The sequence below is a fragment of the Emydura macquarii genome, unplaced genomic scaffold, assembly GCF_026122565.2.
Source record: "Emydura macquarii macquarii isolate MOO-44397 ecotype Brisbane River unplaced genomic scaffold, CSIRO-AGI_Emac_v2 contig_1070, whole genome shotgun sequence".
Taxonomy (NCBI): domain Eukaryota; kingdom Metazoa; phylum Chordata; order Testudines; family Chelidae; genus Emydura; species Emydura macquarii.
In genome coordinates, this window is record NW_027131207.1 from 1167597 (window position 1) to 1308875 (window position 141279).

Sequence of the window (141279 nt, forward strand, 5' to 3'; positions counted from 1 at the left end):
CATGCCTGCTCTGTAGCTGGCCAAATGGGACCTTGCCTACACTACAAAGATAAGTCGACCTATGTTAGGTCAATTTACAGCCACCGCATTAATTACTGCAGTGGCTGATGTCCACACTACCCTTTTTGGGTCAGTGGTGTGCATTCTCAGCAGAAGTGATTCCACCGACTAAGAGGGGAAGTGTGGGAAGCTGAGTACCTGGTTTCTCATCTCCTCTGGCAGCTCCCTGCTGGGAGCACAGCTGCCCCACTGGCTCCTGGGCTCCCAGCAAACTACCACCCCCCACTCCCCATTCCTCACCAGGAGTTGAGGGAAGCTGCCCAGGCTTCTCCTCTCCCTGTTCCCCGCTGGGAGCCGGGGAAGCTGCCTTGGCTTCTTGCTCCAGCTCTGCAGGAAAGCAAGGGACAGATGGGCTCTAGCTGCCTGGCTTTCTTGTCAATTTTATGGCTCTGGCAGAGCTGTGAAATTGACAAGACTGACAGCCAACAGCTGATGTAAGTTATGCAGCGTCTACACTGACATTGCCTCGCTCTAACTACTCTGACATAAGCCCTACACCTCTTGTTGAGGTGGTTTTATTATGTCAGCATAGCAGGGGAGTTACATAGGTGGGAGGAGCATTTCAGTGTGTACACCTCCACTATTTTGTCGACAAAAGATGACTTTTGTTAACAAAACTCTGTTGTGTAGACCAGCCCAAGTCTCTGCCACAGCCTGCCTCAGTTTTCCCTTTAATGAGGTAACAATGAGGTAACTTTAACAGCCCCATAAAGGAGAAGCCAAACTCTCTAATTAATGTCACTGTATCTCCATTTAGTAAAGCATTTTGAAAGGAAACACTTGAAATGAGTTAAAGGCTTTAATCTCTGGTCCCAGACAAAACTTAAGACAACCCAACACAAAAGTCTCTGGGTTCCAGCAACAAATTCTTCTGCTGCAAGGCCTCAGGCTTCTTCCCTGCTTGGAGAACCCTGCACTCATTCTCCTGCTTGCTCAGGCCCCTCTCTGCCCAGAGAGATTTGGGTAACCCTTCTGCCAGGCAGAGCCAGCAGCAACAAAGGGCTGGGTTCTATATCTAGGGATTCCTGTCAATGATATAACACCAAACCAGCTCAAGCTCCCACCCAGTCACCTGGGAAATCACACACTATCCCCTGGGCATCCCAAAAGGCAATACTTCCCCTCTTGCAAGCACAGAGTCTGAGTGTAGAAAGTAATCCTTTTAATAAAAAAGGAAGGAAGTAACAGAGCACTGGTTTGGGAAAACAGTACAATAAGAATTCATGAACACAGCAAACCCATCCCAGAGTACATGGGGCGTGTCCTTCGCCTCTCCCTTCTTGCTTTCCCCTGCTTTACTGACCATCATAGTTGCACAGTCCACCTCTTGGTTGTGGGGCTCCTGACACCAGCCAGACATGGGCTTAACTGGTCCCCTTTACTGCACCTGCCACCATCCATCCGCTGTGGGCTCCTGCCACCTGCAGGATCCTGCTGCCTCTGGGCCTCGCCGAGTCCCCGCCGCTGGTGGTCAGTCTCTGGCAATTTCCCAATTCCTTTAGTTATTGCAGCTCTTAGTGAGTTTCGGCTGTCAGCCATGGGAAAACCTTCTACTAACACAGGAGCAATGTCCCTGCTTTTTTTTTTTTTTTTTTAACAAAAGATTCCAAAAGATATAATTAATTTTACCTTTTAACAGTGGAAAAAGACAGTCAAGCCATGCCTGAGAATAACCCTTTGCCACAACTAGTACAACCTCAGCATAGTGGTGATTTCTTTCTCCCTGCTTGATTTTACAGTCTCTGGCATCCGAACGCCTCCTTTGCTGAGTTCTGTTCAAATGAGAGGGAATGTTTTATCAAAACAGACTAAGCACAGTTCTGCTGCCATTTGTTCATATAATAGGGAGACAACATTTCATTACCTCTGCAGTTAACACTCCAGTGATTTGTAACCCAACACCAGGCAAAACTGACCATTTCCCATCATGCTGCTCAGCACCTAGGTGTGCTTATGCAGATACAGAGTCCAAGCAAATAGAGTGCCCCCCCCTTTCAGCTGTCTGAGCAAGGGAAAGGCCACTCAGACCTTGCTTACATCCTCCCCCCAGCCGAGAATTTGTCGTGCCAGAAAATCATGCTCCAGATTATATAATTTGCATAAGTTCTTCCTGAAGGGTCTAAGGAAACCTACTGTGGATGCCACAAGTCTGTGAGCTAAGTGTATTACTTCCTCACTATTCACCCCAGGTGCATCATAAGTTAACCTGTTAACTAACCTTATAACTCTGTTGCGCCTATTGAGTGTGGGTTTGTCAGGGGCAGTGGGAACTTCTTTTTGGGCTAGGGAAGATGAGGTTTCCTTGGAAGGTCCCTCACAGGCCTGCATCTCTTGTTCCAGTCCTGGCAGATCCAGGGCATCAGAGATACCTCCCCCCTGTACATCCCCATTGTCCAACAGTCTAGTCGTGTCATCATCAGTCTGTTGTTCTTCCCCAAGGTCTGAGAAGGTTAGGGAGACAAGCTCATTGTCCCAGCCTGGTCCTGCTGTCAATGTGGGTTCATCACCAATAGGCCTAAATGCTTTTGCCATGGGTTATCAGTTTTTGCCATGGTTTTTGCCATGGGGTTTAGAGCTGATGAATTGGAGTTCTCGTTGGGTTCCTCTGATTGAGGCCAGGATCTAGTCTCTATCCTGGGGTACACTACTGGAATATCCTCTTCTTCAGACTCACTCTCAGATGCACTTAGTATACTCAGTTAACCCCTGAGGACCCACTGCATGTGTTGGGTGATGGATTCGGTCCAGTGACTCGGTTTCGCCCTAGTCCCGTGTCATGGTCCATTCCATGAGGGGCACCTACTAATTCTCCCACAGGTAGTAAGAGATTCCTAGGTACCAATCTTCATTTGTCCTGGCCCTGCCTCAGGCCTAATCTTCTAAACTGGCAGATCGCCCAGCTTTTCCACCACCAGGTAAGTTGTTGCCTTCCATCGGTCAGACATTTTATGTTTGCCAGCAACACCCAGGTTTCGCAGTAGGACTCTGTCTCCTGGCTGGAGATCCTGCAACAGCACCCTAGCAACATAACAGTGCTTGTTTCTATCTGAGTTCTTGCAGGCACCAGCTGTAGTTAAGCAATATGCATCCTCAGCTTTTCTTTTAGTTATGAAACATATTGCTGATGTGTCTCATAGCTATCTCCATCCTCAGATATGCCAAAACACAAGTCTATGGGTAATTGTAGGCATGCACCAAACATGCTACATTTGAAATCACCTTTTTCTGTTTGTTCAGAGTGCTATGAAAATAAAACCAAAACACGATCTCCTGATTTGACCTTGAACTCTAATCCCAAATCCCAGTTTAATTTACACCCAAACACCACCTCTTGTTATTTCCCCTGTAACTTTGATTTAAACCCTCTATAATAGTGTTGTGTTTAAGATTAGTAGTAGTAAAAGACAAGCTGCAAGCTGTCTCCAGTGTCTGTTCTTGCGACTCAAATACACATTTCCGGAATCTCATAATGTCACTAGGAGAACCTTTTTGACATCTGTTAATTGCTGGGCTCAGATTGGTTTTTGGCTCAGACCTGTTTAGATTCAGCTAGAGTATCTCCACATTATCATCTAGCACAGAAAAGATAACCACTCACCCAGCAGAGAGAATTATCATCCCCCAGGTTTCATATGTAATACATGCAGTCCATTTTCCAGATGCTGAAGAATCTTGAGCTTGATAAATTTATGGAGGGGATGGTATGATGGGACAGCCAAGTTTGGCAATTGACTGATCTTTGACTACTGGTGGTAGATATGCCAATGGCCTGTGATGGGACGTTTGATGGGGTGGGTTCTGAGTTAATACAGAGAATTCTTTCTTGGGTGTCTGGCTGGTGAATCTTGCCCACATGCTCAGGGTTTAACTGATCACCATATTTGGGATCAGGAAGGAATTTTCCCCCAAGGCAAATTGGTAAAGGTTCTAGGTGTTTTTTGCCTTTCTCTGTAGCATGTGACCTGGGTCACTTGCTGGTGGATTTTATGTACCTTAAAGTCTTTAAACCGTGATTTGAGGACTTCAATAACTCAGTCATAGGTTAGAGGTTTATTACAGGAGTGGGTGGGTGAAGTTCTATGGCCTGCATTGTGCAGGAGGTCAGACTAGATGATCATATTGGTACCTTCCGACCTTAGAGTCTATGAGTCTGTGAGTCTTCATTACTTAATCTCCTTGTGTTGGTTCTTTTCCTGAGGGACCAACATGATCTCAGAGGGCACCTTCATTCCACTTATGTAGAAACCTAGTTCTGTTGAGTAAAATCATATAACACACAAATGTAATCACTCAATGGTGTTGCGAACAAGATCAGATTCTGAATTCTGTTGCATTTGTGTAACCCATGTGCCATGTATAGAGCTGGGATAAATTACTAGATTACTGGAGGAAAGTGGGAAACAGGGATTATATTGTTAGTCTCTTAATCCACTCCTTGCCCCAGTCCACCTACTCTGTGAATCCCAATATGATCTGTGGTCTGCTCCTGGGACAATGTAACTATGCAACCCGGGCTTGTGGCACAGTCACACTCTAGTGCCAAGATAATAAATATTATCTTACTTCAGGGGTTAGGTTCATTTGTGCATAAGACGGATTGCCTTTGGGCATGTCTCTTTAGGTGTCTTGACACTAATAGTTAATTTACTGTGTTCCACTTCCATCTCTATACAAAAACATTATTTCATAGACAGGATCTGCCAAGTACCCTTTATTCCATATACCAATCTCCCTCTTCTGTTAGCACCATCAATGTTCACTGTCATTTGTTGTCACCAGTAGGTCAGTAGATGCATGTATTTCCTTGGACCTACCTCTCACAGGAGTGCTCAAATCTCCGATAACCAGTGTGTCTGGAATTTGGGGAACTAGGTCAGTCTCCTCCTGTGTTAATGATAGTCAGCATTAGTAACTGCTTTTCTGATAGTCCATTCACATAATGACTAAACAAGACTGCAGAAGTAAAAAGAGGCTCTATGCCTTCTGAAAAAACCTCATACTGATGCTAGCGGAGACACTTAACATAGACGGCTTGGTCCTTACAGTTTGGCAAGCCACAGCAAACTGCTGCACAGATATCAGTTCAATTTGCCCAGTTTTATTGAGAAAGCAATAAGGCAATGCCCTATTAGCAAAGAAAATGTGGCAAACGATTTTGGACAATCACAGGGAAAGGAAGGAGAGACAGATATTATATCTTGAGGCGTTCTGGCTGAGTTTTTCGTCTTCTAAAAGATGCTCCACCATCTCTAAAGAATCCCAAATGAAACACTCCACTCCACCCACTGCTTCCTCTGGGAAGAGGATGAGAAAACAAACACGTGACAGATGTTAGTCATCTTTCTCAATGCACTACTGGAAGGTGCTCGGATACAACAGTGTTGAGTGCGGTATAAGAACCTAGCTGGAATGGAATAGAGTAGGAGAATGAGGATCCTGTGGAGTTGCCTATGGCAGGTGGTATTAGTGGACAGGGAGGAAGAGATCCTCATTAACATCTTTGAACAGTGTCTCAAAAGGAGAATGGTGGGGACACACATACTCCCATACACCACACACACCAGGCCACCCAGCCAGGAGGGGGGCATGATTGCTCCTGAGGCACAATCACCCTCTGAGCTCCTCTGGAGCACTGGGGTTCTGATCTGGCACCAATACAAAAGACTGCCCCAAATTTTTACCTCACACAAACGTTCACAGACAGTGAATCAAAGGTGTGGAAAATTCCATCCCAGCAGCTCCATGGGCTAGAGACAGAAGAATACTCAGGAATATTTCTTTGCTATTATTTGTCCAGCTGACTAAATTTCTTCAGCCATACCATACGGATCCTGTACGTATGACGTACATATCACTGTACTGAAGGAAAAGATCAACATGCACTGTACCTGGCATTGAGCAGCAGCATCAGAAGCTAACCAGGTTATGATTTTGTCTGATGGATGTGGGATGGTTATAACTATGGTATCAATCCATTTATACCTACAAGAGAGAGAGTGATAAAAACACAGGGTTGTTATTGCTGTTAAATGTCTGCAAGAGCAGATTGTTTATGCCTTGTTTGTGAGCATGTGTAGAAGACAGAACATATGTTAAGTAAACCAGCAGTATACATAGAGAGAGGAGGCATCAGTCTAGAGGCAGCAAGGTTTATTGGCCTGAGTATAGGACAAGGTGTCAGGAATGTATGAGTTCTAATCCTGGCTCTGTCCCTGCACTTGCTGCCCGGTCTTGAGAAAGTCACTGGAGGCTCAATCCTACCAGCTGTTCAGTGCTTACTGAAAGATGCTGAATGTCCAATAAGGGTATAGAGGGTCCCAGAAAATGTCACCTTCTTTTAGCAGTGATCAAGTGACTATTTACAAACATAAAACAACATTGTCCCAAAAGCTTGTCTACCTTCTTCTCTCTACTTCCCTATAGAACTTTTACTTAGCACTTTCCCAAGTTCCCCTCTGGCCAGGCTTTCTGCTACAGCTTTTAAGGAACAGGAGACACATGCTCACAGTATCCCCAGTGAAGTCACTTGGTGTTATGGGCGCTCAGCCTTCATCAGATCAGGTTTCAGATTTACAGCCTCCTTAATTAACAATGACCTGATTATTCTAAGTATAATGAACCTCCCTATGAAATGGAAGATCTGTTTTTGATTGCACATTGAGATACATCAAATTCTTGTTTATCCTCAGAAAATTCTTGTTTATCCTCCTCTCTCCCTCCCACTCCACCCCCCAAAACACGTATATTACCTTCTGCACAGAAATATCAGCAATCCTCCAATGGATAGAAACAAAATTAGTGTGAGCAGCTGCCAGATATCCATTTTATTATCTTTATGTTCTTATAAAGAAGAAGGAAAGTTAGTTTTAGTAAAGTGAAGAGAATATAGTATCCTCAAAAGGCATAATCATAAATGGCTGCATTATATATTCTAAGGAATCTTTTCTATGAATTATTGAACCAAATGATATTATGCTTCTTTCTGCATTGCTACAAACCCAAAGATAACATTTCTTTGAGATTTTGAGAGGTAGTGGATAGAGAAATGGAGTGGAATGAGGGGAATCTTTGGTCTGTTTCTAGTTCTGCCACTAACTGGCTGGGTGACCTTGGCTTCAATGTCATTCATTCACTTCATTGCATTGTGCCTCAATTTCTCCATCTGTAAAACGGAGCTAATGATACTGAACTCTTTTGTAAAGCACTTTGAGATCTACTGATGAAAAGCACTATATAACAGGTAGGTATTATTATTATTATCATTATTTGAGCTTCCGGAAGTATTATTGTTATGCTGCTAGTCTATGCACAATGAATTATGATACAGACATCTGCTTTTGATGTAAATATTCTATAGCTTCAGGTTTTATAGCACAATACTTGTTCAAAACATTATGTAGTTTATGCAGTGTAGTTTATACTGGGTACATTTTACCCTTGTCACTAAAGTTGTTTCAATTCTTTGCACTCAAAGCTGAAATCACGCAAAACGTACCTGAATCAAGGTTCCTTTTGCATTCTAAACTGAGTCCTAGACGCAGCAAAAAGTTTCATTAAATTTCTGATTAAATTGTAAAAATCTTTAGGGCAGGAATTGTCTTCATGTGCGTTCATACAACACCTAGCGCAATAGGTCTCTGATCTTAGCTGGTGTTTTAAGGCACTAACAAATCAAATAATAATAACCATCTTTGAGTGAAGCTTAGCTGATTTCATGGTTTCAGATCAACCTGGATGTGGGCTCAGGAGACCATATTTGAATCTGGATTAGTTTTAAACTAGGGTTGGGATTCAAAACTAAATCAAATCATATTCCTTTGAACAAAACACCTTACAGAACGTAACTCAAAACAACAGAGATCAAGAAATGTTAGCACTCAAGTTTTTCATCATTTTGTGCTACATTTAGGCTAGATGTGTAACTGGTTTCAGATCCAATCCAGAGCAACTTCAGAGTGTGAATGGCTTGAATATGAGCTTCCAGTTTAAGCCTATCTACATATATTTCACATGGTTTTATTGTGAAATCAGGAGAAACTTAGTGATTTACAAACTGATAGGCAGAGTTGTATGTAAGAATGGCCTTTAGTGGAGCCTTTGTAGTATGAAACAAATCTTCATATATACCTTAGGATGAACTAGGTGTTCTTTTCCCAAGTTATCTTTCTGATATGTGTGTTCTGGAAATAAATTCAGAGCAGAGTCTGCTGCTTTCCATTTCAATATCAGGAAGGGAAAAAGAGGGCCAGGAGTACTTGTAGGGTGGAATGCAGGAAGGAAAGACCTGGCAAACTGCCTTTTTTGCGGGGAGTAAGCAGTGGAGCATATTACTCAAATATACAAGGATACAATTACTGAATATGGTTAATTCTCAGATCCTGTGCTCATCCCAGGTGTGTAGCATGAGTTGATAGTAAGCCATGTCTGTTTTTAACATAATCAGCTTTGCAATTTCTTTTAGATTTGCTCATATCTGAAGAGCAAGAACCCACCTGCTCATATTACCAAAAGGCTCTTTGGAAACTCTGCTCTTCGTTTTTTACTTCTTTTTTCTTAACGGCTATGGGAGCACGTTGAAGAAACTCATTTTCTGTTCTCAAAGGATCAAAACTTCTTTACATATTTTACATCCCTGATCCATCCATGACTCATGTCATGATCTTCCTCGTCACACTGCAAAAGATTGACCAGGATTCCTACTGATTCTCATCAGTGATATTCTTAATGGGAACTTCTTCACTCAATTAGAATGAAGCAAGATTCTTCTTTGCTTATGTGACAGTGACAGAGCAGCCAACTTATCTATGACTCATAGCAACTTAACAGGAGCTGTTACAATTGTAATCCAGACAGTTTAATTGTGTGTGGATATCAAGGAAATGTTAATCGGACTAGCAATCTCCAACCTATTACTTTGTATTGTTAAGAATCAAAGAATAGCTGCTAAGTGTATTTGTCTTTGTTTATGTATATCTTGTTAGAAGTTTATCAATGTGATCTATTAAGCTTGTGGATGCTAAAATCCTATTCCCATTTTATAATGTTTCGTTATTGTATTTTATTGACTCAAAGATCAAAGATGTAAGATATCATCATATTATTATTTCATATTCATATTCATAAATCATATTATTTACATTGACTTGTACTTGTGTTTGTGGATGAAACTGGCCAGACATAAGGTGGGTAGATGGAGAAGAAAAGGAGACGAAGGAAAGAGCTTTGTGGAAACCCCACAGAAAGCTGGAGGGCAGATGAGGAGGATCCCTAAAGGACACACTGAAGGAATTATTAGAGATCTGTAGGATTTTGTGCACAGGCACACACGAATGCATGTACACTTTAAATATATATTTCCACATATTGACATATACGGCTAAGTGCTCTGTGGCCTCTTTACACAAGTCAGACACTATCAAGGTGCCAGAAAGGCAGCAGATTTTCTCATCAGGAATACTCCAGCATAGGGGTTTCCCTGGGTAGCACAGTGGTGGTGTAACCCCGGCATAGGGGGTGTAGTCAAGTGTCAGCATTCTCCAGTTCTGCTTGGCTGTTGCTAGGTCTCCTTGGGGCCATGGGCAGAGAAGTATAAATTGGACAGATTGTGGAGAGATGAAAAAGTGGTGTAAATCTAACTTGCTACTCCCTCCAATTCCCACCTCTGCCAGAATGAAAAATTGTCCCCCTAGTAACAGGGCTGAATATATTAGGCCAAATCCTTTGAACGCAGCGTAGCTGCTTTGCATTGGTGCTGCTGATGGCTTTTGTCCCCAGGGCAGCGTTTCTGTTCCCAGAAGGATCACTCCAGTTCAGGGGGAGTTCTCCAGTAGTGCAGAGCTCGCGAAGAGGCTACTAAGCTCTCTCCATGCTGTTGGATAAAGGATGATGCTGGAGGAGAGGAGTCATGCCTGGCATGGCCTATACAGTGCTATCCCTCAATCAAAGTCTTCCCTCTTGGAACAATCAGCAGCCAGCTCTAAACTCCATTCCAGGGAAGATTACTGCAGAGAGCAGAATGTGATCTTGTGGGGCAAGGACTGTCTTTCTGTCCTTGGTCTGTACAGCACCTAGCACAAAGGGCTCCTGGTCCGTGGCTAGTGCCCCTAGGCATTTCACTCCATCTTTGCACCCCTTCTCCCAAGCTGCACTGTGTGTAGGTTAGCCGGCACCCAAGACATGGCCCTCTATTCCTATTTATTGTGGCATTGCCTATTTGCAGCTAAAGTTCTTCTCTTTCTATATTACGAATCATAGATGTATGATAACTTACCAGCATTAATAAAAACTGGTTCACTCCATTCACTCCAAATCTTGTTACTTAGACATGTTCTTTTCTTTGCTCTGACTTGAACAACACATCGTTTTGCTGGATCATGAACTGGATGCACATATTCCTCTTCAGAAACATCTATGGGCTAGCAAAGTTTTTGTTTTAGTGATTTAGCAATACAATCAGAAACATATAGTAATAGAGACTTCAGGTATCATTGTCTCTGTTTCAAACCTCATATAAATATATCGTTCGTTATAGTGTTTATAGTAAATCACAATCTGATTGCTAGCTGGGGTATATGAAAAGTCAGATTCCAAAACAAAAGCATGAAGTCTCAGAGCTAATAAAATGAGAAGTTACTGAATATGAGAATTTTGATAGACAAGGGAAGTGACCGCTTTAATTTTCTATTAGAGTGAGCTTGAAAAATATATTAAGCCCAAGCTCTTTGGTTTTGTTAGTGTTTCTTTTTTATTTTGTTTGTTTGGGATTCTGTTTGTTTTGGCTTGGTTTTGTCATAGGATTGTATTTGTTTCCCTAATGAAATAGCCTACGTTTTCAAAATGACTAGCAATTCTGGGTGACACAGCTCTAGGGTAACTAACCCTGAGAAACCTAAAAAGGGACCTCCGAGTGGGTGTTCAGCATTTATGAAAGTCAGGGCCCATTAAGGTCTCCCAAGGTGGACGCTGAAAAATCGAGGCACCTCAAATAATTAGTCATTTATGAAAATTCAGGCCAACCTATCTAGATTGACTAGTTAGCAAGAGTGAAAAATCGGTACAGGGGGTGGGGTAATAGGTGCCTATATAAGACAAAGCCCCAAATATCAGGACTGTCCCTATAAAAGTGGAACATCTGGTCACTCTACAACCATCATACATGCACAATAATAAATGCTTTACAAGAGGCAGAATAAAAAGCAAGGGAAGGGACTGTTACCGATAAGGACAAGCAACAGTGGAAGAAAGATATAAAGGGATAAACTAAGAGTCAGAAAGCTGTGCAGGGAGGTTGTGATAACCTGAGCAATGAGGTCATTATAACTTTGCAAGGCAGAACGACTCCAGTGGTGAAGTGCTGGCTATACTACACCTGTAAAAAGATTGAGTGTTTTGTCTTCGCAGCATGGGCTGGTACACAGCATAAGTGTGACCCCGTGTACCATGTGACTTTACTTTCCTCCGTCAAATCCTTCCTGAGCTCCATCTCAGCCTTCAGTCCAGGAACTGCCACAAATGTTAATATGCTACTTTTTATAAAAGCAACCAAAATATTTCCCAGGTTGGGGGATGCTATTCAAAAGCACAAGAGACAGTTGGATGACCAGCTCCATCTGACTTCAAATGGAAGTTGGGCACCTAAATGCCCTTTGTGCTTTGACAAATCTCCCTCTAAAATACCAAAACTTAGCCTGTGTAACAATCTTTCACTGACATGACCTTCATCCTCTTCTGCCCCCACCTCCAAACTATTTGCTGTTGTCCTTCACTGTATTATTATACTTAGATCCTGCCAATGTGCTTCATGTGAGTCCTCCTTATGCACAGAGCTAGTCACATGTTGACTGCAGCAAAGACTGCAGGGGCTCAGCACCTCACATAATCAGGCTATTCGCATTTACGTGTTTAGATACGGACTTGACTAAAGCCTAACTTTATTCATCACATTTGAAAACACTGAGCAATCCGTGTGTCTATTTTGCAGAGGGAAAATAGGATTTTAATAGCAGTGCATGTTTGTTACAAAGGCAACAATATTCAGCTGTGTGCCTACACACACGTCTGCTTTATATTGTGATTTACAAAGAATGGGCTTATCTCAGTTTAGCTGATATATATGAATTTAAAACCAGATCAAGAACTACAAAGAGCACATTTATCAGACATTCTTAGGGGAAGCTATGCGTAAGGGCTAGAACTTAGGAAATGTACTCTTTCACAGTTTCAACTAAATACTGTAATTAAGACAACACTTGTATACATTTAACACTCCACATACACTCAAGCACTCAAAATGCCTATGCAGATGGTATGGAGATCACTTACTTCTATCCCCCAGTTTCAGAGAAACTGAAACTGTAGATGAAATTTAGGAAAGGAGTATAGTAAAACAGCAAATCTTGAATTTGACCAGGACACTCCCATCCTCTTGCAAAACATGTCACAAGCTCCTTAATGACAAGTAAGCCTTCATTTTAATGCCTCATCTCAAAGACCGCCTCTCTAACACCGCAATAACTGCTAAGCAAGTTTTGTTCAGCAGTGACTCAGAAGTAGAACTACTCAAAACTTTTCAACCAAAAAGATTCAGACTCAAACTGGTCTTTTAATCCACATTTCTCATGGAAATATGTTAGCGTTTTTTGTTTTTATTATTTCTTTCATTTTTCACAAAATAATGAGTGTCTATTTTTTAATTGAAAGTGTTTAAGGTAGTTATCAACATTTTTCTTTGACCCCAAAAAATCTGCTTTTTAGGAAATGAAAAATGTCAGTAATCATTTCATAGTGTTTTCAGTAAAAATAAAAAAGAGGAAATGAAAAACTGGTTCATTTCAAAATGAAAACAACTTTCTACATCTTTGTGAAAACAGGTTTTCGTTTTTGACCAGCTCTACTGAGAAGAAGAATGGCAAATGCTAGGTCATCTGCTGCAGCACTTGGGTTTTCTCAGAAATTCAACCAAGACTTGATTCCGTTTAACTTGAGGGGAGAATTAGTTGGTACAGAGCTACGGTTATACTGATTAAGAAGTGCATTAGCATATATTACCTCGAGATCTGTAATTTTCACTTGGTATGCAAAGCAAATTTTGAAGGCTGAACCAATGGTAGGTGGTGGTTTCCAGTTAATTTTAATGCTTCTATTTTCAAGTGCTATAGACACATTGATTGGAGGGTTCAGTTTCTCTGACAATAAGCACAAACAGATTATTTCACGTTCTGTCAGCAAGCAGGCATGTGAATGGAATACAGTACACAGGCAGACTGCAGCTTCTGTTTGGCAGTTTCAGGCAAAGTAAAGTGTGCTGTTCACATTCTGGTTAGATCATCACAATAGTTTAGTGTGGTTTAAAACTAAACCAAAATGTATTGCTGTACAAGTTTTCCTATCGTCTGAACAAAGAATTCACATCAGAAATAAATTCAAAAGGTCACATAATGATCTCAGTGGCACTGTAAATCTGAGGTGATGCCAGTAAATCCCACGGATGCAAATCAGTATAAATGAAATCAGAGTCTGGCTTGGAGTGTAGATGAGAGGAAAAAAGGTGGGCCATCTTCTGAAATAAGTTGCTGTGGTGTAAATCTGAAGTGTTTGTGACAATATTTCTATTGCTCTGATAACTATGGAGTTCATATTTTCAGGCTTTAAGGTCAGAGGGACCATCAGATCATCTAGAGTTATTCCAGATTTATGCCAGTGCAACTTAGTTTTGAACACAACCCCTTATGTTCATAATGTAAAAGGTAGCTACATATATATTGTAATTGATATGTGAACTAGAACCAACCAGGAAACTACCAATACATTTCATGGGAAGCTTTCCACCTCCGAGTTTAATCCTTAGACATAAATGAGTCAGAAACTTATTGGATCAGCCATAATTATTAACAGAGTTACAAATAGAAGCTTTTCATCACTGAAGCTTTTCATCAAAAAATTGCTTTTTAAAAAATGATTATCAATGAGTGTAGTTTACAAGATTTTAATTAAACCCCAACATGAACATTTTATGGATTTGTTTTTCAGTTTGTTTTTATTTCCCCTCCTGCCCTTTTGTGGTGGCAAAAAGAGGGAGGAAGAAATAAAGGGGATTCAAATGGGAGAATGTTGTGATGGGGGAAGAAAATAGGAGAAATGAAAGCTGCAGAAACAAAAGTATTCTACAAAAATATTCATGTTTTTTTTTTAAATCAATTAAAAATCATTCCTTCTCAAATTATACAGGACATAAATGATTTTGAAATGTTAGAATTTTTTTCACAAAGCAATCATACCATATTTTGAACAGCTCTAAATACAAATAGTGATTTATATTAGAGAGAAAAAACCTTCTTTGGGGCATATTTGATTGTTTATCTTTATGTCAAATGCCTACAAATGTCAATGCATAATAAACACAGAATACATTCCTTAGACTGTATTGAGTCATGCTCCACCAATGAAATCACAAGCAGCTGAACGTTTCATACTAGGCAATAACAAAAACACTTACCTAGTCTTTGAGGTTTAAACTTTTTGTAATAGGAATGTTTTTCTGAATTGTTGCTTAGTTCCTTTACTGTTATATTAAATCTGATTTGTTCTGAAGGATTAAAATATAGTTCTTTCATGTGGCATCCAATGTTTTTGTTCTTTGCATTTGTTAAATATAGTTGGCATTCAAACTCTTTTCTACTCTGCCTGTGGAAAGCAAATAGGAGTAATGTAGAACTCAGATGATTTTTAATATGATTTTGTGCTTATTTTGACAGGATCCTTACCTGTAGAAAAGAAAATACTGAGCATCCACAGGAGCTTCTGTTTTAATGTCCCAGGTACAATTTAAATTGGAAATGTTATATATGATGCATGAGAGATTTTGAATATATACTGCAACCAAAAAAGAAAGAAAGGAAGAGAAGAGAAGGATGTTAAGATGTTGCTTGTTTTACATTGATTCTTTAAGTGATTGGTGCCAGTACATATTCAAGGGAGAGACAGAGAGGAAGAGATGGATCCCAATTTCTAGAAGAGACTTAAAGGATGTGCCTGCTTTTGCCTTATGGGACACTGGGAACATTTCCATTCCTATTGCCAGAGGCCACTTTTGAGCCATTTGCAGAAACACTCAATAATTCCTATTGCAGAAGCTAAGGTGTCCTCCTGGGATTCCCCAGGACCATGTGGAATGGAAGTTCCATAATCCATGTAGTTGCTAGAGAAGTCCAAGAGGATCGTGGGGTGTTTCTGTGTCTGTCACTACAGTAGAAAAGATAATTTTGTAACTGTAGCATGCTTCCACCCATCTCTCCCATTATGCCTAGAGCATGGGGTTATGTCCCTGACCGTCTTAGCTAATACCATTGATGGACCTATCCTCTATGAACTTACTTTTTTTTTTTTTTAAAACCCAGTTATACCTTTGGTCTTCACAGCATCCCCTGACAACAAGCTCCACTGGTTGACTGTGAGTTGTGTGAAGAAGTGCCTCCTTTTATTTGTTTTAAATCTATTAATTTCTATTAATAGTTTTAAACCTATTAATTTCATGGGGTGACTCTGGTTCTTGTGTTATGTGAAGGGGTGAATAAGACTTCCGTAATTATTTTCTCCACACCACTCATGATTTTTATATCTCTCTCTCATATCCCCCCTTATTATTTTAAAGAAATACATACCAAAAAATAACCAACACAAGGAAGAGCTATTAGCCAGAACTTCAGAACTGGTGCATCTCTAATTTTTTCATCACACATTTTTAATATCTTGACACTATGCAGAAAACCAGCTGACCTGGAGGAGCCTTGTAAGTAAATTCAGTCCAATTACTCTCCTCTATAATATCTTCTGTTTCTTTTGAAAGAAGCTGTGTTTTAACTTTAGCATGAAGCCCAGAGTGTAACCCAAGTCTTATCATCTTTTTCTTTTCTGGAAGTCTTTTCTGAAAGAAGAAAATATGGAACTGCATTAGGATGAAGAGTGCTATGTAGTAGCCGATAGGATAACGCATATTATTATTAATATATTGCAAATTACAGACATTAAACAAAGCATTATTTAATTTTACCAAACTATGTGTAAAGTGTGTTAACTTACTGTCATTTCCTTAGTTGGATCGAACAACTTATAGTTCAAAACGTACTTCACATAATGTGTCTCTATTTCTTCTGTCAGATTACAGTTCCAGGAGAGAATAACTCCAGAGTCATGTTTAACAATGTGCAGATCACTGGGTGCCATAAGAGAAGCTGTAAATGCAAAGATGGATGATAATTAATATTATAATATAGGTGGGATTGGTAGTAGAGACCATTCTTAAAGATGTCCAACACTTCCCACTATAAGACCCTGTTTTCAGTTGTTTCTAACGTTGCCAAACTTTAAAGGTTTCGGTTGAAATTTTACATGTCTAGGGTTTCCCTAAGGCTGAATATTTCTGAAAAGTTTCATCCAAAAATGTTCTGCCATTTCTGAAAACAAGGCTAGCAAAAAATTCATTGTTTGACCCATTAAAATTTTTTGAGATCTTATATTTGAAATCCAGTTTGAAATTTGGAGCAGGGACTTGACATTTGGCAGGGGAGAGTGGGGTGGCCTTTATGTCAGAGATTTGCCTTTTACTGTCCTTATGAAAATCCACCCAAATTTGCCCCACCGGCTGGGCCCAAGCAGCCTGGAGGAGGAACCTTCCTGATTCAAATGTAGAGGGGATAGGAAGCAAATCTGTGTGTGGGAGGGAGCGGGACAGAAAAATTCATCTTTCATAGCTAAGATGAAACTACCCACAATTATCACATCCCCACCAACAGTCATAAGAAAAATTAATCGTCTGACTGAACAACCCACAGTGGATGAAACCACGTTCTTGGTTATTACACTGATTGTTTCAGGAAAAAATTTAACTATAGAATAGTTTAGGATCATGACATTCACCACCATATATCCACCATGAAGAGGACAGGTACCCAGTCCCTGAAATCCTAGCAACAGATAGTGATCAAACCAGCAGACAAAGGGAACCATCATAGTTCTCAACCATGAGGACTATGATGAGTTCAGCTGACAACTCTCCAACATCACCTACTGTAAACAACTCAAAAAAGACCCCACACCACAATTCACTCAGGAATAGAAGGATAATAGCAAATCCTTCCCTAGACAATTCCAAGAGAACTTCAACAACCTCATCCCCCATGAACTCAGCCCAGGGACCTTTCACATGCTTCCCAAGATACGCAAACAAGGGAACCCAGGCAGACTCATCATATCCAGCCATGGCATTCTTGTTGAAGGAATATCGAAACACACAGAAACCTTCCTCAAATCAATCACCACTCCAATGGTCACTTTCCTCCAGGATACAACTGATTTCCACAAAAAACTCTGCAACGTTAATAACGTCCCAGAGAACACCATCCCTGCCACCATGGATGCCATATCCATCAATATTCCTCACAATGACGGAATCACTGCCTGCCTCAAATATCTACAAGACAATGTGTGACAATCAGATATCCATCCCAAACAAATCACCCAACTCATCCATTTCATCCTTACCCATGACAATTTTACATTCAATAACAAGTACTTTGTCCTAACCATGAGAAGAGCCGTGGGTATTTGGATCGCTCCCAAATATGCCAACCTCTTCATGGGCCACCTCAAACAAGTATTTCTGGATTAATGCAATATGAAACCAGTGATATACCTGAGATACATTTTAGGGTATTTTCATCCTCTCAACAGACAACATAAACTCCCTCATGGATTTCCACTACAATTTCAATAACCACCTCCCATCCATCAAATTCTCTCTAGGCCACTGCCATCCCAGCATCAACTGTCTGGCTACCACAATCAGCTTCAGCAAAGGAACCATACGGACCACTATATATAAGAAACCCATGGATCATCACATTTACCTTGGGGTGTATTGGGTGATTACTGGATCTGTGAAGGTATCTTATCTACAGCCAGCTGCTCAGATACCACAGAATATGCTCCCAGAAGAAAATCTGGGATACACCCTTTAACACACTTAAATCCTCCCTTGCTAAACAAGGACACTGCACCAGATAAATACATTGTCTCATGGAAGGGGGATCCACATACCCTGAGAGACCTGCTTCAATGCAGGAAAAAATAAAATCCTGACTTCACACCCTTAATTATGCCCTGGCACTCCAAACTGGAACACATAGAGGGTGTTATTAAACAATTACATCCCATACTCTATGGAGACAACATCCTGAAAGATATATTTCCCAAACCTCCTCTTCTGGCCATCAGAAAATCCCCCAACCTCGCCAACAACTACATTTAGAAGCTTCTCACAGATCAGGACACATCAACTCAAAATATCAGATCCTGATACAACAGATACAAAACCTGCAGACGTATCTCCATTGCCATAAAGATCAATACACCCACAACACACCTTTCAAGATCCATGGGTTCCACGCATGCCCATCACAACATCCTCATCCAGTGCACTAAATACCCCAATAACTACATGGGTAAAACCGCAAAATCACTACTCTCTCAAATGAATTCACACAGAAAAATGATAAAAGACAAAAACACCCTATTGCCCGTGGGGAAACACTTTTCAGAAAATGTTCACTCTTTTTTTAACCTCATTCCTTATCCTCAAATGAAACCTCCACAGCACCTTGAAAAGATGAGCTTGGGAGCTTAAATTCATAAGTCTGCTAAACACTAGAAATCATGGATGCATTAATAACACTGGATTTATAGATCATTACAACAGTCTGTAACCCACTACTCCTCCTTTGTCCTACTACTCCTACTTTGTAGAGGGGCTAACTGCCCACTTCACCTTGTGTGATCTCTTGCAACATGTGTTAACTGCTCATCTCTTTCACCTTGTGTTTATCTGTGGCACTCTGAAGACCTGTCCCAGACCTGAAGAAGAGCTCTATGTAAGATCAAAAGCTTGTCTCTTTCACAAGCAGAAGTTGATCTAATAATAGATATTAGCTCACCCACCTTCTCTCTAATATCCTGGGACCAACATGGCTACAATAACATTGTAAGCAACAATGGGAGATAATTTCCTCATGGGCTTTTCTATGGCACTCATCGTGATAGGATCAGAGTATGTCACAAGCATTAATACATTTATCTTCAAAAAATCCCTGTAAGGTAAGAGGGTATTATCCCCATTTTACAGATGGGAAACTGAGAGACAGAGATTAAGATCAAAAGTGCCAACTAAATTTTGGGCACCCAGTTTGAGACACATAGCACCTGATTTTTCAGAGTATTTAGCATTAGGTAGCACTTTATATGTTCAAAACCCAGTTCCAATTGACGGAAGTTGAAGCGGAGGATGCTCAGCTCTTCTGGAAATCAGATCTCATGGTAACAGAAATCAGGCATCCAAAAAATGAAGAACATATGAAACCTCTGAAAAGTTTGGTTTAAGTGACTTGCCCAGCACTATCTTGGAACACTGTGGCAGAGGCAGGGATAGAATCCAGTTTTCTAACGCAATATTCAACTGCCTTAACTATAAGACCATCCCTTCTTTTCCTGCAAGTCCCTGCCTCATTCACTACACACTCTCCAACTTCTGCAACTACTAATGTAGGGGACGTATAGACAACAGCCTCCTTCATTACACAACCCTCATTCATCCTCAGATCAGATTGATCCTGTATACTGAATGAGGCAAGAGTCCTGTGTAAAAATAGCATATGATCATGTAATTGTTCATTCGGCAATCCCTTGATTCAAGGATGAGCTCTACCACAGGATTTACATCTGAGTCCTGAGATGACTTAAGTGCCTTAACAAAAGTTCTTTCTCCATACAAATTAAAATGTTTCTTCACAGAAAGTTTCAGGCTAATTCCCTAGATCCACTTATCTGGGCCACATGCTCTATAAAAATCCCAGAGTATGGATTCTGCATTGCAATTTCCCAAAGTTGTCCCATAGCACCCAATTGCAAATGTCACAACACTAATCCATGCTCCAAGTGCACTGTCTGCTTTCCCCTCAGTGCATGTGTAACTCACACTGGACATTTAATATGCTATGTGGGTGAATGGACAGGTCAGGAAGTTTTCCTTGCACGCTACAGTTCTACAGATGGAATCTGGATTTCAGCATTGAGCTGCATGCTCAACACATCAGGCTGCCAATGGCACTCCTTCTACTTTGAAGGAAAACTAGGAATTTAAAAAGAAGGAAACTCTGAACTAGATTAAATGTGGGGAATCCAAGAGATATTGTAATATACTGTAGACCTGATTCTCCATGTAAAACAGGAATAACCCCACTAAGGTCAATGGAGTCATACCAGTGTCAGTGAGATCAAACCAGGCCCTGTCCATTTGGACCATAGTTACTGAGAAAGTTTGGGCTAAGCGGTTTCCTCTTTGGCTCCCAGGAGTTTGAGAGGGTTGTCACATTCCATTTTTTCAAAGCTCCTTCTTGTTGAGCAATGTTGTTAATGTAGCTGGAAACAGTCACCTGGGTTTGATGAATTAAGCAACAAGAGGAGCAAAGGAAGTGTGACACTATGCAGCTAGGTAGGTCAGCAACAGCAGGGCCTGAAGGGCACTTGTGGGTCTAAAACATGAGCCTCCACTACCTGAGCTAAAAGATTCCCTTCTGTTAATGCAATGGCTTTACAGGCTCATAAGCCTTTATGTGATCCAACCATTAGAGAAGGACAGGGATGTATACTGCATCAGTGTAGGGTACCTAAATATTGGACCAGAGTCTCAAAAGTGCTCACACATTCAGCTGCTTCAGTCGGAAGCATTGTTCTCAGTGGGATTTGCTGGGTAATGACCCTTTATGTATTATTTTATATTTCACCAAACTTACCCATTATTGCTGGTTCTCCATTTGCCATGCTAAGAGGAATCATTATCTCATACCAGGGAAGGCAAAGCAGAAGCGTGATCAAAGGAGTGATTGTAGCCTGTGCCATTACAAATGCTTTGAACTTCAGCTCAATTTGAAACAAAAATACTTCAGGTCTGTTTGAGGCTGAAAGGACATTTAGGACATGACCGTTATTTTACAGCAGTGAAAACAACTTTCAACATTTTAAGTGATTTCCTAAAAAGACATAAACCATGAATACAAAATGTGATTTCCTAAAAAATATAAATCATGAATACAAAATGTTATTCTGGAATGTGTTGTAAAAGAAATAATGGTCCCGATTCTCAGGCCTGATTGAGCTACAGTTAGGGGAGAGAACGAGGAGCAAGTCATTGTATGCCACCTTTATGTCCCTCTAATTTCCACGCCTGCCAATCCCCAAGGCTTCCAAAGGCTGAACCAGTCCCCGATACTGGTTAAAGCAGCTCTGAGGTTTTCAAGGTTCGTGCACAGTACATCTGGTGAATCAGGGAAGCAGATAATCTATGCTGGAATATGAAAGTAGCAGATCTGAGCAATTTTGACAGCTAGTCTTTGCATGCTTTAGAGCAGTTATTCTGACGAAGGGTCTTTTAATTTAAAAAGTTCTAGAGCCCTACATATGAGATATTCTCTTAAACTGTGTGTGTGAGGGGAGAGAGAGAGTTTTCTGTGTGTGGAAACTCTGATTATTTAGCTAGAGGACATGCAGAAATTAGGAGCAGAGGATAACATTTTAAAAAAGCAACATTTTAAAATGTTTTCTCTGAAAAAGTTAGTGAGTATTTCACTGAAAAATAACCTAGATATTTCAAGTGCCAAATCTGGAAACTATATTCAATAAAAAGATGAAAGAGATTTTATTACTGCTTTAAATGTAAATTTCAAAGCAATCTATATTGTGGAGTCACTACAACATCTGCATAATTATGACATGACTAGTACTTATGCTATATTTAAGGTTGAGGACAAATGTTTTTCTAAAACTACTTGCAGTGGTATTACATAATGCAATGTAATATTATGAAATGTTTAGGAACAAATTAATAACCAATATAGATAAACTTACATTTTTAAGATGTGGGCTCATGTAATTTAAAATATCATCTCTTATTGACACGTATTTTCAAAGTTATACTTGACTTTGTTGCAGTACATTTTCCAGCCTGGAAGCCTGCTTTTTTGTTGTAATTTGGCCCAAGCACCTCCATAAGCTATCCAGATCCTAGACAGGTCAGATTCTGAAGCTGTGTTGGGTTCCAAGGACTTCCTGAGGAATTAATGTAAGAGAATCCCCTCTTCTCAAGAAGAAACTGCAGACATCAGTGATTGCCGTCTCAAACTACATACACAGGCTCAAATTCTTCAAAATCCCTAAATATTTGGGAGTGTGGATACATATCAGAACTTTATCCTAACTCTCCAGACTGCTTTGAGTTTCATTTTCTCTGAGACCCCAACAGTAACAGCAGTTAACCTCTCTTTCACCGATTTCATGAGAAGAGAAAGATTTCAAACTACTCAGGACCTTGCCATCAGCTCTTGTCTTTAAAGAAATCCTCAGGCTTTAAATGAGATTCAATCAATCAATCAATACCACCTGTAGTTTCAAAAATAAAACCCCTCCTTCTAGGAAAGAGTGTACAGGACTTACCACAGCCTCCATTGCTGTTGGTAGGCATGCATTTATCTTGCTGTATGCAACAAATAAAAAAGGAAACAGATCAGGAACAGAACCACAGCTCTGAGGGGTGGGGAAAAATGACTAGCCTCATCTTGAGCAAAAGGAACTTGATTTTGACATTACTCTCAATTTCACTTTTCATCTCAAATCTACCTACGTTAGTTCCCAGAATTTTTCAGCTTTCATGTTGTTTATCCAGTGAATTATATTTTTTAAATATTTTTCATACAGTAATACAATTGTGTCAGAATACTGACCTTTGACAAGCAATTGTTCAGGATTTCCTGTCAAGAGTCTGATTATAGAAATTTTAATAGTTTAATCAGACATTTTCCATCCTGAGTGTCTGGCTCAGGATGAATTTCTTTTGCGGAAAGTTCAGCTAAAATGGTTCAGATATGTCCAAATAACAGATTAGGGGGAACATGTTTTTGCCCATGTTAAAAAAATTCTTACATCTATGAGAATCATTTATACCTCCATGTTTCAGAGAAAGAATTTGAAATTTGATTGGGGGTGTGGGTTGACGGCCTGATGTCGAGGACGTATCTTTTCCCACGCCTGTGAAAGAAGTCCCAAATTTGGGAAGTTATAGGCCCCTGCAGAATATTCATTACCCTTCCTGAAGGAAACTACCTCTTTTAGCAGCATCCTCCAAAAATTCAGGCCTAGCCCAGAGATGGATCAGGCCCTCGCAGATGTCCGTACTATTTCAGACTTAAAGAACAAATTGGCTCAGTACCTGATCATGTATAATCCTTGTAGCCCAACTAAAAAGGATGCATTTATACCTACAAGAGAGGGAGTGATAAAAACACAGTGTTGTTATGTTGTTAAACGACTGCAAGAGCAGATTGTTTATGCCAGAGTATTTTTTCCTTGTTGGTGAGCAAATGTAGAAGACAGAACACAACATGTGAAGTAAAGCAGCAGTATACATAGAGAGTAAGCAGTGGAGCATATTACTCAAATATACAAGGATACAGTTACTGAATATGGTTAATTCTCAGATCCTGTGCTCATCCCAGGTGTGTAGCATGAGTTGATAGTAAGCCATGTCTGTTTTTAACATAGTCAGCTTTGCAATTTCTTTTAGATTTGCTCATATCTGAAGAGTAAGAACCCACCTGCTCATATTACCAAAAGGCTCTTTGGAAACTCTGCTCTTCATTTTTTGCTTCTTTTTTTCTCAATGGCTATGGGAGGATGGTGAAGAAACTCATTTTCTGTTCTCAAAGGATCAAATCTTCTTTACATATTTTACATCCCTGACCCATCCCTGACTCATGTCATGATCTTCCTCGTCACACTGCAAAAGACTGACCAGGATTCCTACTGATTCTCATCAGTGATATTCTTAATGGGAACTTCTTCACTCAATTAGAATGAAACAAGATTCTTCTTTGCTTATGTGACAGTGACAGAGCAGCCAACTTATCTATGACCCATAGCAACTTAACAGGAGCTGTTACAATTGTAATCCAGACAGTTTAATTGTGCGTGGATATCAAGGAAATGTTAATCGGACTAGCAATCTCCAACCTATTACTTTGTATTGTTAAGAATCAAAGAATAGCTGCTAAGTGTATTTGACTGTGTTTACCTATATCTTGTTAGAAGTTTATCAGTGTGATCTAATAAGCTTGTAGGTGCTAAAATCCTATTCCCACTTTATAATGCTTTGTTATTGTATTTTATTGACTCAAAGATCAAAGATGTAAGATACTATAGGAACTAATCATACATTTGCATTGGCTTCAGCTTAATTATCTATGCTGTAATGAAATTCCTTGATAGTATGAATGGCTAATTGTCTTATGTGAATGAATGCAGTTAGTGACCTGTGTATGTACAGGAAACAGAAGATTAGCTTCAAAGCAACAATATACATGGCCTAATCTTCATCCAAGGAAAGGCCTGCTGTGGCAGTTGCTGCTCTCTTAGAGCTGCTTAAACTTTTACAGGGAACGTCTAAGCTGTAATAATGAGGCCTCCTGATTTACTCTGAATTTACACTGGAATTCTCATGGAAGAATTTGAACAAATGTTACATAAGGACTGTCTATTGGTCTGTAACCTTTTATACTGATTCAAGAAAGAATTTTACAAATCCTCACCATCTCTGCTATGAAACTGATGTAAAGATTTTACACCCATTTGTATGTCTATTGATGTCTTAACCATATATAACTTTTTCTTTTTATTAATAAATCTTAGATTTAGTTAATAAGGATTGGCTGTAAGCATATATGTGGGTAAGATCTGAATTATGCAGACCTGGTAATAATGTGTCCAGTCCTTTGGGATTGATAGAATTTTAACTATAGTGAATAAGGTTTTCAATAATCCTTCCCTATATTAGACTTGGCTGTCTAGATGGGAGCAAAAGAATGGATTACCTAAATGGGACTGTGTTTGACTCCTGGTTCACCAGTGCGGTATTACAGAACTTGTTTTATTATTGGCTAGTTATAGAATAGACCACCAGTTTGGGGCTTTGTCAGCCCTATTTCTTGCAGTGTGCCCTGAATTGCCATTCTCATCATGGCCAGTCATAGGCACCACAGTCACAGATTGAGAGGGCTAAGGGTGACGGTTTGAAACATGAATGCCTAAAGTTAGCCATATATATAAAGTGTTTAGGAACTGAAGTAAGTCGTTTGATTTTCAAAGATGTAAAGCAATTTTGAACTTCCATAGACTTCAAGTCACCATCTCTGAAAGACAGTCATCATCTCTGAAAATTACACCAGTTATTTAAAGTTATATATGTTTAAGATTATCCATGGTCAATATATACATACAGACACATGCATGTGCGTGTGCACACACAAATACACACATGATTAAACCTATTCACATTTTTTTCTTTTTTTGTGTGTGTGTGTAGAAAGCTTTGCTTCTAAAAAATAGTTTGGTCAAAACCAAAGATTTCCATGAGCTTGTTTCAATTTAAATGATACATTTCAGTTTCTCACAGAAAATTTCTGAACAAACCTTTTACATTTCAATTTCAAAGCAAACCATTTTGTTTCATTTTCACTTACTTCATTTTATTTTCATTTTTCAGTTTCAAAAATTAAACATCAATTTAGTTTGAGTTATCAGTTAGAAATAAAACATTTAACTTCAAATAGGCTCAAAACTTCCCATGGGAAAGCTGAAAGTGTTCAATTTGAAAATTTTTAAATGAAGACTTGGTTTGAAATTTCTCACAGGAAAATGTTTGGATTTCCCACTTGCTCAATATAGGAAAGTAGGTGCCTACCTTTGAATAGTTTTTAAAGCATGATACCTGTACTAAAAGCATTTTTAAAAGATGGGTAGCACATAAATGCACTTGATGATGTTCAATCATCATATTTGGTCCTACTTAGAAGCAGATTCAAAATCAGGTTAAAAGTGAAAGTCCAAGTAACATGGACAGCAACCTTACTATAGGCATCAAGAGGGGGATGTTTTAAAGAGGTTTGCATGAATTAGTACCTGGCCTGTGAATTTAACGTACTCTATAGATTCACACTGCAAAAACTGCCACCACTATACTGGCCTTCTCTGAAGTCAGGAAAGAGCAAGAAGGGAAAGTGTGTGTATTATATAAACCTGTATATATAATATATTTATATTGGGCCAGATCCTCAGCTAGTGTAAGTCAGCATAACTCCAGAGAACACATGTAGCTATGCCGATTTATGCCAGCTGAGGTTCTGGCATATTATATATCAGCTTTTCTGAAGCAAAGGAAACATGCTGCTGGATTTAAAATCACAGTAACAGCTTTAGAGGAAGTTGGGGAAGCAGCACCAGCAGCACTGAAGCAGTTACAGGCCAATAGCAGGGTTTGTTGGACTGGGGTCTGATGTGCTGAATGATCTTATATAATTCTTCTAATACGGGGCTAGCAGGCGTTAATATGTGTATGAATAAATCTCCTCCAGGCATTCCACTTCACTCACTCTACAAAGCACTTGAAAGTCTGACTGTTTTCCCATTTATAGTCTCTACCTTGTTTGCATTGCCTTTGGTATCTTCTACACAGAGCATACACATACACACACACTGATACATACACACACACAAAACAAAAACAACAGTACTTGACCCTATACTTCTATCTTCAGCTGAAAGGATGAAATCTCTGGTTGTTTGTTACAGTTGTGAATTCAATGGAGTTGTATTATCTGTTCTTGTGTATTATGTTTATTATTATTTTCTTTATGATTCAAATTACCATAGCACATAGGAGTCCTAATCATAGACCAGTACCACATTGTGCTAGGTGCTGTAAAAACAGAGATAAAAGACAGTTCCTGCCTCAAAAAGCTTACAATCTAAGTATAAGATAAAAGACATGGATACAGACAGGATACAGACAGACTGATGAGGGAGTACAAAGAAACAATGAGACAATATTGGTCAGCACAATAGACAGTTGTCTCAGCACACCAGCAGCCTAACCATAGTCAAGATTTTAATCAGACTTTAAATATATATTTCCACATATAGACATATAGGTTGTGATAACCTGAGCAATGAGGTCATTATAACTTAGCAATGCAGAACGACTCCAGTGGTGAAGTGCCGGCTCTACTACACCTGTAAACAGATTGAGTGTTTTGTCTTCGCAGCATGGGCTGGTACACAGCATAAGTGTGACCCCATGTACCATGTGACTTTACTTTCCTCCGTCAAATCCTTCCTGAGCTCCATCTCAGCCTTCAGTCCAGGAACTGCCACAAATGTTAATATGTTACTTTTTATAAAATATCTCCCAGGTTGGGGGATGCTATTCAAAAGCACAAGAGGCAGTTAGATGACCAGCTCCATCTGACTTCGAATGGAAGTTGGGCACCTAAATGCCCTTTGTGCTTTGACAAATCTCCCTCTAAAATACCAAAACTTAGCCTGTGTAACAATCTTTCACTGACATGACCTTCATCCTCTTCTGCCCCCATCTCCAGACTACTTGCTGTTGTCCTTCGCTGTATTGTTATATTTAGATCCTGGCAATGTGCTTCATGTGAGTCCTCCTTATGCACAGAGCTAGTCACATGTTGACTGCAGCAAAGGCTGCAGGGGCTCAGCACCTCACATAATCAGGCTATTCGCATTTATGTGTTTAGATACGGACTTGACTAAAGCCTAACTTTATTCATCACATTTGAAAACACTGAGCAATCCGTGTGTCTATTTTGCAGAGGGAAAATAGGATTTTAATAGCAGTGCATGTTTGTAACAAAGGCAACAATATGCAACTATGTGCCTACACACACGTCTGCTTTATATTGTGATTTACAAAGAATGGGCTTATCTCAGTTTAGCTGATATATATGAATTTAAAACGAGATCAAGAACTACAAAAAACACATTTGTCAGACATTCTTAGGGGAAGCTATGCATAAGGGCTAGAGCTTAGGAAATGTACTCTTTCACAGTTTCAACTAAATACTGTAATTAAGACAACACTTGCATACATTTAACACTCCGCATACACTCAAGCACTCAAAATGCCTATGCAGATGGTATGGAGATCACTTACTTCTATCCCCCAGTTTCAGAGAAACTGAAACTGTAGATGAAATTTAGGAAAGGAGTATAGTAAAACAGCAAATCTTCAATTTGACCAGGACACTCCCATCCTCTTGCAAAACATGTCACAAGCTCCTTAATGACAAGTAAGCCTTCATTTTAATGCCTCATCTCAAAGACCGCCTCTCTAACACCACAATAACTGCTAAGCAAGTTTTGTTCAGCAGTGACTCAGAAGTAGAACTACTAAAATTTTTCAACCAAAAAGATTCAGACTCAAACTGGTCTTTTCAATCCAAATTTCTCATGGAAATATGTTAGCGTTTTTTGTTTTTTTTTTAACTTTTTTCATTTTTCACAAAATAATGAGTATTTTTTAATTAAAAGTGTTTAAGGTAGTTATCAACGTTTTTCTTTGACCCCCAAAAATCTGCTTTTTAGGAAATGAAAAATGTCAGTAATCATTTCATAGTGTTTTCAGTAAAAATAAAAAAGAGGAAATGAAAAACTGGTTCATTTCAAAATGAAAACAACTTTCTACATCTTCGTGAAAACAGGTTTTCGTGTTTGACCAGCTCTACTGAGAAGAAGAATAGCAAATGCTAGGTCATCTGCTGCAGCACTTGGGTTTTCTCAGAAATTCAACCAAGACTTGATTCCGTTTAACTTGAGGGGAGAATTAGTTGGTACAGAGCTACGGTTATACTGATTAAGAAGTGCATTAGCATATATTACCTCGAGATCTGTAATTTTCACTTGGTATGCAAAGCAAATTTTGAAGGCTGAACCAATGGTAGGTGGTGGTTTCCAGTTAATTTTAATGCTTCTATTTTCAAGTGCTATAGACACATTGATTGGAGGGTTCAGTTTCTCTGACAATAAGCACAAACAGATTATTTCACGTTCTGTCAGCAAGCAGGCATGTGAATGGAATACAGTACACAGGCAGACTGCAGCTTCTGTTTGGCAGTTTCAGGCAAAGTAAAGTGTGCTGTTCACATTCTGGTTAGATCATCACAATAGTTTAGTGTGGTTTAAAACTAAACCAAAATGTATTGCTGTACAAGTTTTCCTATCGTCTGAACAAAGAATTCACATCAGAAATAAATTCAAAAGGTCACATAATGATCTCAGTGGCACTGTAAATCTGAGGTGATGCCAGTAAATCCCACGGATGCAAATCAGTATAAATGAAATCAAAGTCTGGCTTGGAGTGTAGATGAGAGGAAAAAAGGTGGGCCATCTTCTGAAATAAGTTGCTGTGGTGTAAATCTGAAGTGTTTGTGACAATATTTCTATTGCTCTGATATCGATGGAGTTCATACATTCAGGCTTTAAGGTCAGAGGGACCATCAGATTATCTAGAGTTATTCCAGATTTATGCCAGTGCAACTTAGGTTTGAACACAACACCTTATGTTCATAATGTAAAAGGTAGCTACATATATATTGTAATTGATATGTGAACTAGAACCAAACAGGAAACTACCAATACCTTTCATGGGAAGCTTTTCACCTCCGAGCTTAATCCTTAGACGTAAATGAATAAGAAACTTATTGGATCAGCCATAATTATCAACAGAGTTACAAATAGAAGTTTTCATCACTGAAGCTTTTCATCTAAAACATTTTTCATCAAGAAATTGCTTTGTAACAAATAAATATTGCCAATAAGTGTAGTTTACAAGATTTTAATTAAACCCCAACATGAACATTTTATGGATTTGTTTTTCAGTTTGTTTTTATTTCCCCTCCTGCCCTTTTGTGGTGGCAAAAAGAGGGAGGAAGAAATAAAGGGGATTCAAATGGGAGAATGTTGTGATGGGGGAAGAAAATAGGAGAAATGAAAGCTTCAGAAACAAAAATATTCTATAAAAATATTCATGTTTTTTTTTAAATCAATTAAAAATCATTCCTTCTCGAATTATACAGGACATAAATGATTTTGAAATGTTAGAATTTTTTTCACAAAGCAATCATTACCATTTTTTGAACAGCTCTAAATACAAATAGTGATTTATATTAGAGAGAAAAAACCTTCTTTGGGGCATATTTGATTGTTTATCTTTATGTCAAATTCCTACAAATGTCAATGCATAATAAACACAGAATATATTCCTTAGACTGTATTGAGTTGTGCTTTCCACTCCCCTCCCGCAATGAAATCACAAGCAGTTGAACATTTCATATTAGGCAATAACAAAAACACTTACCTAGTCTTTGAGGTTTAAACTTTTTGTAGTAGGAATGTTTTTCTGAATTGTTGCTTAGTTCCTTTACTGTTATATTAAATCTGATTTGTTTTGAAGGATTAAAATATACTTCTTTCATGTGGCATCCAATGTTTTGGTTCTTTGCATTTGTTAAATATAGTTGGCATTCAAACTCTTTTCTACTCTGCCTGTGGAAAGCAAATAGGAGTAATGTAGAACTCAGATGATTTTTAATATGATTTTGTGCTTATTTTGACAGGATCCTTACCTGTAGGAAAGAAAATACTGAGCATCCGCAGGAGCTTCTGTTTTAATGTCCCAGGTACAATTTAAATTGGAAATGTTATATATGATGCATGAGAGATTTTGAATATATACCGCAACCAAAAAAGAAAGAAAGGAAGAGAAGAGAAGGATGTTAAGATGTTGCTTGCTTTACATTGATTCTTTAAGTGATTGGTGTCAGTACATATTCAAGGGAGAGACAGAGAGGAAGAGATGGATCCCAATTTCTAGAAGAGACTTAAAGGATGTGCCTGCTTTTGCCTTATGGGACACTGGGAACATTTCCATTCCTATTGCCAGAGGCCACTTTTGAGCCATTTGCAGAAACACTCAATAATTCCTATTGCAGAAGCTAAGGTGTCCTCCTGGGATTCCCCAGGACCATGTGGAATGGAAGTTCCATAATCCATGTAGTTGCTAGAGAAGTCCAAGAGGATCGTGGGGTGTTTCTGTGTCTGTCACTACAGTAGAAAGGGTAATTTTGTAACTGTAGCATGCTTCCACCCATCTCTCCCATTATGCCTAAAGCATGGGGTTGTGTCCCTGACCATCTTAGTTAATACCATTGATGGACCTATCTTCTCTGAACTTACCTTTTTTTTTTTTAAAACCCAGTTATACCTTTGGCCTTCACAGCATCCCCTGACAACAAGCTCCACTGGTTGACTGTGAGTTGTGTGAAGAAGTGCCTCCTTTTATTTGTTTTAAATCTGCTGCCTATTAATTTCATGGGGTGACTCTGGTTCTTGTGTTATGTGAAGAGGTGAATAAGACTTCCCTATTTATTTTCTCCATAACACACATGATTTTTATATCTCTCTCTCATATCCCCCCTTATTATTTTAAAGAAATGCATACCAAAAAATAACCAACACAAGGAAGAGCTATTAGCCAGAACTTCAGAACTGGTGCATCTCTAATTTTTTCATCACACATTTTTAATATCTTGACACTATGCAGAAAACCAGCTGACATGGAGGAGCCTTGTAAGTAAATTCAGTCCAATTACTCTCCTCTATAATATCTTCTGTTTCTTTTGAAAGAAGTTGTGTTTTAACTTTAGCATGAAGGCCAGAGTGTAACCCAAGTCTTATCATCTTTTCCTTTTTTGGAAGTCTTTCCTGAAAGAAGAAAATATGGAACTGCATTAGGATGAAGAGTGCTATGTAGTAGCCGATAGGATAACGCATATTATTATTAATATATTGCAAATTACAGACATTAAAGAAAGCATTATTTAATTTTACCAAAACTATGTGTAAAGTGTGTTAACTTACTGTCATTTCCTTAGTTGGATCGAACAACTTATAGTTCAAAACGTACTTCACAAAACGTGTGTCCATTTCTTTTGTCAGATTACTGTTCCAGGAGAGAATAAATCCAGAGTCTTGTTTAACAATGTGCAGATCACTGGGTGCCATAAGAGAAGCTGTAAATGCAAAGATGAATGATAATTAATATTATATTATAGGTGGGATTGGTGGTAGAGCTCATTCTTAAAGATGTCCAACACTTCCCACTATAAGACCCTGTTTTCAGTTGCTTCTAACGTTGCCAAACTTTAAAGGTTTCAGTTGAAATTTAACATGTCTAGGGTTTGCCTAAGGCTGAATATTTCTGAAAAGTTTCATCCAAAAATGTTCTGCCATTTCTGAGAACAAGGCTAGCAAAAAATTCATTGTTTGACCCATTAACATTTTTTGAGATCTTATATTTGAAATCCAGTTTGAAATTTGGAGTAGGGACTTGACATTTGGCAGGGGATAGTGGAGTGGCCTTTGTGTCAGAGATTTGCCTTTTACTGTCCTTATGAAAATCCACCCAAATTTGCCCCACCTGCTGGGCCCAAGCAGCCTGGAGGAGGAACCTTCCTGATTCAAATACAGAGGGGATGGGAGGCAAATCTGTGGGTGGGAGTGGGCAGGACAGAATAATTAATCTTTCATAGCTAAGATGAAACTACCCACAATTATCACATCCCCACCAACAGTCATAAGAAAAATTAATCATCTGACTGAACAACCCACAGTGGATGAAACCACATTCTTGGTCATTACAGTGATTCTTTCAGGAAAAAATTAACCGTAGAATCCTTTAAGATCATGACATTAACCACAATATATCCACCATGAAGAGGACAGGTATCCAGTCCCTGAAATCCTAGCAACAGATAGTGATCAAGCCAGCAGACAAAGGGAACCATCATAGTTCTCAACCATGAGGACTATGATGAGTTCAAGCTGAAAACTCTCCAATATCACCTACTGTAAGAAACTCAAAAAGGACCCCACACCACAATACACTCAGGAATAGTAGGATATCAGCAAATCCTTCCCTAGACAATTCCAAGAGAAATTCAACAACCTCATCCCCCATGAACTCAGCCCAGGGACCTTTTACAGGCTTCCCAAGATACACAAACAAGGGAACCCAGGCAGACTCATCATATCCAGCCACGGCATTCTTGTTGAAGGAATATCGGAACTCACAGAAACGTTCCTCAAATCAGTCACCACTCCAATGGTTACTTTTCTTCAGGATACAACTGACTTCCACAAAAAACTCTGCAACGATAACATCCCAGAGAACACCATCCTTGCCACAATGGATGTCATCTCCATTCCTCACAATGATGGAATCACTGCCTGCCTCGTATATCTACAAGACAATGGACAACAATCAGATATCTACCCCAAACAAATCATCAAACTCATCCATTTTATCCTCATCCATGACAAATGTACATTCAACAACAAACACTTTGTCCAAACCATGGGAAGAGCCTTGGGTATTAGGATCGCTCGCCAATATGCCAACCTCTTCATGGGCCACCTCAAGGAAGTATTTCTGTCTCTTTCACAAGCAGAAGTTGATCCAATAATAGATATTAGCTCACCCACCTTTTCTCTAATATCCTGGGACCAACATGGCTACAATAACGTTGTAAACAACAATGGGAGATAATTTCCTCATGGGCTTTTCTATGGCACTCATCGTGATAGGATCACAGTGTATTCAGGTCTGTTTGAGGCTGAAAAAACATTTAGGACATGACAGTTATTTTACAGCAATGAAAGCAACTTTCAACATTTTAAGTGATTTCCTAAAAAGACATAAAAAATGAATACAAAATGTTATTCTGGAATGTGTTGTAAAAGAAATAATGGTCCCGATTCTCAGGCCTGATTGAGCTACAGTTAGGGGAGAGAACGAGGAGCAAGTTGTTGTATGCCACCTTTATGTCCCTCTAATTTCCACACCTGCCAATCCCCAATGCTTCCAAAGGCTGAACCAGTCCCCAACACTGGTTAAAGCAGCTCTGAGGTTTTCAAGGTTCGTGCACAGTACATCTGGTGAATCAGGGAAGCAGATAATCTATGCTGGAATATGAAAGTAGCAGATCTGAGCAGTTTTGACAGCTAGTCTTTGCATGCTTTAGAGCAGTTATTCTGACGAAGGGTCTTTTAATTTAAAAAGTTCTAGAGACCTACATATAAGACATTCTCTTAAACTGTGTGTGTGTGAGAGAGAAAAGGAGAGAGAGATTTCTGTGTGTGGGAATGCTGATTATTTAGCTAAAAGACAATCAGAAATTAGGAGCAGAAGATAATATTTTAAAAAGCAGCATTTTGAAATATTTTCTCTGAAAAAGTTAGTGAGTATTTCACTGAAAAATAACCTGGACATTTCAAGTGCCAAATCTGGAAACTAAATTCAATAAAAAGATGAAAGAGATTTTATTACTGCTTTAAATGTAAATTTCAAAGCAATCTAAATTATGGAGTTTCTACAACATCTGCATAATTAGGACATGACTAGCACTTATGCTATATTTAAGGTAGAGGACAAACACTACTTGCAGTGGTATTATATAATGCAATGTAATATTATGAAATGTTTAGGAACAAATTAATAACCAATATAGATAAACTTATATTTTTAAGATGTGGGCTCATGTAATTTAAAATAGCAACTCTTATTCACATGTATTTTCAAAGTTATACGTGACTTTATTGCAGTACATTTTCCAGCCTGTAAGCCTGCTTTTTTGTTGTAATTTGGCCCAAGCACCTCCAGAAGCTATCCAGATCCTAAAGAGGTCAGATTCTGAAGCTGTGTTGGGTTCCAAGGACTTCCTGAGGAATTAATGTAAGAGAATCCCCTCTTCTCAAGAAGAAAATGCAGACTTCAGTGATTGCAGCCTCACACTATGTACACAGGCTCAAATTTCAAACTAATCCCAAAATACTTGGGAGTGTGGATACATACTGTCAGGTGGGCTGGCTTGAGGGGGGAAGGGGAGGTATTTACTGTATTGTGTAACATTAATATGTCAAAATCATAACGGTTCATGTAAGATATGCCATGTCAGGTACTGTTAGAAAGGATGTAATGCACTGAGAAACATGGCAATTCTTATTTTCATGTGTTATATCTGTAATGGAAGTTATGGACATATTTGATGTACCTGTGTTTCAAACTATGCTGTATAAGACACACCCCAGACAGAGAGGCAGCAGGACAATAGCCCGCTTAATGGCCCATCAAAACCTTTACAGAAGGAAAGGGCCCAGGAAGAAATGAAAGGCATACCTGAAGAGTTACCAGGATTGGCCCATGTGACTCTGGACTCCATTTTAGCTCCTGTAAGTTTCCACAGGCCGCATGGCCAGGGACAGAGTGTATATAAGATCAAACCACCATAGCTATCCTGAGCTTCAGCTACCTACCTACCTCTGGATCAAGTCATCTGCAACTGAAGCTGTGTAACAAAGAACTGAGACCCATCCAGGTACTGGATGTATACCAGAGGAGACTATACAAGCCTGCAAACTCCACATTCCTTCTAGAAACCTGATGTATATGGACTTTCAATCATTTGTATGTATCTGATTGCTTTAACCCTTTAACATTTCTCTCATGGTTTATTTCTTTCTGTTTACAATAAACCTTTAGTTTTAGTTACTAAAGGGTTGGCTGGCAGCGTGATATTTTGGGTAAGATACAAACTCATATTGATCTGGTACTGTGGCTGACCCTTTGGGGTCAGAGGGAACCTTTTTAGTAAAGAGTACAGAGTTTAAAGAACTGATCTCTTTACTGGGCCTAGTGGCTGATTTGGGAGCCAGGAGCTGGAATGCAGTAACGGGGGCTGTGTGCATTTGTGGACTAGCTTCTTGATAACCAGTGTGGAGAATCAGAAGCAGTTCATGGCTGGTTGGGAGCCTGACTTCAGTGTCACCCACCAGCACTGGGAGAATCTGCTCTCCTTTTGCAGCCTGCCCTGATCTTGGCATTCTCAGGTGGCTACCCTGGGCACAGACAGGTCACACATACCAGAACTTTAACCAAACTCTCCAGACCGCTTTGAGTTTCATTTTCTTTGAGACCCTGTACTATTCATGGTCTGGGGAGTAGGTGGGAGCGAGCCCTCCCACTGCTAACAGCCCTTCCCCTTAAGGGGAGGAGTCACTGGACCCGGGACACATCTAAGTTCGTGGGACAACTAATGAAAAAAGGAGCAGGCATGGGGGTCATAGGTTGAAACAAAGGGAACCAGAATGGGACACCGAGCAGAGAAGGTGTCAAGGGAACCAGCGGATGCTACCCAGAGGAACTCTGCCTGGATGTGTGAATGGATGGAGGAATGGAAGTAGGCCCCACAGTCGCAGAGCGCCCCCGAGCCAACCTCATTTTGAGACCCTGTAATGAGACACTGTGGCCTTCCTCGGAGCCTGGGCCCGAGGAAGGGTCGTGACATCCCCGCTGGACAGAACCAGGCCCTGCAGGCCAACCCCCCCAGAAGCAGAGAGGCAGAGCCAGGGCCAGGGGGGGGAGTATAAAAATCAGGCCCAGCAGCTCAGTCAGGGGGAAGTTGCCACTGAAGGCAGACATGTCTTCTCAGAGGCTGTGATCTAGGCCTGACCCAGGCCCTGCGGCTGTTTGGCGCAACCCCGCTGCCAACCAGAGCCTCCAAAGCCTGCCCAAATTGTCAGGCCCGAGTGACTGGAGAGTGCCACCGGACCCTGGTGACTGGGTAGGGCCGCCGGGCCCTGAGAGCTGGGAGCAGCTACCCAAGCCCGCTGGGTGGGAGAAACCCCCTGAGGCCGGCCCTGATCTGGAGGACCAAACCTCGTGGACCAGAGGAACCGGTGGGGCCCTGTGACCTGGAGGAGCTACCCTCCACGGACAACCCTGAGGAGTTTCCAGATCTTCCACTGGTTGACGGTGAGGGACTCGCAGGACGCCCGTCGCCACCTCCCCCAGCAACCCGGAGGGAGCTACGTGGATGTAGGAACCCGGGGATTGGGTGGGAGGAAGTAGCCCAGGGACATCCGACTAGAAAGTGGCTGAGTGTGACCGAGTCAGTCAGTGCGTTGTGGCTGGAACCCCGCTGGGTAGGGCCCTCGGCTGGGACGCAGTGGAGTCAGGTGGGCCTGTGTCCCCTTCCCTAACCACCCCCGGAGTGCTTGGCGTCCTCTGCACTGCTGGCCAGAGGACCCCAAGCTTTGCCAGCCCTGCCTGACTGTAAGGCCGGGGGCTATAGACCACTGTACCTGCCCCGCCCGCTTGAGAGCTGGGGGCTATTGACTACTGCTCCAGCCCTGCCTGGTTTGAGGGCCAGGGGCTATAGATTGTACCTGCCTTGACTACTTGAGGGCCGGGGTCAACAGACTACTTGTCAGCCCCACCCGGCTTCGGGGCCAGGGTCTGTAAACTGTGGATCTTTGTCTGCCCTGCCCCGCCTGAGGGCCGGGGGCACCAGACTGCTTACCAGCCCCACCCTGTTTGAGGGCTGGGGGCTATAGATTGCTTGGACTTCCCAGCCTTGCTTGCGAGCCAGGGGCTACAGACTCCTTTGCATGCCCCGCCCTGCCTGAGAGTCGGGGGCAATAGACTGCTTGCCCACCCCGCCTGTTGGAAGGCGGGGGGTCGTGGACACCCTACCAGCCCTGCCCTACTTGAGGGCCAGATGGCTACAGAAATACTGGGAAGCCCACCCCACCTGGGGTCCGGGGCTACAGACTCATAAGCAGGGAGCTTATTCCCCTAGAGAAAGGTGCTGTGGCCTTCCTTGGAGCCTGGGCCCGAGGAAGGGTTGTGACGCTTCCGGCTGGACCATGCCACCAGCCTACAGACCCCAACAATCAAAGTGGTTACCCTCTCTTTCATCGATTTCATGAGAAGAGAAAGATTTCAAACTACTCAGGACCTTGCCATCAGCTCTTGTCTTTAAAGAAACCCTCAGGCTTTAAATGAAATTCAATCAATCAATACCAACTGTAGTTTCAAAAATAAAACCCCTCCTTCTGAGAAAGATTGTGCAGGACTTAGCACAGCCTCCATTGCTGTTGGTAGGCATGCACGTATCTTGCTGTATGCAACAAATAAAAAAGGAAACAGATCAGCAAAAGAGCCACAGCACTAACGGGTGGGGAAAATATTACTAGCCTCATCTTGTACAAAAGAAACTTGACTTTGCTATTACTCTCAATTTCACTTTTCATATCAAATCTACCTAATTTAGTTCCCAGAATTGTCCAGCATTCAGTTTGTTTATCCTGTGAATTATATTTTAAAAATATTTTTCATATAGTAATAAAATTACTGTAAGAATACTGACCTTTAATGTGCAATTGTTCAGGATTTCCTCCCAAGAGTCCTGATTATAGGCAGTGCAGGTAGTTGTTTATAACTTTGTCAAACTTTAACTGTTCAAGCTGATATTTTCCATCCTGAGTGTCTGGCTCAGGCTGAATTTTTTGCGGAAAGGTTCAGCTAAAATAGCAGCAGGACTACATTCACAATAACAACCTTCTTTTGCTACTAGTTATTCCATTGGCTGAAGTGGTAGAGGACCGTGCTATGGAGCTAAAGATCTGAAATTCTGCTCATGAACCATGTCCAGGATCTATATGGTTCCACAAGATGATTTTTTTTTTTATTTTTCACTTTTTAGGAAATTGTATTAAAAAACTACATTAAAGAATGATAAGGGTGCAAAGTCAAATACTGAAAAATTAGGAAATGCTAGAATTAAGGTTGCCTGTGCATTCTTGATTCACCCCCTTTGTGTGTATACGTTATAATCCAGTCTTTAATTACATAATCACATTGTATTTTTCCACGGGACCCCTGCCCTCATTCAGTAAACATGCTGGACCTCCTCTGAGGATGAATCTGGATTGTGCAATGAAAGAGGCTGTTGTCTGCAGTATCTCTGCTTCATTTGTGGAAGAAGTTGGAAGATGCGCTGTGAATGAGGCAGGGGACTGAAGGAAGAGAAAGGATGGTCTCATGGTTAAGGCAGTTGACTGGTTCTCTGGAAAACTGGATTATATCCCTGCCTCTGCTACAGAATCTCTGTGTGATGCTGAGCAAGTCACTTAAACTAACTTTTCATAAGTGGAGACTAATTAAGTCTTCTTCACTTTAATAATGTGGGGGTCTTATTTGCAGAAGTGCTGAGCACTCACTGCTGTAATGAAGTCAAAGGGAGCATACTTGAATATATGAAGTGCTATATATTGCAAAGTACTCTGAAAAATCAGGTACTCTATATCTCAGATTGGGCACCTGAAATGAGTGTATACTTTTTATTTTAATATCTCTGTTCCTCAATTCTCCATCCAAAAAATGGGGATAATACTTCCTATCCTCCCAGGAGTGTTGTGAAGATAAATGCATTAATGTATGTAAAAAAATAAGTTAAAACAATAAGACCACCATGGAAAATTTCATGAGGAATTTCGTAATTTTGTATTCAGTGCAGGGTTTGGATGGTGTGCAATAAATACTATATGAGGCATATTGAAAGATGAGGATCCTACCTATTCAATGAACACAGTCCATCTTGTGCATTAAAGAAGCAGGGGGTCTCTTGAAAACACATTATGTGATCACTTAATTAAAAACTGTGTCATAACACATATGCACAAAGTGTCAGAATTAAGGTTTCACAGGCAACCTTAATTCTGCATTTCTTACCTTTTGAGTGCTCGACTTTGCAACTTTAACAAGAATGTAGGATCAGAAGCAATTTTGCTCCATGCATCTACTGCTTCGTCTGTATTTCAGATTTACTTTAAAAAGAACAATACTGTATTTAGTTTTTATGCTGATTGGTGCTACAATGCCTGATTAATACCCACCATTGAAATGTATATGATTCAGTACTTTACCAGAGTCTCAAATTGGGAAAAAATGTGCACTGAGCTAAATGTATTATTGGTCACACCTGCAGGATACTATTAAATGTATGGTGTTGAGGTTGACATTGTGGTCTTTGTCTCATGTCACTGTGATTCTAATTGCTTCACTAAAGAGCTCTTTTTCAGTGTAGGCCATGAATTTAGGGTGGATTCATTTATTTATTAAATTCATTTATTTCAAGTATGCATCTTTTAACAATTATATTCAGTGGAACAGACTCATAAAGGCAAATTCTATTATACCCATGCAGCGCCATTTAGCTCAAAGGAGCTGCATGAATTTAACTGAAAATATAGGCCATAATCATAAATCAAGGAATAATAATAAAAGTTTAAACATAAGTTCAGTACTTTATTTATTATGCACATGGCAAAGTTTTCCTATAAGTCTCTTTCTTTTATTAGTAAATGAAACGTTTTGTAGGAGTTAAATATGTTATGTTCACAGCATACAAATAGAAAAGATTGATAAAAACATCAAATATTTTTGCTGGAAGGTTGCAGCTTAACACTACTTTATTTCTTAGAATGATAACATACAAGAATTCAAAAACAGAGAGAGACAAAGCAGGCTGCTCATTGAAACGGCAAGGCACAACTCCCCTTACTCGAGGTTGTCTGTCTGGGTCCAGATCACACACATTCCCACAGACCACCTACCCTGCAAGCTGGACCAGGAAAAACCCCTGACATTTAAAATGGCATCCTATGATTGTTATATATTTTTCAATACACGACAAAATATTAATTGTACATTGAATGTTTGTGTTTCTTTTCTTTATGTCTTCTGCTCTGCTACCGCTCAGTGTTATCATTACTGATCACCCAGACAGCCGTTTCAAACTATTTTTCTCTCAGAGAGTTTCTTTTCCTTTCAAAATATTTTTAAATAAGGGAAAAAGGAAATGAAACTTATGCTTACCATAGATGGTAGGTTTATTTAACAGGAAGTTCACAAACTGACAACGTTTCCAGCAACACAAGAGCCATAGTTATTCAGCATTGTACAATCTGTTTTCCCTGCTTAGTATACCGTCATTTTGAACAGAAATATGTATCTAATTCATCAAGGTATTTCAGTGGAACTACTTGTGGGCTTCAAGTTGACATATAGGTACCTTGCTAATTCAGTACATATATAATTAATTATACCCACTGAGCTAATGAGGCAATTATAGGTGCTGTGCAGTTCATATGCTGTAATTCAATGAACAACAGTAAGTAAGCAGAGTAAGATGGGAATATCACATCCTTAACATTTTACTGGAGTGCAAGTGAAATTCCAAAGGTCCAAACTGTTGTAAATGAAATGTTTCACTGCTGTGGAACAGCTAGTCTGGTTCTAAAGACAGCAGTGTGGGAAAAGTAGGAGAGGAAGAGGGTACTGGTTACTCACTGTACTGCTGTAGTAGAGTCTAAATTACTCTACACTACATCCCAGATTTGAAGTGTTTACAGAAACTGACACAGCATCTGCTTTTCGGAGAAAATGATATCTGTGTCTATCTCAACAGTATGTTGAATTTGGATCCTCAACTTAGTTTTCAAAACGTTTTTGGGGAATATTAATTCTGACTTTTTTAAAGATAAACACATTTAATACTAAGCTACAATGACTAGATTGACAAATTTCCATAGAAAGGGAGCTCCTGGTAGACATTAGATTGATGGCATTTAGTGTGAATTCAACTAGGTGGCTATCATACAAGCGCTTCTAGGTTGGACTGCTGAAACATGGCCAGTTTGGGGCTACCCTTAAAGACAACTCAGAAGCTGCTGCTAGTGAGGAATGCAGGAATTCTTCCTAATGAATTAGGTAAGTGAATGCATGTTACAATGTACCCTGGTGGATAGGGCCCTGAGCATGACTCAGAAGAACTGGGATCTAGTTCTACCTCTGCTGCCAACGTGCTGCGTGACCTTGGGCAAATCGTTTTATCACTCTGGGTGTCAGTTTCCCCATCTGTAAAAAGGAAATAATGATTCTGATCTCTTCTGTAAAGTGCTTTAAGATCTATGGGTGAAAAATTACAAGCTAGGTATTATTATTCACTGGTGCTCTGCACACTTCATGGCTTCTCCATTCCCAGTAACTATTAAGTTGGACTTGATCTACATTGTTTCAGACCTGACTACCTAAGGGTGGGGGCTATATGGCAATCACAGCTGCATGACTGCAGCTCATGTAGACATAACTAGCTTGAGTACTGAAACAATGAAGCCATGGTAGTATGTGTTACCGGGGATTCTTTCAACTCCAAAGCTCTTGTTAACCTTACTCTGTGCAAAGTGGTGTCAGGAAATAAATCAATGGAGACGCGGCCATCCGGTCAATAAATGGGCTGACCTAAACAGTATAACACAAGAGTGCTCTCTTAAAAGCTATACTTTACTTAGGCTACGGCTACACTGATGGCAGCAAAGTCACCGCCATCAGATCGATTGCTCTGTATCAACTGAGCGGTCAGTGAAGACCCGCTCAGTCGATCCAGAAATCAACCTACTAAGACCACCTTCGTAAGTGGCATAGCGCTGCATCGACGGGAACATGGTTCCCGTCGGCACAGTGCAGTGAAGACGGCGCACAGAAGAGGAGCACAGAAGTCGCTGGGAGTTATGCAAATTTTTTGTGTAGCTTGCGTAACTCCCGTCGACTGCCACCGAATCCCGGAGGTAAGTGTAGACAGGGTCTCAGTCTCAAGCACTCACACCAACCTGCAATATGTCAGTAAAACTCCCCCAGACCTCAATAATTACCAAAGTTTGGTGTGGCTCTTGAAAGGTAAAGTGGCAGCCTTCCGATGAGCCCCTCTTTCAGCTGCCATTGGGGAACCCCCAACTGTGTTAGCAGGCAAGGACACTTCAGTGAAAAAAAAAAAAAAAAAAGCTTGTTGGGCAAGCAATTTCAAAAGCTAATCAAGAGGTTTCCTCAGATCACTATTTAACCCAGTGCATTAGTGCTGAATCTGCACGCCTGGAGGCCCTCACAAACACATCCCAGAGGGTAGATATAGATAAGCTTTTTGTTTTTCTCTGAAACACAGACCCAGCATGTTCAACAGAGATTTTATCTGGGGTGGGTGGGAGTGCAGAGTCAGATAAAGGTTACGCAAGAGGCCCCCCCCCCCCCCATGCTAATGCTGCACAGGCCTTCCAAAAGGCCTATTGATTTTAGCTGCTGTCAGCAACAAGTATGATAGTCAATATCATACCGTTGGTAGTGATCCCTGGCCCTTTTACTGGTCCCTCAAATCTCCCATACCCATGCAGTTCAGTGCAGGCTATCCACTCTAATTATTACCCAGTAATTGTAAGGCCCCTGCTGAAGCATTTGCTGCTGCAGCTTCACTGGTTCAGTACCAAAACGAGCGAGATTAAACCATTTTGGGGGTGTCTGCATGAATTGCAATCACACTCCATGGCAGCACTATAGACATATCCTGAGAAACAGTTTTTTTCCTTCATGCATCATTGCGATGGCTGAGGTCAACTGAGGCACCCTATTACTCCTAGACTTTAACTCTTGGAGACTGAGGGAAGAATATTTTTTGATGGAGGGTCCATGACTGGGAAATTAGCTTCGTCAGGTGGCTTCAAAGGTTGGGAGGGCCAGGCCAACCTTTTTGGCCAATTGCTTGACTATGGATCATCACTGGGGATGTTTTTCTCCTGATTGGGGCAGTTCAAGGAACGGGTCTATTTCTGATGTCTTCTGTGCAATGGGTAATTTACTACATACAATGCAATCGGATGCTATGATAATAGGAGTCAACTCAGATAGAGCTGAGAAAGAAACAGAGGGAGCTGACATTTCTGCATTCCACTCACTGGCACTTTAGGGACCATGTGCATATTTCCCAAGTTACATACTGGGAGGACAGCAGGCTGTGGAGCTCCCTTGTCTCCAATTCTGGATCTCTAGAAAGAATCCAGGCTGGTCTCAAAACATATTTGTTTACCCTTTCTGTGGTTTTTCATTACACTCTTCAGGAAGCAGGTCATGTGCTAGAGCAGTGCAAGATCCTATACAAAGCTATTTCTTGGAAAATATGAGCCTGCTTACTTCCCCAAATTTTAGCCATAGTAACTAGCCTTTTACCCCAGGCAAGTCAGCTATGCTAGTACAACATGTCACTGATTCCTTTAACATGCTTCTCTGTTTTTCTGCCTCATCTTCAGTCCAAGGGATGTTTGCTGCTCACACGCTACAAACCTTTGTCACACGCTATCCCATTTGAAGCTCAGTCCCATCTCTCATCCATTTAATACATTCTGCAATTTATGAAATTCAGAGGAAGTAGAGCGAGGCATTCAATTAGCCATTTGTATCATAAGCAAAAGGCTAGCAAAAGGGAGCTGTGACTGTTTTGGGATTGCTAACGTCAATTAAAAACAAAAACATTGTCGGCCCCCCTCTTGGGCACATTTACAGCTCACTGATGGGACAGCCATGTCCTTAAGATGAAACTCTTAAAGGAGTCCCTGGGCTACTCTATTAAAAAACAAATCTTTAACTGCAACCTGACTTGACTCTGATGAGAGACAGCTGGCCACAGTTGCACTCATCTTTAGAGTGGGTTGTGCAGGCATGTGTAACATCTTTCTTAGGCTAATAAGGGACACCTCTAGGGCCAGCACTACCCTGTTCCAGTCATTTCTGGACCAGACACACCTGTAGAGTAGAACACAATTACTGAGAGAGAAGATGACATCTTGGAGTGGCAGTATGTCATTTTGGAGAGAAACCCAACTCTATTTTGGTCCTAAGTCTAGAATTCCCAGAGTAAAGAGGGTTGCCAGTCAGTGATGAGAGTTGCTAGGAAATATAGTTTCCTAGCATCCCGTTGGAGTCCTGGGTTGAGGTAAGATGTGTGTGGAGAAGGGGCTATATAAACTTTGCCTTCTTCCACCAGAAAGAGAGGCTTGGAGAAACATCAGCCTGGTCTACATTGCTGCTGGTGGTCAACGGAAGAAACATCAGCTACAATTACATTGCCGTACCACGGCATCTTCACTGCACTGCATCAATGGGACATGCCCTCTGGTTGATGCAGCTTTACTCTTTTTGGGGTGATGGATTAATTGCATCGACTGGAGAGCACTTCTGGGATCAATTGAGTGGGTCTCCACAGCCCGCTCAATCGATCCCACTGCATCGATCCCCACAGAGCTGGCAGTGTAGACATACCCCTAGATAGGCTGAAAAGTTTCTTCTAAAAGCAGGGGCAAGTTTCCCATTGCTTGTTTGATTTGTTTGTTTTCATGCCCTGGGTTTTTCCATTTGAAAAACAACTTTGAAGTAAAAACCTTCTGGGAGGGAGCTATGCTAGCTTGGACTTGGAAAGGAAAGCCCCAGGTAGGGGAAGTTTGGGTATGATTTGTTTTGTATAAAGGAACTGCATGCATGTGGCTGTTTGATTTGTTCTGCTGCAGCATGTTATTGCTCCATGGAGGGAAGCCAGACTTCCTTATTCATTGCACTAATAATAGAATCAGAAATATAGAGCTGGAAGGGACTTCAAGAGATCATCTAGTTCATCCCCCTGTGGGACCAAGCATACCTAGTCCATCTCTGGTGTTTGTCTAAACTGTTAAAAACCTCCAAGGATGGGGATTCCACATCCTCCCTATATAACTGTTCTAGTGCTTACCTATTCTAAGGCCAGGTCTACACTACAAACTTACATTGGTATAACTACCTCACTCAAGGGTGAAAAATCCACACCCCTGAATGATATAGTTATACAGACCTAACCCCTAGAGCAGACAGCACTATGTCGACAGGAGAGCTTTTCCCATCGACACAGCTACCACCTCTTGCAGAGGAACATTAACTATGTTGACAGGAAGGGAGAAACTCTCCCATCATCTTAGTAGCATCTTCACCAAAGTGCTACAACAGCGCACTTGCTCTTTTGCTGCAAACTAAGCCAGTTAATTCTTCTCCTACCCTTAGTGAATGTGGAGAACAATTGGTCACCATCATTTTTATAACAACCTTTTACTGATTTGAAGAATGTTATCATGTCTTTCCCCTTCCCTCCCACCCCCACCTTCTCTTTCCTAGATTAAACTTGTACAACTCTTTCAACTTTTCCTCATAGCTCATGTTTTCTAAACCTCTTATATTTTTGTTCACTCTCTTTTGGCCTTTCTCCAGTTTGTTCACATCTTTCTTAAAGTGTGGTGCCCAAAACTGGACACAGTACTCCAGCTGAGGCCTCACCAGTGCTGACTGGTGGAACAATTACCTCCCATGTCTGTAATCTTGTAATTTTAGATTAGTTGAGAATGTCTATAGGCTTTTTGAGCGCCAGAAGTAAATTCTGCCACTACTTCTTTGACCAAGAAGGCTCAACTGCCCCAGGTGGGAGAGTGAAGACAGAATTCCGGGGGTGCACAGACTCTGCAGGGCTGGATGGGAATGAGGCTGGAGGCAGAGGATGCATCACTACATATATCTGCCTGAGCTCCTCTCCAGATTGTGTGATAATCAGATGGTATCAATGAAGGCTGGCAAGCAATGCCAGCTCAATATTATAGCTATTATTATTTATATTGTAAATGCACCAGCAGGTCCCAGCTAAAATTGGAGCTCTAATAGCCTAGGCACTGCATAATTGCATAGTAAAAGGCATTCCTTGTCCTAAACAGTTTGTAATTTATCTGGACAAGAAAGAAAAAAAGTGGGAGAAATAGCACGCTATTATACCCATTTTACAGATGAGAAACTGAAGCAAAGAGATTAAGTGAATTGCCCAAGGTCACGCAGGTGTGGTTATAGCACGGGTAGACATACCCATGATAGCTTTATTCAAATGGATGCAGCTAAAAATGGCAGGGAGGAAGCAGCAACATGGGCTTCAGTACAAGCTGTATATATTCATATTCCTGGGTCATATTCGTGTTCCTAGGCTCACTGCAGTCCATGCCGCTGCCTCTTCACTGCTAGTTTTAGTCATGCTAACTAGAATACCGCTAGCATGGGAATGCCTACCCAAGCTTCACTCACACCTCTGATTGCAGTGGAAACAGAATCAGAGAGAGTCTATGGAATAGTCAGAAATTAAACCCAGATCTCTTAAGCCACTGTCCTCACCACAGGACTCTCCTTCCTCTCTTAAGAGTGACAAGTAGCTGATAGTTAGACATTTCTTCTACCTCTGTACCACCTCATCTGTTTAGAATAAATACGTACAAGGAATGAATGAATATGACTGTGCAATATAGCAAGACAAGGAACACTTTTATGATAAGACTCAGTTTTTATTCTATATTATCCTATGGGTCCCATTCCTGAAGTCCTAACTCAGTCAAAACTCCTAGTTGCTTTGCCAGAGTAAGCTATTTAGGAACAGGCCCACTGTAAACAATTGGCTCCTGAAGAAAAATAATTTAATCATTTCGCAAATCTATTCCTTTGTCAGGACACCATTCTCTTTTACTTTACACTTCGTTCCTGCTATTCCTTCAATGGGAATTCTTTCCAAATGGCTTCATTATATTTTAGCCTCCATTTGGTATACAGCAATGTATCCTTTTAACTGGCTCATAAATCCTTTCACCTTATAAAAATCATTAAAACCTCAGGCCTTAATTCTCACAGTGGTTCTATAAAACCTCAGGCCAGGCTCTGTTAATGCTGCTATTGATTCACAGGCAGTTCATTTTAAAAGGTTGTTTCCTACTCTTGGTTCCTGGGATTTATTTACAGTGCTACCTTTCTGGATCCCCAAGCTAAATTGTTCATCTCATAAATCACGTAAGGGCCTTGAGAGGAAGTGTGCAATAAAGACAGTGCTATACTATGTTCCAAAGGCACTCGCACTGGTCTTTGGCTAATCTGATATCCCTTACACTGTCATCTCAGCAAAACCTGGAAAAAAATTCCACCCACCTGACAAATCCTTCTCTTTTGATGGCAATTTCCCAGCCCTCTGACATCCACCCGCACCCTCGTTGCCCAGGATAATCAAAACCAACCCTCCATGCCCAATCAAAAAAGAAATATTGCAGATGCTGGGCCTTTTTCCATCCATTGTCACTGCAGGATCAGGAAAAAGACAAGGTGTGTCTCAAACATTTTTTCTATATCCTCTGTATGGAAAATGAAGTCCAAAGATTCGTAGAGAAAGGGTATGTCTACACTGCGACTGGAGAAAGCCTCCCGACCCAGACACACAGACCTGTGTTAGTGGCACTCACACTAACGTGTTAGATCTAGCTGTGTGGACATTGCAGCTCTCCGGGGGGGTAGGATGGGTCTGAGCTTGGATGAATAGCCTGAACCTCTACTGGTGCCGCAATGTCCACACGGCTATTTTTAGTGGGCTAGTGCAAGCCTCGTTAACACAAGTCTGTCCACCCGAGTTGGGGGCCTCGCTCCCAGCTGCAGTGTAGACATTCCATCTGGAAGTGGCTTGTGCTAATCCAACCCCCCAAACATCCCAGATTCTTTCAGAGTGAGAAATGAGACAAATAGGTTAGCACAGACCATTTCCTCCATGAGTCTTTAGAATTCCTACTAGACTGGGCTTATTTTCCTTCCATGGTTTTCTTTTCCTGAACTCTGCTGAAGTTATTTGGCAGCTTCTCCTCCACAACTGTTTTAATTTTGCCTGGTGCTGTTTCTGTTCCCACTGAGTTTCAAGGACTGATGTCAATTGAAAGTTTGCATGCTCGATGCCTTTGAAAATCAGACCCTAGGTGGCTAAAGTTGGGCACCCAAAAATGGAAGTGTCCAAAAATAGAAGCCACTTTTCAAAATTTGGATGGGCCTAAATGACTTGCCAAAGGTCATACTGTAGCAGAGTGGAGAGCAGGATCTAGGTCCCCTGATTCTCCGTCCATTCCTTTTACTACTAGACCCTGTTGCTTGTCTCAAATAACTCTTAGAGTGGTTGATCCAAGCAAACCTATTAAAGTGTTCCAGAAGGGTCAGAGCACAAGTCACATCTTACTCTGTCCATCTCATACTGCACTAAAATAGAGTTGCATTTAATTACTATCATTCTTCTGACCTCTTTGGCTGGGGAAAGGGATGGTTCTAAAAATCTTATCAAGTTACACAATGAAATAGATTAACAAGCAGAATCAGGTTTCCTAGACCCCCAGGTACAGGGGAAGTAAGTATCTTTATATGGCTCATAAGCAATTGTCTCTGTTTGACTCAGCACCATGGTAAATATCCTTCACAGGGAAATATGACTGGCTCTCCTTAACTTGGAGGATGAGAACAAAAAAGATTCCCCACCACCACCACCCACACGGAGCCAAACAAAAAAGAATGAATAGGTGCAAATTCATTTAATAAAGATATAATAATGTGACTTCACTCTCCACATGAGTACAATATCTAGAAATTCCCTGGTCCCCTGGCTTTTCTGAGGTATACATGAAACTAACAATTCTGAAGAAACAAATTCCCATCTCCTCCAAGTGATATGTGCATACTTTTGATTAACAGCTAAAATCCTCCTTTCTATTGCAGTGCAGATATGATCATAATGAAAGCAGTCTGAATATTCTAAAAATGCCAAACTATCATAAGAAGAAAATTTATCACAGCAATGGGACACCACAGCCCAGGGAGAAAGCCACATTTAAATGCCTTCAAGAGCAAAAATAAACAAATAAAAAGAGGACATTGAAATATATTCCCAGAGTATTAAAAACACTGATTAGACTTAAATCTACCATACTAAAGGACAGAGATAAAACTGTTTTCTTTTTCGAAGAAGTGTGTCATTCAATCTGAAAGATGTGCCACTCAAAATATGCATTTATAAAGCACCCTTTCTGTGAGCTCCCTGTCACTCTACCAAGACAGCGGTGGTTTGCTTCTTTAAATCCATGAATGTGCTTAGAAAGCAGACAAGTGAGTGATAAATAGCACTGGCAAGATCCAGGCATAGTGAAAGTAAGCAACTGGCAAGCTCACCATCCACCCCTGCTGCCACTGCATCTCTGTCCTGACCTGAAAATCCCCTGATTTTTCTAGTCTTTGGTTCCCCCCACACAGACTGCCATAGCCAGTCATGAAGAATTGGGTGGTGTTTTGTGCTGTTTACAAATGTTAAATTGAGAACTAAGCCAAGTGTAAGCAAGGTCTTGGAAAGTACTAGTCAAGCATATGAACTCCCTAGTATGAACAAATATTCTAGATATTTCCTAGATTTGTTCTACATGTTCTTAAAATATATAACTCACCATAGACCTGATCGAAAGCCCAGTGAGTGACTTTCCATTTACTTCAATGGGTCCCATGTCCTTGGTTAGTAGCTTTTATCTGTTCAGCAGGTATGGAAAGTATATGATGTGCCACATTCTTTAGCACATCACATGCCCTCTTTATGGAATTCAACTCTCTTTTGTGCTGGCGTTTCTGAATTTCAGTGCCATCCCAGAAAAACACATGCTTAATTGTTTGATGTAGCACCTAAATATTATGTGTCTATATATTAATATATCATATATGATATTAGTGATTCTGCAAGTGGTAATCAAGAGCAACCCCACTGCTTTTCTAAATGCAAAAATAGTATTATTGTAATTATTAGTACTGGTAAGTTATGAGAGGATTACACACACCTGATAAGAAGCCTAGCTTCTGAATTCTCTGCCAATTATAATGCTGAGCAGGTAGAATATCGTTCACTGTTACAACAGGGCAGTGGAGCTCTTCATTATATTCAAATATATGCACAAAATACCTCAAGGTGGTATTATTTGCTTCAATTTTCACTCCTCCTCTCCCTCCATAAGATTTTCCCAGCATTAAACTGTCCCTGCTGTTCCCATATCACCCCCTCCAATAAAGTTCATATTGCTTGCTTACCCTACCTTATGGCTCCTGCTGGCTCGCTTCCCATAAAAACCATACTTTATGGCTGTTGCTTCTAGTCTCAGTGCGTTAGCCACCAATACTTACTACTGCCTGCCTGCTTAAAATTGTGCAGACCCTGGTCTGAGCAGCTCCTGGCTCGTTGCTGTGTCAGGGACGCAAGAGACTACCAGCTGCAGACACATGGGCCAGATGTTCCTAGAACCAGATTTGCTTGGGAGACTGGGCAAAGTATGTCTGTTAGGCTTGGTTTAGGTCAACAGAAGGCAGCTCACATCGACCTAATTATGTCAGTGTACACACTCCAGCCTGGCTCCCGCCAATGTGAGCGCCCTACTCAACCGACATCATAATTCCACCTCCACAAGAGTGGCAGGACTTATGTTGCTGTAGTTAGGGTCACGCAGTGTCCGTGTGGGCACTGTGGGTTACTTATATCCCCTGTTGGCTGTCGTTCTTGACAATTTCATGGCTCTATGCTAAAGCCATGAAACTGACAAGAAAGCCGGGTGTGGGAGGGGCTCCAGCTAGAGCCTGGCTGCTCCAAGGGTCCCCGCTCCCCGCCGGCTGTCTGTTGCTCAGGCTTCCTGCTCCCAACTGGGCTGTTGCCTGGGCACCCTGAGGGGAGCCCGGCTGCCCCGCCCCAGATTCTCAGCTCCCCATCCTGCCGCAGGGAGCACGGCCTCAGTGTCATTATGAGTTGCTTTGAGTCCATCTAATTGTGCAAGTGTCTACGTTCAAATTTGTCTCCCACTAGTCTAAGTGTCCTGTTATAGCAACACAGTAACACCACTTCCCTGAACGGCATTGAGCCAGAGTCAGCCTACTGAGGTTGAGGCACTGGAAGTGTGAATTCTGTTGACCGTAACTGTCCTCCAGCAGCGGTCCCACAATGCCTGACACTGACTGCTCTGGTCAGAATTGTGAACTTCACTGCCTGTGACACGCTGTACCCCATGCACACCCTTATAGTGGGATTTGTGTATCATTCATGCTCACCTTTGTAGTATAACTGTGTATTGTCTCATGCAAAGTATGCCTTGTAAGGTGGTTTTGGAATGCTTATGACATACTGAATATTATTGTTATGGTAGCATGTTTCCGGCAATGTCATACATGTGTGCAGATATGAAACTCTGCTGTGTCATATCCCCACATGTGTGCCTCCCATAGCTTGAATAGATGCAGACAAGCACAAAGCTGTGGTTCCACACCCAGCAGAGGCATGCATACAGGAACAATGGCGTGGCCTAAGCACCTGTGAGCACTTTGGCTCAAGTGGAAGAAATCATCCCCATCGCCAGACGTGGGCGATCATCTGACCCCACGGGGTCGAGGAAACTTCTTAAAAGAAAGAGGCATCTTACTCTCAAGGCTCTCCTCTGGAATCCATCTTCTAAGCAACATCAGGGACTGATGACAGCCCGCAAGGGAGGAGCCTGGCTGCAAAAGACATCGCAGCCAGCTGTGGGTAAGATAACATCACAGACTGAAAAGCTACTAAAATATTAAGCTTAGTTCAGGATGTGAGTTACCTTTCTACTTAATTGTGACCAACTCCTTGGTTTATATTAATCTCTCGATTTATATTAATCTGATTTATAATCACTTAAAATCTTGCTGTAGTCAATAAACTTATTTGTTTGTTTTATCTAAAACAGTGCATGTGGAGTGAGTGTGTACAGAGACTTCACATAGAGTGGCAGAGCTGATGCATATCAAATTCTTTGATAAATTGATGGACAAATGTAAATGAGCTAGCAGGGTGCAGTGTACCGCACTGAACCCTGCAAGACGGCAGTTGCCGGGGTTGCATCTGGGACTGGGGGTGTTTGCCGGGGGTCTATGCCAGAAGTGGCTGGCCAGAAGCACTCCTTCACTAGGTCAGGGATCAATTACTCGCAGGAAGCTGGGTGTGGGCTGACCCAGGAATGGGTGGTTCACACAGCAAAGCAGAGTAATTCGGGGCCCAGGAATGAGGAATTGGCGTGACAGCTACACACCCATCCAGATTGCAGGGGGAACTTCACACTGCCTAAAGATCATGAAGACTGGATGCCGCCCTCCACCCCTTTTAAAAACCCTGTGTACTTTTGAAATATCTTTTCCTGATTGCCCGGTTTGATGAGCACATCAGGCAGCTCTCCACTGTTGTGTGCAACTGCCCAATCGTGTCAGCGACATGCTCCAGATACGCTTCTGCCTGGAGCAAATAAGAGGTATGGGATCTCCTGGGCCTGTGGGGAGAAGAGGGTGCGCAGACACAGCTATGGGGCCGTCATAGCAACATAGACATCTATGAGCAGATTGCATGGGGAATGCAGGCGAAGGAATATGACAGGGACCAGCAGCAGTGCCACGTGAAAGTGAAAGAACTGTAGCAGGCATACCAGAATGCCAGGGAGACCAACAGTCAATCTCATGCCAAGCCACAGACCTGACCTTTTTACAAAGAGCTGCATGCCATACTTAATGGAGACTCCGCCAGCATCCACAGAGTGTCATGGATACCTCGAAGGACCCCGAGACAAAGACCCTTATCATGAATAGTGAGGAGGAGGAAGGGGGACATCCAAAGAGGGGTCACATTATTCCATGAGCCAGGATCTGTTAAAGACTCCGCTGCAGTCTAGCCAGTTCAGACAGCCGAGCATGGATGAGCCCGATGCAGGGGTGGGTGGGAACCTTGGGTAAGTGTGTGAATGCATTTCCCATTACAGTGTTTAAATATATAGATGATGACTGACCCCAACTTAGCAAGACACAGGTATTGACTTGTCATTAGTTTACTGCTTTTCATTCCCCTATAAGGATAGGTGGGGGGGGGGAGGGAGGGTTGCAGAGCAGTTTTATATACACAGAGATGGCCCGTGAATCCTCCTGAGAGATCTTGATGAAATTTTCATGGAGGTACTCTGCAATCCTCTCCAGAAGGTTTCAAGGGATGGCTGCCTTATTACTTCCTCCACAGTAGGGTTCTTCCTCATGCCAGTCCATGTTGACTTTGGCAGGAACCATTGACATAAATGGGCTAGTAGCATGCAGGCCTGAGCAGCTTCAGGAGGCTATCAGCAACTGTGCTATCTGTGCCCCTGTTACCCTCAGGAGGGAGATATCAGCTAAAATCATCATTGCCTGTGGAAAATAGTGCCAGTATTCAGTGCCATTGCCCTGAACTCATACCCATAGAAACAGGGGCTGAAATTTCATTATTTCATGCATCTGAACAATTCCCTTCTCATATCCCACCCTCCTGCCCCCTGACTCCTCACCATGGCTGGGGGTGGAGAGCAGTGCTGTGCGGAGGTGCTCCAAAGCAGAAGCGTCAATAAGCACGTCTACTTAAAGCTTTTATGGGAAAAAGGGAAGGGAGCTCTGAAACATAACTTTTGCTTTCCACTGTGACTATACATGCAATGATACCTCTCTGGGCTTTATCTCTAGTGGCTGCTATTGCAGCCCTGAGAGCCCCCTGACCCTGATAAGGAGGAGAAAGAAGAGGACAAAGGAGGATATGTTTAGCGAGATCCTACAAGCCAGTAATGCTTTCAACTGAGAGCAGAAGTCCCGAAGGATGAATATGGCAGACGTGTAGAAGGAAACACCAGACAGGAGAAAAGGAGTCCCAGCAGGGAAAGGAGAGGTTGATGCACCAGGATGTAATGCGGCTTCTTTGGCAGCAAACACAGCAAACAACAAGCCTGGGCTCGCCTCCCTTTGCAGTCAATGGAGAACTCTATTTTAGCACCGCCCTACACCCCTCAGCGTTCCACCTAGCACCTCATCCCTACCACGCCACGCTGGGTGACAGTAAAGCCAGCCACAGCGCCACCTACACTGCCCTGTGAGCGTGAAGGAGGGTTTGGCATACCCACTGACTTTAACCAGGCCTGTGACTGTCTTTTGATTACCTGACCTCACCTTTCAGCATAACAATACAATTTGGGTCATTCTCTAGCTTTACTGAGTACTGAATTGATACAGGTTGGCAGGGAGGTAAAGATGACTGTAAACCATCTGCCTACTGGCAAGCTGTCCTGCAGTGGCTCAAGAGTGCTTGAGTATCATCCGCAAGGCAGACTGTTAAGAAGCAGGCCACAAACCTCGAATTGGCTGTGAGTGCTAGACTTAGATTTTGCCGACCAATAGCCACGTGTAAACTCTTCAGGCACTATAACAGCCTTAACATGGAGTCACAGACAGTCCCATTAGGTACTCCAATCTATCTGGCCTCTCAGGTAAGCTTGCCTTTGTGATAGATAGATAGTCCCTTACACCATAAATCACAGCAATCTTCCAGTTACTCCCAGTCCTAAAGGACCAGTCACTTACCCCAGGTTAATTGCACCTTAGATTGCATCCCAAAGACAATGCTTGTAGCCAGTGCTATAATAAAGAATATACAGACGTATTAATAGGAAAAGAAAAGAAGAGAGTTATTTACAAGGTTAAAGCAGGTAAAACATATGTACTCACAAGTGAGCTACAATCTTAAGTTTCAAAAAGTAATAGAAGCTTCTATAATAAGCAAGCTCTACATATCCTTTAGGGCTAACCCAGGCTAGGCACAAGATTTCTGGATCGACTGAGTGGGTCTTCCCTGACCGATCAGTCGATCCAGAGAAGTTGAACTGATGGCGGTGACTTTGCCGCCATCAGTGTAGCCATAGCCTCAGATAACGTTTCTCTGTATGTAGTATATAAGAAGATATGGGAATGTAAGGACGACTTTCAGCAGTAGAATGTACATTGAAATACAATACCAGTGCCCTTAGCCATGACTAACTAGTTCCTACCATCCTAAAAATTGACAGTGGGAGGCAGTGCGGCCTAGTGGAAAAAGTACTGGAAAAAGTACTGGACCAGGACTCAGGAGACCCCCCCAGAATCCAAGCAGCATAAAGATACAGCATAAAGATAAATCCTTGTTTGGGATTTTTATTTCCTTCCCCTCTTATACTTTGAGCTGCAAATTCAGCTGATGGGAGGAATTCACTTGCATGCAGGGGGAAGGGAGAGTAAACAACAAAGTTTTTTTTCCTCTTTAATATTTCACTCTAATCCATCTGGTGGCTATAGGCCTTTCTTGTCATGCAGGTTGTGATTCTATTGTTTATTTGTATGTGTCATATTTGTATTGGAAGTAATGGATATGTTTGATGTATCTGTATTTCAACTTGTGCTGTATTTCTGGGCGACACCCAAGACAAGATGGCAGCAACAATAAACTGCTTAATGGCCCATTAAGAGAACTCAAAGGTACATTAAGCCCAGGGAAAGAACCCAGGGGCTACACCTTCTGAGACATCAAGACTTGCCCGAGTGACCCTGGTCTCCATCATGTTTCTGTACATTTTCACAAGCAGCATAGCAAAGGGACATAAGGAAGCTGCACCACATCCATATTGTCTTCAGTCTTCATTTTCTTCCTATTTCTGTATCAACTCATCTGCAACTGAAGCTGTGAAACATAGGATTGAGACCGATCCAAGTACTGGATGTTCACGAGAGGGACTATAGAAGCCTGCAAACTCCAAAATTCTATTGAAAGCCTGATATATATGGACTTTCAAAGCATTTATGTGTATCTGATTGTTTTAATCATATAACACCTCTCACCTTGTTTGTTTCTTTCCTTTTATAATAAATCTTTAGTTTTAGTTACTAAAAGATTGACTGGCAGCGTGGTATTTTGGGTAAGAGCCAGACTTATATTGATCTGGTGATGTGGCTGACCCCTTTGGGGTCAGGATAACTTTTTGGTAAAGAGCATTGAGTTTTAATAACTTATCTCTTTACTGGACCTAGTGGTTGATTGGAAGCCAGAGACTGAAATGCAGTAAAGGGGGCTATTTATTTTTTGTTTTAGGTTCTCGATCACCAGCGTGGGCAATCAGAAGCATTGTTTGTGGCTCGTTGGGAAGGCTAACTTCAGTGTTACCCGCCAGTGCTGGGAGAATCCGCTCTCCTTTTGTAGCCTGCCCTGACCTTGGCACTTTCAAGTGGCTACTCTGGGCACAGACAGGTCACACAGGTCATAATACATTCTTTTGCAGATTTCACACCAGTTAATGTCTCTTTCCTTTCTGGGGATTTACACAGTTACAGAGGCTTACAATGTAAACACTCAAGTATTACCTTATAATATGGGATACAGATATTATAAGTGAAATAAATGCATGCAGCAATTTACAAGCATTCCATAAAATCAAAACACTAAACGCATACTTATCATTCTAATTCGTATTTTAACAATACTAACAAACAGGTGAGCCAGACTGATTCCATCTATGTATTTATTGGAATTCAGTTGAGGCCTGGGGGTCTTGCCATGAGCTGGCACGTGGTCTGGCAGTGTAACACCCGCCTCTCCCAATTCTGGGACTGAACTGCTCCCCAGGGCTGCTCTAAGTGGCATTGGCTGGAACTATCAGCCTAGTGGCCATGCTGCCTGCCCAGGATATAGCATGTTCTAGCTCTGACCCCTCCCACACTGGTATGCCCTGTCCCTTGGCCCGCAACATCGAGGCCGATAGAGAAAAAGTAGTAAAGCCAGCATAGTGGGATCAGGGACAACACCTGAGAATTCAACAAATAAAATAAGAGTTATTGGGTGGCTGACTAGTTCATCTCTCCTTTTCCCTTCCATATGTAAATTGTATCATTCTCTTGTTGTAATAACAACAACAACAAATTAACACCTCACTCTCATATAACATTTTTCATCAGTACTTCTGAAAGGAGATAGTTTAATTCCCCCATTTTACAGGTAGGGAAAACTGAGGTACAGAGAAATGAACTGACTTGCCAAGTTAACCCACCAGTCCAGTGGCAGAGCTAGGCAGACAACCCAGGTCTCCTGAGTCCTGGTCCAGTACTTTTTCCACTAGGCCGCACTGCCTCCCACTGTCAATTTTTAGGATGGTAGGAACTAGTTAGTCATGGTTAAGGGCACTGGTATTGTATTTCAATGTACATTCTACTGCTGAAAGTCATCCTTACATTCCCATATCTTCTTATATACTACATACAGAGAAACGTTATCTGAGGCTATGGCTACACTGATGGCAGCAAAGTCACCGCCATCAGTTCAACTTCTCTGGATCGACTGATCGGTCAGGGAAGACCCACTCAGTCGATCCAGAAATCAACGTACTAAGACCACCTTCTCAAGTGGCGCAGTGCAGTGAAGACAGCATGCAGAACAGAAGCAGAGAAATCGACGGGAGTTACGCAAGTTTTTTGCGTAGCTTGCGTAACTAACTCCAGTCGACTACCACCGAATCTCGGAGGTAAGTGTAGACAAGCCCTGAGGCAGATCCTTAATTGGTATGAATTGGATTAGCTCCATTAAATCAATTGAGCTATGCTGGCCTGATATCTTTGAGCTATGCTGGCCTGATATCTTTCATCTATGACTTATTTAGACTTTTCTTCTTTTGTGACTGCCCACTTAAGATGTTCTTACGTCATGGATGCTTTTCTAAAAGATATGCTCTGCAAAATCTTTTGGGGAAGTTCTATGGCCGGGCTTTTACAGGTTAGACTAGATGATTGCAATAGTCCCCTCCGGCCTTGGACTCTATTAATCTGTGATAAAATTTGCCAGGTCTGCCACAACTGTCTCTCGTTAACCTTTTCAACTTCAGCTGCACTTTTTCTGCACTCTAACTATAAAGCATTTGGGGCTGGAAGCTTAGGCCATTTGTTTCTGTCCTACTAGAAAACTCGGCATGGACCTATGAAAGGAGAATACAGAAGAGTGGCAAGGAATTAGACTTACCTGTGAAGCTTATGATTCAGGAAAAGTAATGTGCCAAAGAAGAAAAAAAAATCTGTATTTCCCCATTACATTATATTGTGTGTATTATGTGGTCATGGTTTTCTCAGTTGCAAGGGAAAGTCCTCCCCCTGGTGGGAAGCCTTGCTCACAGCAATAGCTTGTTTTCAATGCACATTCACTCACATCTGTCTAAAAGCACTATAAGAGCTCCAAAGAACTAGGTATTATTCTTATTACTGTTGTTGTTTGTTTATTATGGAACTATAAAGTGAGACAGAAACTGGGCTTTTCTTGCATTTATAGTTAAGTTTCATTTTTTTTCTCTGTTAACAAAAAACAGACAATATTTTTTCACTATATGGCAATAAGTTCTCTTTTCTTTTGCAGTTGTTTCCCTTCTTCTGTAGAGGTATCTAAACCAATTGGGAGATATTACATTTTATATTTGTTGAATTAAGCATAATGGCTTTATTTAAAGTAAATGTTGCTGGTTGTTTGTTGCTTTTAAGGGCTAGGAGTGCACTGTCACCCCCTCTTGAAAATGACACTGAGAAGCTTTCTTTGAAATGTCCACTAAAAATCCTCAAAGTACTGAATTCTTTTTTTGTTTGTTTGTTTGTTTTCAAATGTCTGTCCTTAGGAACACTACTCACCTAACGTGCTCCCGTAGGATCCCTCTCTGACATCTCTGGTGTTTTATAAAAGCAGGTAGCAATGTAATCTGGATAAGTCCCCTGAACAATTTTCTCTAGGTTGTGGATAGATGTCTCACCTCTCTGGCCAGACAGAGCTAAGACTCCTGAGGCCCATCTCATTGTCAGTCATCCTACTTAACGGTAAGAGAAGTTGCAGGCACTGGTTGGTTCCTTTCCCTCAGAGTGAGCAGTCTTCTATGGTCTTCTATACCATTCACAGTAGATTGTGCAGACCTTCTAAACTGATAATCCCTTTCTTGCTGCGTACTTTGATTAGCTGTGAAGTAGTTAACATTTCCACTTAAAATCAACATCATTGGGCTTTAGAGTTTGGCTCCTTTGAAACAAATAAAAGTAGCTCACCAGATCGGTTGCTTCAGGCTGCCCACAGACTTAGAAAGACATTGCCTCATCTGTTTCTGGTTCACATTTTGAAGGTTCCCTTCATAAATATAAGGGCTAAAGACTTTGTTTAAATGAACATATCGGGTGAGATTCTGTGCTGTGCAACTAAGAATACAGCTACACAGCAGCTGGAGGTGTAAGTCCCGGCTCTGGTGGATGTACATGCATTAGCTGTTCTCAAAAGAGAGCCTAAAAATAACAACGTGACCATGGCAGCACAGGCTACCTGCCCAATATATATCCGGGGAGTCAGCGGGCTTGTTCTTGGGTGGCTATCCCATTGCAGCCATGGCTACGCTGCTAATTTTAGCATGCAAGTTTGAGCAGAGTTACCACATGTGCATCTGCCCAAACTGGGTGTTGGGAACCAGGGCATAGGCAGTCCGGCCAGCCTACTGGTCAGAGCAGGAGTCAAGTCCAGTAGGCAGAGCTGGAGTCCAGGTCAGAGAACAGAAGCGGGGATCAGAGCCAGGGGGTAGAGGCACAGTCAGGACCAGGAATCTAAGCTGAGGATTGGAGACAGGATCAAATACCAAATGCCTGAGCCCAGGGTTGAACCAGGGCTGGGACTGGTAGTCAATGGTCAGGAGCGAGGTGGAAGGACAGGTGCTGGAGAGAGACCAGGATGAGGCACAGAGCAGGAGCAAGGAGCAGAAATCAGGAATAGAGTGTCATACAGACTGCAGGAGGCAGGCAAGAATAGAGTCCAGTGTAGCATCAGCAAGAAGTCTGTACAGTTGCTTAAACAGCCACTCACCTCACTTCCTGGCTTAAGTAGCAGGTGTGAACCTATCAGGTGGCCACAGGCCTTGAGTTTGCCAATAGGACTGCCTGTGGGGCCACATTTAGAGAGCTAGCACTCTGCCCATGTCCTTGAATGGCAATGTAGCAGTGTCAGCGGTCCAGGCTCCTTCACAGTCCTAAATTCTAGACCTGTACTCTCAGATCCTTAAGTGCCGGAATTATACCTCCCAGTAGGTGTCCCCCCCTGAGGCCCAGCCTAGAACTCACACTCCAACAGGCAACTTTAAACCATCTTTGCAATATTGCAATCCTGGGCTGTTCTGAGACCCCAGACATTAGTTCTGAAAGAATGTGTGTGTTACAGCAGCCTCCCTCACCTGGATCTCTACAGTACTGCATGTTGCAGCCCCACCCTGGTCACCCGCTGCTCATGAAACCAGAAAGTAGGACTTTCAGAAGAGAACCCTTATAGCTGTCATCTGTCGTGCCTGTCCCAAGAGTGTCTTCCCACAGTCAGAACTGTGGCATTTATGGTACTTTTACAGCTCACTAGTCCTTTTACCCACTGTAAAGGGGTGGCTCTCATCCATAGTTTCTGGGTGGAGCAGAAAATACAGCCAACAGAGCACAGTAGTGACATGGAAGAAGGCAGGAAGATGTTTGTCAGAGATGGAGAGGAAAAAGGGTATTGAAAATGGTGTCTTAGAATTTGGCAGAGTGGACAGGGCAGAGGGGAACATGAAAGAAAACCAGGTCAGAGATGATAATGATAATAGGGTTGCCCCTTGGCCCAAGCAGTTAGCCTATATGTGGAGCCTTGCTAGATTGTGTCTGTTAGGAATTGAAATCAGATATATTACTTAGGTATTTCTTTGGTGCAATCCTGTTTATTTACAAAGAATGTACACAAAGTCCTGTTTCCCTGAACACAGTAGGAACAAACAACAGGAGGCAGTTTCCTTATTCAGAGAGCCAAGCCTGCTTGCCAGCCAGTCCTATGCCCAAAAGAATCTGTCTCTTTTTACTTTCTCTCAGGGCCACCCTCACAGTCACCAATGCTTCTCTGATGCAATGTTTACTTTCTAGTTCCTTTCATGCACAGACAGATAGCTGCAACCAAATCAATACCCCTGCATTTGCAATCAGTCTCCAGGGAAACCCATAGGGCCACATGGTGGAGCTTCTGTTCAGGCCTTGTGTAGCAGATTCACACAGGCCCTGGCTGTGGTGCCAAGTCAGCCCATTATAAGCTGATCTGGCCTCTTTGCAACCCAGGCACTTGTTGTGAGCTGAGCGGCATGGATTGCTTTTTGGGGGCCTGTTCCCAGCAGGATTTCTGCGACTTCATGTCCGGGTTGTTTCACCGAGTTTTGGGCCCGGTCACTTCTGGAATTTCGGCTTCCAGAGCCACATGACTGGAACCGGAAATGCATAATCCACCATTTTTTGCAGGGGTACTGGAACCAGACATGCAAAATCCACCATCTTTGTTGTGGTAAAAAAGTTGACGGAGTTGGTCGCGTTTTCGCCGGACATGCTTCGCTTTCTCTTAGGGCGGGGAATGGCAACTGTGCGGCCCCTGCTGGTCAGGTCCCCTGCACCCACACACCACGCACATTCCTAAGCTTCGTGCTCCCACCAGATCTCTTTATTTACAGGCTTCCCCACCCCCAACTATATACAGCAACAGTCCCAGGCTAGGGCCACGCAGCCTCAGCTGCTTAATCAGGGCAGCTTGCCTCCAACAGCAGCTTTGCCCTTGCAGGCTGAGCACTCGCCCCTTCCCTTGCTGCTCCTCCCCTGCCGCCACACTCCCCTGAGCCTTAAGAGCTAGGCTGAGGGAGCCTACCAGCTGCTCCTCGCTAACCCTGACTCTGCAGGCTCTCCCAGCTGGCTCTGGTGGCGGTGGGCTGGCTTAACCTCCAGGGCTCAGCCAGCACCCTGTCACACCTTGCCTTGCTGCTCCATGTTGAGAGAGGGAGCTTCTATTGTTTCAGTTCTTTTACTCCATAGAGGCACTTAATTGCTCCTTCCATTTATCCTGAATGAAAGGTGGATAGCATACTCTCAGCTTCAGTGAGGTCTGTAATTGTCCATGGATCAAAGACACCCTGGCAGACCGGGAAAATAACAGTTAGCTTTCAGACAGCCCTTTCATCCATAATCTGAGAGTTATACAAAGGAAAGCATATGTCATCCTCATTTTACAGGAAAAACTGAGATGAAGAGAGAGAGTAGGCGGGGACTGAGCTATACAGGACCTTAAAAGGAAAAAATGTTTGGACTTTGATGCACAGCATAATGAGGAACAGTAAAGTAACTCCAAGAGATGTGACATGGTCACAGCAACAACAAAGAAAAATGATTTTCTCCCACCCACATAGCTACCGCCTCTCATGGACGTGGAGTAATTAAATCAGCCGGAGAGCTCATTCCCATCGGCTTTGAGTGTCTTCTCCAGACGCGCTACAGAGGTGCAGCTGCATCAATGCAGCTGCATCACAGTAGCACTTCTAGTGTAGACTAGCCCTTAGAAATTCATGAACCAAGAGATGATGTAAATCTGTAAGATTAGCTCTGGAAACAAGCTATCAAATCATAATGGCAGCATTTTACACCCACTCTGCTTCCACTTTGCATAGGTGTAAATGATTACACCATGCTCAAGGCTCCAGAGAATGAAGCTTATTGTCACTTCTTTCTAGGAAAGTCCATTTTTGTGTGTTACAGTGTTAGAGACACAACCCTAAGTTTTGCAACTAGGGAGAGTTGAACTCTTTTGTTTTAGCAGTAATTTTAGGGTGGTGCAATATATTTTTTTTTAATAAGGAAGCAAGACATAAAAAACAGGAAGTTAAATTGTAAAATCTCAAAAATTGTGGTTTCATGGTGCACTATGAATTTTTGGAAATGGCTCAGTTGTGTGAAAAATTATCTGAAATGTGACTGCACTGGCTTGAGAAAGGGTTGAGTGTTCAGCCTGGCTGTTTGGAACTGCCTGACTTTAGAAAGCTTGATTTCTCAACTCTGACTCTGACTACTGAATTAATGCTAAGGTATTTTTGCATGAGATATACTGTAATTAGAACAAACTAAAGGCACAGCTTTGATCTTTGGTTCTGAAATGCCCTCCCAAACCTCAGGCTTAGAGAAGTTTCAGAATCTGAATCGAATGGCCAGCTCCCATCTCTATAATGGACCAAACCAAACCAAACCAAAATTTTGCCTGTGAATATCCCCTGAATTGTGCGGTGGGGCTGTTAAAAATTTGGATCTAAATTTTACAGCCATGGCCCATTTCTATTTATGTATAGCCAACAAGAGGATTTTCATCCAAGAAGTGGCATTAGTAGAGCAGCTAGATCTGTACAAAGCATAGAGCTTTTGGGTTTGTGACTGTTTTAATTTTACTTTCATATGACCATTTTAGCTGTTTAATTTGGGACAATTTTATATTCCTAAAATGTCAGTTTTTCACAACATGTTGTGAAATTCTCAGCAAATTCAGGGAATCTATTCTTCCTTCCTTTTTTTAAAATAAAGCCCAGATAACTTGATTCATTTCATAATATTTTAGCCATATTTGTACATATATTTCTCAGTCAGGTATTATGATTCCTGCTCTTGTGTAAGGTGATGATCATCAGGCCCAGATCCTCAAAGGTATTTAGGCCACTAACTCCTAGAATCATAGAATCATAGAATATTAGAGTTGGAAGGGACCTCAGGAGGTCATCTAGTCCAACCCCCTGCTCAAAGCAGGACTAACCTCTGCTATATCATCCCAACCAGGGCTTTGTCAAGCTGCAGCTTAAAAACCTCTAAGGATGGAGATTCCACCACCTCCCTAGGTAACCCATTCCAGTGCTTCACCACCCTCCTAGTAAAAAACTTTTTCCTAATGTCCAACCTAGACCTCCCTCCCTGCAACTTGAGACCGTTGCTCCTTGTTCTGTCATCTGCCACCACCGAGAACAGCCTAGCCCCATCCTCCCTAGAACCCCCTTTCAGGTAGTTAAAGGCCGCTATCAAATCCCCCTCACTCTTCTCTTTTGCAGACTAAACAAGCCCAGTTCCCTCAGCCTCTCCTCATAAGTCCTGTGCTCCAGCCCCGTAATCATTTTGGTTGCCCTCCGCTGGACTCTCTCCAACTTGTCCACATCCTTTTTGTATTGGGGGGCCCAAAACTGGACACAATATTCTAAATGCGGCCTCACCAATGCCGAATAGAGGGGAATAATCACTTCCCGTGACCTGCTAGCAATGCCCCTCCTAATGCAGCCCAATATGCCATTGGCCTTCTTGCCAACCAGGGCACACTGCTGACTCATATCCAGCTTTTTATGCACCGTTACCCCCAGGTCCTTTTCTGCAGAGCTGCTGCCCAGCTCGTCGGTCCCCAGTCTATAGCTGTACATGGGATTCTTTCTTCCTAAGTGGAGGACTCTGCACTTTTCTTTGTTGAACCTCATTAGATTTCTTTTGGCCCAATCCTCCAGTTTGTTTAGGTCACTCTGTATCCTATCCCTACCTTGCAGGGTATCTACCACTCCCCCCAGCTTAGTGTCGTCCGCAAACTTGCTGAGGGTGCAATCTACCCCATCCTCCAGATCATTAATAAAGATGTTGAACAAAACCGGCCCCAGGACCGACCCCTGGGGAACTCCGCTTGTGACCGGTTGCCAGCTAGACATGGAGCCATTGATCACTACTCGTTGAGCCCTATGCTCTAGCCAGTTCACTATCCATTTTATAGTCCTTTCATCCAACCCATACTTCTTTAACTTGCTGATAAGAATACTGTGAGAAACCGTATCAAAAGCTTTGCTAAAGTCAAGGTATATCACATCCACCGCCTTCCCTACATCCACAGAGCCAGTCACCTCATCATAGAAAGCAATCAGGTTGGTCAGGCATGACTTTCCCTTGGTGAATCCGTGTTGACTGTTCCTGATCACCTTCCTCTCTTCCAAGTGCCTTAAAATGGATTCCTTAAGGACCTGCTCCATGATCTTTCCAGGGATTGAGGTGAGGCTGACCGGTCTGTAGTTCCCCGGATCCTCTTTCCTCCCTTTTTTGAAGATGGGCACTATATTTGCTTTTTTCCAGTCCTCAGGGACCTCCCCCTGTTGCCATGAGCTTTCAAAGATAATAGCCAATGGCTCTGAAATCACCTCAGCCAACTCCCTCAGCACCCTCGGGTGCATTGCATCCGGCCCCATGGACTTGTGAATGTCCAATCCTTCTAAATAGTCTTGAACCCGTTCCTTCAGCACTGCGGGATGTTCGCCTCCTTCCCATTCTGTGCCACCCAGTACAGCAGTCTGGGAGCTGATCTTGTCTGTGAAGACAGAGGCAAAAAAGGCATTGAGTACCTCAGCTTTCTCCACATCCTCCGTCACTAGGTCGCCTCCCTCTTTCTTTAAGGGGCCTACACTTTCCCGAATCTTCCTCTTGTTGGCAACATGCCTGTAGAAACCCTTTTTGTTCCCCTTCACGTCCCTTGCTAGCTGCAACTCCAATTGTGCTTTGGCCTTCCTCATTTCATTCCTGCACGTTCGAGCAGTGTTTATATAATCCTCCCTAGTCATCTGACCAAGCTTCCACTTCTTGTAAGCTTCTTTTTGCGTTTAAGTTCGCCAAAGACTTCTTTGTTAAGCCAAGCTGGACGCCTACCATATTTGCTATTCTTTCTGCACATCGGGATGGTTTGCTCTTGTGCCCTCAATAAGGTCTCCTTAAAATACAGCCAGCTCTCTTGGGTTCCTTTCCCCCTCATATTAGCCTCCCAGGGAATCCTGCCCATCAGTTCCCTGAGGGAATCAAAGTCCGCTTTTCTGAAGTCCATGGTCCGTATCCTGCTGTTCCCCTTTCTTCCTTTCATCAGGATCCTGAACTCGACCATCTCATGGTCACTGCTGCCTAGGTTGCCACCCACTTCTACTTCCCCTACCAAATCTTCCCTGTTTGTGAGCAGCAGGTCAAGAGAAGCACGGCCCCTAGTTGGTTGCTCCAGCACTTGCACCAGGAAATTGTCAGCGACACTCTCCAAAAACTTCCTGGATTGTTTGTGCTCTGCTGTATTGCTCTTCCAGCAGATATCAGGGTGATTGAAGTCTCCCATGAGAATCAGGCCCTGTGAACTGGAAACTTTCCCCAGTTGAGTAAAGAAAGCCTCATCTACCTCATCCTCCTGGTCTGGTGGTCTGTAACAGACACCCACCACGACATCACGCTTATTGTTCTTGCTTCTAAGCTTAACCCAGAGACACTCAACTGACTTATCTCCAGTTTCATACTGGAGCTCAGAGCAGTCATAGTGCTCTCTTACATACAGTGCAACTCCTCCCCCTTTCGCCCCTGCCTGTCCTTCCTGAACAGTTTATACCCATCCATGACAGCGCTCCAATCGTGAGAGTTATTCCACCAAGTCTCAGTTATTCCAATCATGTCGTAGTTTCTTGACTGTGCCAGGACTTCCAGTTCCTCTTGCTTGTTTCCCAGGCTTCTTGCATTTGTGTACAGGCACTTGAGATAAGTAGCCGACTGGCCTACTTTCACAGTATGAATCGGGAGGCCTCCCCTGCTGCCCCCTCCTCCTTCTGCTTCCTTGCGGTGTCCCTCTTCCCCACTAACCTTCGGGCTTAGGTCCCCGTCCCCCGTCGAAACTAGTTTAAAGCCCTCCTCACTAAGTTAGCCAGCCTGTCTGCGAAGATACTCTTCCCTGTCTTCGTTAGATGAATCCCGTCTCTTCCTAGTAGTCCTTCTTCCTGAAACAACATCCCATGATCGAAGAATCCAAAGCCCTCTCTTCGACACCACCTGCGTAACCACGCATTTACTTCCACAATGCGACGGTCCCTACCTGGGCCTTTTCCCTGAACAGGGAGGATGGATGAGAACACCACTTGCGCTTCAAACTCCTTTATCTCTTTTCCCAGAGCCACATAGTCTGCAGTGATCCGCTCAAGATCATTCTTGGCAGTGTCATTGGTGCCCACGTGGAGAAGCAGGAAGGGGTAGCGGTCTGAGGACTTGATAAGTTTTGGCAGTCTCTCCGTCACATCCCGAATCCTAGCTCCAGGCAAGCAGCACACTTCTAGTTTCCCGGTCCGGACGGCAGATGGATGACTCCGTCCCCCTTAGGAGGGAGTCCCCGACCACCATCACCCTTCTCTTCCTCTTGGGAATGGTGGTCGTGGAACCCCCATCCCTAGGAGAAATCATCCCTTGCCTTCTGATCAAATGGGTCTCCTTCTGATCCATTCCGTCTGAAGGGTCCTCCAAATCATTCTCCGCCATAGTACTTGTGCAGAGAGGATGAAAACGATTCCTTACTTCTATCTGCATGGTGGGCACATGGGTTCTCTTTCTTCGGGAGGTCACATGCTGCCAATTTCCTTCCCCGTTCTTCATTTTCGCCTGCCCGGCCTTCTCTAAATCTTGCTTACACTCTGCCTGTGCCTGATGGAGAAAGACATTGTTTTCTGTAATGCACCGCAGGGTTGGCATTTGGGCCTCTAGTCCTTTAACCTTCTCTTCCAATAAGGAAACCAGCCTGCACTTGGTACAGATGAAGTCATCTCTATCCTGGGGGAGGAAGACAAACATAGCACACCCAGTGCAGGTGACAACAACAGATCGCTCCATCTCCATATCTCTGCTCTGAGAGCCTCCTCAGCAATGCCTGAAAGGCAAACACCTGCAGTGGGCTCTCTCCGCAGGCGAACAACTCCCAGGCAAACTCCCTCCTTCTCCTTCTGTTAGCCGCCCCTCTGTTCGCTGCTCAGCTGCTTCGCAGCTGGCTGCCTTTTATAAGGCTGGGGCAGTTGCCCCCCCCCTGCTCTTACCCCTCAAAGCCCCGCCCCCGCAATTAGCCCCACCTGGATCCAATCAATCACTCAAACAGACAAACCCCCAACTGCCAAAATGGTGCCTGTAACTGCACCAGTCACAAGCACCCACCCACAGTCAGCTGTACTTGCACCAGTCACACACTGGTCTCCCAGGTACTCCCCACACAGCTGCACTCACTTAGCACTCACCTGAGACAGCTCCCAGGCAAACTCCCTCCTTCTCCTTCTGTTAGCCGCCCCGCTGCCTGATTACTGATTACTCCTGGCCACTACAAAACTACACATACAGCCACCGCAGTTATTAAATCACTTGTGTGTGTGAGTACACTTGGCTCCTTGTGTCAGAGGTGTGCATCCTTACCAGGAATGCTTGTATTGAATGTAGTGTCAGTATGGAGCATTGTGGAATGGCTCCTGAAAGCCAGTAGTCAACATAAGCAACACAGTGTCTACACTGACACTGCATCAACCTGATTACATTGATCGTAACTCCACGCTGCTCGGGGAGGTGGCATTACTAAGTCGCCATAGAGGTAGTTACGTTGGCAGGAGCCAAATTTAAGTGAAGACACTTCCACAGTTAGGTCAGTGCAAGGCAGCTTACGTTGACCTAACCATGTAGGGTAGACCAGGCCTAATTTTTTCACCCTTTTTCATAAAGCAGCTTACGCCCTCATTTGCACACAATCAGTTTCTCTGTCTGGCATGTTGTGAGGGTGGATCCAGAGTTTCCTTTTTCTTTTAATAAGATATTTTTTTCTGAGTTTAAATGAGTCAGACTACCTTTTAGCCACTTCCTATTTTGTTTTACATGAAAAGTATGGCGAAACAGATATGTGGTTTCCAAAGAAGAAAAGATACTGATTGTTCCTCAATTAATATACATTTTTACTTCTGAAGAACAGTATACATGTTCTAGTATATACCTTTCCGCAAAGGCAGATGTACTAGGCACTGTGCCATAGTTCCTGCCCTAAAGAGCTGACAATTCCATGTCAACAGACACCTACAAAATGATACTCTTGCTAGCAATTATAGTAATTTGCCTAATCACAAAGAGGTTCTCCAAATGTCAAGTGAATATATAGTAAAACGTTGTTGGTAACTGTCAGAACTTCAGACTTACCAGTATGAACTAAAATAACTTAATTTGTGGGAGAAAAGAAGCCATCAAGCCACAGTTTTTTATGGCGTTATGCCAGCATCCATTTTTATCCATGTCACTAACTTGACAATGATGATTAAGCAATAATTTTCTATTCTATATAAATTTTTATACTGCACTCATCACCATAGTATCTGAGTATCTTCCAGTAATGCATTCACCAGCGTCTCTAACATCTGTCACACATTGTTTGCTTTCTCATCCTCTCCCCAAGGGGAAAAAAGCATGTACAGTGAAGTGTCATGCTTTGGTAGGATTTAGGTTTGTTTGGGGGGTTTTTGTTTTAAATCTACATGTTGCAATTTATTTATGTTAGAGAAGGCAATGTCAAAGAAATGGACCTTCCACTTGGGATGGAAGATGATGAGGTTGGTGATGATCCCTTTATCTTAGAGGAGTTCATTCCACAGTCTTGGAGCGGTCACCAAAAATGTCTGTGTCATGGGGTACCTGAAAGATAAGGCTCAAGACCTTCAACTTGATTCAAAATTCTATGGGAAGCCAGTGTAGAGACTGGAAGACAGGTTTGATGAGATTGTGGTACTCTGTGCTGCTGAGAAGATGCATTGTAGCAGTCTAGATGAAGTTTCCTTTATGCTCAGGTATATTGCATTGCTTTTAGTCCAGATGAGAGGTGAGAAAGGTATGACTAACTGATGCCAGGTCATCATCCACCAGGAGTTTCCTAGCACATTGGAGATGGTAGAAAGCATTTCTTCCAGATGCTGCTTAGTGTCAGCAAGGAATCCAAGAGTGCTGCTAGACTACAGACTGAATTGCCCAATTGTGGGTATATACCTTCAACCAAAGAGATTGTACCATAGTTTCAGATTAGTCAAAATTATTTTCTATGCCCACCAACATCACCTCTGTCTTGCTCAGGCTCAGTTTTAGCCAACTGTTCTTCACCCATGAGCTGATCTTGTCCAAGCACTGAACCATTATGGGTGATAGTGGTATGGTCATATATAGTAAGGGATGGGTAGAGTTGTGTGTCCTTTGCATATTGCTTGGACTTGAGTGCATATTATCTGATCAACTCAACTAGTGGCTGCATATACATGTTGAAAAGGACCAGGGGGAGAACTGAACCTTGTGGAATTCTGCAAGTCAGAGGGTCTGTTGATGTTGTGCAGTTTCCCATCACTACTCATTGGCTGCATCCCCCCAGGAAGGACTCAGATTGTTTTAGTGCATTACCCTGGGACCTTGCCGTTTCTTTCGGGCTGGTCAGCAGTATCTCACAGTCAGCAATGTTGAATGCTGCAAAGAGCTTCAGGACAATGACAGTGGATGTCTGCCCTCTATCGATTGACAGCAGGAGATCATGCATCAATGCTACTAAAGTGATTTCAGTTCCATATTCTGCCCTGAATCCAGATTGTGCCTAAAATGTTAGCTTCAATGAGATGAGTTTTCAGTTGGCCTTTGGCTAGCTTCTCCATGAGCTTCTCAGGAACAGGAGGTTTGATACTGGGCAGGATAGGTTTTTTCAGTGTTGGTTGGACTATTGCAGGTTTGAAAGAGAAAAGGAAGATTCCTTCTCTGAATGATGCATTGGCTAGTTCCATCAGGAGTGGCACCAGTTGTTATGACTCTCTTGGCCTGTAATACAGCCTTAGCATAGGCTTTGAGGAATTCTTTGTGTTTCATCCTGTTTGATTCGGCCTCTGTTTTCTGCCATCAGCACTCTAGTTTACATCTCTCTCTTCATCCAGTGCAAGGTGTCAGAAAGCAGGGAACTCTGTGTGGGCAATGAAGAAGAAGGGACCCTTTGGGGGCCAGTATATCAGAGGCTGAGGTCCATGAAGAATGGTAATGAGTCACCAGATTTTTGACTCCTTGTCCTGGGGGTGGAGTGCTGCTGTCTTTTAGCAGGTTTCGGAATTTGTCAGAGTCCACGAGCCTTTGCAGTTGAATCAGGATCATTTGTCTTTCTTGTTCCCTGGGAGCTGAATGGTCTCTGATCACTGCCTTAGTGAGATGATTGTCTATTAAAGACAGTGGCTGGATTGTGATGTCCATGATCTTGACATTAAGGATGAAGATCAGGTCCAAAATATGACTGGCTATGTAAATTGGACCAGGGGTGACCTGTGAAAGTCCTAGGGAAGCAAGTGACCAGATGAATTTTGGGGGCTTTTGCATCCATGGCCTTGTTGCTATGCATGTTGAAATATCCCAGGATAACAAGACAGGGTATTTTACCACCAACGCCAACAAGGTATCAGTGAGCTCCTTTATTAATTGTTTAGTCTGTCATGGTATGTAAATGAATATAAAATCAATTTGCTTTGGCTCTGGCTTCTACTATCAGATGAATGAATTCAAATGAAGTTGTCTTACCTGAATTACTTTTCTTACATTTAATGTGTGCAGAGAGGATGAATGTAGTGCTATCTGCCTTCTTGTCCTCTCTGGCTCTGTGATGTACCGAGTATCCTGGAGGCTGGCACAGGGCTTGCGGTGTCATCCAGCCGGGTCTTGGTGATGCAGATATATTGGGTGCTTAATTGCTGATGAAGTCATGTATCATTTATTATTAGCAACAGACCTTGCATTGCTCAGCATCAGCGTTAGTCTGTGTTGCTTTGTACTATCTGCTTCTGAACTGGGCCTAGATAGTGCAGTGCATAGGTGTAGGATGTATGGAATCTGGTTTCTGACATCTGCTTTTCTATTTCTTTGGACAGTTCCTCCGAGTATGAATTGTTACAAGTGACGAAGTGCATGGTGCCATGGAACGGTCTGAGTGGAGGAATGCTTTGTCTGGTTCGCCAGATGCCATGGAAAAGGCAGGTCTGTTGGATCGCTGTTTGGAGCTATGACCTGGTGAGTCCTGGAAACAGGCAAAGTTGAAGCAGTGTGCTCCCAGAGTAGTATTGTTGTGATGGAAATAGTAATAATAGTGACTGTTGGTAAATTTCCTCTACATCTCAAATCTGAAATATTGGAAGGTAGTTTTATTACTATGTATTTGAATCCAAGGTCTTTTTTGGCTTTCTGTTGCAGCTGCATGTGAGGGCTGGTCTACACACAAACACACACTGAAATAACTGTCAGTTTTAATTCATACCATTTCGTATTTCAACAGTGTAAGTCAGAATAAAAGTGCTCTAGACTGACAAGCAAAATCAAAACAGGACACTTTTATTCCAAAATTTCACACAGACTTGCACCAAAATAATAAAAGGTATGAACTAAACCTGATTTAGTTATTATGGCGCAGACTTTTGTCTGTGCGTAACCCCCAGGGATATCCTTGTAACTGCTGGATTTTTAGCACATTGGGGACCAAAAGCCAGATTCTAGGCTCTAGGGATTCAATGCATCTTGACAGGTACAGAATATAGCATTCTGAGAGATGCTTTTTAACAAAGGGGCTGTTCACACTGTTGAGAGGAATAATGACTCAGATGCAGGTAAATCTCAGTCCACTACCACCTAGATTTGTGGTCATACTTGCAGTTTTCTATCAAGTCAATCACAATAATAGAAATGTATAAAACTTCGCACTTTTATTATGCTTTCCATATGGTAAGTGCAGTACAAACATTAATTACTTTATCCTAATAACATCCCCATGAGTTTGCTCAGTGGAGTTATCCGCTTGAGGAAGCTGCTCTACTGGAGGTGCTGTCTTTAAGAAGAGATGCAAAACCAATGACAAACCAAGTGTAAAACTACTTATGGCAATTAATGCTGCAAGGTTTGGCTTTTCTTGCAAAAGTAAGGGGATTTAACTCTGGTGTCCTGGCCACAGGGCCACTTTAACTTTAGGCAAATTAAACAGCTGCTAGGGCAGCAGATTTGGCCCGGCCAATCTTCCATCATGACAAAGGGGCATCTGAGGCAAATCTGCCACTGTAGGCTTATGTGGAGGGGCAATGACACACTGAAGTTTTGCCAAGGGCCACAGATTGTCTGGAGCAGCCTTTGCCTGGCCAAATGCCAAATGACATTTAGTTGTTAAAGTTCCTCCTGTGGCAGTTTCACTTTTTCACTTCCTCACTAGAAACTGTTGCTGATGAAGTGGCTACATTCCAGTGGTACAAGAGAGATCACTATATAGGAGCAGCTGGTATCATCCCCTATATTTCAGTTGCCTAACACTTTCTATTCTATTCTTTCAACCTTTTCTTTGAGGAACTCTCACAACGCACCTGTTTGATGTACATTTGGGATGGGGAATGCCCTCAGGTTCGAGAAGTGCTCTTTCTTTGTCCCATGAATTTCCATATGGCTGTGGTTGAGATATAAACTGTTGAAAATCACCATTTCTCAGCTCTCATCTTTGTTCCGCAGGAATATTTTGACAGGTTGCCATGTTAATAACTGAACATGAACTTTCTTAGGCTGGGCCACTGCCAAAGTTGCAGCAGCAACATCCACTGTGCTGGAAATGCCATGGAACTGCCAGAGCAATTGTACTGGAGATGAGGTGGGGAGAACAGAGAGCCAAGCTGTGTACTTTCTACTCCCCACCCAGAAGGTGGCTGCAGAGGCCCATTCCCACCCTGGACGCAGAGATCCCCCAATTTCTGAGGGGTGATGAAAAGAAGCAGACTCAATTTGGCCACCCAACTGGACACCTTCTAGACTCAGCACCTGATAGCCCATTCCCATTCTAGGATAACAGCCTTCTCCTGCTACTAGCTCCTGTAGTTAGGCTGTAGCTCAAATGGTAAGCTGTAGCTTGTACTACAGTACTGAAAAATTAGGCTTCAGGCCTGACGATGATTTAGGAGGTGGTGGTTGGTACAGAATATGATTTGATTTTCTTTTGTTTCCTGTTAAAACAAAAAAGCCTAGGAAATCACATTAAAATACTTTAAAAATGTTACTTAGGTTGCAAAGCCAAATACCTGAAAGTTAGGAAACGCAAAACTTATGGCTGCCTGTGCAATCCTACTTCTCTTCCCTTGTGTGTATGCATTATAATACAGTCTTTAATTACATGATCATGTGCTATTTTTCCACAGAACCCCTCCTCATTCAGGGCATGGAACTGACACATGGGGGGGGGGGGAGGGGGACAGCATGTGTTTGATGTTGCAACCAAAATAATCTTATTTTAAGGTGTGTGTGTGGGGGGGGGCGAGGATTTTATGTATATATAGGATTAGATTCTGATTTCAATTACACCGGTGCAAATCCAGAATAAATCCATTGTGGAGTTACTCCAGATTTACTCCAATATAAATGAGATCAGAATCTGGTTCATATAGTCTAAATGACTCATGATGACAGTGTAAAGCATGAAGGATTCTTTCTCCAAGAATCAGGCAGCATAGAAAATACTGAGGAGGTTTATTCACGATACCGGGAAGTCTGATAAATCAGCTTCAACTTCATGATGTTACAGTGGTCAATTATATACCCTTTCTTATTGATTACATAGTACGTTTTAATTTCTTTATCTGTTCACTTACAAATACAGACATTGTCCCATCCAGAGATAGCAACAGCGATAATGGTCGTTACATACATGCAGAGACACTTTTAATCACTTCACTTACATCAAAGATCCTAGGGTTACACTCGGTGGGGGGTAGGGTGGAGGAAGAAGGGGGGGGAGGATCCATACAGATAGGTGGCAGGCAGGAATTTCTAAAAGCAAATGTGCTGTTCTCATTGGAATTAGAATCATTAAGAGGACATCTGGCTACCTGAGTCAGCGGATGTTTGCACTAGCCATTTACATGAGTTTTAATGACCAACTTGTTGGCTGAAAACAGTCTCAAGCCTTACAACAGAATGTGAAAAGCAGAAGGAAAGACGGTGAGAAAGAATCTTATTTCTGCAGCTACCATGATAAAGGTTTCTCGATGAATAATATCTAGCAGGCCCCTTGCTACTGTTGCTGTGGCTAAATGTGAGGAATTGAGACCCTGAAGAAGAGGAAACATCTGCTTGAATTTGTATAAAGGAAAAAGTTGCTGTTGAGAATCCAGCTGCAGGAGATCCAAGCAGTCAGAAGCACTTCAGTGTCCGAGAAGATTGATCTGTTTGTATTTCTGCCTCCCATTAGATATAATATACAACGTATATACATGAGTTACGTGTAAATATATGATTTGTTTGTATTGCCGACATAGCCCCCATGAAATTAGAGACTAAAAACCTTGTACAACCAAAATCAAGGTTGAGGATTCTTAAAAGTGCCAAATGCAGAGATATGGCATAGATTGTAAACTCTTTGGGGCAGGGATGGTACTAGTGTTATTATATGTATGTACAGTTCCTAGCATAATAGGGCCTTGACTCCAGATTGGGACATATATGCCCTATAATAAAATAATAATAAATAGGCTGTCCTTGACTTATTAATTTTGCCTGTAGTAGGATTTGTAGGACACAAGTATGAAATATTATGTACTGGTCTAAAGCCCTAGGAATAAGTGGGCACTGAATGGAGAATAAAGATGTTATTTATGATCATATTTATGGTAGTATGTTTCAGATTCAAAATTCTCTTGTTGAACTGAGTTTTTATGATCATGAACAGAAACATCATACATCCCCAGTTGTGACACATAACTCCTAATAAATCAATGTTCATTTTTACTTCTAGCTACATGTGCAAGTTAGTATTTCAAGCTATTGGGCCTGGTCCTCCTCACGTATACACAGAGGAGTAATTCTATTCAGGGGTGACTTGTGTAATTCAGGAGTGACTCGACTGAAGCTAATGCAATTTCACGTCTGAATTCAGTGTGAGAGGGGAAGCAAGTCCAGATGTTGCATATTTAAAGCTCAGCAGGCTACACTATTGTTTACTTGTTATACAAGAAGTATTTTTAATTTGATATGGTAATAATAATGAATACTAATGTTTGTTTCACAATTCAGTGTAGAGAAGGATGCTTGTTAAACAGATGCACGGTGGTGCTTTGATCCCATTACACACAATTATACTGGTGTGTTTGAACTGGTGCTGTCTAATAAGATACTTATTGGAACAGAAAGCTCTCTTAGTGAGAAGAACTTACAGGCAAAGTATTATTTGGGGAAGTGGACTTATTGTAGGAGATACATTTTCTGTATGTATATTTACATCCAATGATAGACCCAAAGGCACAAATAAACCTGATTAAATGTGAAGAGTGAGTATTATTAGTTACCTTGCTTCATTTTTGTGTGAAATTATTTATATTCTGCAAACAAGGAAATTAAAGAAGTTCCTGAAACTTTGAAGGAAATGACCCAAAGAACTGGCTCAATAGCAGACTTGCAACACTTCCCATGAATCAGATACTATGAAATGACAAAGGAGAAACCCAGCTTGTCACGGCAGTACTACAACTGCAGACTCAAGCATTTCAATCATCTCTGAGCCTCAGGAACAGGACTCTAAGTTAAATGGGATAAAGGCCTTTTGAAAGGAGGAGGTAAATTAGTTTTTGTCTTTGTTATTTGTTTATTTGTTGTTTTGATTGTTATTTTTACTTCTCAGAATTCTATGACATGACATAGACAGTTGCAATGCAAAAAAAGCTATATTAGATTGAATTCATTTACTTCCAAGTGAGGATGCTCTTAGCCAAAACTTTAATGACACATTATTATTTATTATTTATGCTCTGAAGTTAAGTATATATATCTAAAATGTGAGTAAATGGAGTAATCAGATTTCCAACACTGTTTGCCAAATCCAGGAAAAACATTAGCAATATTTTCCCTCATCTGTTGTGTTGCTTTATTTTGTCTGACATCTATTTTGTGTATCCAGGAGAAATGTTGCTATCTCTTTCTTTTTTAAAAAATAATCTAACCGAAAATGTTTGTATATTGTCTCTTGTACATGAGTTTCTGTCTGGTCAGTCACATATCACTCCATAGAATGACTCAGTTCTAGGAATATTGTATTGAAGCATGAATTTAATGTATATTTTAATGATTGATATGTATCCTGGCTTTTAATTTTATTTCAATACTTTAATAGTAAATAGTCACATATATGGTGCTCTTAAGACCTCAAAGTAATTTATATGCATCCATTTATCCTCACAACACTTCTGTAAGGTGAGTATTATTATCCTATTTTATAAATGGTATTTCCATTAGAGATAGAGAAGTGTGAACGCATTGTGCAAGGCACTGCTAAGACCTCATTTGGAATACTGTGTACAGTTCTGGTTATCCACATTCAAGAAAGATGAATTCAAATAGAACAGTTGCAGATCATGGGAATAGAGGGCCTACCTTAAGAGAAGGGAATACGGTTGGCTTGTTTAGCCTATCAAAGCAAAGTCTGAGAGGAGATATGATTGCTTTCTGTAAATACTGGCCAGGAGTAAATTCAGGCTGAAAATTAGAAGAAGGAGTCTAACCAGCAGAAGAGAGAGGCTCTGGAACAGCCTCCCAATAGGAGTAGTGGGGGCAAGAAACTGCTATGGTTTAAAAATGGAGTTTATTATTTTATTAATGGGATTATAGGCCAGGGTTGCCTGTGTTAGCAACAGACTGGATTTGATGATGCAGGGGTCCCTTCCAGTTCTATGTTTTTACATTCTTTTAGCTGGGTAAAACAGGCATGAGTGATTTGCCCAAGGCTACAGAGTTAGTGAGTGGCAGAGCTAGGAAACAGAACCTAGAAAGTATGAGCTTCCATCCCTTCCTGTCACCACAGACAGTACTCTCTCACTAAAAACCTAATAAAAATTAAAAATAAAATTGTCTCAGTTTGCTCCCATATGAAAGCCAAGCTAATCCTACTTACCCAGTTATAGAGGCTATAGTAATGACAGTCCTCATTACTAGAAAGTAGCATACAGGGCTATTGGAACCAGAGTTAATCACTATTGTATAATCTCACATAAGGAGAACTGGAATCAGTCTGGGGAAAATGGACACATCCAATCCAGCAGGAGGTCATCTAGTAAGAACTAACATTTCCAAGATCCTATCCCACTTTAGCCTGGGTCTTGTGGGGAAACTGAGATAGATTTGGATTGTTATTTCCACATCACTGCATCCCTTTCATGCAACCAGTAATACTAATCTTGATACCTTGTTTGTCCACTTTTCCCACAAGCAGCTCCACATTTTCCTCTATGCCTTTCCCTATGCATGGAACTCCTTTTCTTAACTGCACTTTTTCAAACTTAAATCCCTCTCAAAGACTCACTTCGATTGTAGTGCCGACAAGAAACTAACCAGCTGATAGTGGCAAAGCCAGGAGTTACATGAGAAAAGTCTATATATTTTATACCAGTTAAAAAAAAACCAAAACCCAAGCCTTGTTTTAATGAGTGCCCACTCAGAACATGGCCATTTACCACCTCATCACACTGCTTGTGTGGCATAAATCCTTGCCCTACCTTCCATCTTGCTGTTTAGCCTTCTTTGTTTTGTCTTCTTAAGAGTATAAGTTCTCCTTTTGCTTAGCACATTATTGGTGCTACGGAAGACATAAATAATAATAATTATAGGACTTGTCTACACTTAAAATGCTGTAGCAGAGCAGCTGCATCACTGCAGCACTTCAGTGAAGACTCTACCTACAGCAAGTGGAAGAGTTTTCCCACTGGCATAGGTAATCCACCTCCCTGAGAGGCAGTAGCTAGGTAGATAGGAGAATTCTCCCATTGACCTAGTGCTGTCTACACCGAGGGTTAGATCGATTTCACTGCATTGCTCGGGGGTGTGGATTTTTTTATACTGACCTAATTTCCCAGTGTATAGACCAAGCCATAGCTAATAATAGAAGGTAACATATAAATGCCTGGTTTCAAAGAGGGCAGTATGCACTTTAGGAATGCAATGCACATCTATGGCTCTTCCATTAATTTGTGCATTTTATTTATTTTGATTTAATTTTTTCAAAAGCCTATCCCTAGCTCTAGGTGACCTGGAGGTCATTTAAAACAACAATCCATCCAAAGAATAATCACACTGCAGCAACTCAAAGTCCACACACCACAAAATGAAATTATATACAAAAGAATCTATCACCCCAACTCCCATCCCATTTAAACCTTATACCCTCCCGGAAAGCCTTACTAGACAGATGGTCTTTGCAACATATCCTAAAGGTCAACACTCAGGGCTACAGCTGGGTGAAATTTTTCAGTCAAAGCTTTTATTTGATGAAAAATGCAGATTTGGTCGAAATGAAATGGGTCAAGTGAAATATTTCATTTCACCTGCAATTATCGACTTTTTAATTCAACAAAAAATTTCAAAAATATCATTGTTAGCATGACCCGAAATGATTTTTTTATTTTATTTTTTGAAGTTGCTAGTGAACTGAAAAAGCCATTCTTTCTTTAGTGCTACTCAGCCTATCAGCAGAACAAGGGAAGCAAATTCCAGAGCCAAGGGGCTCTCGCAGAAAATGCCTCCAACAACTCACTCTAGTTTATCCTGTGGGTGTTCCTGCTTGTCAGACCTTCGCTGACAGTATGGCAGGATTACAAGGGAAGGGCAGCAGTTCTTTCAGGCAGACTCTAGGAATGCCATGTGCTACACCAGTAATGGTCATAGGGTTAGCTATAAAGGAGCCCTATTTACATGAGTACCAGTAGCTAACTCAAAGTGATGCAAGGCCTTACTCCTCATGTTGAGCTGACTGTAAAAGGGCTCATGATACTTGTAAGGTTGCTAAGGAGAAACAGCCCTGATTTCATCCCATAATGCATTATTTTTTAAAAAGAGTGAACTTTTGAATTCACAGTGAATTTCCCAACATGTCCTGATCCTGAGAGTAGAGCCTAAAGCGCTGTTGCTTGTTCAATGGTGGGGCAATTCAGCAGGGATGCCTGTGAATATTTCCAACAGCTGCATCACAAAAACATGCTCCGCGCTTGCAACATCATGGCAAGCATCACGGTGGATTAGCTAAGGAGGGAAAGAGGGATTTTGAAAGTATGAGAGGAATGACAAGGGGGAACAAAGGCGAAAGAAAACAGAGTAAAGAGGAATAAGAAATTAGGCAAGGGAAAGATGGATCATGTGGGAGACAGAAAAGCAAGAGAGGGAAGGTTAGGAAGAGCTGAGAAGGGGAACCAACAGCATCTAAAATTCCTGTGTACATCACTGGAAAAAGTCCTGGTAGAGGAGGTTGGAAAATAGAAAACATCTTTTGTGACAAATGTTCCCAACTTTCTGTTCAGTTCTAGTGCTATGTGTGATTTGTGCTGAAGCTTCTGCAAACCTCATCCCAGCAACTGTGCCCATATTGTTGCCATATAAATGATGACAAGAGAATGATTCTGCAGTATTTAAAAATAGGTCTAGGCAATGGTGGCACGATGGTGCACTGCAATATCAGTATGTCTTGGCTCTCTCAACCTGGTTTTAACATGGCTTTGAAGAACAGTGGGTACGAAACCACTTTCCCTGAAATGTGGGTGCCTACAGGACATGATTAAGGTTCTAGCATAGCTTGAGGATGTGGCTATGGTTCTCTCTGCACTACAAAATTGAATCAGCTTGTAAACTGTTGTCATGGATCTACAGGGTGTGTGCTATGTCCTGGATGTGAAGTAGTCTCCTGGTAGTACCTCTTTAGTGCAACAGACCCTCAAGGGGTCCCACTTTTCCTACAGGATAGAGCATGTAGCCTCAACACCTCTGAGACTGGGCCTTCAGGCTCCAGTTCTCCTGTTAGAATCATAGAATCATAGAGTTGGAAGGGACCTCAGGAGGCCATCTAGTCCAACCCCCTGCTCAGAGCAGGACTAACCTCAGCTAAATAATCCCAGCGAGGGTTTTGTCAAGCCGCAGCTTAAAAACCTCTAAAGATGGAGATTCCACCACCTTCCTAGGTAACCCATTCCAGTGCTTCACCACCCTCCTAGTGAAAAACTTTTTCCTAATGTCCAACCTAAACCTCCCCCCCTGCAACTTGAAACCATTGCTCCTTGTTCTGTCATCTGCCACCACTGAGAACAGCCTAGCTCCATCCTCCCTGGAACCCTCTTTCAGGTAGTTAAAGGCTGCTATCAAATCCCCCCTCATTCTTCTCTTCTGCAGACTGAACAAGCCTAGTTCCTTCAGCCTCTCCTCATAAGTCTTGTGCTCCAGCCCCGTAATCATTTTTGTTGCCCTCCGCTGGACTCTCTCCAAATTCTCCACATCCTTTTTGTAGTGGGGGGCCCAAAACTGGACACAATACTCCAAATGCGGCCTCACCAATGCCGAATAGACGGGAATGATCACTTTCTGTGATCTGCTGGCAATGCTCCTACTAACGCAGCCCAATATGCTATTAGCCTTCTTGGCAACCAGGCCACACTGCTGACTCTTATCCAGCTTCTTATCCACTGTAACCCCCAGGTCCTTTTCTGCAGAACTGCTGCCTAGTTCGACGGTCCCCAGTCTGTAGCTGTGCATGGGATTCTTCCGTCCTAGGTGCAGGACTCTGCACTTGTCCTTGTTGAACCTCATCAGATTTCTTTTGGCCCAATCCTCCAGTTTGTTTAGGTCCTTCTGTATCCTATCCCTATCTTCCAGGGTATCTACCACTCCCCCTAGCTTAGTGTCATCTGCAAACTTGCTGTGGGTGCAATCTACTACATCCTCCAGATCATTGATGAAGATGTTGAACAAAACCAGCCCCAGCACCGACCCCTGGGGCACTCCGCTTGTGACTGGCTGCCAGCTAGACATGGAGCCATTGATCACTACTCATTAAGCCCTATGCTCTAGCCCAGGGGTGTCAAACTCGCTCGAGGTGACGGGCTGAAATCACAGAACCTGTACTTTGAAGGGGCCATACAATGCTCTCCGCCGAATATTTCAGGCACTCTGCCCATTTTCGGACACGCAGCATCAGTAGTTTTCGGCACTGCTGTTTCGCTGTGGAGACACTGACATTGCCACTTGAAGAGATTTCTAGGAGGGATACCCGCCGCGGAAAAACTGAGGGCGACTTTCCCTTTTCGGCGGCAGGGTTCTGGAGGGGAAGGTGTTGCCACTTTAAGACTCTGGCCCCACAAATCTCTTAAAGTGGCACTCCAGACTTTCGGCGGCACCACTACTTACTTTCGGCGGCCGGGATCAAAGAGGTTCGTGGGCCACATAAAAAAGGTTCGCGGGCCGTATGTTTGACACCCCTGCTCTAGCCAGTTCTCTATCCATTTTATAGCCCATTCATCCAACCCATACTTCCTTAACTTCCTGATAAGAATACTGTGAGAGACCATATCAAAAGCTTTGCTAAAGTCAAGGTATATCACGTCCACCGCTTTCCCCACATCCACAGAGCCAGTTACCTCTTCATAGAAAGCAATCACCATTTTACCTGTTTCTCACCATTAGCTCTGAACAGAGAATCTGACTAAGGTAGACACCTGCTCAGAGACTTTTTACCCTCTTCAGGGATCAGTGCACTTCATTAAGTACTTCAGCAACACCAGGCAGCCTTTTCAAAACACAGCTGGGTTTAATAGTCCTCTGGAATACAGTGTTGGGAAGTCCTTAGGCTAGCACAGAGAAGCAAAGACAGAGTTCTTCATACTGGATGAAGCCAGGGCCCCACCAAGCCAGTCTGTTGTAGAATCCATCTTGACTCTCTCTCTCTCTGTCCCTTGGACTCTGAGTCATGAATGACCACCTGTCAGTTCCAGGAGACATATTTTAACCCTTCTGCCCCAGTGGGTAACAATACCAAGTCCAACGGAGGGAGGCATAGTTTTAATAAACATATTACAGAGAATTCTCACTTTCATCACATCAGCCCTCCTGAAACGGCTGTGAATTGTAGTGTAGAAAGGCCTTAAGAAAAACAATTCACAGAATAAAAACATCATATTTCCTTTTCCTTGAGTTTGCAATGATTAACCTCTCCTGAGAGCAATTAAGATCTTATGTAAGAGCACAATATTTATCATCATGAACAAAAATTCCAGTAATTAGCGTTGGTTCTTTGCAATTGTTTTTCTAAGGAGAAAACTCCCTTTAACAGCAAAACAGGTACTGAAAGAAAGAACGATTTCTCCTCCTAGAGCAATGATACTCAGACAGTGACTCAGGAGCCAAATTAGCCATCAGCATTACCCAAAAGAGCCACAGCAGTGTGAATTCACTGTTTCATTTACTATAGTATTATATATTCATATTTAAGTAGTATGACCGGAAATATTTAGTGTGTGTGTGTATATATATATTATTTTCACAGCAAAATGACTGACCAAGTATTATTCTTTTATCAACTACAATTAGTTAATAACATAGTAAAAGCATCCTGATTGGTTAATAACTTAGATTGGTAAATAATTAAATCACACAGTGTTTTAATATCATGTGCTGCAAAGAGCCGCAAAGAACACATTAAAGAGCCACTTGCGGCTCATGAGCCTCAGTCTGAGTATCATTGTCCTAGAGGAAATTCAGTTTCCTGTAAGAAGAGTGAAATAATGGAGCTCTGGTTTAGTATTTCATAATCAGCACCTCTGAATCAAATTTAGATGTGATTCTAAGTGACTCTGAGGGAGTCTAAGCAGGTGTAACCTACACTGTCCTTGGGCCGCCTCAGTGTTGTTACACTAACTTAGACTCACACCTACCTCCAACATGTCATTTACACTCTCTTATACGTTACCTCTGAATCTGACCCACTGAGTCTAAGGCTCTAAAATCTTACACAGGAACTTAATTTCACTGGTACTACTCATTCAGCTGACATTAAGCGTACGTGTGAATCTTCGCAGGATCAAAGCCACAGCAAGAGTAGAAGAAGGGTCAGAAAAGAGAGATGTAGCAGAATGATGAGCAGATAAAAGAAGGCTGTAAGTTAAGTGAAGGTGTGAACTACCCGCCGATTAAGTGCAAAAATAACTCTTACAAAAACAAACCAATTTGGAGAAATGTTTGTCTCTCTCTCTCTCTGTAACCCTTCTGCAAGTCAGAGTCGGCAGCAACAAGGGCCGAGTTCTATATCTAGGGGATCCTGTCAATGACACAACACCAAATCGGCCCACCCAGTCACCTGAGTGTAGAAAGTAAACCTTTTAATAAAAGGAAGGAAGTAACATAGCAATGGTTTGGGAAAACAATGCAAAAAGAATCTATTAACACAAAATCCATAAGCAGAACACCCACTCACCCACCCCCAGAATATGTGGGGCTGTGTCACCCCCACTCATAGGTTGTCCTGGGTTTATGACAAGCTAGAGCTTGGGGATGCAGCCGAGTGAGTTCACCCCCAGCATGCCAGAGAGGGGGATGGAAGGAGGGCACTGTGCTTGTCCTGGCGAATGTTGTAGCTGCACTGTTGGGTGCTGGGCTCAACTAGCCCCCTCTGCTGGCCCTGCTAGTCAGCTGGCCCACACTGCCTGCTGGTCACAGGGCTCGACTAGCCCCCTCTGCTGGCCCCACCACCTGCCCATCGCTGAGCTCAGTTATGACCCCTGCAGGGTCATAGTCTCATAAGTCTCTTCAGGTTTCTCCAGTTCCTTCAGTGATTTCAGTTCTCAGTTGGGGTGCAGGGAGGGGGATCCCCACTGCTGACTGCAGGAACGCTGTCCCTGATTTTAACAAAACAAAAGATTCCAGGAGGAATCCCCATTAACTCTATCTTTGACCAGTGGGTGTAGGCAGTCAGACTACGCTTGGGGCTCTTGGACAGAGCCTGAACAATCAGACAGGAAAACCGATCCCACCCCCTGCTGCCTTCAAATTGCTCTGGTACGTGAGACTTTGCCAAGCTCTGTTCGGATGAGAGAGATTCTTCTCATCAGAACAGACTAAGCACAGTTCTGCTGCCATTGGTTCACACAATAAGGGGGCAACGTTTCATTACCCCTGCAATTAGCACTAAAGTGATTTTGTAACCCAGTGCCAGCCAAAATGATCATTTCCCATCAGGCTGAGCACCTAGGTGTGCTTATGCAAATACAGTGCACCCCCTTTCGGCCAGCCCAGCAGGGGGAGGGCCACTCAGACCCTACTTACATCTTTTTCTCTTTTTGTTTTACTAAATGTGGACCAGAACTAAAATCTGAAATACAAACCCAGCTCACACCCAGCAAACCCAACAAAAAGCAAACCCACAAGCCCCCATATGTATTAATTTACTGCCTACCAGGCAAAATAGCTACTTGTCATTTACCAGTGGTTACTTAGAATTGCTCAAAGTTATTTAATATGTGTTAAAAATTACTCAGTTTCTAATTACTAATTCCCAGCAAACTACTGACTTGGCATCTATTAGTGATTGCCTAGAATCATTTAATCACTAATAAATAACAAGAAAATTGTTTTACTGAGAATTAGTCATATAAAACTAAGTCATTTCTAACAGATATTGAGTAACTCCAGATAATTTTTGTTTGGAATCACCTAGTGATTTTTAAGTAGTGAATTCTCATTTGTAATAAAGCAATCACTTCTTGCAAATATCAAGAATGATTAATGAACACAAGTAAGAAAAACTTTATAAAGAAAAAGGAATTATGTTGGACCTCAGTGCAGAGGGAACCTGGCAGCCATGAGTGTAGCTGGGAGAGGTGTAGAGGTAAGCCTACACTGGTTTAGAGATGCTGGCTGGGGGAGGTGTAGAAAGGGAAGAACTATTTCCACACTAGACTCTGGACTCCCCTTTGCCTGAACCCTTAATCAGGGGATTTGCAGGGATCTAGATCTTTGCATCCTGATCCTGGTTGCTGCTAAGGAGCTCATGGGGCAAGAGGTGCTTTCTGTGATAACCCTTTGGCTGTCTGTTATAAAAATGTATGTTGCAGCCAGTGACCCCCCAAGGGGCTATTCTGGTATCTGGAGATCAATCTGGTGCAGGAAAGACCTGTTCACACCACTTTTCTTCCAGCTACCCTGGCCATAGATTGGAGACTGGCATAGGAATTACCACACCAGAAAAACAAGGTTACTTACCAGTAACTGCTGTTCTTCGAGATGTGTTGCTCATGTCCATTCCACTATAGGTTTGTACACACCTCCGTGCACGGCTACCGGAACTTTTTTCCCCTTAGCAGATCCCATAGGGCCATCTCTGGTGCACCCTGGAGCCCTGTGCACATGCCGCAGTATATGAGGTGCTGCCGGCCCTACGCCCCCTCAGTCCCTTCTTTCCGCCAACTCTGGCGGTGGGGACAGGGGGTGGGTTGTGGAATGGACATGAGCAACACGTCTCGAAGAACAGCAGTTACTGGTAAGTAACCTTGTTTTTTTCTTCGAGTGCTTGCTCATGTCCATTTCACTATAGGTGACTAACAAGCAGTATCTTGGAGGTGGGCCGGAGTTAGCGGTGAGCTGCCTGCAGCACAGCTCTGCTGAAGCCCGCATCTTCCCGTGCCTGTTGGACAGAGGCATGGTGGGATGTGAAAGTATGCACCGCCAGCCCGGATTGCAGCCACTAACATCTGAGCATGCCAGTGGTGGGGGGTATGGCTCTGCCCAAATAATCAGCAGCAAGTGAGGATACCTGGAGCGCTGCTCTAGCTCCCATGTACCCTCTTCCACAATGGTACACAAGTTCAGCACCTGCTGCCGGGCAGAGCCTCAGCAAAGTGGCTCCCTGAGTCCCTCAAGGCTCACCTTCTACTTGCTGGTAGTGCTATTGAATAAATTTTTTTTCTCCAAACAAGTCTGGCTTGCAGTCACCCTTGTTCTCTGGAGTAGAGCCCGGCTGCCCTGCCTATCCCTGTGGTTGGCGGCAACCACCACCAGGGACCTGGGGCAGGGTGGTGAACAAGTATTCAAACTTCTTGGCTGGGGCATAATACTTTTCTCGGCTCATTTAGGTATTGGCTACAGAGGAGGAGGTTTGCCACGAGGCCCTCACTATATTGAGCACCCTTTTGTAGACTAGGCGGGCTACCCCCACTGTGGGGGTCCACCACTAGCACATTAAAGATACTGTCTGACACCCCTTTAGCTCCTTCGCCTCCAGCCCTGAGGTGGAGGCCACCTCTTGAGCAGTTCCCAGTGTGCCCTAGAATCAACCAGGGCCCGGGAGCGTGCTTCATCCAGCGGGGGTGGGGAGGGATTGGCGGGCCGCAGCACCTCTTCCCATCGACAGGCGGTACCCACAGGAGTCCCTGCTCATGGGGCCGAGTTGTCGTCCGAGGGTGAATGGTGGCCCTTTCTCCTGTACCCGAGGCACTGACTGCATCCCCGAGGGGTTGACGGACTGTGGTCCTGTCCCCCCCCGAGAAACCCCATAGGCCTCCATGACCATTGCCTCTGAGGCAATCTGGGGCTACCTGCGCCTGCAGCTCTGGCACCTTTCGTTGGTGGTAGCTCCCCCAGCAACTACCTCTCCACAAGGACACCGAGGCACCGTCAAAAGACCATGGTATCACTGCCCCAAAGGCTCTCACTGTGCAGTACCGAGCCTGGGAGGGGGCTGGTGCCACGATCCACAGATGCTCCGTCGCTCCGGAGAGCATCCCCTCAACGTTGACGACCTCGACTACGAGGTTTGACATGGGTGCTGCGGCCAGAGCATGTGTACGGTCAACGCTCCGACAAGTTGGGTCGACCAGAGCATCATCCCAGTACTGAGGACTTTGCTCTCTGCATGCATACCGGCACCGAGTCCAACTCCAGTGCCAGGTTCTGCACAGCCTCGGTGTGGGGCGAAGTCCTTGGTGCCAAGTCTGTCTCCGGCAACCGAGTTTGGCGCAGCCTTGGTGCAGGGCGAATCCTCGGTGCCGAAGCTGTCTCTGGCATCCGGGTTCAGTGCTGCCTCGGTGCGGGGGTGAACTCCTCGGTGCCGGGTCTCTCTCCAGCAACTGGGGTCGGCACCACCCGGCGAATTCCTTGATACCGAGACCGTCTCCAGGGACTGGGAGCAGCGCCACATCATTGCGGGCAAACTCTTCACTGCCGGAGAGTGGGAACGGTGAGATGGACCAGTGCCAGGGGGTCAAGACCGGTGTCGGGTGGGTGACTCCGCTCTCTGCCTCAATGCAGGTCAGTCCGGCGACCGCAACCTGGAATAACTTCTAGGGGAGCGTTTCTGCTCTACCCTAGGAAACTGGTCTGCAGGAGGTCTTCCTCCCCTTGCTGGGGATCTCCTGAGCCAGGGGGTTCCCAACGCGGCTCCCCCCGTAATGCCAGCCCCTTCTCTCTTGTGGAGGTATGGGCAGCGGTGGCTTATGCAAGGCCAACAAGGCTCTTGCCAGCCAACAGCCTCCGAAGTCGACGGTGCCAGTAGGTGCTGAAGGGTTCCCCCACTCCCAAGAGTCGGGGGAGGCTTCCTGGCAGGAGACGCTGGCTCAGGCAATGAGCCTCCGTGATCCAACCTCAGTACGGATCAGTGCTCCACCCTGCCTGCTTAGCCGGTGCAGGGGAGTATCCGTGCTGATCCCGTCTCTTTGCAGTGCAAAGTCGGGTCGGTGCCGACGGTGTCCTCTGCACCGACAACACGCTGGGTGCCACAGCGGAGCAGGTTGGTTCAGAGCTGGTCAGGGGACTCCATGAGCGAGGCTGTCAGGTAGATTTTGGTCTGAAGGTCTTGCAGATCTGTTCTTCTCCTTACGAAGGCTTCCCACCCTGCGCTTCAGGCAGTGGGGGTCACTTGGTGGGAAAGCCTTCCGGCCAGAAGCACACAGCTTGAAGTCTTGAGACTGGAGCATACCCACTCCCGGTAAGATCTCAGCTAGACTATCTCAAAGTCTCTAACTACCACTAACAACAGTTATTAAGCTAACTAACTCATTAACACAAAAATCATTGCTTATAGTTCAAAACATGGGGAATTAAGCGCTTGCAGTGCAAGCACAGGCAATTCCAGTAACCATCATGGGCGGAAAGAAGGAACTGAGGGGGCATAAGGCCGGCAGCGCCTCATATACCGCAGCATGTGCACGGGGCTCCAGGGGGTGCCAGAGCCAGCGCTACAGGATCTGTTAAGGGGGAAAAAGTTCCGGTAGCCGTGCACAGACCTATAGTGGAATGGACATGAGCAAGCACTCGAAGAAGAACCTCCTTTAGGGCTGCTTTGTGCTGGTGAAGTGGTACAAAGCAGTTGGAATGCATGAAAGGATCAAGGAGGTGGGGTGAGACAGTTATCTGGGGGAGGGTGCCCTCTCCCTCCCCACTTTTGTGTGACAAAGAAGCATAGGTTACAACAGGCCAACTGACTTTCACTTCCATTCTTTGAAGTTCCCCTTAGGGAGGATCTGAGGGCAGTGGGGAAGTCACCAGGAACAGTGTTGCCAAAAGCCATCAGAAAGCTGGAGATAGGGGAGGACAGAAGTGTGGAGGCAAGAGACCTCCATGGGGATGGCCTCTGTCTCAGCAGATCCTCTGAGACTGGTGTGGAGCTGAGCCACTGGCAACTCCTGAGGAGATAGCATCTTTATTCATCCCCCATGGAAGCAGTCCAAGAATTTTTCATGCAGCAATACATGGATTTTCCATGTGTGTGAATAGTTGGTGTGATAGCTTGTTCCTTAGATTTTGCAAAGATTTACAAAAATAGCCAGTTTGAACAATTGTTCATGCATTCTGGAGATTTATATATGTAAAGTTCCTGATTGGATCTTTGGGACAAATGTATTGTTTCACCTGCATATAAAAATCATATAGGATAAAAGTCCAACCATAGAAAATCTCAGTTCTTGAGTATTTTATAAGAGAAGGTGCCAAGGAACTGAAAAAGGGGATTTGTAATGGAAGGGGTAAATCAGTGATGTCAATGAATAATAGCAATATAATTAATTTCACCATCCATGTGTGGAGAAGCCTTACAAAAACTTTAGCACTATAGAAAGTGGTTTAAAAAAAAAAAAGAGGAAGCTAGTGAAAAAGTCCCTAAAGTCAAAAGTGAAGAAGTGGAAATCCTTAGATCTCGTATGGAGGTTATTTATTTAACAAAGGCAAAGATGACTCTGAATGATCCTAAGCAAAAATGGAACCAGATAGATAAGAAAAAAATATGGCAAAGTACGAGATTTTATTTCTCCACACAAATATCATTCAGAAAATAGAAATCCATCCAAATGAAGTCAGTTGATAGGAACATAAACTAGCACAGATAAAAAATAATATGGTATTAAGAGGGCAGGGTTTTAAATAGCAGATAGATAAAGACATTAAAACAAATAACAAGAAATCATTTATGTGTATCAGAAGCAGGATGCCTGTAAATGTATTGGTGTGTCCACTCAACTACCAGGAAGTACAGTGAGAAATTATGGAGAAAAAAGGCATTTCAAAGAAGCAAAATTATTTCTTTGCATATTCTTACCAAAAAGGATCATGAGGAAACATTTACTCTTTTTGGGGAATAACAATGAGGTACTGAAAGAGACAGGTGTTAAAAGAGAAGGCACAGGAACATATTGTAAATTAAGGGGCAATAAATCATCAGGATGAGAGGGTACACACCCAAGACTAAGAATGAAGTGGCTGGGCTGCAAATGAGTATGCAATCTCTCATTAAAATTTGCTATTATACTTGAGAACTGGAGGGCACTCCTCTTTCAAAAACAATACTAAGGGAGATAATCAGAATTAGAAATTGGGAGATCACTTCTGTTCCAGGTAAATTGACTAAAATTGCAATTAAAAACTGAATTACAGGACACCTATAGCAACATGTTAGGTTAAAAGGAAAAGCTTCTGAAAAGAAAAATCATGCCTCTCTGATTCACTATGATGTTGTCAGCATGACAACAGAAGTGATAAAGAAGAAGCAGGTGATGTCATACAGTTGGACCTTCAAAAAGCCTGTGACAAAGTCCCTCACAAAAGACTGTTAAACAAACTAAAGCATCCAAAGTGAGGGTTGAGTATTCCTGGATCAGAAACCAAGAGACAAGACATAAAGAGAAGTAAAATAATGTCTGACAAAAGTTACCATTACATACCAGGACTAGTATTCTTAATAGTTTAATAACATTCTGGAATTGAGGACAAACAGTGAAATGACCACATTTGGTGGCACAACATTCTTTAGGTTAGTGAGGACTAGAAAGAAGGGTCAGGAAGCTCCATGTGATCAGGACTGTCAGGGACATTCAGGGCAGCATGGCAGCAGATGAAGTTCACTGCAGCAAATGCAAGATAATGCACATTGGAAGAAATAATGATAATTTCAGCTCCTCATTTTTGGGTTCAATATTTACTATAACCACTGTAGATAGTTCAATGAAAATCTTTGCTCAATGTGCATCGATGGTCAAAAAAAGCAAACCAAATGGAAGGACGTACAAGCAAAAGGATAGAAAATGATACTGAAAATATTATATTTATATAAACCAATAATATGCCATCACGTGGAAAACTGTGTTCAGTTCCAATCGCCTTCTCTCAAAAGAAATTGAGGGATTCAGAGAATTGCTGCAAATATAATTAGAGCCATGAAAAGATCCTATATAAGGAGAGACCGAAAAAACTAGCAATGTTTCAGTTACACAGGAAATTAATAACAGGGGATATGAAATAATTTGGGCTGTCAATTAATCACAGTTAATGCATGCAATCAATGCAAAATAAATTAACTAGATTTAAAAAAATCATAGTTAATCGCATTGTCAAAAAGATAAACAAAAGAAATAATATTTTTAAATTCACCTCATACAAGTCCACTCAGTCCTACTTCTTTTTCAGCCAGTCGCTAAGACAAATAAATGTTTACATTTACAGCAGATAATGCTGCCTGCTTCTTATTTACAATGTGACCTGAAAGTGAGAACATGGCACAGTTGTAGTTGGCATTACAAGGTATTTATGTGCCAGATACGCTAAACATTCATATGCCCCTTCATGCTTCGACTTGTAGGTTCTAAAGTTCTACATTGTTTTGTTTTTGAGTGCAGTTATGTAAAAAATAAAAATCTACATTTGTAAGTTGCACTATTATGATAAAGTACTTGTATGAAGTGAATTGAAAAATACTGTTTCTTTTGTTTATCTTTTTTACAGTGCAAATATTTATAATAAAAAATAATAATATAAAGTGAGCACTCTACACTTGGTATTCCGTTTTGTAACTGAACTCAATGTATTTGAAAATATAGAAAAACATCCAAAAATATTTATAATAAATTTAAATGGGTGTTCTATTATTGTTTAACAGTGCAATTAAAACTGCAATTCATCACAACTGTTTTTTAATCTCACAGTCAATTGCATTTTTTTTGATAATTTGACACTCCTAGAAATAATTAATGCTATTTAGAATAATAATCCCTAACTCTTATATAAATGCTTTTAATCTATAGATCTCATAAGGTTTTACAAAGGTAATATGTATTTATTTAAGCTACTTATATGCTCCATGTTGCTATAATATCTGAGCACTGAACAATCTTTAATGTATTTATCCTCACAACACCCTGGGGAGGTAGCAAAGTGCTGTTATCTGCGTTGTACAGAAGGGGAACTGAAAGAGTGAGAACCAGATCCACAAAAGGATTTAGGCATCTAACTCCCACTTTAGGTGATTTAGTCCAAAATCACTGAAATCCTGAAAACTGCTAATCAGCTGCCACCTAACTATGGAGGTTTCTAAAGTCGTTTGGTACTGAAATTTCTGTTATTAAAGTCCCCACAGTGGCTAAATTTCTATCTCTGGGTTTGCACATTGCTGCCTTATTATTGATGGCCAGCACCTATCTCATGCCTGCATGATCCTCAAACCAGGTGAAACTAGGCATTGTCTCACCTATCTCGTCTGCGGGGCCCAATCCAGTAGACATGCTTAGTAGGCTTAGAGCATGCCTTCTGCCATACAGAAAAGCTGGGAGAGGAAGGAGGCAGCAGTGTCCTTCCTCATAATCTTTAGTCCACTGGTTAGGACACTCACCTGGTATGTGGGAGACCCTAGTTCACTTCCTCTTATGACCCTTTGGCCAGTCGGAGTTGGAAGTAACAAGATCCAGGTCCAATATCTAGAGATTCTTTTCAACAATACAACACAAAATCGACTCAAGCTCCACCCAGTAAGCTGGGACAATTATACACCACCCCTTGGGCGCCTCTACAGGCAAAACTTCCCCTCTCACAAGCACAAAGACTGGGGCCAGGTCTACACATAGAGTATCTTGTGTAACTTCCATCGAGTTCGTAACTCCTACATGGCATCTTCACTGCACTGTGCCGACAAGAAATGCGTTCCCGTCAATACAGCACTACACCACTTGAGGGGGTGGTTTTAATGCGTCAACTTCCGGATCGATTGAGCGGGTCTTCACTGACCACTCAGTTGATCCAGATAGATCGACCTGACAGCGGCGAATTTGCAGCCGATAGTGAGGACATACCCTGAGTGTAGGAAAGAGACTTTTAATAAAAAGGGGAAAAGTAACCCAACATTAACTTGGGAAAACACTGCAAGCAGGATGCACACACATAAAATCATGAACAAAACACCCACCCCAGAATATGTGGGGCAGCTGCAGAATTCACCTTGGTTTCCCAGCAGTGGTGTAATGTAGATCTCCAGCAGGATCCCGGGGGCCAATGCTTGCACACCCCCAGTAGCGGCAATGCCCCATGGGGGAGGGGAGGCCTGCAGGCCAATTTCCTGCTCTACCCCACTCTCCCTCACTGTGGGGGTGGCGGGGAGTGACAGGGGCAGATGCTCCCGAGTCGCCCGGCAGCGGATGGGGTGGTGTGATGGGCTCTGCCCTGGAGCCCCACCATTAGGTTGGCTGCCCAGCCCCAGGGTCATTCGGGGTTCCTGCGGCTCCCTCGTTGAGCCCAGCACAGGAGTGAAGGGGCTAGAAGGATGCTTGCACCCCCCACAGAGGGAGCTCTTGACTGCCGGCAGGCCTGAGCTGCAGTCAGCACAGCTGCCAGGGATTTCAAAACCCAGCAACCCCTGGCCACGCAACAGCGGGGGGTGGCTCCTTCAAGGAGGGTCTGGACAGTGCCCCTCCCAGGCTGGCGCCCAGGGGCATGGCCCCTTCCGCTCCTCCCATCAGTATGCCACTGCTTCCCAGGGGGGAAGAAGGCATCTTGCTCACTACACTGTCTGGCCACTATGTTCCGGCAGCTCTGCTGGCTGCCTGTCACGCCGCTGGCTGCTCCGCCAGCCACTCTGCCAGCCGATCTGCTGGCTGGTCCGATGCACACCACCACCTGCTCCTCTGAAGGTCAGTCTCCTCCTAGCTCTTAGTGATTTTCAGCTCTTAGTGGAGGAACTTCACTGAGAAGGCAGGATGGGCAGGGATGCTGTCCCACAGCAAGTGATTTCAGCTCATTAAACAAAACAAAAAGATTCCTAATGGAGCCTTAATTAGCTCTATCTTTGAACAGTGGGGAGGGGCAGGTCGAACCATGCCTAGGGCGCTTAAACGAAGCCCACACCTCCCAGGAAGGACACCTGTCCCCACTCCCTCTACATTTCACAGGGGTCTGCATCCGAGCCCCCTGAGTTCATATGAGGTCACATGAAAGTGACCCTTCAGTCAGGACACACTAAGCACAGTTCTGCTGCCCTTCGCTCATACAATAAGCATTCAATGCTAAAGTGATTTGTAACCCAATGCCAGCCAAAGTAAGCATTTGGGCAAAGCACTCCCATCAGCTGAGCACCTAGGCAGGGTAGGTGTGCTCATGCAAATACAGTCTGGTCCTGAAGCCTGTTCCCCTCCCCTCAGCCAGCTGGGCAAGGGAAAGCTCATTCAGACCCTGCTTACACTCCCTTAGGAAAAGAACTGATTGAACTTGGGCTTTCCACCCCTCAGATGTATGTATGCCTTCACCACTAGACCATGGGATATTCTTTTGTGGGGCTTTCTCAATCTCTTTTGTTGAAGCTGTTCCACCTTATATGACATAAATTAAAATTTTTAAATATACGCTGGGCCAGAGAGTTTGTGACTGACGCTACAGTCCAGTGATCAGGGCAGTCACCTCACCTGAGCAAATGGGAAACCCAAAGTCAAATCCCTTCTCCACAGCAGGCAGAGGGAAGAACTGAACTGGGGCCTCCCACCTGAGAATCTTAACCACAGGGCTAAGGGTCATAAGGCTACCAGCTGCTCTCTTTTGTGTAGAATTAGGAGTGCACTCCTGCCATTCTTGCAAGCTTAGGTTCCTGACTCCAGGAGAAGGGTACATGGCTGCAGATCCCAAGCAGAGACTGGTGCTTCCCTCCAGCCCAAACTTAGGCACCTAACTTCCTGAAAGGGGCAGGGGTCAGGACACATTCTTCTCCTCTTCTGCTATTGGCTAGTTTTGACAGCTCCCTGCCTAGCATGCTGGCTTCCATGGATCTGATTATTAGACACCTATCTCCCTCGTGCATTGTACAGAGAGCCTTGGTGCCTAACCCAGGGTTTGTGGATTCCACTGAGTGGCTAGGCACCAAAATGCCTATGTTCCTTTGTGGCTTTGGGCCAGAGGGGCTAAACAATCAGCTCTAAGTCACACCAAATCTGTGACAAAGCAGGGGCTTGAACCTTCTCCCAGGTACCAACATAACATCTTAGCTACTGGACCTTGTTGCTGGTGCATACGTGAGATGTACTTAGCTGATTCTAGTGACTAATAAGAAACAGCCTTTGATTCTTTTCTTAAAAGAAATCAAGCATTACAGAAACCTAAGTGCGCTTTGGCATCTGTTTCTTCTCTTCTAGGTTTCATTCTTGTCTATTTCCAAGAGAAGAAGGATGGTTGCCACTCTAATACTTATTACTATGATTCAGTGCACCATGTTTTTTCCTACATTGCGTGCTGTGGGCCAGGATACAGCGTGTAAGTATAATACTTTAACTGTCTGAGATAGTCTAAAAGACTGGGTTTAATTCATCTCACTCTAGGGATATTAGCCAATCCAGTTATGCTACATATTGTCATGGCAGGCCTGCTAAATAATAGCCTCCACACCTGAAAACTTTGAAAAATCTTATTGCATCCTTTCATAAAACTTTCAGTGAATTCATCATTCTCACCCATCGCAAACTTGACGTTCAATCAGAAAAAACTAGAACTGACCTGGGACAGCAGTGTCAACTTTACTGTATACACCTGTTATAAGGAAATAAACCACACTAGGACACGGATAAATGTAAGTTTTCTATTTACTTATTAACAAAAATAATTAACTGTACTTTTTTCTTTTCCTTTTATATACTTGATCTATTGACAAAAATATATTTGTCTCTTGTAGTATCATAAAAGCCTAGAAAATGACATTATGTTTCTAGAGCTCTTGGAGATCTTTATTACATATAGTAGAGCAGATTCAGATCTATCTGAAGGAATCAGCTAGAAACACCCCTTAGGCCAAAGTCATTCAATGATCTGAAAAAAAAAATACAAATGTAATGCTGGTAAAAATGGGTGTAATGGTAAATGATAAGGATGGGTCAGTTATACAGAGAGATGGAGATGACTTGGTAAAGTGGAATCATTTGAACAACATACATTTTAATACAATATAATGCAAGGTTATACATCTAGGAATACAGAATGGAGGTCACACTTACAGAATGAGGGACACTATCCTGGAAAACAGTGATTTTTAAAAGGACATAGGGATCATGGTAAAAAAGAGTTTCAACATGAGCTCCCAGTGAGACCCTGTGCTACGGACATGTCTACACAGCATCTGAGATGTACAATTCCCAGTGCAGGTACACATACACACCCTAGTTCTGGTCGAGCTAATGCCTAAGAATAGCAGTTTGTCCTTGCATGGGTGTCAGATCAGGCTAGCCACCCAAGTACAGTGCATGAGGAAGATAGGTGCCGTAGAGCGCTAATGTGATTATTGGATATATAAGCAAGGGAATATTGAATAGGTGTTGGGTGCTCTGTGCACAGCATTGGTGAGATTATTATTGGAATACTGTGTCCAGTTCTGGTGTCGACACTTCAAAGGGGTGTTGAAAATTGGAAGGAGTTCAGGATAGAGCTGCAAGAATGATCTGAGATCTGGAAACGTGCCTTGCAGGAAAAGATTTAGTGAGCTCACTCTATTTAGCTTATCAAAGAGGTGATTAAGAGGTGACTTGATCAGTCTATGCTTATTGACAAGCAGAAAAGACTGCTGATAGCATAGGGCTCATTAATTTAGCAGGCACCTTCTTTGAAGCATCTGGTGCTGGCCACTCTCAGCGACAGGATACTGGACCAGATGGATAACTAATCTGATCCAATACAAACATTCCTAGCACGCATTCCTGTGGTCCACCTATCTGGTAGATACAGCAAAAGCAGAAAAGTCCTCCTGATGACAGCATACCTTTGTATAAAGGTCTGTTTGGGGACAGTGGCTGCAGGAGGGGAACTTTATTTGTTTCACATCTTGCTGTTTCTCTGAAGGGCCAGGAGCACTGTTGGCATTAGTTATTAATAGTCTATTTTTGAGAATCAGAGAATTTGCTGAAATGTTTGCCTGGAACAAGGAGGAAAAAGGGTTTATTTAGAACTGCTGGGATACCTTAGTGCCTGATGCTTCCCTATGCAGGAATAATACCGGTGCATTTGCAAAATTTCCTCCTTTCTCTTTGGCACTGGGGTTTGCCCTCTCATAGAAGTAGCTGGTGATTTGGCCAGATCCTCAGATCCACACAGATCCCTGAGAATCCACCAGAGCGAAGAGGTGTCTAAGATGAAGGTCCTTGCTTCCACACAACCCTTTCCTGCACAGCCCCTGTAGACTGTAATCCACACAAATTACCAGATTTGTTTGGTTTTGCTTGCGTTTGGCCAAATGAGGGGATAGAATCTAATGGAGCACAGTTCTTTCCCAAGCTCTGATCTCTCCTGTCTCCGATGCAGTGCCCCACAGAGAAGCTTTGGCATGAATGGAAGGTGGCTGTATAAGAATATATCAAATGAAGTTTTAAATAGTTGTTTTAGAAATACCCATCACAGGTACATACAGTGAATGTGCTTTCAGTAAGCGCTTTAAGAGAGGAAGGATGATCCAGTGGCTAGGATCTCTGCCACATTTCTGCTCTTCCACAGACACCCCATGTGACCTTGGACCTTGGACTAGTAACTTAGTCTTTCCGTGCCTCAGTTCCCCATCTACAAAATGGAAACAACACTTCAGTACCTCCCAGGAATGATGAATACATTGTAGCTGTGAGGCAATCAGATGTTGTGGCAATGAAGGCCATATAAGTACCTAAGATAACTAGCTCCTGTAGGACTGATTCTACCCGAAGGGAGATCAAATCTCATGATGGCACAGGGAATATAGCTCTTACTGTGAATGCAGGATAAACCCAACACTTCTATTTACGTTTTTAAAAAACACTTAACTTTACAACTCTGATAGTCAGACTACATCCTACATTCCATCCCACATTCAAATGAGAGCTGCATTCCCCATATACGACCATGGACGGTCAACATTTTAGCTTCCTCGTTCACCAATTCTCATTTTTCAAGACTATGATCTCAAAAGGGATCACAGCGCTGTTCTCTTGGGGTTAGAGAATATTTCATTTAAAAGTAATGGCCATGATTCACATCTGTGTCACTCCAGTTTATGTTCATGTTATTCAATTGAATGTAAAACTGCAGTAATACAGTGGTGAATTATGGGCAACATTGCTAATCTTTCTGGTTGTGAAGATAATCTCTAGACCAGTGGATCCCAACCCGTGGCCCATGGGCCAAAAGTTGCCCGCAGGATCTTTTAAAGTGGCTCAACTCTCCCCTTCTGCTTGCCTAAGGACCCAGGCGGAGTGCTTTTTTGAGGAGTTATAAGACAGGTGCAGGCTCTGCTGCAGCCATGGGGATGGGAGATCAGCACTCTTCTCCCCTGGGCTGTAACAGGGAGAAAAGCATTCTGTCTGGGTCCCCAGGCGCTGGGGTCCCTACCAGAGGGAGGGGAGCACTGATTTCCCATCCCCCTGGCTGCAGAAGGGAGCCACTGCCTAGGGATCCAGGTGGAGCGCACGGGGCTACAGGACGCATGTCGTTTCCTGCTGCAACCAGGGGGTCGGGAGATCAGCAAGAGGCAGCATCCTCACTGAACTCCTTCCCTTTGGCTGCAGTGGGGGAGCGGGAAGCTGCTGGCAGAGCAGCCAGGACCCACCATGCTTGAGGAGGGGCAGGACTCTAAAAATCAGGGCCTTTGGGATTGGCCTGCACTTAGCAGGTCACCCACCGTGACTTAGCTGCCAGGCCATGTGCTTCCATGGGTAGTGACAGTCACTCATCTGCACTAGTGCTTTGTCAGTACGTGTGTGCTGCACTGTGAGTAATGTTTTGGTGTAGCTTTATAACTGCTTAACAGTTTAATTTTATTTGCTTTGCACTAAATGTTTACTTTAAGTATGTAGTGATTTGTAGTCCTTAACGGTGTACACATCAATACATTTTTTATGAATTGGTAGACTGGTGGCCCTTCAGGGTTGTAAAAATGATATTTGTGGCCCTCGAGCCAAAAAGGTTGGGCACCATTGCTCCAGACCATAAATTGTTTCAATAATTGGAGGTATTGATTTTTAAAGCATATTGTTGCATAAATGTACAGAGAGCAAACATTGTATAATAAAGATAAAATAAATCATATGCATCCCATCTTTAATGATTCCCTATATAATTCTTGGGAAAATAACAAACTTTTGGAAGACTTTTGATAATGCACACAATAGTTTCGCAAATTCATGGGGACAGCTGTACATCTATTAAATATTCAAGCTCACAACCTTCCCCAGGAAGTCATTCACAGAGGGCTCCTCTGGATGCAGACCTACCTGGCATTTCCAAAAGAGAGGGGAGTGTGCAGCCACCATCATTTGATCCCTACAGAAGCTTCTATATTCTTTGTTGAAGGAACTCCATGGAGTCTGGTGGGAAGGCAGTGGAGGAGAACTTACTGGTGGCACTCTATGCCGCCTCCCTTTGTAGATACCCTAGACTTCCCTGCAAAAATATGGGGGGCAATTAATGCAGCTGGAACTGTGCAAATGAAGACTCTACCCTTGAAAAGATTTACACACTGATTTCAATTGACTAATGCTTGGGCTTTTCCCATAGTTAGGACCACTTAAAACTGGGAAGGAAAAACAAGAATTAAAACAAACGCATGTTATTTTTCAGGTGTCCAGTAAAGCCTGTTTTGGCATAGGAGAAGTTGAGCCTATACATAAGGGAGCATTATATAGAGTTGAAGTAATATACAACCACACCTTATATTCAAAAGAAAGCAAATTCATTCCTCAAGGTAATGCACTGGTGTTTCTGAAAGGTTTGTCTATCTACGATATTTTCAGAAAAAAACCCTCATAATATATTTCATTATAGAAGATGATATTGTTTTTTTTTTTTTTTTTTTTTTTTTGTTACAAATGGTGTTTTGCAAATTTGCTGAAATGATTCCACTGTGTAACAAGCGCCGTCCCCCAACTGTGCAAATGACACTGTGGCAGAGGAAGGGCCCACTTTTGCAGAGTAACTTGCAGGGTGGAAACATCTGTGTGTGATTATAATTGTTTTCATGATCTTAGTCTCTTAGAAAAAGTGGGGACTAAAATGGTGCACATCAAAATGAAACAGTGACCACATTAGGGGTCTCCACTGAAGCAACTTATGGCTAACATGAGCCTTGTTCTGGCTGACTAATACAAATTGAGCTTCCTAGTCATGTTGTCAGTGGCTATGACAACTAGGAATAATCACCATTGTTAAATGTAATCCGAAAGTTTTCAAACTTTGGTGCCTAAAATTAGGCAACTATATCCTAAGGTAATTACAATAATCAATAGGAGTTGCAGATGCTGAAAATCTCTCTGGGTCTGAGCCAGTGTGTGCAGAGTTGTACCTCTTGTACCAGTAGTTCACCTTCCCCATTCCTCCCCAAACCAATTGGTAATATATAAATGTGTAGGTAACTTTTCTTGATTTCCAGGCATGAATGGAACATCTGTTGAAAATTTCTCCTGTGTGATTTACAACATTTCCTTCATGAATTGCACTTGGAATGTTGGCAGGAATGCTCCAGAAGATACCGAGTATTTTCTTTACTTGATGTACTCAAAGTAAATAATTTTCATTGGCTCAAAGAATTTTTGAATTCAGATTTGACAGATGACATTTTTCATGTTTAACTGAATCACTTTGGTATATGCAGGGAAGAAGATGAACTAAAATGTCCACATTACATAAAAGATGCACTTGGAAGACATATCGCATGTAGTTTTCAAGATGTGAAAATAGTTAAAGAGGACGTTTACTTCCGGGTGAATGGAATCAGCAATAAATCGGAGATTCAGTTTTATGATGAGAACATCAAACTATATGAAATTGGTAAGGAAGAAGTTTCTTTCTATTTTATTTCCATTTTTACAACGAATGGGGTGATCCATTCTCCACTGGGAGAAGGGCCTGCATTTGTGCTCCAGAACATAAGCTTTTTTCTCATTTCTTTAAGCTGTTTCTAGCACTTAGGGTTGCAAAGATATAATTCCAAATGTGAACTGATTCTTTATTAAAAGCTGATTCTTTATCAAATGTAATACTGATGATTTTATTGCAGAAAAGTTGACTCCTCCATTAAATATCTCCGTAAATTATTCTGAAGACCCACCAGAGTGTACAGTGAGATGGAAACGGCCCAATCTAAGCCATTCAGAAGAAAATATTGATCATTGCTTTAAGTATCAAATTAACATTCAAGATAAGAAAACTAACGTAAGTGTAATTTCTTGAATGACGCCTACCACGAGTATATCTTTTCTGTTTATAAATCTATAATATATACACACAAACATAAACATCTCCACTACTGTCACCTCTCCTTCCTCATTTCTTATGCAGTTCTTTTTAGATCCAACCATTCCTGCAGGCTACACAATTTATTGCCTCATTTGCTAACCTTGTCCCCATGACTGTCTTTCAACACCTTCAATTGTCTGTGCCCACTTTCATGACTACTTTTGTTTCTCACCAGCATTACACTTGCTCTTACATCATTGCTAACCCTAACACAGGGATTACTTTTCTGAACTCAGATCCAACAGCGTGTATCCACAGAGACATTGGAACAAACGAGACATTGCAATTTGCTGTCCACTGGAACATGTGAAAACCCCAATTCACAATGCTATTCATTATCCTGGGATGTGAAGACACAGCTTCTTATAGCTTCTATCCCTAAGAATGCAGGTCATTAGACTATTGATTAACTAATTTAACTCATCCCCACCTCCATATATGTCTTTGTGTACTGACAACCCATACAATATTATAGACAAGGCTGGTAGCACCACCTATTATTAAGGTTACCTGACACTTCCCATTCTAAGGCTCTGTTTTCAGTTGCTTATAGCTTTGCCAAACTTTAACTGTTTGGACTGAAATTTTCCATGCCAAGTATTAGCCAAAATGGTTCAGCCATTTCCAAGAACAAGACTAGGGAAAAATACACTGTTTTGCAATGTAAAAGAAATTCTAGCAACCTTTTCTTTGGAAACTCTGGACCCCATTATTTGGACCAGGGACTTGACATTTGGCAGGGGGTTTCCTTTGTGTCAGGGATTTACCTTTTACCATTCTTGTGAAAATCTCTCCAAATTTGGCCAGCTCAGAAGCCTGAAAAATCAGTTTGCACATGCTTAATAGAATTCTCAGTTCCTGTGTTCAGCCCCATCATTCCTGATGGTTCCCAGTTTCCAGTCTTCATCCCTGTACTTCTCATCCACCCTCTGTGTCCTTGCCTCCCCTGATTCCTAGTCCCTGTCTCTTTGCCCTACCAGTACCAATCTCCCTTCTTCCAGTCTCAGTTCCCCCCCACCTACTCTCTTTATTCCCCTCACCTGTTTTCCTCCCTGACTGTGAGACTGAGTCTCCTTGCCCAGCAAGTTCCAGGCTCCTCCCCCCTGGCTCCTTGTCCCAATCTACTCCCTAGGCCTCCCCTACAATGCCTTAGGTTGGGCTCTTGTCCCCCTTTGTTTGAACCAGATGGCTTCCTTCTCCATACTGGCAGGGCATCATCAGGGATGGAAAATGTGAGTGTGTGGAGGGGGGTGACTAGAGACTTCAGGGAGAGACAGACAGATCAGGGAGTCAGGACTGGGAACTGGGAGTGTCTGGGCACGAGGAAGACTGGGTGTGGGAGCAGGGCAGGAAACTAGGACTGGCTGTGGGGAGACGGGAACTGGGAACCTGAATGGGTGAGATTAGGACCTACTAGGCCAGGAGACTGGGGTTGGGATCAGAAGCCTGAAGAGTGCAGACCAGGACTGATTAGGTGAGGAAAATGAGACTGGGATGAGCAGCCAGCCTTGGGGGTCTACAGGACTGGGACAGGTTGGAGGGAGAAGGGCAGAATGGGTCATGCTTGTGGGGGATGGGCAGAGGAGTCTTTGCCCACTAGAGCACACTCCCCACCAGAGCCTGCAATGAAACCCAAAGTCCTGGAGTCTCAACATTCTTCTGCCACCAGCAACAGTCTGTGAAACACACTGGTAAAGTGTCCCACCCCCCTCTAGGGCTGATTTAGTAGTGACCAATAATTAAAGACTGTATCATAAGGCATACTACAAAGGGGCCAAATTAAGGTTGCACAGGCACTTTAATTCTTGCATTACCTAACATTCGAGTGCTTCACTCTGTAAACTTAATGTTCTTTTAACACAGTTTTTTATGTGTGTGTAATTCCATATATGTTATAGATATATAGAAATAGCTAAATTTATGGGTGCCTATGTGTTTCCATTATTAAGGCTTTGGTACAGACATCCTTTGATATTTTCATCACTTTACTTTGCACATTTAACATTTTTTTAATGTAGCTTTTTGTGTGGACTATACTTTTATTCCACTTGAGATAAATTGATTGTAAGAGTTTGCTCCAGGAAACAGGGATTTGTGCTAATTAACCAGCCTTTTAATGCCTTCTCTATTCAACTGGTGTGATGCTCACTGTGTACTGGGTTACTACAGCTACTTGGGACTTGAAAGTGGGAGCAAGGGGAAATCCCAGCTGTGATGTGACATTCATAAGCCCAAATGCAGCCCTGGGAATACAAGATCTCTCATTGACTCTGATGGGAGTAGCTCAAGATTGAAGTTGGTCATTGGGGTCTACTTCTCTATTAAACAGTAAAGTAAATCAGTAAAAGCTAGACAGTTAAAGTATGCAATTAGGGAGCTTAGATTGAAGGAGGAAAAATAAAGATGCCTGTCAGGTAATAGTTCACATATAAAGGGCTCAGGGCTTGTCTACATTAAAGACACTACAGCAGCACAGCTCTGGAGCTGCAGCTGTGCCACTGTAGTGAAGATGCTTCATACAGCAACTGATGGGGAGTTTCAGTCACTGTAGTTAAACCACCTCTCTGAGAGATGGTAGCTAGTTTGACAGAAGAATTCTTCTATCAGCCTTGCCATGTCTACACTGGGGGTTAGGTTGACCTAACTATAGACCTCAGGTGTGTACATTTTTCACACCCCTGAGCAATGTAGATAAATCAGTCTAATTTTTCAGTTTAGACCAGGCCTTAGTCCTTACTGAGGCAAAACTCCCACTGGTTTAAGGATTGGGCTTTTCATATGTTATATAAAAGGAACTCAGTAACAGAGCGTAACAGGGAAATAACTGGAAGATACTAACAAGAAGGGCCGACTATCAGACCAAAGGAAAAGTATATAATATTAAGGGGTGCATTTAATCCTGTTGAAAGTGAAATTTAGACCTTAAGCCTACCAGTCCTAGTACAGAGCACAGTAGAGACTGACAGATGGCTGTGTTCCAGAACAAAGATGAGCAGATTTAAGTTATTCTTTGAAATAATAAAATAAAATGACCACATGATGGCAGCCTAGAATCCTAAATGAGAGAGTTTTTGTTATTCTACACTTGAGTATGACTGATTCTAACTTGTGTCTGATTTTAGCTGTTTCCTGGTAAACAGAGACCCAGATTAAAACCTTCATGCCTTCATGCATCTGACCAAGTGGGTTGCAGCCCACGAAAGCTTATGCCTGCAGAAATTTGTTAGTCTTTAAGATGCTACAGGGCTCTCGTAGATTAAAACCTTAAATCCAGTCAGCCTCCAACTTGAGGGAGGTTGGGATCTCTCTTTGAACTTTGCAGCTTGGGCCCATCTCCATTTCTTGGGCTCTCCCTGTAGACTGCATTCTTTCTCTGAGGCAACATCTGACCGTCTCTGGCAGCATTCATCTTGCCTCGCTGCCCTACCTGGACCCTGGTAGGCCAACACTTTTCAACAACATTCTCTTCTTTCTCCTCCTTCGCCCCCACAGAACATCTTTAAAGACTTTTCCTTGAAGTCAGTGCTGAAACAGCATAGTTTAGTCAAGTTCCCCTCATCCACCTATAGGAAAAAGCAAAGTCTACAACCTAATCTTCAAATCCTTATTTTTAAGACTGCATGGATGGACCCTTGTACCCTAATGTCCCTAAAATCAAAGGACTTCCTCTATGCCAGCATGGACTCACATTAGCACCTCTCAAGTCTCTTTTATGATCTTCCACACCAATGGGTCAGTGGACTCCACAGGCACCAAAACCAGGGGGTCAGGGCCATGCCACCCCCACTTTTTAACAAAAGAAACAGAAGCACAGAATTCATGTTCCCTGTGGATTTTTTTTCTCTGCAGAATAATAGATTCTCCTGGGGAGGAGCTGCAATTACACCTTTCTCCCATCAGCGGCTACTGTGTCACCAGAAGAGAGGGCAGCTGGCTCACCGCGGAAGCAGCGGGCCACAGAAAGTGAGGGGGAACTTTGACCTTGTCCCCTCCTTCCCCCCCACACACACTTCTACAAAGCTTCCGGCACCCTTGATGGACTCCACCTATGGGCTTTTCTTTCCATTAAGGTTAGAGCTTCTTTCTCTCTTGCTCTCTCTACCAGTCAGAAAGCCAGCAATTGTTCCTTCAATATTAGCAGTAAAATCTGAATTACATTATTAGGTTTGTGTAGGGCACAGGCTCCCTGGACTCCCCCTGTGTCCCACTGTCCATTGTTTGCCCACCCCCCCTTCTCCCTCAGTTGGCAGCCTTTGGGGAACTCTCCGCGTGTTACCACTCACAAGTCGGGGTTTGACTCATGTTCTTCCGTTCCCTTTGCAAGAGGGGAAGGTCTGGCTGGAACAAGGACCAGTCTCTCAGGCAGCCTCTAAAAAGTCAGCTCTAAGGGCTCAGTCTCTCAGAATCTTTTGCTCCTTCATGGGGTTTACCTTCTACCCCTCTTCCTGGGGCATATTGCTTTACCATTGGTCCGGGCAGCTTCAGGAGTGGTGCATGTCATGGCTGTCTCCTCCTCCTCCAGCATGTCATGGCTGGACTCCCTCTATTGCCAGCAGTCCTTGGGCGGAGCAACCTTCTTCCTGTTCTTGTAGTAGGTTTTCCCCCTTTTAAGCTCTTCCTTCTCCGGACTGAACAAGCCTTGCAGATGCATCTCATTAGTGTGGAACAGGCACAGAGAAGGTAGTTAGCCTCCTCCATAGCAGGGTGAGGGAATGTCCTGTCACATACCCCACAGCTCCAGACGGGAAGACCACTCGAGGTTGGGTTGTCTCCATCCCTGATCTCCCATGAAAAAAAGTCTGCATTAACGTAGTTCTTTCCCACCCGGTGTTATACTCAGAAACTACAAGGTTGTAGTGCAAGGTACCATCTCATTATACTAGGTTTCATATCCCTCATGGTCTAGATCCAGTATAGGGGCACATGATCAGTGATCAGGGAAAAGGGACTACCCAACAGGTAATACCTGACAGCATCTACCTCCCATTTGATAACTAAAGGCTCTTTTTCAATAATGGAGTATTATTTTTCCCTAGGGAATAGCTTCCTACTTAGGTAAAAGACCCAGTGTTCTTCCCCTTCGAAGCCTTGTGAAAGGATGGTGCTGAGACTGATATTCAAGGCATCAAGATGTAATATGAATTCCCAAGAAAGAAATCAGGGCTGAAGAGCATGGGTGCCTGGCATAGTCATTTTTTCAGTTCTCTGAATGCTTTCTCACACTTCCCATCCCAATGGATTTTCTTAGGGTTGTTTCCTTTTATGAGGGCCACAAGTAGGGCCATGACTGAGGCTAAGCTGGGGATAAAATGCCAATAATGTCCTGCCTGGCCAAGAAAACCTCTGATTTACCTCTTCGTCTGGGGGATGGGACATGTCATGAGGGCCTTCACCTTATCAGCCACTAACTTCAACAGGCCACCTCCTACGCAGTACCCCAAATAGGTCACTTCACTCACAGCCACCTTACATTTTGCTGGGTTGTCTGTAAGTTATGCCTCCTGTAGGACTTTTAACACCTCCTTTAAATGCTGTAACTGGTCTTCCTAGGTGGGACTGTGGACGACAATGTCATCAGTGTATGCCACAACATATTGATGGCAGGGGTTGAGGATCTTTATTCATAAGCCATTGGAAGATAGCAATAACTCCATGGAGGCCGTGGCCTTAAATTGGAAGTGCCCAAACGGGGTAGACAAAGCCATTTTCTCTTGCAAGGCAGGGGATAAGAGGATCTGCCGGTAACCCTTTGTCAGGTCAATAGTACTCAGGTGGTTCGCTGGTCCTAGACATTCTAATAACTCATCCACCCATGGCATTGGGTAGGTGTTGAATTTTGTGATGGCATTGACCTTCCTTAAGTCAATGCAGAATCAAACCATACTGTCTGGAACTATGGGGCTCCTCCATTCGCTTTTGGATTCTATAATGGCCTCCATTTCCAGCATGGCTCGTATTTCCTCTCGGACCATCTCCCACATCCTTCGTGGCAAAGGTCTAGGGTTCTCTCAGACTACCTAGCCAGGGGTAGTATCTAGGTGATGTTGGACCAACTATGTTTTCCCTGGGCAGTTGGAGAACACCACAGCAAAGTTCCCAATTAATTGGAGGATTTGTTTCCTTCGTGCAGAGGAGAGTCCTTCACCCTAAGTTGCTGGAGCTTCTCTGCTAGGTACCAGGGACCCCAATAGGTTCTGCCAGAATAGGAGTTATCAGTAGGGCCTCCCGCATCCTCTAAGGTTTGAGAAGGTTCATGTGATAGACTTCAATTTCCTTCTTCCTTCTAGGTAGTCTGATCTCATAGTCCATGGGCCTTATCTGACCACTTTGAATGGACCCTGCCATCAGGCTATTAATTTAGACTCTTCTGAGGGCAGTAGCAGAAGAACACAGTCATCTAGCTGAAAAGTTAGTAGCTGTGCCCCCCCAATGTAATTTTGTTCCTTGGTGTGCTGGGTCTTGTAGTCTACAATCAGTTATATATACTGATGCCCTGCTACAGTTTTTTTTAGGGATCCAACCATGTCCACCCCATTCTTTCGAAGGTGGTCTCAATCAAGGGCAGGGGGACCAAGGATGCCTTGGGGATCCCTCTGTTGCTAGCTAGTTGACACAATAGGCAAGAGGAAAAATATTCTTTCACTTCATGGTGTGCGCTTGGCCAGTAGAATAGAGCTAATATCCGAGCCAATATCTTTTCTCTCCCCAGGGGATGCCATGCACCAGCTGCAAATGGCCCGGCAATATTGGCATGGTACTAGCAGATGGTCCTCATCCGCCCTCCCCCCATTTAATGATTCTTCTCAGTTAAATATATACAAGTGCTCCTTCTTGAGTTCAAAGTGTGGGTATTAATTGCCTCCCTGAGACTCTGTCACTTCTCCATTTATGTGGGGCCAATTGCTCATATGCACAGACTAACATAAGGTCGCTCCTCTGTTCTTACATGAAATTCTTGTCCTGTAGGAGAGGTTCCAGGTCCCAATGGCCTGCCTCTGCCTCCTCTGTGGGAGTCTGTGACTGTGTTGCTTGGGATGACTCTTCCCCAGGGTCATCGGCTTCCCCAAGGCTTCCCAAGCTCCAGGAAGCTGGTGTCACGGCTTGGACCCTATTCTCTTTTGCAGCCTGGGTCTGGGGATTAATGACCTATCAGAAAAAAAAAAAAGCAAAAGGCCAGTCTAGGCCTATGATCACAGAGTAGAACAACTTTTCTGCTATTACTAGAATTATAACCATAGTATGGGCTCCCACCGTCAGGTGTATCCACTGGCTGTGGGAGATCTTGACATTGCCATGGATATACTGAAGGTGGATCATGTTCTTGGGGGTGGCATCACTTCCCACCATGGAGGCATGGGCCACCATCTGGCTGCAGCCAGAGTCCAAGAGTCCCTAAATCTGCTTCTCTTGGACTGTCACCAGCACCATCAACTTAGGGGAAGTTTTTTTATGGGCCCAGGTTTCTGCTGTCTAACTTTGGGAGTATTCGCAGTCCATCAGCAGGCATTCCCTCTTTATGTGCCCTGACTGCCCACAAGAATAGCATGTTGTTGGGCTGGGGTCTCCGGCCTCTTTCCTAGGTATATGGAAGCCTGCCATCAGGGTGCTGGCTGGACCTCCATCTGTGAGCCCTGCTTCAGTTGTCTGGGGTGCCAGGTGGTCCCAGTGGTGGTGTTGCTGTCATGTTCATTCTCCGTGTCCACCTAGGCCTGCCTCAGGCCTAAAGGGTGCTCTGCCCATCTGGGAGGACTCCTTTGGGATCAAGCCCCTGTGGAGACTGCTGTGGGCTCTGTCTCACTCCTCCCTCCGGGGCCCTCGCCTGCTGATGTCCAGAATGATTCTGCCCTTAGTGATCCTTCAGTTTCCACAAAGGACCCATCAGGTACAGGGCTAGGATTAGAGCCAATTGTTCTGCGGGTCACTGGGCTGCCAGTGACACCCTCTCAAAAGCATCTAAAAAGGCTTCAGGGCCATCCTCCGGCCCCATCTTGGTGAGCTTCACTGGTACAGACAAAGGGACTCCTTCAGTGGAAGTGTGACCCCTTGGCACTCCCTCTGGGTATGTACGAAGGGCCAATACAAAGTGCTGTAGCATTTCCTTTTGGTACTCCCGCTGTTGGGTCATCAGCTCTCTCAGCAGCTGCCATTGGGTGGTCTGAACCTGCTGCTGGGTGGTCCAGTGCTGCAGCAACTGCTGTTGGAACTGCTATTGTTGAGTAGCTTGCTGCTGCTGCATCTCTGCCACCCACTTATAGAACCGCTCTGGCTCCATCTTGTGTGGAGCAGCTGAACTCTATCACCTCTAAACACCCACCCACATCCTGGTACTCAAATAGAACTGGAGCCCTAACTGAGGGGAATTGGAACAAGCTGAGTAAACCTGCACAGAGTGAGCAATGAGGAGCAACGGCTGGGCTTGTTAGCAAGCCGCTATAAAGGCTCACAGGAATGAAGTGCAGAGGGGGACAAGGGAGAAGCCACAGTAGAAGAGTGAGCTTCCCTTGAACAGTGGCTGGAACAGTGAGGCACTTGGTGGTGGGGGGGAAGGGTGTATTAATAGATGCTGGTAGGTAATAAGTTGTAAATAGAGAGCACGGGTGGGAGCACGAAGCTGAAGTCTGCGTGTGTTTTTTGGGAGCAGAGGACCTGAGCAGAGGGGGGCCCTGCATGAACCCATTACATACTGCAATAAAACCATCACCACTTTTTTCTGCACTTCTGTCTTCCTAGCCTCTCTCTTTTGGGGGCCAAAAGCAAGTAAGAGGCCAAGAAGTCTCCTTAAAACACAAATTAAAAAGTAACAATTCGAAGGGTATAAAGAAGAAAAAATATCCCCAAAATAAAAAATCCTAATAGTGGACTGTGCTGGGAAATCTGTCCCAAAGCATTATCAAAGAATAAAAGGAATGATTGCAAATAAGCAATTGGTGACAATGAACCTTCAATAAGCTAAACAGCTGTAGCCACAGAAAGAAAATTTTAAAAATATTAGCGCTCTACTTCCTTGAAATCACTTCCAAACTCATGAGGGACAGGATCAGTAAGAGTGGAATGATGACATTACCCTTAGAAGTGCAACTCTTCTGCCAGGGGGAGACAGCAGCAACAAAGGCTGGGTTCAATATCTATAGGTTCCTCTTAACAACCCAGAACAGAACTGGCTTGAGCCCCCATCCAGTAACCTGGGAAAACTTAACAACACCCTGGGCACCTTTAAGAGGCAATGCTTTCCCTCTCGCAAGCACTGAGTCTGTGTATAACAAAAGAGAATTTTTATTAAAAGGGAAAGGGAACCAAGCATTAAGTATGGGAAAACATCATAACTACATTCAAAAGCATGTGAGCATAAGCAAACTCAGCTTCATAGTGTGTTGGGCAGTGTCCTTTGCCTCAGTTTCCCACCTGGCGGCAGGAAAATCCAATGAACAAATGTCCCTTAAAGTTTAACACAGCACTCCCCTTCCCCTCCACTACACCCCAGTCACAGTTGACTGTCCGTGGCTAGTGAAGATCCATGCCTCTACTGCTGCCGCCCCTGCAACTGGTTCACAGCTGATACTCCCTTTCTACCATTACTGACTGCCATTGCTCTCTGCTACTGCTGTCTCTCTACCACCACTGCTGTTACATCACATTTTGAGGTTCCATCACTTAACCTAGCTCTCAGTGATTTCAGCAGGCAGCAGAGATCCTCACGGCCAGTGTAGTTTCTATGCTGCATTTTACCATTCCCACACAAGGTCAAAGGCTTGGCCCCTAGACTTGCTCAGCAGTGAGAACAGCTCTAGGAATCACTAATCAGAAATGGGAACTCTTGAGTCTAAGCAGAACCCAAAGAGCCAGGCTCAGCATCAGCCTCCTCTTCCATTATGATGTCACAGTCAAACAGAGCAAGGGGGAAGGAACCTTAGATTCAGCAACATCCTCATGCAATTGCTTAGCAAAGAAAGAAAGATAAAAAATAGATTATTACAGGGTAACAAAACAAATAATAAAAATAATAAAGATTTTTCTTTGTTTTGCAGGCCAATCCCAAAGAAAGAAGTGATGAGCCAATCCCAAAGAAAGAGGTGATGGTAACTGTTTTCTTCCCATACAAATACACGGTCTTGTCCTGGCTTAGCATTTAGTCTAACTCTGGTATAAATATAACACTCAATGTAGCATACTACAAGTTATCTTTATGTACCAGTTTTCTTAAATATATCATATTCCAAACTACTAGGTCAGAACCAAGAGTTTATGTAATCTGGATGCTCTAACACAGTGGTTTTAACCTTTTTTTCATTTGTGGATCCCTAAAAATTTTTTGAATGGAGTTCAGACCCCTTTGAAACCTTTAGACATAGTCTTTGGACCCCCAGCACTCCACGGACAACAGGTCTAGCACATCAGGTACCTTATTCAACAGTAGAACATTATCTAACTTTCAACACACCTTTCAAAACCTTCTGTTTTCTATTGGTTTCACAAATACACACACATACAAATACAAATAAAATCAATTCTGTCTTTTTATCATAATTTGATGGTTTTGCAAAAGGTGGGAAACATTTTGTTTCTTTCTTTAAAATTATTTCCCATGAATGGTAGCAAACATACAACAACAACAAAAAACCAACACTAAAAGCTTAGGACGGTTTAAATTAGACAAAGAAAACGTCAAGCTCTCTAGGAGCTCAGTAACTTGGAACTGGAGTTCCAATATATGCCAAGAACCTCACTTTAACAGGAAACAGACGTGTGTACTTCAGCTCAATCCAGAAAGCCATTTTACAGTTAGCAGAACCATATCTTAAAGGAACTAATTCCTAGTAACATAGTAGGTTATTACAATATATAGGAGTTATTGAGTGGACTCAAATGTCTAGCAAAGACTGTGAACAGCATTGGGAGGACACAGAGAATTTACTCCTTGCATCATTAAACCTTAGTAGTGTTGTGATGAAATAAACTGATGTGGATTTTTCTATAGTTCCACCTTTCTTTTCTCCCTTTGCTCAGGGGCCATAAGCAAGTAATGAAATCAGGAAGTCCTCTTAAAGCACAAGAATTTAAATGAAATGTTACAATACTGAAGACTTAAAGGAAGAAAAATCTTCCAAACAGAAAAATGCTATGGTGGGATGGTGTAATGTACATTTTGCATGTAGCATGTTTTTTGGAAAATTCTGGCATTTAACAGCATTTTGCTTACATAATCAGGCACAGATATACTCCTTGTAAAGCACAGATTAACAAATAAAAATTTGCATGTTATTAACATCTACACATACAATGGAAAAAATACTTAGTCTAACTACTCTGTTTTTGTACATATCTAGCACAATGGGGCTGCATTCTTGGCTGCCATTAGGCACTACCACAATAAATGTAATTATTATTAATAACAATAATAACAATAATAATAATTTCATCATTTTTAGGTAAAAGAACCACATTACAAAATTCCAGATTTCAATATGAAAAAAAAATATATTGTGAAAATCAGAGCAAAGGGAGATGGATGTCTCATAAGCAATACATGGGGGGAATGGAGTGAGCCCATTGAGATTGGTAAGGATGCTGAATATTTATTTGATTTAGTTTTCCCTCTGTAATTACTTATCTGTTTCACTCACTGTCTCACTTTCGCAGACACAAACAAATCTTAATTCTATTCAAATATTTTATTCCTGCCTGCTGGGAAGAAAGGGAGGGAGATTACTGTGCACTTTTTAATACTTGGGAAGCACTCAAATACTAGGGTAACAAAGGCCAGAAAGAGTTAAGACTGAAACAGCAATAAGTGCTCAACTATCATGATGATGAGTGTGGCACATCATAGACACATTTTCCTTTGCCACCCACTCATTGTTGTCATCTTTTCCTCCTCCTCCATGTCCTCTTCTACTCATCCTCATCCTTGTCCTCCTCCTCTTTGTCTTTTGATGGAGTCCTGCCCCTAGACTGTATCACCCTGGTTGATCTATGCTTCTGTGTGATTTATACATTCTATTTGTTCTTCAAACCGTTGGCAAATACTCAGCAAGGTATCAGACTGATAGATAGTTCAGATTACACAAGAAGACATACGTTGGCATTCATTACTATCAGTCATCTAAGCAGCTGTTTGACATAGCCATGTATACTCATCTTTACTGTGCTAACTATGTATAACCTTTGTAACTGTCTTTCTTTAAGGTAATGATGCAGTTCCTATTGTTGAAATTGTTTTACTCCTCATAGCGCTTGGAACACTCGTAGTGGCACTAGTCCTATTTTTTCTCTGCAAAAGGTACAACTTTGAGTGAAACATCTATTTACCCTCCCCCCACTCAACATTTTGTGTCTACATTTTGCCTAAATTTTCTTTGTAGGGTGATATTTATAAAGGAATTGCAGTATAATAGGGGGAAACGGGTGCCACTGCTTTTTATTAAGGTTGCCCGACACTTCTCATTCTAAGACCATGTTTTCAGTAGCTTACACTTTACCAGACCATTTGGACAGAAATGGGGAGCTGGGGGTCTGCATCAGGGTGAATTAACTGTCTTTTCTATGTCCGTCAAAACAGTTCAGCCATTTAGGCTAGGAAAAAAGATGCTGTTTTGCCCATTGTAAAAAAATTCCAGTGACCTTTTCTGATGCATCCATGCTTTCGAGCAGGGACTTGAAATTTGGCAGCCTGGTATTCTTTGTGCCAGGGATGTGCCTTCTGCTGTTGCTGTGCAAATTTGCAAAAAATTGACCAAGTTATAAGCCTTTGAATCATTGTATTTCAGACATGCTCAGTAGGGCCTTGCCAGAGCTTAACAGCTGAAATTTCTAAAGACTCCATCCTCACTGAGCATGCTTGAGCCTCTCACAGCTCCTGATGTTGACCTGATTGTACATGCAACATTCCCACAGAGTGACTACAGAATGCTCTAGACCAAGACTAGGGAGTTCAGAAGGATTTTCCCTATAATGGCTGCTCGCAGCTGTTGTGGGCTGACGTGGGCACCAGAACTGAGATCAGGGAGCCTGTCTCCCCTGTGTGTTCAGTGATCCTCTACTAGCTCTCAGGCAACATGGAGGAGGGAGTAATCTGCTTCAAATGCAGAGGGATCAAGAGCCCAGTATAAGGCATTGGATGAGAAGTCTGGGGGAATAGATTGGGACAAGAAGCATGGGGGCAAAGACTGGGACTGGCTGAGCAAGACTAGGTCTGGGAGCCAAAGAGAAAAACAGAGTAAAGACAGGGAGAGAGTGAGGGGGGGTAGGGGGGGAACAGATTGGATGAGAAGATGGTTGAGATTGGGACTGGAAACCAGAAGTATGGGGAGAATAAGGTGTGGGGAGGGGAGAGAGATCTAACAATGAGTTGGGCTGCAGGGGGAGAACTGGAACTGACAGGGCAAAGAGACTGGGACAAGCAGTCAGAGGTGAGAACACTGAGATTGGATGAGAAGCCCCAGGAAAGAGACTGGGAGCAGGAGAGGGAACTGGGACTAGCTGAGCAAGAAGACTGGGGACGAGGAGCTGGGGTGTGAAGAGGGAGAGGACTGGTCATGGCTGGGCAAGGAGACTGGGAGCTGGAGCAGATAGTGACTGGGAGCTGGAGCGGATAGTGACTAGGAGGTGCTGAGCAAAGAGACTGGGATTGGGATCAGATGCCTAAGGAATGGAAACTGGGACAGGCTAGGTGAGGAGAACAGGACTGGGATGCGTAGTCAGTGGTGGGATAGAGACAGTGACAGGTTGGAGAGAGAGGAGACGAAAAGGCAAAGCTTGTGGGGGATGGGCAGAAGAGTCTGTGTTCACTCAAGCATTTCCTTCCAAAGCCTGGAATGGAACACAAGATCCCTGAGTCTCACCATTCCTCTGCTGTCAGCAAATATCTCTGAACCCCACTGGCAAAGTGTCCCATCTCCTTCTAATGTTGGTCCACAGAGGATAACAAGCTACTATTGCTATCAGTTACTCCATTAGCTGCAATGCCAGACATCTATGTGGTGGAGGTTTAAAGGTTCCAACTCTGCTGACGACCCATCAGGATGTCAATATGATGCCACATGATGGAATTTCTATTTTTTCAACTGTCTTTTTAAAAGCCTAGGCAATTTCACACAAAACAATTCATTAAATGACATTAATATTGCAAAGTCAAGCACTCACAAGTTGGGAAATTGCAATTTATACAACCTTCATTTATCTCCCTTCTGCATATGCATTATGAGCCAATCTTTAATTACATGATCACATAATATGTTTTCCACAGGACCCCTGCCTCAGTCAGTGCACCGAATGGTGCTCATTTAATGAGCAGTTAGTCACTATTTTGTTTTATCCTCATTATTCAGTGTGTGGTCCCAGGCCTTATATTCTAACCCTGCTGTGAGGACAGAGTTACTGATTTCTTAATAGGCTCTTATACTGGACTCATCACTATAGTATTGTCAATAGAGTGCTTCACAAACATTGATTTTTTTTTCACAACTTCTTTCTGAGATGAAGGGGCTTGTATTATTCCCATTTTACAGCTGGGAAGAAGAAGCACAGAGGGATTAAGGTCAAAAGTATCCACTAATTTTGGGTGCCCAATCTGAGCCAGAGAGTACTCAAAACTATGTAGAACTTCAAGTGTTCAAAATGCCACTTCCATTGATGTCAGTTGCAGTTGTGAGCGCTGAGCACTTCTGCAGATCAGACCAAGGATTTCAAGTCAGACACTCTTAAAAAGTGGAACACACAGTTAGTGACCACCATGGAAAATTTGATTTAAGTGAGCACAGAATCTCATAGGGACTGTATTGTTACCAGATTTGCCCTTCATCTTGGGGTATGCTCATTTATTAGGATTACCTTCCTGGAAGGGGGGTGTGATTCTAGGGGTGTGATTCTACTAATGTAATGCTTGTGTTACTTGTGTGTTTATAGGGCTACAAGCCCCCTCCCAATGGAGCTATCCTGCAGGACCTAAGGTTTTCAGGGCTGGGTTCCTCCAGCACCAGATTCAAAAAACCCCCCCACAGATACACACACACACACACACATACATACACAGTTCAGCTCAACTTAGTGCATCTGAGCGGACCGGGCTATCAGCACTCTCAGCTGACCCCTTATATGTCCCTGAACTCAGCAGGCTGGGTGACACCACACTCTCAGTGGCTACCCTTATATGCCCCTGTGCAACACACCAGAATAGAGCAGGCTGGGTCCAAACAGCACCTTTTTGGCTACTTTCCTTAATTGCCCCTTGGAATCAATCAGGCTGGGTCAAACAGCACTTGAGCTGCACCCTCATTTGCCCCTGGACCCCATAGGCTAGGCAGAGTAGCACTTCCTGGCTGTCCCCTTCATATGCCCCTTTACACCACAATTGTTCTAGCAGTAACCCCCTTGATGAGCAAACCCCATAGGATTTTTGGGCACTCCAGAGATCTTTGGCTTAGGTAAGAGAAGCGTTACTACAGAGCAAGATAGGGACCAAGGGCACAAAGGAAGAAAATAAAGTTTGGAGAGATAGAGAGAGAAAGTGGCAACCAGCTTAATTATAACAGTTATTTTATTGCTAGGTATATAAAACTTATGATACTAATAGTAATACCATAAAAGGAGAGAAAAACAATCAAACACTTACAATATTACACAATTACAATTGGGGTATTGGAAAAAGCTATCCCAGGTTTAATTACAAAAGTAGAAAGTTATACCTGGACTAAGAGAGAGAAAGATCAGTTGTGTTGGGGGAAGAAGGAGGGGGTTGATCTCACCACTCCGTGCAGTTCAGAGGTTCCCAGGAACTGGCTTGTCAGTTCAGGGTCTGGAGGGCTTTGAGTCTGGCAGAGCCCCCAACACGATCAGTCAGGAAGAGAAGACAGGTTACAGTGGAACTGATGCAGAGTTTGGATCCGAGCATCAGAACAACAGTTTGATTTCTGATAGGGGGTTTTTGTAGATCCCAGGTTTGTTTATGGATACAAAAGGAGCTGATCATTCTTGGAAGGGCATCCTTCCTTCAGAGAGAGCTCACAATGCAACCAGGATATAGTGTTTTGCATATCAATACCTAGAATGGTCTGATAACTGCGGAGCTGGATGTGTACAGGTGTTAGTTCATTTACATCAAGAGCAGGGATTTCCCAACATGCAGTGCTTCCCTGCTTCAGCAATCCCAGAATTCCGTGCGTGTTCCATCTTCGATGTAGATGAAGCTTCTGTTCTCCATTCATGTGCTAACTGAGATGCTTATGAGGCATGAGGAGTTGTCTCACCCTTGATGGGAGGGTTTCAGTTCTGTCTCCTGCCTTTTCATATTGAGACTGTCTTTGATTTCTGGTTCAAGCAGCCTGCAGGGTGGTGGTGGTGGGGGGTATTCAGGTGAGCAATTGGGGTTTTGCACCCTGGTTCCCCAAGAACACAGAGCTGCTAGGTAACACTATGGCAGAGGCAGGGATAGAATTCAATTCTGCAGGGCATCATTCAACTGCCTTAACAGGAGACCATCCTTTCTCTTATTGCAAGACACTGCCTCGTTCACTGCACACCTTCCAAATTCTACAACAAATGAGCCAGGGGACCACCGGACAACAGATTCATTCACTAGACAGCCCAGATTTGTCCCCAGAGAGAGGTCCATCCTGTGAACTGAATGAGGCAAGGGCTCTGAGGAAAAATAATATGTGATTATGTAATTAAAGATTGTATTGTAATGCGTGCACACAAGAGGGCCCAACTAAGTTTGCAAAGGCAACCTTAATTTTAGCATTTCCTAACTTTGGAGTGCTTGACATTGCAATCTTAATAATGTTCTCTTAATATAGTTTTTGGTGCAGCTACATACAAAGATTGTCTTTTCTAAAGTTTTGTGTCCCAAAAAACTTGCAATCTAATTTATATAAGTAAACACCAGGAGTAGTGAAATCAGTGACTTGTCTGTAACTATATTTTCCTATATATTCACTCCTGTGAAATAATATTTGTACTGTTTCTGTAGCAGAAATGTATTTGTATATCTATCTGTCTATGTATCTAAATAATATTTGTACTGTTCAGCAGAAAGCCAGGTCAGTGAGATGGCACTTGAGCAAGTTTCAGGCAGAAAGTCTACAAGTAAAACAGAAGAGCTTTCAGAAGCAGCCTAATTCTCCATTGTCTTACACCTTGTGTGAATATTTGCACTAACGCAAAATAAATGTGAATTGTTATCATTCCTATTGGGTAGCATTTTACATTTGCAATGATGTAAATGACTTCATAAAGCTCACAGCAATGGAGAATCAGGCCAAATGGTTTCCTTATTCTAATCACGTTCCTTATTCAGTGTTAGAAGAAAGTGACTTTCTGTGATTTTTTTTAACCAATCGCAAGGCAAATAGTAGTAATCAAAATTCTAAACAATGAATTGAAGTTACTTCACTCTACACTAGCCAAGCATACATTTTCAGTTTCTCCACTGCTTCGTTGTATTTTGAAAAAGGAAAATAAGAAATGGCTCAAACATGTAATACAACAGAAAATATTTGTGCACATCCTGTACCCATCTTTATTTTCACCATTTCATCATCTTCACCATTTCTTTTTGTTTCCAAAGGTACTGCAGTGTGAAAAAATTGTTTTCTCCAGTTCCGCAACCAAAAAACAAATTTGATGATCTTCTCCAGCTATCTGATAAAGATACACAGGCATGTTTTTCTTATGTAAAATTTGTTGATTGTAAAGATCTATCACAGACAGGACAGTCTGACACAATAAGTCAAGGTTTGCATTTCAGTTCATAAACATTAAGAGAGTTTGATGAGTCAATTTTTTTGTCAGGATGTTTGTTTCTTGAGGACATCCAGAATGCTCCAACAGTATCTGGAATCAGTAGATACTGATGCTGGTCACTGACAGGTATATAGACGTTTGTAATTGAAATGACAAATGTCTTATGACTTATCAATGTCATGTGATAAAACATAAAGATAATTCTTCTCCCAGCACTGCTGTGTTGCTTTTTCATTACAGTCTTAGCATGCTTGAGTAAGGACCGCAGAACTCCCATTCATGTTCATTAGAGTTTTGCCTCAGTAAACACTGTAAGAACTGAAGTGTTTCATCCTTTGTCTACAATCTATTTGGGTTAATAGAGGTTCACAGACTGATGATAACTTTATTTATTTTTCCATGTCTGGGGAAACTGAAAGGGAAGTGCATATTCAAATCACTGCCTTTGCTTTTATTCAGTTTGACATGGCCAGTTGACATTTAGCTCTCGGCTATCAAGGCAACAGTGTTGAAATAAACATGATTGGTTCTTAACTGGAAGATATGAATTTATTGTTTTCTGGAAACATCTTTTACATTGCAATACAATGTAATGTTGACTTTGTCTTTGAGGTATTATGATACTGGTGAACCCAATGTTGTTTTCCTCTTGATAATTATCTGATAATCAAGAGGTGGGATTCTAAAGAAAAATTAAAGGAAAAAAATTAAATAATTCTATTAAATACCCTTAACCATTAAATGAATAAACAGGGGTCTCAAGTGGTAAATCTCTAGTTAATCTCATGCAGGAAAGTAATAGAGATTTTTTTTTGTCCCTTCAATAGATGGAATGGATGGATCTACCACCAGTAAAATATGAAACTGAAGAAATAACTATTATTGAAGAAATTAAATAACTTTCCAAAAGCAAAATGAAGGACTTGGATTTCCCAACTCAAACAATTACAACTCCTGATGGCAATTTTGTATATTTTGCACACTTGCTTGCTTTCTCTGTCCTATAAATGTTGCCTAACACTTTGTTATAAAACCGTACTTTCAGTTTTTTGTAACTTTGTCAAATCTGAACCATTTGGACCAAGGTTTTTCCATGCTGAATGTCTGCGTGTGAGTGAATATTCTTGGAATGTTTCAGAAAAAACATTTCAGTAATTTGTTAACATTTTTCCCCAAAAATTATTCTATTTTGCCTGTATTAAAAAACCTCTTACAGCCTTTTTATTGAGAATCTCTAGCACCTCCCTGCTTTGGAACTGGCGGAAATTCAGCAGGGTTGTTGCTGTGGTGACAGGGATGTCCTTTATCCAGCCTTATGAACAACCCACATTTGGCCAAGTTATTAACTGCTGAAAAATCACAGTTCACACAAGCTAAGTAGAGACTTGTTAAAGAGTTCGGCAGCTAAACTTCTTTAGGTTTTCACATCATGCTATGTCTAAATCTTGCTGGTTCTACAGCATAACATCTCTTGGATATAGTTTTTTCTAATCAGCCTCACAGCTAAAACGCTTACCCAGCCTCTCATGATCTTACGACTTATTTTACCCTTTTTCTCTGGCCTTATGAAATCCAACCTTTCCCCACTTATATCCATTCAGAATGCTGCTGAAAAGGTCATTTACGTAGATCCTACCCCATTTACATAGGTCCAGATTTCCAGTTAGGCACAGTAAGCAGGTGCCTAGGGGTGCCGGCATTCTAGGGGCACCTAAACAGTGGCCAATTACTGCATGGACCTATGGAGCTTGTGTCCAGGGGCCTTGGTCAATTTGGGAGCCACGCACAAGCACCAGAACTCTGGCTTTGCCCACTGTTCCTCCTTCTCTCTTCTGGGGTCCCACCACCCTGCTCCTCCTCTTCCCCATGAGGCCCCACCCTCCACACAGGCCGGAAGCTGGAGCCCAGGGATAAGCATATTCCCCCCACTCGGAGCTGGCTGAGCCGGTCATCCCAGCTCCTCTTTCCCCCACCACATGGAGCTGGCCCAACCAGCCCGTCAACCCATTGTCTCCCCCACACCCTCTGTTGTAGAAAACACAAAGGTCAGCTGTAGGCAGAGGGGGTGCTGAATTGCCTAGGATGCATAAGGTGTAAATCCGGCCCTGCATTTACACTGCTGTTCACTTTTTAATTGTCCGATCACTGCTAACTTTTTTGGTGAAAACTGAAACAAAAAAGGTATTTAATATTTTGGTCATTGCTGGGTTTTCAGTTGTTGTCTTTCCCTCTTCATTGAGTAATGGGGCTACCCTGTCCTTGGCCTTTGTTTTGCTTCTGTGACGCTAGGCCCAAAACAGCCAAGCAACTTTGCAAGTTGCATGGCCCAAATCTGACCTTCCAAGATATATTATAGAAAAATACAATGGTAGTGAGGGTCATTCCTTATAAGTAGATTAGAGCTTTGATAGTTTGGTAGTTATTTATGTATCTCGTTAGAGGTTAGCAAGGTAGATAAACTGCTTTCCTGTCTGTCACTGTTCTGTTGATTAAGAGTTCAAAAGGAACATATGAACATTTAGATGGAAATTTGAATGTAATACTACTGTTTGTATTTCTCTTTGAAGTTTAAGTACTAAATATCTGTGAATGGTTTCTAAATGGCCAATTACCTTGTGCTAAAGTAACTAGCTACAGATGTGCTCAGGACATGGGAGATGGTACTTCAGAGTCCCAAGTAATCATCTATTAATTGTTCAAGGAGATACCTGCTGTCAAAAAAGTATCTGTCAGCTTGCATGGATCTACAAAAGACTCTAGTAGACTGATCCTTTTATCGCAAATCTGTCCAAGCTTGTCAGGGAAAGTTTGGATCGCAAGATTGAGATCCCAGCACCGGACTGGAATCACCCTGCTAATTCTCATGGGAGAATTTGAACAAACTTTGCACATGGACTATTTAGTCTTCGTTTCTCTGGATCAGTTCATCTACAACTGAAGCTGTGAATCAAAGGACTGAGACCCATACAGGTACTTGATGTACACCAGAGGGACTATACAAACCTCCAAACTCCACAATTCTACTAGAAACCTGATATATATGGACTTTCAAATCATTTGTATGTATCTAATTGCTTTAATTATTTAACATTTCTCTTATAGTTTGTTTCTTTCCTTTTATAATAAACCTTTAGTTTTAGGATTGGCTGGCAGCGTGATATCTTGGGTAAGATCCAAACTTATATTGATCTGGTACTGTGGCTGACCCTTTGGGGTCAGGAGAACCTTTTTGGTAAAGTGCATAGAGGTTTAAGTAACTTATCTCTTTACTGGACCTAGTTGCTGATTGGGAGCCAGAGACTGAAATGCAGTAAAGCGAGCTGTGTATATGTTTGTGTTACCTTCTTGATAATGCTTCTGATTCCCCACACTGGTTGTTTGTGGCTGATTGGGAAGTCTGACGTCGTGTCATGCACCAGAGATGGGAGAATCTGCTCTCCTTTTGTAGCCTGCCCTGACCTTGGCATTTTCAGGTGGCTACCCTGGGCATGGACAGGTCACAGCTTATTTGTAAAATGTTTTCTTATTACCCTTTATGTCCCTGGCTAGCTTAACTGTGTTTTGTGCCTTGGCCTTTCTAATTGTCACTACATGCTTGTTGGTTTATATATATATAGTTTATATAGTTGGTTTATATATATATATATATATTTGTAATTTGACCTAGTTTCCACTTTTTGTACAACTCTTTCAAGTTTTGTGTCATTGAGGAGCTTCTGGTTAAGATCAATAACTAGGTCAACCTACAGCATTCATAAATGATTACAGAGCAGCTCCACTTCAATCACCCTTTTCCTGTAAATTTCCTCCTGGAAGCCAGGAAACACTGGTACCTGACACAGGAACTGAGAGCAAGGAGACTCTCCGGTACTCTCTCTACCGACACCCAGGAGGAATCAGCCTGCTTGGAATGCAAAGGGGGCAGAGACAGGGTCCAGGAAAGGGTAGGCCAAGACAGAAAAAGCCTGCCCCTGAAGAGAGCTGGAAATGGGACAGGCTTCGGAGGGATGGGGATAAAGGCTGAGATCAGCTGCAGGAGTACATTCTAAGGGCAGGGGCAAATGGGGTGAAAAGGGAAAGAAGTGTCTGTAACCCCTAGAGAATACTCCCCCCCAAAACCTGGACTACGATCCAATCTGTCAAGCAAATATTTATGAAACCCACTGGCAAAATATCTTATCTACTTTTGTGACTGGTCCACACAGGCACCAGCTAGTATCAGAATTTGTTAAAGAGGTTATTTTTAGTTTGGGTGGATTTTTTTGTTTTTTCATTTTCAAAACCAAGAAAATTACATACAAAAAAACTGTTAAAAAAATAACATTGCAAAGCCACTCATAGATAAGGAAATACCCAAATAAAGGTTGCCTGTGCAACCTAAATTTGACCCCTGACGCATATGGATTGTGACAGTCCTTCATTACATAAGTATATCCTATTTTTTTTCCCCCAGACCTCAGATGCATTTTCTGTACAGGACAGATGTTGCTCAGTGATCTGATAACTCTTCAGTATTTCTTTTTAAACTCAGTACTCAACATGTGCTTGAATCTAAGCTCCTCACGAACATTAATGAATTTATCTTCACAACATGCCAGTGAAACAGGCAGGCATTACTAGCCCATTTATATAAGTGGGATAACTGAAGAGCAGGGGGGGAAAAAAGAAAAAAAAAGCTAAAATTGTCACAGTCCACTAATTTTAGGTGCCCAGGTTGAAATGTCTAAGGCCTGATTTTTCAGGGGACATGACCCACTCCTGTTAAATCAGGGCTTGACAAACCCCAGGCACCAGGTCGCCAAGAAATTGAATTCTCAAGCCTAGTATTTCTCCGGGGAGAGCGGCTGCCGTGTTCCGACCAGGGCACCACTGTGCCCACGAGGCAGGGCTGGGAGGGGGGAGCACTGAGGTTGCTGGGCTGCAGCCAGGGCGTCCTGGTGCTGGGCCCAACGGTGTGGGAGAGGGGCGGGGACGGGAGGGGAGAGCAGCTGCTGCACTCCACCCAGGGCACTGCTGGGCCCACATTGCTGGGGGGGGGGGGGGGGGAGTGCTGCAGGTGCTGCGCTCTGGCAAGGGCGCCCCACCACTAGGCACACAATATCTGGCTCCTTAATTTTTTGGGCTGGCTCCTAGGTCCAAAACAAATTTGTCAAGCCCTGTATTAAATTAAGCTGAGTTAGCATATACATAACACCAGTGTAAAAAATGGTTCATAACATCCACTGCAACACACCTGTGAGAATTGAAAGGAAAGTGCTAAATATACATTTTACTGATATTTAATGGTCAGCTTTGTGAAAACTGGCTCGTTTTTATACTTTTTGAAATTTTATATTATTCATTGGGTACAGTTGATATCTGCTACTTCCATTAATCAGTCTTTTGGGAGTTCTAGTTATAAACTCTGTCTGACTATAAATTACTGAATAGCTTAGTAATGCCTATTTTCCTATTTTTTTAAGTTTAAACTGTGATTGGATACATCTGAATAGAAATTGGTTCTTTCAATAACACAGAAAACAATCTTTTTAATGTTTCATTTATTATTTGAGACCTATGTTTCCACACTGCATAATCACACAGAAAGCTGCTGCTGCTGCTAAATATAACAGAACCATAGAAAGCATGAAAAGTGATACAGGCTGTAATTCACAGCAGAGATGAAGAGGATGCAAGGTCCACCAACACTGCCTTAAAAAAAAATGGGTTCCCCTCCTCCAGTTTGCGCATGTGTATATGCCACACCAATCTCAGTGGCTGCTCTAGTACTATTGGCAGATTTGGTTCTTTCTCACTATGAAGTGGCAATCATTACTTAATGGACTTTCTGTACTCTCTCCCCCTTCATGTACCAGTAGCCTCTAAAGGAAGAAACTAGGAGGGTTCCTGTTTATTTTTAACTGCTTTAACAAGTAGTCTTGACAACTAAAAAAAAACGCAGCTTGAACTGAGAAACCAACAAAACAGGAGCTGCCAGCTCTGCACAAACTAGTATGAGAAATAACATCATTATGTTGAAGCCAGGAACCAACATACTTACTGGCAGTAGTACCTACAATAGTTAACCATGTTTGTTACAGGAAGATGAACTATGTATCCAAGGAATGTGTTTACATTATATAAAAACCTTAAAATCAGTGGCTAACTGGTACTGGGAGAATTCCAGCTTCAACTCTGACAAGGCTACGAATCTGAAGTCTACAGAGGAAATATTAGCCAAAGCACAGACCAAGTGGTGAGAGTCTCCGGTGCCCAGTATAGGTTATACTAATGGCTCCCAACCTTTTCTCATGAGTAGGGCACCCCAGTGTCCCAAGAGAACTCACACCATGCCCCAACGTATTTTTCATTTGTGAAGGAGGTTGAGGATATTTTCTTTTACTGTTTTCCTATGTTCTCTATTTCACAGAGCAGATTTTGGAAAACAAATGCATCATGCCTTTGCCATATAAAATCATAACATTTTAAAAAGTCAAACATTTTAGAGCTGATAGCAAAAAAAAGTATGATTTTTCTCAATAAGATGGACAGAGGATTCCATGGTTATCTTTATTATTCAATGCTGCCAGTTTTGAATAGGAAAATTTGCCTTCCACAACTACCAACGAAACATGGGATCTGACAGCCATGTAGGTGCTTTACTCCTCACACACTTCTGTCCCCAACAATAAAGATCAAGCAGGCTCTATTTTGTTTGCTACCAGTCTGTTGATGAAGAAAACCCAACTCTCCCCTTGAACACCCCCCAAAAGTTATTTATACTGTAAAACAATAAGAACTTGTGGTGTGAATGACAAGACTGCACATAAGAGATCGGTAGGCAGACTCTTTGCTGCACCTACTACACGACCCAGCACAGAAGGCACAGTCTGGATGGCAAGAGGAATGAAGAATCTAAATTACTTCTGTGCTGTAGAATGATATTGGAGCTGAATCATTACAGCAACAGGGGTGATTAAAGTACAGTTGGGCTTATAGTGACACAGCTCCTCCACCAAGAAAATTAGGTCCATCAGTTACAGATCCTTTGTAGCCTTTCTAGACCAAACCCTAAGATGACTCCATTTTTATAGCTGCAGCAGACAAGTGCTGAAGATTGAGGGCTGATCTCTACTTAAAATGTAGGTCAACATTACTACAGTGCCATAGGGCATGGGAAATGTACATGCACAAACACTACACCTATACAAATCTAACCACCTGCTGCCAAGGGAGGTAGGTCAATAGAAGAATACTTTCACTGACATACCTTCCATTGTTTAGGGAGGTGGTGTTCCTACAGCAATGGAAAAACTCCCCATCACTACAGGCTGCATCTGACGCTACAGTATTACAGCTGGATGCCACTGGCCATGGTATGCCACTGTAGTCTACAGGGCGTAGATAGTCTTAGGATGCACTAGTTTAATTTAATTAATCCACTTCAGCTATTTTAAACTACATAATCCTTTGGACTATGGAAATCAAACCCCTCCCTTCCTCACAAATGTTGTCCCAAAACAAATTTAAGCTCAAATTAAGTTTCACCTTCCTCTGAAGAATTAATTGATCAAAACTAATCCATGGGAGATACCAGCTACTATGGACATACTAAGTATTTTCAAGCAGTTATTGCTTGCAGACAGCAGTAATGCCTTTACAGTGGCATGTGGACACATCATCCACCTTAAAAAACATTTATGGCTTGGTGAAAAACTGAGGGCTTTTTTAAAATAACCAATGTTCCCTTGCCTTTTATTTTTTAGGACAATTCTTCACTGTCTTGCATCTTTTGCAATTATTTATAAGATGCAACGTATGTGAAACATTACAGTCAGAATCAGAGCATAGTTTGAAATCATGCTGTAGCAGGGATAACTAGTAGAATGGAATTTAAATCTCTGTTTCAGACCTTTATGCTGCTACTGCAACAAAAGTGATTTGCACTTCTGGGCCAGGTTGCTGGAGAACCAGACCAAGACAAACTCATCCAAAAAGCCACCTCCTGCAGCAGCATATATACGCTTTTTATCAAGCGGAGAGAACTGAATGAGTGATGGACGTTTGCTGCCTCATGACACCATTGTGTACAGCACCTAATATCTTCCATGGAAATGTCCCATCCAAGTAATCATCAGACCTCTAAACCTATTTATACAGATAATATGAATGTACCATGTTGGAGTGTGCTGGTTCAAGTGGTGAAGGAATCAGATGAAACTGGAATCATATCAAAAGATGTTTGCAAAAAGTTCCCAGTAGAGCAACAGCTTCAATATAATTAGTTTCAACACAGTAAGTATGTTTATTATTTTATAGCAGAATGCCCCACTTTAAAAACATAATTGCTAGATGTTCAGCTGTGCAAAACGGTACAGAGTGCTTGAGAACAATTGGAAAAGACATGATTTGTTAAACGAATACTCAAACAATTTTATGGTCCTATAAGATAGGCTGTGTAACTAGAGAATGATCTGAGGGCAAATATACAAAAAACAACTTTCTTTGCCCAAGCTGCTTGTATGGATAAATCCTTTTGGACCCAGAACTGCTGCCATTGATACCCCAACACTGATACAGAAAATTCAGTATGTTGAACTGTCAATTTCAGTGTATGCAAAAAAGGCAATCTTGAAATGGATCAGTTCCTTTGATAAGTTTCTACCCCATCTACCAACATGATCTGGCCCCGATAAATAAGACAACACAGGAATTTCTTGAAGGTCAATGGTCCATAATGGTAAAGTTATTCTACATGATCTGCTCAACTTGGTTTCCAATTCTAGTTAGGCTGTTTTTAAATTACTTTCTTCAATTCATCATACAGCACGAGCACAAAGGCACCACCCATGCCTCGGAGAACATTGGACCACGCACCCTTGAAAAAAGCTTTTCCTCCCTCATCCCTTGCAATCTTCCTCCAACAGTCAATTGTTCCAGAGTACATGATATCAGCTGTGGAGAAAATAAAAGTTTATTTATTTATTGCAATTTAGATAATTTATGTATTTTTTAAAACTGCAATACTTAATGTTATAATGGGAAAGCTTCAATTTTACTAAAACCTAATTGAAACTGTAAATGATAACCATGAAGCTGTAATTTCCGGTGTGGCATTACCTACTTGTCAATTACGCATCCCATATAAAAATCAAGCACTGTCCTTCATAAAAATAGGCACCAAACTCATTTGTAAAATATAAAGTAATTTTAAATACATATAACAATCATTACTTAAGACAATCAGATTCACACGGTATAAAAGTGAGTATTGATTGATTATAATTTGTTCTAAGAAAATTAAAATAAAAATAAAAATAAAGTGAACTGAAATTACCAGCATTTGCGTCAAATCAGAGGCTCTAGCAAGTATTGGTATCACTGCTAAAACCACGGAACAAAAGTTTTAGACTAATTAATATCAAGACCGTACCTCCTTTACGTCCTGACTGCATCATCATTCGACGCCGCACTGTATCAAAAGGATAGGAGATGACGCCAGCCACAGAAGTCACTGTTTGTGCAATCATCCAGCTTATCACAATATGAGTGTTTCTGGGATCTGGGAGCATGCCTGCAATAAGGACACCAAAACCATGGTTTTTATACCCACTCCCTCCTCAAACTCACACCACATTTGTAAAACACTGAATGATAGCTGTTTTTTCTAAGAGAAAGTAACTCTCAGTCTACTATAAGGATGGCACTGCATGAAATGTTGCACCAGGACCACAATGCTCTCTCTCTTCCAAGAATAGTTAAGATGAAACAAAGTGCTTTTGTCTTATAACTTTGATTAGATAAAGTAATTGTAACTATGAGTTGTCCAAGGGTTTGAAATATGTAGTTTTTAGAGTATCTTGGAAACGTTTGCAAACTGACAAATAGAAACCGGGAGAAAAGGGGAGATCAAATATTCAAAACCTTTAGAGTAAAATGTGCTGAAACAGCGCATAAAAACACTAACTTGTTCAAGTGAAACTATAACCCTGTATTACTGTGATAGCAGTGATATAATCCATCAACTCGAAAAAAAAAAAAAAAACCTGAGAGGTCCATTATTGGAAAGAATGGAACCTGTTTCTGCTAAAAAAGAGTTAAGTGCTGCTCTACCACCATATCTAGACTACAAATACTTCATCAATCCACAAATACATTTTTAAAATATTTAAATAGTGTTTCTTCAGTATTATACTAAACACTGACAAGCTAGCAAGATTCTACACTTAGTCAAACTAGCTTTCAGCATTAAAGAATAACAGCAAAACAAGTAATGGCACCAGTAACAAGAAACTGGCTGATAGTAATGGCTCCAGTAGAAAAAATATTTATCACAGAATTATACACATCTCCAAACCAGTAGCAGTGAATGAAGTTATATACAAAAAAGCTACATTAAAACTTTCATATTGCAGTCAAACACTGAAAAGTTAGGAAACGCCATTTGCCTGTGCAACCTACCAGCTCCCCCTATAAAATTACCTTTTGCTGTATCATAGATTCCAAAGTAGGCCGCTCTATAGATGATGATACCCTGCACAGACACATTGAAACCTTGATATAAGCCACGCAGACCATCGGACTTGGTGATTTTGACTAGACAGTCCCCCAGACCTCTGAATTCTCTGTCAGCACCAGCTTTTCCAACATCAGCAGCCAAACGGGTTCTTGCAAAATCCAAGGGATAGACGAAGCAGAGGGAAGTGGCACCAGCTGCACCACCGGAGGCCAGATTACCAGCAAAATACCTCCAGAACTGAGTGTGCTTGTCCACTCCTCCTAAGAACACCTGCTTATACTTATCCTTGAAAGCAAAATTGAGAGCCTGAGTGGGGAAATATCTGATGACATTTGCCAAATTTCCACGCCAGAAGGACAGCACTCCTTGCTCTTTTGGGATACGCACTACGCAATCAATGATGCCCTTGTACTGTTTGTCAGCAGCGATTTGTTTACTTGCATGTTGCACCTGCAAAAAAAATGTATTAAATACATTTATTATTTTAATCACAACACTACACATGGAAACCAATATTATGAGTTCAGACAGTTTATCTATACTCATGCTAGAACACAAGTGAGGGTCACCACTAAGTTTGAATCACTGGTCTAAATGAATATCTAAGCATATGCACTCCTTCGCACATCACAAATGAACTTCACCTTACATTTTCAAAAGTGGTTGTAAATATCTATAGATCAGAAATATTCATAACTGGAGAATATGGCTAAAGCTTTTTATTTATTAGTACAATGATAATATAAGCATTCTGTTCCTTCAGGTCAGCACAACTAAGTAATTAAAGAGAATGTGACTTGTTTACATTCATAAAAAGAAATTTAAAAGGTGAATGTCATGAGAAAAAGTTGGGCCTGGGTCTGTTCCTTCTTGGGATATACAAAAGCCTAAAAGGCTTAGAATTTTCTACTTGTTTATTTACCCTTACAAATTCACAACCTGCCTGGACGACTGATGAGTGGGGAAACTAACACAAGAGTGAGATCGCAGGCACTTAGGGTGACCCAATGTCCCAATAATCGGGGCTTTTTCTTATATGGTGGCCTATTGCCCCTCACCCCCCGGCCAATTTTTCACGCTTGCGAGCTGGTCACCCTACACGCACTGAACGTGAAAACCAAGCGCTGGAGAGGGGATGTTCAGTGTGTGTGTGTGTGACACGACATTCAATATTAAATGACTCGCTTCCAATTAAGGGAGTCCCCAGCCCGTTCGTTCAGTCTCCCTGGCAGCGGTGTGCTTGACCCAGCCCAGGGAGCCAGACAGACCCCGCAGCGCGCGAGCCCAACAGGCCCCGAACGGCCACTGGACTCGCTCCTGCAGCCGGCACGGGGGGGGGGGGGGGGAAGACACACACTAAGGGCGCGCGCCCCCAGCGGCCCTCGGGAAGGGTATCCATGGCGACGGGGGCTGCCCTCACCGTGTCCATAGAAATGATCCCCACAGACGGGGGCGGGGGGGCAGCGGGCAGGCCACACGCCGCCAGGGCTGCGGAAGGCGGGGCAGGGGAGAAGCCCGCCGCCAGCTGACGCACCTGACCCCCCCCGCTCCCCTCAAACATCTGGCGAGGGCTGCGGCCTGAGCTGCGCCGGCCGCCGTCACGTGACTGTCAGACAACGGCGGGGGAGCGCGACACTGCGAGCCGCCTCCCCCGAACCTCAGCCGCGCGCCCGGCCAGCCCCCCTACAACGCGTCGCCTAGGGGAGAGCTGGTTTCCGCTCCTCCGCGCGCCCTCCACCCACGTGACCGTCACCCGCGCTGGTAGCCGGCTACTGGCAGGGGCGAACGAGCGCCCCCTCGCCCGTTGCTGCTACTGCGGCGGCGCGAACCCGGCGCGCGGACGCCGTCCCTAGCGGGCCTGGAGCCTCGCGCGCTGCTTAGCGCGGGCGTGTTCTGTGGGGGGGAAAGAGGTCACGCGCCGCCGCTGCTCTTTCGCACCAGCCTGGCCACGCGCCCTCCCCTCAGGCTGCCGCGCGCCGCTGACCTGCAGCAACAGCTTGACCCGCTCGATGGGCGCCACCGCGGTTTTGCTGATGGCAGCGGCCACGCCGCCCGCCAGGAAGTCCTTGGCGAAGGAGAGGGCCTGGTCCGCCATGTTCCTGCTGCTGAGCCGGGAGCCGCAAGGGGAAGGGAAGACGCCGCACGCAGCAGCCACTCATAAAAAAAAAAGGCGGGACTATCTGCGCGCAGCAGCTAAGCCGAAATGCCGGGCCCCGCCCCCCGCCGCGCCATTGGCCGCCCGGCTGCGGAGGGGCGGGGCCCGCCCTTGAGTTCTGCTCGCCCCGCCCCGGCCCCCTCCCACTTCCCAGCCGCTTGAGCCGCGCGCTCCTCGCCGGCAGTGACGTGTCTACGCTAGCCTGCCCCCGCGCGCGCCCGCTCCCCGGCAGAGGGGGATGGAGTGGAGGAGCCGGTGACAGGCACGTGACCCGGCAGACAGCAGCAGCTGCCCCTGGGCGCCCTCTGCCGCAGCGTGCGGGACACCCGGCGGGGATGGGGAACGCGGCTTGCCTGGTTGCTGGGTTTCCAGCTGCTTCCCCCGTGCGCCGAGGGCGGAATGTCTCCATCGCTCCGTTTGAAACGCTTCTTTGTCTCGGCAGCGGCGCCAGCCACGTGCAAGAACGGATCTCACATTAAACAGGGGCTCTCGGGTTATTTATCTTTCGGGTTGTTTATGTAGGTCCGGCTTCTGCTAGCCTTCTTCCCCATGCCGAGCAGCCCCATTGATCGATGGAACAACAGAGGCGGTATAGACACATGTAAATGCCAAAAGAGGAAAAGACCCTCTCCCCTTTGGTTCTCCTTTTACCTTTACGACTCTTCTTCCTCGAATCCTCTTTATGTTTGTCCTCTGCCATGCTTTACAGTGTCACCAACAGTGAAATATACATTTTAACAAAATGACTCCGGGAGAAGTCTGGCCATCCTGTTCTGTATGGTGTGTGTACTTAACTGAAAAAAAAAATGCTTTCTCCTTGTGCAAGAATAGTGTGGTGCAATCTTTAATTACAGTATTTAAAAAAATACAGTACAATATACAATTGTTTCTACAACATTATATTAATTTAATTTAATTGTCATAAAGGTCAGGTATGTATTAACTTACACTTTTCAATTGATAACTTTTTTCTTTCTAATATATGCAATTTTTTGTCAGCAGACATGGACAGTATACATTTTCTTTTCCACCACAAGCACAGCATGCAATTCAGGGGACGAGGCAGTAAACTACATATCCAATTTAGCTGTGTACGCTTTATCAGCAGAGTTATTCAATTCAGAGGATGATCTAGTTGACTTTGAAGCTACCTGAGGTGTGAGATGAGACAAATACCCAGAAAGCTAATTTAGGGGTTCTGACCTCCAATGAACTCTATGTTGGTGTGGTGTTACTGTGGTTTTAAGAGAATGAATAAATGAGTAAGATTTTTCATGGTGTGGGAGCTGACAGTTGGAGGAAGCATTTGATTTTAGGCTAAACTGATAGATTGACTTAAGATGCTCTCTATATATGTTAAAATTGTATCTAATACAGACAGTTATTAAGATACTAGCAATGAATTATTATTAAGTAGTGAGTTACACCATAGGTTCTACATGACCGTAAAGATCTGCCTCCATTGCACTCTTTGGGGGCTTGTCTACACTTAGTAGTGCAGCTGCACCACTGCAGGTACTCCGCTGTAACACTTAGTGAGGATGCTGCCTATGCCAATTTGCCACTGTCAGATTGATTTATCTGGTTTGATTGAGGGGCAGTGAAGACTCCCTCAATCGATCTGTTTAAAATCACCTCCAGAAAAAGCGTAGCGCTGCGTCGACAGGTACACATTTCCCATTGGCACAGTGTAATGGAGACAGCGTGTAGAACAGAAGTTAGGAAGTCAACGTAAGTTACGCAAGCTACATAGAGTAGACTCCCGTCGACTGCTACTGAATTTGCCAGTCAATGTAGACGAAGCCTGAGAAGCAGTAGCCACGTTGATGGGAGAAGCCCTGCCATCAACATAGCGCTGTCTACACGGGGAGTTAGGTGGGTGTAACTGTAGTTTTTTCAACATCCCTGAGCGATATAGTTATACCAACATAAGTTTGTACTGTAGATCAGGGCTGGGCCTTTAAACTTATACAGCCTGTACATGATATCAATTCCTACATTACTCTTTATTGTGCGCTGAAAGTGAAATTGCAAATTTAAAAGCCACACTTCTGTCTGACATTATACCTTACTATTTTTAAAAGTAATGTAAATTTAGATTATATCTGAAAGTGATTAGACAAAAAATAGTTTATTTTTTCAGTTGTGCATTTGACAAGACTTTGTGTACAGCTAGTTTCATTCTTTCCTGCTAATGATTTTTACTTGTCCTTTGTGTTGATCTTTTCATACAACATGAAATGAAGAAAAACATCTTTAAAAATAGGAAAGTATGATTGAATAACCACAAAAATTTGAGCCAGTGAACTGTCTGAAATCACTATTAACTCCTTTATGTAATTGACTGTAATTGATTTCAAAATGACAGTGCCCTATTATCCTGAAGTGCCATATAACAAGATGCTATATATGCATCTAAGAATGTTGAGGAAATTATATGCTATTTTAGGACCTGATCTTGTAACTAAATTCACATGAACAGACTCTTGTGCCTATACAGATCTAGTTGCTGCTGGATCCGAGTCATGTTGTATTATTTGAAAAATAATATTTGATCATATAATTAAAGATTGTATTGTAATACACATGCAGAAAGGTAGCATATGCAGAACAGTGACTTGAACCTGCACCTTCTACTTCCCAGCTGAATGCCCTAACACTTGGGATATTGTCTATGGGGGGAAGGGGAACCCATACATATTTTGACCAGAAAGTCCATCCTGGACCCATGAACCCTTTTCCAATGAACTGATATGTACCTGATATGAAACTGATATGTACCCATGAACAGTTTTGGTTTAGTCAAATTGGAATTTTCCACTTTGCCTCTCCCCAAATAAACAAAATCCCTGACCCACTCTAATGCTTTACTATGCAACTTTAATGTTCTTCTAATATGTTTTGGGTTTTTTTTCCATGAAAAAATATGGTTGGGGGGGGGGGGAGGGGAGAGGGGAGATGTGTTGGCTTGTAAAATTGGAGAATAGCATATGTCAGTTTTATGATTTGGAACTATTTGGCTGGACATAACTGAATGTCCTGTCTGATGCACCTTAAGAGCTCAGATGCATCAAATTGAGGCTCCAACCTTACAAAGTTCACAGCATTTAATGTCTTTTCTTCAGTTTTTATCAGCATCTCCTTTTTTATATTTTTCACACTTTTTCATTGTTTCAGTATATTTGTCTCTAGAACCATCTCTTTCTAGAGATGCCCCCTGGAGTCCCGCGCACATGCTGCGGTATAGGAGGTGCTGCCGGCCCTATGCCCCCTCAGTCCCTTCTTTCTGCCAACTCCGGCAGCAGGGACCGGGGGTGGGTTGTGGAATGGACATGAGCAACACGTCTCAAAGAACATCAGTTACTGGTAAGTAACCTTGTTTTCTTCTTTGAATGATTGCTCATGTCCATTCCACTATAGGTGACTAACAAGCAATTCCTACCCACCTCCAAGGTGTTACCGGTGAGCTACCTTCAGCACAGCTCTGCTGAATCCCATGTCCTCTGTTGCCTGCTGGTCGATGGTGTAGTGGGATGTGAAGGATGCACCGATGACCAGGTGGCAGCTTTGCAGATGTCCTGCAGGGGCATTCTCTCCAGGAAGGCTGTAGACAAGGCTTGAGCTCTGGTTGAGTGTGCTGTGATGGTTCCTGGAAGCGGCACCCTCGCCTACTCGTAGCAGAACTTGATGCATGATGTAATCCATGAGGAGATGCGCTGGGTGGAGACAGGTGAGCCTTTCATCCGGTCAGCCACTATGACAAAGAGCTTTGTTGATTTCTGGAACGGCTTTGTATGCTTGATGTAGAAGGCCAGGGCTCGTCTCACGTCCAGCGAATGCCATTTCCTCTCCTCTGAACCGTTCCATTTTGGAAAAAAACACGGGGAGAAAATATCTTGTTTACAATGAAATTGGGAAACCACCTTGGGCAGGAAGGCTGGATGCGGCCTCAACTGCACCTTATGCTTATAAAATACCGTATAAGGGGACTCCGAGGTCAAGGCCCTAATCTCGGAGAGCCTCCTAGCTGAGGTAATGGCCTCCAGGAAGGCTACCTTCCATGAAAGCATGAGCAGAGGGCATGAACCCATGGGTTCAAAGGGGAGGCCCCGTGAGTCTCGAGAGGACCAGGCTGAGATCCCAGGTAGGCACCGGGTCATGGACCTGCAAGTACAGCCTCTCCACCCCCTTGAGGAACCTGACCGACATGGGATGGGAGAACAGGGATCTCCCCTCTAGTGGCTGATGGAAGGCCAAAATGGCCGCCAAGTGAACCTTCAATGAGGCCAGCGCCAGACCCTGAAGCTTTACCTGAAGTAGGTACTCCAGGATCACCTGCACAGGCAAGAGGCTGGGCAGAATGCCCTGGGACTCAACCCAAGAGGTAAACCATTTCCACTTAGCCCGGTACATGACTTGTGTAGAAGGTTTCCTGCTGCCTAACAGGACTTGTTGGACTGGCACTGAGCAGGCTCTCCCTCTGTCAGCCACAGAGCCTCCAGGCCAGGAGGTGCAGGGAGTCCAGGTCCAGGTGCAAGAGGTGACCATGGTCCTGGGAGAGCAGGTCGTGCCACCTCGAGAGCTCCATGGGCGGGGCAATTGAAAGGTCCAGCAGCATGCTGAAACAGTGCTGTCTCGGCCAGGCTGGAGCAATGAGTATAACGCCCACCCTGTCCCTCTTTATTTTCAGCAAGACCTTGGGCAGGAGTGGAATGGGCAGGAACACATACATGAGGGTCCCCATCCAGTCGATGAGGAACGCGTTGGAAATTGACCCAGTCTTTTGACCCTGGAGCGAGCAGAACCTCAGGCACTTCGCATTCCAGGCTGACGTGAATAGGTCCAGTTGGGGAACACCCCACTTTTGGAAGATCGTAGTCACTACCTCCGGGTGCAACAACCAGTCGTGGCAGGGTAGAAATGACCTGCTGAGGCGATCCACCTCGTCGTTCCTCACTCCCGGGAAGTGAGAGGCAGTCAAGTGGAAATCATGCCTCATGGCAAAGTCCCACAGATGGGTAGCTTCCTTGCAGAGAGCCGAGGAGCATGCTCTCCCCTGCCTGTTTATATAAAACATTGGTTCAGGTGCTGACGGACAGCACCGCAGCTTTCTACCTGTCAGGAATCGGATGAATACCCTGCACACTAGGCAGATGGCCCTCAGCTCCTTCATGTTGACATGCAGGTGTCTCTCCTCCCCCGACCAGAACCCCTGAGTGCTCAGGTTGGCGCTGATGTGGGCTCCCCATCCCACATCTGAGGCGTTGGAGATTAGGGTGACCGATGGGACCAGTTCCCTGAATGGAACGCCCTTCAACATGCCCTGGGAGATCTCCACCAGTTTAGGGAGGCTAGGACGGTTGGGGGAACTGTGACCACCTGATCCAGTGGGTGTCTGCTTGGCACATATACCGAGGCCAACCACGCCTGAAGCGGTCTGAGCCTCAGGCGAGTTAGTCTAACTACGTACGTGCAGGCCACCATGTGGCCTAACAGCTGTAGGCAGTGCCTGTCTGTTGTCGTGGGGCATTGGTGCAGCTGGGAGATGATAAGAGACCACAGCCTCGAAATGTGGCTGAGGCAGGAAGGCTCTGGACTGGGAAGCGTCCAGGGTGGCCCCAATGAATTCTATACCTTGCACTGGGGTTAGTGTGGACTTTTGCTCGTTTGAGTAGTCCCAGCCTGCTGCACATGGAGCAAGTGAGGGTCACGCTCCCCTGCACTTGGAACCTGGACCTGCCCCTGATCAACCAATCGTCCAGGTAAGGAAAAATTTGCACACCCTTTCGTCTCAGTTGGGCAGCCACTACCGTCATGCATTTGGTGAATACCCTTGGAGCCGAAGAGAGGCCAACGGGTAGGGCTGTAAACTGGTAGTGGGAGCCAGCCACCATGAAATGGAGAAAATGCCTGTAGCTGGGGAGGATAGACACATGGAAGTATGTGTCCTTGAGGTCAAGGACAGCATACCAGTCTTCTGGATCCAGGGAAGGGATTATGGAGGCTAGGGAGACCATGCAAAACCTGAGTCATTTGACATATTTGTTTAGATGACGCAGGTCAAATATGGGTCTCAGACCCCCCTTCATCTTGGGGATGAGGAAGTACCTCGAATAGAACCCCTTCTCCCTTCTGTCTTGAGGGACCATTTCCACTGCTCCCAGGTTGAGGAGGGTGTCCACCTCCTGCAAGACGAGTTGCTCATGAGAGGGGTCCCTGAAGAGGGATGTGGGGGAGGGTTGTTGGGGGGTGTAGAAGTAAACTGTATGGCGTAGCCCCCTGAGACTATTCTAAGGACCCAACAGTCCGACATGATTTTTGCCCATTCAGGATAAAATGGCCTTAACCTGTTTAGGAAGGGGTGGGGCATATCCAGGAGAGCAGTAGGGGCGCCAGCCTCAGGCGCACCATCAAAACTGCCTCCTACAATTGCCCGACTCTCTGGAAGGCTGAGGATGAGCTGAGGGGCTGATTTCATCTCCTAAACCCCCCATTTCTGCCCCTATTTCTGTAGGGTTGAAAGGGCCTAGGGGGAGCCTTGGTTGCTGCTGCACCTGGGATTGTGACTGCCACCTGGAAGCCTGGGGCGTGCACAGGCCCAGGGAGCGAAGCATGGCCCTGGAGTCCTTCAGACCCTGCAGCTTCACATCGGTCTGATCGGAGAATAGGGCCGACCCATTAAAAGGAAGGTCCTGAATCGATTGCTGCACCTTCTGGGACAGGCCCGAGGATTGCAGCCCCGAGCACCTTCTCATGCAGATGGCGGAGGCTATGGCCCTACCCACCGAGTCAGCAGCATCACTGGACGTCTGAAGCGCTGCCCTAGCCATCGTGATTCCTTCATCCAGGATGGTAGTGAATTCTGCGGCCTGATCCTGGGGCAGGGCCTCAGCAAACAGGTTGAGGGAGTCCCACACGTTAAAGTTATATCTACCCAGGAGGAGCTGATGGTTGGCAATCCTGAACTGCAGGGCTGCTGTGGAATAAATCTTTCTCCCAAACAAATCCAGCTTTCTGTTGTCTTTGTTCTTGGGAGTGGAACCTGACTGACCTTGCCTGTCCCACTGGTTGGCTGCATCTACCACCAGGGTTCCTGGGGCCAGGTGAGTGAACAAATATTCAAGCCCTTCGGCCGGGACATAATACTTTTTCTCGGCCACCTTCGACATAGGGGTGACTGAAGAAGAGGTTTGCCACAGGGCCTTAACAATTTTGAGGACCCTATTATGGACTGGTAGGGCCATTCTCGCTGTAGTCGCTTCCAGTACATTGAAGAGGGTATCATCGGCTTCCTATAACTCCTTCAACTCCAGCCCCAAGTCAGAAGGCACCCTCTTGAGCAGCTCCTGATGCAACCTGAAATCATCCAGTGGCACCATGTAGTCCCGGGAGACTGCCTCGTCCGGGGAGAGGGAAGAGGACTGCCGAGGCACATCCTGCAGGTGTTCCCCCACCTGACGAAGGGATGCACCCGTAGAGGGTCCCTCCATGGGGTCCGAGGAGTGGTGTCTACAGGCCTTCTCCTGTGCAGGGGGAACGGACTAAACCCCCGATGACAGGGTGGATTGGGGCCCCGGTCCCATCTGGATGCCCCATGGGGCCCAATAAGGCCATTGCTGCAGCCATTGACCCTGGGGCCAACCTGGGGCTGACTGCGCCACCGGCTGTGGCGCCTTGTTGGGGTGTCGGCTGTCCCGATGACTTTCTTCCCTGTGGGACCCTGAGCCACTAGACCTGCGGTGCCATGCACAGCCTCGATCCCGAGTGCCGTCCAGTACTGGGGACCGTCCTCTTGACGCCTCCGACCTGGAGGACGATGAGGACCCCCTCCGTCACCGCGAACGTTGCCAGCGAGTAGAGGTAAGCTCCGAGGAGCTCAAGGTACCGGAGTGTTGTCTCAGCACCGATGACTTGCGGTGCCACAAACCCTTTGGTGATCGAGACCCACGCCCCTCCGAACTCCGCGGTGCTGAGCCTGACTCCGGTGACTGGGTTCCGCATTGGGGAATGCGCGATGCGGTGTGTTCGGGTGGCGACCGGGTTCTGTGCCACCTCGGTGCGAGCAAACCTCTCAGTCCCGAGTCCTCTGATGGTGACCGAGTTCTGCGCCACCTCAGTACGGGCGAACTCCTCGGTGGACCTCAACCGGTGCCGCCTCTTAGCCTGCGCTGCCTGCGGTGCCGGGGACCGATGTCGGTGCCGAGAGGGAGACTCCACATCCCAAGTTGAAGCTGACGCCGACCTGGTGCGACTGCTGGGGGAGCATTCTCGCTCTACCCCTGGTGGCCATCTGGCGGGAGATCTTCCTCCCCTTACTGGGGATATCCACTGCCCTTCGGGGGGGGGACCCAATGCAGGCTTGCCCCAGGACACCGGCTCCTTCTCCCTTGGCGGAGGGGGGGCGGAGGTGGTGTAGGCAAGGCCAACAAGGCTCTTGCCGCCTGAAAAGCCTCTGGTGTCGACGGCGTCGGCAGGGGCATTCTCCCACTCCCAGGAGTTGGGGGAGGCTCCCTGCTCAGACATGCAGGCACCGGAGAAGATTCGATGGGCTGTGGCCAGTGCATCTCCGCACTCAACCCTGCCCATACCAATGGTGCAGGGGAGTGTCCGCGTTCCGCGCACTGTCTCTTCTTTTTCGGCACCAGGGATGTTGCTCGGTGCCGAGTCGAGCCCGGTGCCGGCGGTGCACTCTGCACTGAGGAGATGCTCGGTGCCGAGGTGGAGCGGGACGGCTTGGATGCTGGGCAGAGCGCTGCCTCCATGAACAGGGCTTTTAACTGAATCTCTCGGTCCTTCTGAGTCCGCAGTTTAAAAGCCCTGCATATCTTACATTTGTCTTTCCTGTGCTCTTCCCCCAAGCACTTAAGGCACCGATCGTGGGGGTCGCTGAGTGGGAAAGCCTTTCCGCAGGAGGCACACGGCTTAAATCTA

General features: G+C 43.3%; 4 protein-coding genes across 5 annotated transcripts; 1 reads left to right on the plus strand and 3 right to left on the minus strand.

Moving 5' to 3' along the window:
• Positions 1-1226: 1226 nt before the first annotated feature.
• On the minus strand, positions 1227-22623 carry LOC137151467 (interleukin-5 receptor subunit alpha-like). Of its 2 annotated transcripts, none has more exons than XM_067545736.1 (13): positions 22597-22623; positions 20901-21065; positions 16138-16289; positions 15835-15982; positions 14823-14931; positions 14555-14742; positions 13108-13244; positions 10331-10475; positions 6810-6900; positions 5949-6042; positions 4875-4944; positions 2279-4312; positions 1227-1832 (listed from the first exon to the last, which is right to left on the minus strand). In XM_067545736.1, the coding sequence occupies exons 2-12, from the start codon at positions 21004-21006 to the stop codon at positions 4224-4226; spliced, it is 1329 nt and encodes a 442-aa protein (XP_067401837.1). In that variant the 5' UTR covers positions 21007-21065; positions 22597-22623; the 3' UTR covers positions 1227-1832; positions 2279-4223. The 2 variants fall into 2 exon arrangements, with proteins under 2 accessions (XP_067401837.1, XP_067401836.1); XM_067545735.1 differs by lacking the exon at positions 22597-22623 and adding an exon at positions 22012-22148.
• A 5415-nt stretch (positions 22624-28038) lies between these two features.
• LOC137151462 (interleukin-5 receptor subunit alpha-like) lies at positions 28039-87991 on the minus strand. Its single transcript, XM_067545728.1, has 8 exons — positions 87848-87991; positions 33181-33310; positions 31930-32081; positions 31629-31773; positions 30636-30747; positions 30368-30555; positions 28891-29027; positions 28039-28074 (listed from the first exon to the last, which is right to left on the minus strand). Exons 1-8 carry the CDS (start codon positions 87989-87991, stop codon positions 28039-28041), a joined length of 1044 nt encoding a protein of 347 aa, XP_067401829.1.
• A 12333-nt stretch (positions 87992-100324) lies between these two features.
• Positions 100325-122697, plus strand: LOC137151468 (granulocyte-macrophage colony-stimulating factor receptor subunit alpha-like). The gene is made up of 9 exons (XM_067545737.1): positions 100325-100409; positions 101094-101223; positions 101316-101491; positions 101721-101875; positions 111985-112029; positions 113386-113515; positions 114143-114236; positions 119520-119610; positions 120523-122697. The coding sequence occupies exons 2-9, from the start codon at positions 101096-101098 to the stop codon at positions 120592-120594; spliced, it is 891 nt and encodes a 296-aa protein (XP_067401838.1). The 5' UTR covers positions 100325-100409; positions 101094-101095; the 3' UTR covers positions 120595-122697.
• A 5258-nt stretch (positions 122698-127955) lies between these two features.
• LOC137151454 (ADP/ATP translocase 3) lies at positions 127956-132347 on the minus strand. Its single transcript, XM_067545719.1, has 4 exons — positions 132178-132347; positions 130157-130643; positions 129108-129248; positions 127956-128629 (listed from the first exon to the last, which is right to left on the minus strand). The coding sequence occupies exons 1-4, from the start codon at positions 132286-132288 to the stop codon at positions 128472-128474; spliced, it is 897 nt and encodes a 298-aa protein (XP_067401820.1). The 5' UTR covers positions 132289-132347; the 3' UTR covers positions 127956-128471.
• Positions 132348-141279: the final 8932 nt, after the last annotated feature.

Coding starts and splice junctions, on each gene's coding strand:
- LOC137151467 (XM_067545736.1), bottom strand. CDS start 21,006: ATGGCACAGGCTACAATCACTCCTTTGATCACGCTTCTGCTTTGCCTT. Junction 10,476..13,107: donor TGAAAATTACAGATCTCGAG/GTAATATATGCT, acceptor AAACTTTGCTAG/CCCATAGATGTTTCTGAAGA. Junction 6,901..10,330: donor ACCAGTTTTTATTAATGCTG/GTAAGTTATCAT, acceptor CTTCTTTATAAG/AACATAAAGATAATAAAATG.
- LOC137151468 (XM_067545737.1), top strand. CDS start 101,096: ATGAATGGAACATCTGTTGAAAATTTCTCCTGTGTGATTTACAACATT. Junction 101,224..101,315: donor CTTTACTTGATGTACTCAAA/GTAAATAATTTT, acceptor TGGTATATGCAG/GGAAGAAGATGAACTAAAAT. Junction 119,611..120,522: donor TATCTGATAAAGATACACAG/GCATGTTTTTCT, acceptor TCCCTTCAATAG/ATGGAATGGATGGATCTACC.
- LOC137151462 (XM_067545728.1), bottom strand. CDS start 87,991: ATGCCAGAGACAGCTTCGGCACCGAGGATTCGCCCTGCACCAAGGCTG. Junction 31,774..31,929: donor ATCCAACTAAGGAAATGACA/GTAAGTTAACAC, acceptor TTCTTCTTTCAG/GAAAGACTTCCAAAAAAGGA. Junction 30,748..31,628: donor ATTTACTTACAAGGCTCCTC/CATGTCAGCTGG, acceptor CTTTTTTGGTTG/CGGTATATATTCAAAATCTC.
- LOC137151454 (XM_067545719.1), bottom strand. CDS start 132,288: ATGGCGGACCAGGCCCTCTCCTTCGCCAAGGACTTCCTGGCGGGCGGC. Junction 129,249..130,156: donor AATCTATGATACAGCAAAAG/GTAATTTTATAG, acceptor TCCTTATTGCAG/GCATGCTCCCAGATCCCAGA. Junction 128,630..129,107: donor GCAGTCAGGACGTAAAGGAG/GTACGGTCTTGA, acceptor TTTTCTCCACAG/CTGATATCATGTACTCTGGA.